General features: G+C 51.3%; 3 long non-coding RNA genes and 1 pseudogene across 3 annotated transcripts in view; 3 read left to right on the top strand and 1 right to left on the bottom strand.

Moving 5' to 3' along the window:
• Positions 1–22,293: 22,293 nt before the first annotated feature.
• LOC123609894 lies at positions 22,294–24,507 on the bottom strand (annotated as a pseudogene).
• Positions 24,508–33,414: 8,907 nt separating this feature from the next.
• On the top strand, positions 33,415–34,660 carry LOC123609725. The gene is made up of 2 exons (XR_006717935.1): positions 33,415–33,467; positions 34,454–34,660. It is a non-coding gene; the product is annotated as an uncharacterized LOC123609725 (long non-coding RNA).
• A 3,473-nt stretch (positions 34,661–38,133) lies between these two features.
• LOC123608432 lies at positions 38,134–69,667 on the top strand. The gene is made up of 3 exons (XR_006717232.1): positions 38,134–38,283; positions 68,627–68,684; positions 69,314–69,667. It is a non-coding gene; the product is annotated as an uncharacterized LOC123608432 (long non-coding RNA).
• A 31,307-nt stretch (positions 69,668–100,974) lies between these two features.
• LOC123609724 overlaps positions 100,975–103,874 on the top strand; it is a 5,869-nt gene continuing 2,969 nt past the window's right edge. The window contains exons 1-2 of the long non-coding RNA XR_006717934.1: positions 100,975–101,169; positions 103,522–103,649. This is a non-coding gene — a long non-coding RNA (uncharacterized LOC123609724). The remainder of the gene's footprint in view (positions 101,170–103,521; positions 103,650–103,874) is intronic.

Genomic DNA, 103,874 nt, shown 5'->3' with positions numbered 1-103,874 from the left:
GGTGACTTTTTGCAGAGAGAGTCCATATATACACTTTTTTTTTCTCCCTTTTCCATATAAAAGTTAATTTTAGTCGTTACTTTTTACTCCTTTTATTTGTAAGATCATGTATTTGTTTTTATTTTATCTTTTTTTTTAATTAATTTTTAATTTACACCCAAGTTAGTTAGCATATAGTACGATAATGATTTCAGGAGTAGATTCCAGTGATTCATCCCCCATGTATAACACCCAATGTTCATCCCAACAAGTGTCTTCCTTAATGCCCCTTACCCATTTAGCCCATCCCCGCCACCCACAACCCCTCCAATAACCCTCAGTTTGTTCTGTATATTTAAGAGTCTCTTATGTTTTGTCCCCCTCCCTATTTTTTTCCCTTCCTGTTTTTATATTATTTTTGTTTCCCTTCCCTTATGTTCATCTGTTTTGTATCTTAAATTCCACATACAAGTGAAGTCATATGATATCTGTCTTTCTCTGACTTATTTCGCTTAGCATAATACCCTCTAGTTCCATTCACGTAGTTGCAAATGGCAAGATTTCATTCTTTTTGATTGCCAAGTAACAATCCTTTGTAAATATATACCACATCTTCTTTATCCATTCATCCATCGATGGACATTTGGGCTCTTTCCATATTTTGGCTATTGTTGATAGCGCTGCTATAAACGTTGGGGTGCATGTGCCCCTTCGAAACAGCACACCTGTATCCCTTGGATAAATACCTAGTAGTGCAATTGCTGGGTCGTAGGGTAGTTCTATTTTTAATTTTTTGAGGAACCTCCATATTGTTTTCCAGAGTAGCTGCACCGGTTTGCATTCCTACCAGCGGTGCAAAAGAGATCCTCTTTCTCCGCATCCTCGCCAACATCTGTTGTTTCCTGAGTTGTTAATTTTAGCCATTCTGATTGGAGTGAGGTGGCATCTCATTGTGTTTTTAGTTTGTATTTCCCTGATGATGAGTGATGTTGAGCATTTTTTCGAAAAATGTGTCGGTTGACCATCTGGATGTCTTCTTTGGAAAAGTGTCTATTCATGTCTTTTGCCCATTTCTTCACTGGATTATTTGTTTTTTGGGTGTTGAATTTGATAAGTTTTTTTTATAGATTTTGTATACTAACCCTTTATCTGATATGTCATTTGCAAGTATCTTCTCCCCTTCTGTCGGTTGCCTTTTAATTTTGCTGATTGTTTCCTTTGCAGTGTAGAAGCTTCTTATCTTGATGACGTCCCAATAGTTAAGTTTTGCTTTTGTTTCCCTGGCCTCCGGAGACGTGTTGAGTAAAGAAGGTGCTGCAGCCAAGGTCAAAGAGGTTTTTGCCTGCTTCCTCCTCTAGGATTTTGATGGCTTCCTGTCTTACATTTAGATCTTTCATCCATCTTGTGTTTATTTTTGTGTATGGTGTAAGAAAGTGATCCAGGTTCATTCTTCTGCATGTCACTCTCCAGTTTTCCCAATACCATTTGCTGAAGAGACTGCCTTTATTCCATTGGATATTCGTTCCTTCTTAGTCAAAGGTTAGTTGGCCATACGTTTGTGGGTCCATTTCTGGGTTCTCTACTCTGTTCCATTGATCTGAGTGTCTGTTTTTGTGCCAGTACCATAGTGTCTTGATTACAGCTTTGTAATACAGCTTGAAGTCCGGGATTGTGATGCCTCCAGCTTTGGTTTTCTTTTTCAAGATCTCTTTGGCTATTCAGGGTCTTTTCTGGTTCCATACAAATTTTAGGATTGTTTGTTTTAGCTCTGTGAAGAATGCTGGTGTTATTTTGATAGGGATTGCATTAAGTTTGTACATTGCTTTGGGTAGTATAGATACTGTAAGAATATTTGTTCTTCCAATCCATAAGCCTGGAATATTTTTCCTTTTTTTTTTTTTTCCTTTTTTTCATGTCTTCTTCAGTTTTCTTCATAAGCTTTCTATTATTTTCAGTGTATAGATGTTTCACCTCTTTGGTTAGATTTATTTCTAGGTATATTATGGTTATTGGTGCAATTGTAAATGGGATCGATTCCTTGATTTCTCTTTCTGTTGCTTCATTGTTGGTGTATAGAAATGCAACCAATTTCTGTGCATTGATTTTATATCCTGAGACTTTGCTGAATTCGTGGATCAGTTGTATCAGTTTTTTGGTGGAATCTTTTGGGTTTTCCACATAGAGTATCATGTCTGTGAAGAGTGAAAGTTTGACTTCCTCCTTGCCAATTTGGATGCCTTTTATTCCTTTGTGTTGTCTGATTGCTGAGGCTAGGACTTCCAATACTATGTTGAATAACAGTGGTGAGAGTGGACATCCCTGTTGTGTTCCTGACCTTAGGGGGAAAGCTCTCAGTTTTTCCCCATTGAGGATGATATTAGCAGTTTGTTTTTCGTATATGGCTTTTATGATCTCCAGGTATGATCCTTCTGTCCCTACCTTCTCGAGGGTTTTTATCAAGAAAGGATGTTGTATTTTGTCAAATGCTTTCTCTGCATCTATTGAGAGGATCATGTGGTTCTTGTCCTTTCTTTTATTGATGTGATGTATCACATGATTGTTCTGCAGGTATTGAACCAGTCCTGTACCCCAGGTATAAATCCTACTTGGTCATGGTGAATAATTTTTTTAATGTATTGTTGGATCCAGTTGGCTGGTATCTTGTTGAGAATTTTTGCATCCATGTTCATCAGAGAAATTGGTCTGTAGTTCTCCTTTTTAGTGGGGTCTTTGTCTGGTTGTGGAGTCAAGGTAATGCTGGCTTCATAGAATGAGTTTGGGAGCTTTCCTCCCATTTCTATTTTTTGGAAGGTCATGTATTTATGTTTTTAAAAAGCCAGATGCTGAAGTACTCAGGAATTAAGTGTCTTGATATCTGCAGAAAAGTATCAATTGGTGAATCTAAAAGGAGTATATGGGGATTATACTATTCTTTCAATTTATTTTAGGTTTGACATTTTCAAAATAATGATAGGGATAAAAGAAAAAGGAATTATTGCCTTTTTAAAAAAAATTCTAATGATAAAATCAAACCTGCATTTGAAATGTGCTCCCATTAGTCAGTGCCCAGACTGTGGGTCCCCTGAGCCTGTGGCTCTGAGCTGGCTGCGGACCGGACAGTTTAGATGGCAGGAGCTGAAGCTGTTCAGTCTGCTCGCTGCTGCCCACGCTCCTGCTTCTGGCTTTGCCTTTCTCACTGTCCCTCCCCTGGCCCCACAGCCTGGGCTTGGTTTGTATTCTTTCCTTCCTCCAGTTCAGGAATGTGGCTGTAGTGTTTGTAACTCTGTTCTAACATCTGGCACACAGTAGACATGCAGTAAGTGTTGAATTCATAAATCACGTCTGTTCAAGTTTGTGGTGAGCGTTTAAAAAGAAAGGAGAGGGGCACCTGGGGGGGCTCAGTCGGTTGGGCGGCTGACTTCGGCTCAGGTCACAATCTCGCGGTCCGTGAGTTCGAGCCCCGCATCAAGCTCTGTGCTGACAGCTCAGAGCCTGGAGCCTGCTTTGGATTCTGTGTACCCCCCTCGCTCTGCCCCCACCACACTCGTGCTCTGTCTTGCTCTGTCTGTCAAAAATAAGTAAATGTTAAAAAAAAATTTTTTTAAAAGAAGAAAGGAGAACTTTGGGCACCTGGGTGGCTCAGTTGGTCGAGTGTCCGACTTCAGCTCATGTCATGATCTCACAGTTTGTGAGTTTGAGCCCTGCATCAGGCTCACTGCTGTCAGCGCAGAGCCCACTTTGGATCCTCTGTCCCCCCCCCCCCCCCCCCCCCGTCCTCTGCTCATGCCTCTCTCTCTCTCTCTCTCAAAAATAGATAAACATTAAAAAAAAAAAAAAAAAAAGGAAAGGAGAATTTTGTGCTTCCTAAGTACTGTTCGTCTAGCACATACTTTGAGTTTTCCTTTCTGTGACACCCGGCTGGGAGCATAGGGTCCCTCTCTCACAGGCCATGTCAGCTCTAACCCACTGCGGCTTGAGTTTATTTCAAAACAAAACTGGTGTGGTTTGAATCTTTCACTATGACTTGGGGGACTGAGGATCCCCCCACATTTCACACACAAAAGAAGCAGTTTCAGCATGAGAACTAGGATTTTCTGGTTCTCAGTCCAGTTCTTTTCGCTGCACCTCACAGTATCACTGAGCACTGTCACCACTGAGCTTAGAAATATGGTGAACTTTCTGAAAACCATTTTTGGAAGGGGCCACACACCCACCCAGCCTGTTGGGGCAGAAAGCAGTATTGGTGTGAGGAGCTGGGAGACTCCTAGGCGTGTGGGGTGACCGGGATGGGTGGGGCTGGTTGGGGAGGAGGCAGGGCGCTCTCGCTGCCGTGGGCTGAAGCCTTTCCCCTGGACCCTGCGTCCGCCCCCGGGGTCCCAGCGCTTCAGAGCCCACCTCTCTGCCTTTTCTTCCTTCCCCTGAGTAGCAGGGCACTTCCTCCCAGGGGTCCGCTTGGTTTGTGGACACCGCCACTGGCAAACCCCTGCCTCTGGGGAGCTCTCCCCTCGGTGGTCTTCCCTCGCACCCACTGCAACAGCGTCTCCCAGCCTTGCGCTCTGTGACTGCGGCCTCGGTGACAACTCTGGGTGTTAGGTCTTTATTTCATAGATAGAAAACTGAGTGAGTACGCAGTGGAGTTGGGCCCAGTGTTCCTTTTATGATCTGTGGGGCCTCCGCTGTGCTTCGTACCCCTCAGCATGGCACTTTTCAGACCACTTTGTAATTGGGCAGGCCCAATTACTCAGGAGTGTCCGTCCTGTTCTCTGCTGTCTCCCGGGTGCTCAGTAGGTACACAAGAGTACTGACAGCTCAAAGGTTAAAATCTGGATTCTCAATTTAGGAGTCTGTGTTTAGATGGTTAGTGTAGGAATGGGCAAAAATTGAGACATTTACGGAGTATTTCCAAGGACGAGTGCTGGACAGTGTCACACGTCTCCATGCAGATCCTTACCCATGGACTTCATCCACACAGTGGATGCCCAGGGTTTCCAGCTCATAGGATGTCTGCCCATGCTGGTAACCCTGCGAAACCGGAGTTCACATTCATGTCCAAACCATCAATATGTGCTTTCTTCGAGAGAACCCATGATGAGTGGGGCTTCTGGCCATACCTCTGATACCTCTTTCCAGGACTAGCCAGGATGAAAAAGGAAACTCTTTACTGGAACTTGCTTTCTTTTTTTCCCAAACAATAAAATACCGTCCCCCCTCCTAAACTTGGTTTCATTCATACAAAAATTTTAGTAACCTTCAAATGTTTAGGCAACAATTAAGAGAGTTACAAGGTGGCTTGTGAGGCAGTTGTTTGTACAAGGGTTCAGAGGACAGCAGTCCCTTCAGGCTGGACAAATGTCTATGGGATGGATGGAAGGAGTGAGATGAACATACATAGCTCAACCTTTGCCTCAAGTTCATCGGATTTAAATGATGTCCGTGGAAGCAGTCAGCAGTCCTCAGTCTTAGGGGACAGAAAGAGAGAATGGAAAAGAAAGGAAGAGATGCATGTGACAGAGTGACAGTGTGCCACCAGAAGTTGGTTTCAGCATTAAGTGCCTAGGCTGTTAGTTGCTTCTTGTTGACAGAGCTTTTCCACCTTCTTCCATCTTGGTTCCTCCACCGTCCCCACCCAGGAAGATATTGAGTAAATGAGCTTCTTACTAAAGTTGAATTTTTTAAAAAGTTTACTTATTTTGAGAGAGAGAGAGCAGGTGAGCAGGGGAGGGGCACAGAGAGAGAGGGAGAGAATCCCAAGCAGGCTCAACACTGGTAGCACAGAGCCAGGTGTGGGGCTCAAACTCACAAACCATGGGCTCATGACCTGAGTTGAAATCAAGAGTTGGATACTTAACTGACTGAGCCACCCATGCACCCCTAAATTGAATTAAAAAAAATCTTTTTTTAAATGTTCATTTATTTTTGAGACAGAGAGAGACAGAGCAAGAGCAGGGGAGGGGCAGAGAGAGAGGGAGACACAGAATCCGAAGCAGGCTCCAGGCTCCGAGCCATCAGCACAGAGCCCGACGTGGGGCTCGAACTCATCAACCGCAAGATCATGACCTGAGCTGAAGTCGGACACTCAACCGACTGAGCCACCCAGGCGCCCCAAGATTTTTTAAATCTTCACCCTTTTTAGGAGAAAAGAAAGCTGTGGAAAGGATAAGGCAGTGGTGCTCAACTGGGGACATTTGTCAACATCTGGAGGCATTGGTGGTTGTCACAACTGGGGGTGGCATCTAGTGGGTAGAGACCAGGGTCAGTGCTAGACACGCTATGATGTACAGGACAGACCCCACAACAAAGAGCCATCTGGCCTCAAGTATTGATAATGCCAAGGATAAGAAACCCTGGGGTAAGACTAGTCGTGCGTGAGGGGACAGAGGACATCTGGGAGTCACAGTGAACCACTGGTTCCTAAATAATGGTGTTGAATTAGAGGAGTGAAACCCTCTAACACTGAAATCCATGAAACTCTGTACTTGACCACAGCGTATCTGCCATTGCCTTGGCTTGAGCCCTAAAGGTAGAGCAGCAGGTAATCGGGGATTTAGAAGGGTTGCAGCTTCCTGAAGCGTTGAGAAATAGACCGACAGTCACCATCAGAGGACTGGGCCCTGGACTGGGTCTCAGCTGTGGGCTGGGGTTGAGGGCATGGCTGGAGGTTGGGCTCAGCCACCTGCTCATGGGTTAGGTCACTGAGGCTAGTTGCTTTTCTCAGAGCTTTGGCTTCTGTCCCTGCCCCTGCCCCTGCCCCCATTCTCCACAACTGTCCTAGTGGTGGCACCAGCAGCCTTGCTACCTCACAGATCTTACAACTTTGGAATCCCTTTGGGTTTGTCCCGTTTTCCTTATTTATTATTAATTTTCATAGAGTGCTGCCCGTTTTCCTAGAGCAGAGTGGCACTCCTCCAGCCCGGGGCCCCACACAGTCCCGACATGCTGCTGTCTGCTGCCGAGTCACCGTGACAATGCAGCCGCCCACCAGAGACGGCTCTCGGTGTAGACATCATACCTCTTTCAGCCTGGGGTCTGTAGCGCATGGTGGTAGGAACAGAGAAGAGTAACCCATGTATGAGGCTGATTTTGTGCCAGGCACTTTACACGTTGCGTTCCAAGTAGCCCTTGCGATGACACTGTGAGTGTTGTGCCTGATATGTGAGTGAGCAAATCCAGGCTGGTGGCAGGCTGGGATTTGAAGTCGGGCCCGTCTGACCTCACAGCTCCCGCTCCTTCTGCTGCACTGATCTGTGGTGGAAATCTTCCTTGGTAACGTGCCCTCCCTCAGCTGAGTTGTCTCCCGGAAGCATCATTTGGATGGCAGATACCCACAGTTGCTTCCAGTTTTCTCTGAGGTCAGTTCCAGCCAGCCAGCCAAGGGCAGTGCTTCCTGCTGGTGGAGGCCTGCTCCCTGCCTTATTTATCAGCACAGTGTCCTGTCCCTTGCAACTTGAGCTTCAACTCTGGCCAAGGAAGTGGGCCTCCCCTTGCGTTCTGTGCCCAGCTGACTGGGCTCCCTGGGGCTGGCACCTGGTCTTGGCTCACGGCTCAGCTCTCAGCACCCAGTTACCAGGTCGCTTCTCAGTGTTTGCTGAATGATTTATCAAAGCATAGGTCTTTCCCCAGCCCCACGAAAGGCTTCCTCTGCCTGTCTGAACCCATTCCCACCTGCAAAACCCAGGCCAAGGAAGTCCTGTATAGGCCGACTAAACAGCTCTGCCTGCCAGGTGCCATCAGCGTGGAGACCTGTACTGGGTCTGTTTCTCGAACCCCTCCTTCTTGGCTGGTACCTTTATGCCCAGGTGAGCCACACGAGCCCACAGCTGTGCCTTTGCACATGTTCAGCTTGGAATGTTCTTTCCTCCTGGAGACGCTGTCAGTCATCTTATGGAGCCCTGCTCACATACCTCATCAGTTAGTTTGGATCAACTGGCATTTTTTGGGCCCCCGGCTGGACATCTTTTAATTTGCCCTTTGGGGCCCCTCATGCCCCCTTTCTGCCTAGTTATGTCCTGGAGGGTAACCTGTATGGACTCCCATGCCCTCTGACTTCCAGTTGGGTTTGGCCAGTGGGAAGTGCCAACAGGAGTGCACAGGATGGGTACGGAGCACTTGTCATGGTCCCCTGCCCCTGTAGGGCTGGCCGCACCCTCAGTCCCCTCTCACAGCAGCTCTGCCACTCTCCTTCCAAGAGCTGTGCCCCTGGGGCACCGTGGAGCCCACTGTGTTGCCCGCACCTTTGTTTAACTCTCTTCAGATGATCTTGACTGGAGTGGGCCACCTGTGACCTGCTAGGACCCTGCTGGATACAAACATGGACCGTGGGAACCCAGATGGCAAACGATGGTCCCTGCCCTGGAGAAGCTCCTGGGAGGTGATGGGGTTGGTTCATTCTATGGGAAGTGTCAGGAAGCTTCTGCCTCAGCAGCCATTGGTCTGGGGGACCCAGAAAGACTTCCTGAAGAGATTCCTGGAAGCCGGAAGATTGGTCAAGTGACATCTAAAGTGGAAGCTATTTTCATCCTAGCCAAAGCCAGATGTATGACACTGAGTGAGAGGGACCATGACCTGCCAATGGTTTGGGGACCCTGGAGGCCAGCAGTGAGTGTGGAGGCTGGCAGGGCCGCACCAGCCCCGGGACCCTGACCTCCTCACCGCCTGGCTTCAAATGCCCCCAGAGCTCCTCATCCCAGATTGCATTTGTCAAGTTGGGCCAGGCTATTGTGCGGAGGACCTCTCTAAGGGGTGGCATGAGGGCCAGGTAGGTGGCAGGGGAATCAGTAAGTTGAAGAGATGGTAAGAGCACCAGGGTAGGGCAAGGCAGGGATGAAGGATGGGAGTCAGGACATATTTGGGGGAAACAGGTATATAGCAGGTTGAGACAGTTTGGAATAGGGGAGTCATGTTGGGAGACAGGGCAGGGGTCTAGAAACTCGAGACAGCACAACTGGGCTGTGGGGATGGGTTATTGAGGGCTGAGGTTTGTTTTCAGAGGAACTGTGTGGTGGGAAACAGGAGAGTGGGTGGGGAGGGGAGCCACTGAGCATGGGGCAAATGCCAGCTGTGCCTGTGGAGGGGAGCGAGGCAAGCTCAGAGGGTGACTGGTAGTGGCCTGCGTCAAGGCAGGGAGAGGAAGCTGCCTGCAGCATCCCCGATGCGGCTGGGGCCACCTGGAGGCCAGGCCAGACTACCTGTGACTAGAGGCGTGGGGCTTGCTCAGTTGCCTTCCTCTGAGCCACTTTCCTGAAATAAAAGGGCATCCATGCATCCTGCACCTTGGGTCTTAAACCTACTGGGCCAGCCAACTGTTGAACTGCCCAAACGTGGAATGGGCAGGATCTGGTGAACATTTGGAAGTAGACAGAGGCCAGGGTGCCTTCTAGGTCTGCGGCCTGGGGGGCTGGTGGGTCCCTGAGAAAGGAGAGGAGAGGAGGAAGGAAGCTCTTTTCTGGTTGTTGAGCTGTAAGTGTTGGGGGGACATCGTCTAAACACAAGGTCAAGGAGAGAACAGATGAAAGGTTTCAGAGGCATCGGGAAACCCATTGCCCCCCGCCTCCCCACCCTCAGGGAGAGGAAGGGGAGAGACTGGAGAGTACTGGTATTTAAGAGGTGGGTGCAGGAGGAGGAAGCTGGGCAGGAGATCAACACAAAATGGGAAGGAGGAGGAGGGCTGGGGAGTGGAGTCCTGGAGGCGCGGAGGTGAGGTGTGAGGAAGTGGTCACCCCACTGGTCAGATGGGGGTCTACATCTGGGGGGAGGTCTACAGAGGGTCGGGTGAAGTGACCACATGGTTGTCACTGGTGGAGGGAGGTCAGAGGCAGTCTGCAGTGGGGCGAGGAGGGATGGGAGCAAGCAGACGGTCACGAGGAGGGAGGAGAATTTCTTCAAGAAGTTTGTTTGACAAGGGGAGAGGAGAGAGGACAGCATGAGGGATGCTTTAGGTTGGGAGAGACCCTGAGCAGTTTGTAGACAGGTGGATTCTCCTCCTTGCTGTGAGGGGGTCTTTGGTAAGAAGATGCTAGCATATGTGAAAATCAAAAACAAATGGAGACCAGCGTTGAAAATTCCCTGAGCACCTGGGTGGCTCTCACAGATAGTGACATTGAGCCCTGTGTTAGGCTTAGGGCTGACAGCACAGAGACTGCTTGGGATTCTCTCTCTCTCTCAAAATAAATAAATAAACATTAAAAACAAACAAACAAAAACACTTAAAATTCCCTGAGCAGACAAAACCAGGTTAGTCATACAAGCAAAGCTTAATTCAGCTAATTTTGCACGACAAACTTGACCTGGGCCATTGCTTGCTTATGCCTCTGGAAATCACAAGCAAAACTGAAACTTTCCCAAGGTTGATATGAAGTAACCTCTAATTCCCAGTCATTTAAAAGGAGTCTAATATTATGACCAATCACTGTGCAGAATAAACAGTCACTGCTTTCTCACTGTGTAAACTGCTTTAAAACAGTACACCCCGGAGCCTCCCTCATGCCATGTTTTGGGAGTGCTGAGTGCTGGTTTGTAAACTGTCTTCTTGGTGTGTGTGCACAATAAACTTTTATTAATTACTGCTTGGAGGCGCCTGGGTTGCTTAGTCGGTTAACCATCTGACTTTGGCTCAGATCATGACCTTGTGGTCTGAAGCATCCGACTTTGGCTCAGGTCATGACCTTTTGGTCCGTGAGTTCAAGCCCCACCTTGAGCTCTGCTGACAGCTCAGAGCCTGGAGCCTACTTCAGATTCTGTAACTCTCTCTCTCTCTCTCTCTCTCTCTCTCTCTGCCCCTCCCCCACTCATGCTCGCTCTCTCTTTCTCTCTCTCTCTCTCTCTCTCTCTCTCTCTCTCAAAAATAAACATTAAAAAAAATTACTACTTGGATGATTCACTGGTTTTACTTCTGTTATTTTGGAACTTTTGATACTTGGTAAGTACTAGGTCAATATTATCAGCATGAGAAGACCCCATAGCGTGGACTGTGTTTCATTCTGAAGGCCTTCTAGTGATGCCCAGACCCAAGGAAAGTGACCCCTGGGAGGAAAGTGTAACAAAATGCTGCCTGATGGAGAGCCTGGGCCTCGGGTGGAGATGGGCAGAGGCCCTGGGAGGGTTGGATTGGGGGAAGGTCCTCTGACTTAGACCAAAAGTGGATATGACGGGGCAGGTAGGCAGCTATCGGTGCCATCCCATGCAGGGGGACTGCATTCATGGGCACCTAGTGATCACCAGAAGGTGCCTTTGTGGCAGGTGGGTGTCGCTGAGGGGTTAGGGCAATTGCAATCACATTTAGTGAACACTCCCTGCCTGCCAACCCACTTCTGAGCATTTCATGTGCTGATGTTATCTCATCTTCCCAAAACCTCAGGAGGTCGGTTCTGTCAGTGTTCCTGGGTTGTGCCCTGTGCTGATGTGGGGACTGAAGCTCTGATTGGTGGAGCCGCTGTCTCAGGTCCTTGGGCCAGGAAATGGAGCTGGAGTGCTGGGCCTCTGCAGTTGTTGCTGGAGGTGGAGGCATGGTGACTGGTGGAAGGAGGCCCCAACAGAGGGGGAAGCAGGGGAGCCCGAACAAGCGAAGGGACACCTGATCCCTGAGTCTGGTGGCAGGCTGGGTGCTCAGGGAGGTCAGTTTTTGTATAGGTTTGGGCGGGCAGGACATTGAAGGGTTCACTCCTGAAAGCCTTGTAAGAGGGAGGCTGTCTGCTGAGAGTGGGGTAGGGGTGGGAAAGATGGGGACCAGCTGCCCACCTGGGGGAGAAAGCTGAGAATGGAGAAGGGGTTGCTAGTGCACTAGGGCGCTGGGCCCCGATGGTTTCCTGCCTGTGCAGAAGAGGGGTGTGCACTGAGCAAGGCTCAGTGACCATGTGGGGGAAAGGGAGGAGAGTGCCTTGCAGGGGACATCGTGGGTCAGGTTTGGCAAGGCCCGGCAGTGGAAATGCCCCCTCTCTCCCAGTGGATTTGTGGCCCCAGGACAGAGTTGACTCCACCCTTTTCTACTCTGGGTCTTGAACATGCTGCTGCTTTTTTTTTTTTTTTTTTAATTTTTTAATGTTTATTTATTTTTGAGAGATAAGAGTGTGAGCAGGGTAGGGGCAGAGAGAGAGAGACATACACAGAATTGGAAGCAGGCGCCAGGCTCCAAGCTGACAGCACAGAGCCCGATGTGGGGCTTGAACTCACAAGCCGTGAGATCATGACCTGAGCCGAAGTCAGAAACTCAACCGACTGAGCCACCCAGGCGCCCCTTGAACACGCTTCTGTTCCAAGGCGCCATGTATGAGGTTACACTAGTGGAATTATGAGTCTGACTCTAAGGGGTGGGGACAAGGCCACCACCTGGAAATATTGCTTGAACCCAACTGTCTTGCTTTTGTCCCCTATGAATTCTTCGAGGACGGGAGCAGTGTTGGGCACACAGTAGGTGATTGCATATTTGTTCAATCAGCCTGGAAGCTCCTTAAGCGGGGAGGGCTGGGGAGCCTGCCTCTTAGGAAACCTTGGCCTTCACCTTTGGTCTCTGCCTCTCCAACACACATGGACATACACACACACACACACACACATTCCCATGAACACATCCATGTTCGTGCGCATGTACTCACATGCATGCACACACACGTGCACACACATGCATATACCACCTCAGTCAGAGTTCCCCCCAGCAGAACCTCTTCAGGCGCCGGGCTTGTCCTGTGGCTTTGCTGTGGTGTGACCCGCAGAGGTGGGGCAGGGACTCCGGTCACAGCATCCCAGCTTGTCCAGAATGGATTTAGGCTCTGAGCCCAAGGGGATTGCAGACTTTGGGTGAACTCGGTCCCTGCCCTTGAGAGGGTTCAGGTTGTCTAAAGATCTTGGCCAGAAGTAAGGAAGCCAAGGACAGGGACACAAAGCAGCGCCTAATGTATGTGCCGGACGCTTTGGCACCGGTGATCTTATTGTTTTCACAGCAGTCCTATGAGGCAGGCATTTCTTCACTTTGTAAAGTGGAAACTGAGGCTGGTGTTCATTAGTTGCCCACAGTGAGGGGTGGCACCAGAATTTGGGCTCCAGAGATTGTCTCAGCAGTAGATGGAATCCTTGTCAGCAAAACCGCTGGGAGGGAAGCTGTTTTATGTTGTCCACCTTGTCCTTTTAAGCACATAACATGGTATTTCGTAAAGGCACAAAAGTTAACACAGTTCAGTGCTTCTTAGCTTTTATGAGGGCCTCTGAAAACCAGAAAACCTGTGAGGGTTATGGCCCCTCTCCCCAGAATAGTCCAAACATGCAGAGGCACATGTAGGTAAATTTATGTATGATTTCAGGGGTTCAAGGCCCCCCAAGGCCTTCAGTGGCTTCCAGGTTGAGAACTCCCATCAGCGGTGTTCATTAACAGTGTGACAGACAAGGCCTCCTGGTACAGTGTACAAGGAAGTCTGTACAAGGATGTTCATTTTGGCCCCATTTTAATTTTTAATTATTTTTAATTTTTTAAAATGTTTATTCAGTTTTGAGAGAGAAAGAGAGAGCATGAGTGGGAGGGGGCAGAGAGAGAGAGAGACAGAATGTGAAGCAGGCTCCAGGCTCCAAGCTGTCAGCACAGAGCCCGACGCGGGGCTTGAACCCACAAACCGTGAGATCGTGACCTGAGCTGAAGTTGGACACTTAACCAACTGAGCCACCCAGGTGCCCCACGGCCCCGTTTTTAATAATGGAAACTGGGAACAATTTGAACAGCCAGCAGGAAGGGCCGGTTTGATAGGTAAAGCCGATCCAGGTACAACGGTTCCAAGAAAGAATGGTGTAGGTGTAAATAGACATAGCTGTCCAAGACATATTGTTGGGTGGGGAGAAGCATGTTGAAGATTGATACACACACACACACACACACACACACACACACACACACACACACCATTTATGTAAAAATAAAATCACTTAACAATATTACTTACTTCTGCACATGTAGAAAAATGTGTGTGAATGCATAGAAAAGGACTGAGATCATATCCAGGACAGTTAGTAGTAGGGGGTACTATGGGGAGAGTGGGAAATCCTGTTCAAATATGACAAAGCTCTATCTATAGTGCTTTAATGTTTCTGAGGAGAATATACTTCTGTATTATTTGTATACTTAAAATTAATTTTAGGGACTCCTGGACGGCTCGGTTGAGTGTCTGACTTCAGCTCAGGTCATGATCTCACAGTTCATGAGTTCGAGCCCCACATCGGGCTCTGTGCTGACAGCTCAGAGCCTGGAGCCTGCTTCAGATTCTGTGTCTCCCTCTCTCTCTCTCTGCCTTTCCCCTGCTCGTGCTCTGTCTCTCTTTGTCTCTGTCTCTCAAAAATAAATAAACATTATAAATCAATCAATCAATCAATCAATCACTCATTTTAAAATGCAGCATACATACTGGGTATATGGAGGAAGAAAGGAGGAAGGGATTCTGAAGGAGGTGGTGTGGGGTCAGGTCATAAAACCTTATGTCAGACAATCTTGTATTCCAGTCCTGACTTTGACAATTATCTGCCTGTGACCTTGGGTAAGTCACCTCAACTCTCCGAGCCTCAACTTCCTCTTCTGTGAAATGGGGATGCTAATGTCTGCCTTGCAGGGCTCTTGTGAGAGTGAAGTAGCATAAAGTACTCCTAACACATAGCACGTGATCGATGAATCACAGTCATTATTGTGATTTCAAATTTCAGCCCACAAAACATTTGAGCTCTTACTAGGTGACAGGTAACATGGTTTAGGAACCATATCTGGTTCAATCAGAGATGACTTCCTGAAGGAGGAGTTCAAGTGACTTGACCATGTGTAGGAAGGAGGGCAGCAGGGAGTCTGAAAGAGGGCTGTGTGCAGAGGTGAGGAGGGATCATGTCTGTGTGTCTGTTACTAGTAATGATATCCCTTATCTCCATGTTATAGACAAGGATACTTGGAGAGTCTAAAGTTGCCCATAGACACAGCTGGAAAGCGAAGAACTGATCACACAGGAGGGATGGGCTGAGGAAGAGAAAGAACTTGGGAAGAAGCAGGAAACTGAGGGAGTTCTCTGGGAGGGGAAGTGGGAGAAAATGGGCCTTGTTACCAGGAAGAGTCCTGAAGACAGAGATGTGGGGCCCTTGTGGGCCAGCGGGGCCTTGGTGAGCACTCAGTACAGGTGGGCAGAGCAGGCCCAGGGGAGACCGTGAGACCTGAGGTCTCTCAGTCACTGAGATACTCTGGACAGCAATCCCCCAACTCTCCTAAGGCCCAGGCAGATTCCTGTTGGATGGATTCAGGGCCACCCACAGGGAGGGAGGGAGGCCAAGCCGGGCAGTCCAGGAGGTGGAGGCCTGGAGTCTCTTCCCGGTAAGCATCCATGAATTGGGTGAGTTGAGAGCTGGCTGGCAGGACTGAAATCATCAGGTCAACCCTGTGACCGGGCAGTTCCACTCCTTGAATCTTTAGGCAGGGCCACAGGGGTCATGTGCAAGGGCGCTCGTGGCAGGATTGTTGAGGGGCATTGGAGGGAACCTGGGTGCCTGTCACCCTCTCAGCCAGAAACTGTGGAAGGTACCCACCAGGGCCTAGCAACATAGATAGGGCTTAAAAATATGGTACTGAGAAAACAAAGAAATATATGACATACTAAACAGGAAATTACAAAATACATGCACCTGTTTTGCAAGAACACATACAAATGGTTGGCTGTGGGTGGGGGCAAGGAGTGGGAATAAAAAAACGAGATAAAGACAAAGGGCGTGGTGAAAATTCCGTCCCTGGGCAGGTGAGGAGGGAGGCCGGCTTGTAAAACCTACATTTCTGTGCGCATCACGACATCTAGTGGGCAGAAGGGTTCCCAGCTCCCCGGTCCCAGAGCCCAAGCCGCCATCCTGGTGTCTGGACAGCCCCAGCAGGGGTTGCCTGGTTGGACCCCTCAGCAGAGGGGCTGGCTGGGGTTTGCTGTGGGCAAACCAGGGGTGGGGGGCTTGCACTGGTTCAGGGGCAGAGGAGGCTTCAGACCAGTTGAGCTCCTCATCACCAGCTGTAGCAGGCGGGCAGGTGTTGCCTGAAGGGGTGAGGCAGAGGATGAGGCCCAGATGCTAAATCCCTGAGTCCTGGCAGGAATCATCTGGCAGGATCATCATGAAAGCAAAGAGGGAAGGAGATGGGCCTGGGGGCTGTGGGCATGGACAGGAAGCCTGGGGTTGATGGGATCACAGGCAGCAGGGCCTGGGGCCACTGGCTAGGAACGGACCATGGACCCAGGCCAGGGGTGGGTGGAGTGAAGCAGGGTGGGGTCCTGGGGTGAGGTCCTGCAAAAATACCTCCTTATCTGCTGCCTGAACTCCTCTGCTCTCCCAAGTACCCACCAGACAGGTTGTGGAGGTCATGTATAATCAGGATAAGTATGTCCCCGGCTGGAAGTGGTGGCAGGGGGGTACCAGCAGTGCCGGTGGTCTTGATCTCTGGGATTTGAGGGGGTCCTACCCTGCTCCACCTCCCTCTGCAGTTCACAATTCATTACTCTCCCACTCCTCCTCCCCCTCCGTCTTCCCCTCCTCTTTCTTCTCTTCTCCCTCAGATTCTGTCCCCTCATTTATGTTAGCTGTCCTTTCCCCCCCATCCCCAGCCTCTCCTGCTTCCTGCACCAGCATTATCTTCTTAAAGCACAGAACAGCTTAGCCTGTTCAAGAACCTTCCTTGGCTTCTCGTTGCTTGTGAGTCAATTCAGACATCCTTGATAGGCACTCAAGTCCCTTATAATCTGGCCCAACCTGCCTTATCACACTTGTCTTCCAACTCGGCAATTCTCTCTCCCTTCCTTCCTTCCTTCCTTCCTTCCTTCCTTCCTTCCTTCCTTCCTTCCTTCCTCTCTTTCTTCCTTCCTTCCTTCTTTTCTTTCTTTCTTTCTTTCTTTCTTTCTTTCTTTCTTTCTTTCTTTCTTTCTATGTTTGTTTGTTTAGAAAGAGCATGAACAGGAGAGGGGCAGAGAGAGGGAGAGAGAGGGAATCCCAATCCCGTGCTGTCAGTGCAGAGCCTGACATGGGGCTCAAACCCACAAACCGTGAGATCACAACCTGAGCTGAAATCAAGAGTCCGATGCTTAACCGACTGAGCCGCCTGGGCGCCTCTTCTCCATTGCTTCTCATCCCCCAAACCGACCACGTGCTTCTGGTCTCCCCTCGACTTAAGCTGCTTTGAACTCTCCCTCCCCACTTCTCTGCCTGGTGAAGTCCTCCTCATCCTTAAAGGCCCAATTCAGATGTTAGCACCACCACAAAGACTTCCCTGGCGAACTGGCCACCTCCAGGCCCCTGGCATTAAATCAGCTGTCATTTATTTTGACAACAGACTGTGTGGAGGAATCTTCTCTCTCTCTCCCTCACTCTCTCCTTTTAGTGTTATTTATTTTGAGAGCGAGAGAACGAGCACGAGCAGGGGAGGGCCAGAGAAAGAGGGAGAGAGAGAATCCTGAGCAGGCTTCCTGCTGTCAGCACAGAGCCTGACTCAGGGCTCTATCCCACGAACCATAAGGTCATGACCTGAGCCAAAAATCAAAAGAGTCTGTCACTTAACTGACTGAGCCGCCCAGGCGCCCTGGTAATTTTCTTCTCTGAACGTTAGTTTCCTTATCTGCTAAATGCAAATGAAACTCTCATTACCCAACCCAGACTCCTCGCTGCAGTCAGCAAGGTCTTGCCTGACCTGTCTCTGGCCCCTCTGCGGGTACACGCTCCAGCCACAGCAGCCTCCACACACTGTTCATTCTTGAACACGCTAGGTCCTTTCTTGCCTCCTGGCCCCCTGCACCTGCTGTTCCCACCTGGAATGCTCTTCCTTCTCCTCTACCTCATTTCCAATGTCCCCTCCTCAGAGAGGCCCTCTGCAACCACCCCCTGAATTGCTGGCTCCATTTTGCTTTGTCCCGCCTTCTGTTTATTTTCTTCTCAGTCTTACCTTGGTCTGGAAGTTTCCTACTTTTTGACTTGGTTGGCGGCTCGTGAGCTCTTGAGGATGAAGCTCTTGTCTCCAGGATTATGGACGTGACCAGGCTTGATAAGTGTTAGTCCTGGCCCCGGCTCTCCACCTGCTCATCAGGCATTCAGGTGTATGTCCCTGCTCCTGGCAGGGAGTATGTCTCTTTCATGCTGTACTCTTAGCACCGAGCACCGTGCCTGGCCCAGAGTGGGCCTTCAGGCCATGTTTGCTGTCTGTCTGTCCATCCTTGTTCTTCTCCCTTCTTTTCCCTTCACAGCTCCCCATGGGCTCCTGATGGTTTCTTTCTTTCTTTTTTTTTTTTTTAAATTTTTTTTTTCAACGTTTATTTATTTTTGGGACAGAGAGAGACAGAGCATGAACGGGGGAGGGGCAGAGAGAGAGGGAGACACAGAATCGGAAACAGGCTCCAGGCTCTGAGCCATCAGCCCAGAGCCTGACGCGGGGCTCGAACTCACGGACCGCGAGATCGTGACCTGGCTGAAGTCGGACGCTTAACCGACTGCGCCACCCAGGCGCCCCCTCCTGATGGTTTTTAATGGTTTCTTCCAGAGTAGCAGTGCCTCCCACACAAGCCCTAGGTCTCTGCCACGTATTCTACTGCCAAGCCCAAAACAGGGTTTTAAGTGAGCAGTTTGTGGTACATTCCTGGCTGTAGCATCAGAGGCCTTGACTATGCCTGCAGCATCAGCATCACACCTAGAATGGTTTGGTCTAGTCTGAGAAACTTGGAGAGGGCCAAGAGGTCCCAGTGATGCCCACAGCCCCCTCAGAACTTGGCTGTGAGCTGCTCAGTATGAGTGCGGTCCACACGGTCTAATGAGGCCTCATTTGGTTCACAAGAAAATTGGTCCGTGAACATGACTTGCCCATATATATATATATATATATTTTTTTTTTAAGTTTATTTATTTATTTTTTGAGAGAGAGAGCAAGCAGGGGAGGGGCAAAGAGAGGGAGAGAGAATCCCAAGCAGGCTCTGTGCTGTCAGGGCTCAAACTTAGGAACTGTGAGGTCATGACCTGAGCCGACATCAAGAGTCAGACGTTTAATCAGCTGAGCTACCAGTCGCCCCATGGCTTGCCTCTTCTTAAGCCAAACTAGAGGTCTGGGTAAATGGGAGAGTGGCAGGGTGCCACGTGTCCCCCTTTGCTGCTGGAGGACAGGCCTCTGGTACCAGGATGCAGGAGGCAGCCTCGGGATAAGCAGAGGTTGGCCAGTGAAGATGCTGCTGTGTGAAGGGGTGGGTGGGGGGGGGGCTGCAAAGAGCCACCCTGCTAGGGATGGTCCCCGGGGGCCCCACCCTCCTCCCACTCACTGAGCAAGTGGGACCCGATTCACCCTCTGCCAGAAGAGGGAAACTTGACGGGCAGGTCGGGCAGGACCGTGCTTCTTAGATTTGAGGATTTACCAACAAAATTGCAAAAAAAGTCATTTTGGGAACTGATGCAAGGGTTGCTGGCATCTCATTTTGTTAAATAAGGATATAGGATAATTTAAAAAGTCACTTTTTTTAAAAACTTAAAAAAAATGTGGTAAGGTAACATAAAATGTACTGTTTGCACCATTTAAAAGTACAATTCAGGGGGTACCTGGGTGTCTTGGTTGAGTCCAACTTTTTATTTTATTTTATTATTTTATTTTATTTTATTTTATTTTATTTTATTTTATTTTATTTTATTTTATTGAAAGAGAAGGTGGGGGAGGGCCGAGAGAAGGAAAAGACAGAACCTAAGCAGGCTCCAGGCCATCAGCACAGAGCTGGATGGGGGGCTCAAACTGATAAACTGTGAGATCATGACCTGCGCCGAGATCAAGAGTCTGAGGCTTAACCGACTGCGCCACCCAGGCGCTTGACTGGTGTCTGACTCTTGATTTCAGCTCAGGTCATGATCCCAGGGTGGTGGGACTGAGACCCGTGTTGAGTTCAGCTGTGCGCTGAGCACAGAGCCTGCTAAAGATTCTCTCTCTCTCTCTCTCTCTCTCTCTCTCTCTCTCTCTCTCTCTTACACACACACACACACACACACACACACACACATTCCTTCTGAGCCTCACCTCACCCCCCTCATAAATAAATAAATAAATAAATAAATAAATAAATAAACAAACAAACTAAACACTGAGGTGTACTGAACTCAGTAGCACGTAGAATGTTCACAGGGTTCTGCAACATCCCTGCTATGTAGTTCCCACACCCATTAGATGGTCCCTCCCTATGCCTCCTCCCCCAGCCGCTGGCCACCACCCATTTACTCTGTCTCTACAAATTCACCTATTCTGCACATTTCATATGAATGGCCCCCTACAACATGTGGCCTTTTGTGACTGGCTTCTTTTGCTCGGCACGATGTTTTCAAGGTTCATTCACGTTGTAGCACGTGTCAGTGCATCGTTCCTGTTTATGGCTGAATAATACTCTGCCGTATGGATAATACTGCGTTGTGTTTATTCATTTGTCAGCTGATGGACATTTTGGTAGTTTCCACCTTTTAGCTGTTGTGATTTGTGCTCCTATGACATCCTTATGAAAGTTCCATCTGAACACCTGTTCTTGATTCTTTTGGTCCATACAAGGAGTGGAATCATAGGGATCATATGGCAATTCTATGTTTAACTTATTGAGGACCCGCCAAACTGTTTCCACAGGAGCTCCATCGTTATATGTTCTCAGCATGTGAGGGCTCCAATTTCCTCACCTCCTTGCCAGCACTGGTTATTTTCCTTTTTATAGCCATCCTCGTGGGTGTGAAATGGTATCTCATTGTGGGTTTTGATTGCATTTTCCTAATGACTAATCGCATTAATCATCTTTGCCCTGAACTCTTTGGGGGAACTCTGGCAGGTCCCTTGCCTTCTGCGTGCCTCAGTTTCCTGATGTCTAAACCGGGATACTATCCAGGGCTGTATGAGAGTGAAGCGAGTGACCCATGAGAGGAACTTAGCACCCATGCCAGACGTGCAGGGGGGCTCTCAAGACCACGTCAGGCAGCCCAAGCCCCACCCTTGCTCAGCTAGGGGAGAGGCTGCTGCTCAGGGGACCCTCCTGGCTCTGACAGGCTGGGACTCTGCAGGTAAGTTAGAGCTGTTGCCCTCTGCCCTGCGGTCTGTGCCTCTCTGCCTCTACCTCCCTGGACTAGCAGGGATCCGTGACACTTCAGAGGCTGGGCTGGGACTGATTTCCAGCCAACCAAGAAGATGTTTCTGGAGCCTAGCAGATCCGCTGAGGCCCTTTTTCCATTTCTTTTTTCGTTTTCTTTTTAATACAAATATGTTTTATTTGAAGTAAACAAAAATGCTTATATAGGTCAACAGGTCACTTGGAAACAAACTTGCTTAACTATATTACTGAGCAAAAACAAGCACCCTTCTTTCTTGACATGTATTTGGATAGGTAGGAAGACACTACTTGGTTTTTTAAAAACTGACCTTCCCTTAAGGCCTGGTCATAGAAGTGTAAACAATGGAAATGAATCCACCATGACCAGCTGTCATACCGTATCTGTGTCCCCCGTGTATTCTGAGATCACACATACACCCGCCAATATACCTGGGAAGGGTTGCTGTATCACAGTTATGTTTATGTTCTTGGCAGGCAGGACTGAGGACAAGTAATTTGGAAGCAGTTTTCCATCCTGTTTAGAACAAATCCCTAGTATCCCTTCAAATAACAGGTTACAATAGAAAGATACTGCCTGGGACGTATCCTTCTCACTTTGGTTCATTTTTTGGTTTTGTTTGTGATTTACTTAGTTGTTTGAATCATCTGTTTATAGTACAATCCAGCCACAAAGTATTAAAGCACAAGATACCTATTCTTCCTTCAACATCTGCACTTTTTCACGTTTTCGACTCTACTACATTCCTAGTATGTCAGCAGTTCTTGAATAATAAAAAGAGAATAGTAAATGAGTAAAACTCTTCTAAAAATGCAGATGTCTATAACCATAATGGTGCTAGATTGGAAAGAGACAATGAGGGAAGAGAAAAAAGCAAACACGTTCATGCGCAGGGAATGTGGTTCAAGTCTTTGGATTTAAAAGCAACTTCCCCAGAGAAGCTGGCTATGATGGCATTTCCACAAAACTTCCTTTGCCCCCACAAAAGGACCTGAACAGCCCTATCCAAACTTTTGAACACTACAGTTATGGGATGCTATAAATGATGATCAAAGCAGTCAGAGGGAGAGGATGAATGTGTCTTCCCTTCAGCACGTTTGTAACATAGCATCATTAGCTGTTGGTGGATCAGTAAAAACCAGGGAAGTACCAGAAGTGCTTTGAAGGATGGGGATAGAAAAGTGCTGAGTGTATTACCGGTCTATATCAATGTCTATATCAATTACCTGTCTATATCAATGACAGCCTATATCATGGCTAGGAAAAATTTCTAAAAGGTAAAATGACTCCAGGATAGATCTCCTTCTCCATCATTAAATGTGGCAGAATTAAAAAAAAAAAAATACAACTAAATGTAGTGAAAACAGAAAATTACAAGGCAGAGAACACAAAAGAATCAAGGTTAAACAGCATTCCATGAGGCTAGAAAACCTGCAAAATATCACTCTTGTTTATAAATCACTGATTTAGCATATGACTGCATGTCGAATCCTTTCTTTCCACATACTGAAAAATCCTACATTCAGCCTTTAAGCATTCTGCATTTCTTTGCCAGTCCTGTAGCTGAGTATCTTGTTCCAGTCGATTTCCATGCGGGTAACCGGAAGCTGCCGGCGCAAGGCCTTGAATGAGGTGTGTGACGTTGTTCGATAGTTTTCACTAATTGCTGTCTGATGTTCATTTTCTGCATGCTCTATGATTTTAATAAACTCCTTGGCAGTTTGGACTTCATTCGAAACAGTTACTGAATCTTGTACATCTTTATGACTAACCAACTGAACATTGCCACCTTCGTAACAGTGAACCTGAATCTTAAGCACTCCAACAACCTGGGCTGTAGGTCGTATGATGGTGAACTTCCACTCTGATCTCCAACGACCATTCCAGAAGTTTTTAGGCTAAAACTGGTGGCTTTCAACACATACAGTAATGATCTGTTGCTCACCTATAGTTTTAGCGTAAACAGTACGGAAGCCATTGGAATAATGATCTTTCACATAGGCCCTTAAAGCACTGTCACAGGATTCTCTCCAAGACTTCAGACCTCCATCTACGTCCTCTGGCTGGGGGTCACTTGCTTCTTTCCGTCAATGATCAAACATAAAGGAAATTTTGTTTTTTGGATCTAAAAATCTGCTATTGCCCAGGTCACCGTGTTCTGTACTTAAGACCTGATCTTCATATCCTTCTATCTTCACAGACGTGAACTGACCCATGTTATACTGGGCAAATGCATGTGCTGCCCCTTCCCTGAGGAGATTGTCATTATTAAGTAGTAGCCAGACATCCTTGAACACTGCATTAAATTCCCCTGGGGGTGCATGAGTGATGAATTTAGCAGCTATGTGTACCCTCTCCTCACCCACACCCAATCCTCAAAGTCGGCTATCTTGGGCTACTCTCCCTTCTCCCATTTCCATGCACCCTCCCTGCCCCCTGTGTGCTTTCCCTTCTGCAGGCTCTCTTTCTACATAATGCACTCAGCTCCTGGAGCATAGTGGAAGTGCCTGGAAATTTACACCCCGCCCCCCAAAGTAGCTCTTAGCCAACAAATGGAGTACAGGTGAGAGAGGGCTCAGTTCCCTTGCGTGGCACGGGGAGAGCCCTGAGGTGTAACGTGCACAGCAGAGTCCCCTGCAGGACAGGATGAAGCCAGCCTCTGCACCCTTGTGGGCCTCCCCTGCCTCCCCCAGTCTCTCTTCAGTGTCCCCCTGGCCCCTGATCCCCCTGGGAGCACTGCTTTAGGAAATCACGAGCTGGGATTCCCCATCTCAGGACCTGCTTCTGGGGAACTTGACCTAAAGCCAGGAGCACCTACAGTATCCCAAGCTCTGTGCAAAATGCTGAGACAGACCGTGATTAAGATGTGGTTCCTTCCGCCAACGAGCTCACAGCTTGGTTGGGGCTGATCCTGACAGCAGTGGTAACGCTAAGAAGCCAATGTTGCACACCTACTATGTATCAGGCACCAGGCTGAACACTTGACATAACTTACCTCATGAAAACCCCCTAACGTAGGGCCCCTGGGTGGTTCAGTCTATTAAGTGTCTGACTCTTAGTTTTGGCTCAGGTCACCGTCTCATGGTTTGTGAGTTCGAGCCCTGTGTCTGGCTCCGCACTGGCAGCCCCGAGCCTGCTTGGGATTCTTTGTCTCCCCCTCTCTCTCTGCTCCTCCTCTGGTCTCTCTCTCTCGCTCTCTCTCAAAATCAATCAATCAATCATAAATAAATAAATAAATAAATAAATATTAAAAAGAAAAAAAACAACCCACAACAACCCTGTAACCCTCTGTGAGGGGATGGTATTATCACCACCACTTTGCAGATGAGAAAACCGAGGCCCAGAAGTCACCCAATATGTGGTCTTGCACTTCAGTGTGGAAGTGGCAGCACTCACCCAGAGCCCCGGCTTCTGCTCCCGAAGTCCATACTCCTGACCCACCACTACACGGTGTGGCATTTTTTTTGGCAGAGGGCCACGCTTCAGGAGGAGGGGGGAGGGGGTGGCCTCAGCTGCTCCCGTTCGGTAGAGGGCAGAGATTCTCCAGGGCCCACGTGGTGACTGGTTGTGAGGGTGTTTCACAAAGAATTTGTTGCTGATCTTGGTTAACCTTTTTTTTTTTTTTTTTTTTTTTGAGGTTTATTTATTTTGAGAGGGGTTTAGGGGCACAGAGAGAGAGAGGGGCAGAGAAAATCCCAAGCAAGCTCCTCACCCAGTGCAGAGCCTGACGGAGGGCTCGATCCCGTGACCACGAGATCATGACCTGAGCCGATGTCAAGAGTTGGGCATTCAACTGACTGAGCCACCCGGGTGCTCCCCTCTTGGTTAACTTTCTGTGAATGATATTAATTAAGAACAAAAATAAATAAATACAAGCCCATCTCTCTGACACAGTCACTCCCTGCCCACTTACCTTCTACTCTGCTTTCCAGAGCAAGAGATGAGTGGAGGTCCTGCCCCGGGGCAGTGCGGTCTGCCCCAGGTGAAGAGCCCATCCCATGGGTTGTAGTATAAACAGGGTTCTAGCTGCTGCCTTGCCCGGTCTCCACACCATCTGGGCTCCCAGGAGCTCTCAGGCTCTCATGGCGGAAGGAGCTGTGGCCATTGGCCTGTGCCCTTTTGTGATAGAGGCCCCCCCTCTTTATGTCAACAGCCACCAGACCCCTGGGGAATCAGAAGAACTGTCTCAGGAGAAGCCAGACTGTTGCCCTTGGAGAGTGTGCTGGGGTGGCTGAGAGCACAGACTCAAGGCAGACCACCTGGGATCAAACCCTAGCTCTGCCGTTTACAAGCTGAGTGACTTGAGGGAAATTACTTAATCATTCAATGCCTCAGTTTTCCCATCTGTAAACTCTGCCTTGTACACAGCAGGGATTATACAAGCGTTGACTGCTATTACTACTGTCACGAGAGGGGTGTCCAGGCCTGCCTAAGACTCCTGACTCACCCAGCAGCTCTTGGTAGAGCCCCTGAGTGTGGACTTGCTCGCCTGGACAGATGTCCCTGGACCCCTCTGTGTACCTGGAGGGGGTGCAGGATAAAGGCTTCTACCTCCCTCTTTCCCCAGCCTCCCCCCTCTGGCTTGCGTCTCACCCACGTGGAGTTTCTGGTGCTCCTCTGAGTCAGAGGTCCTGGCAGTGGGACTGGGAGCTTGAAGGGGACTGTCACAGGGACCCCACCCTAACTCAGAACGAGGGCATTCTGTCTGTCGGCCTACAGGCCTCATAGTGAAGGAGGGGCAGCTGGCTCAGTGTTCTGCACCTGTGACTAAGCCAGCTTTGCCACTATCTGACTGTGTGACCCTGGCCAGCTCCTTCCCCTGGTCCTGGTGACAGTGTGAGCATTTATGAAACACTGCCTCCAATTCGCTCGTCCTCATCATACAAGCAGGGAGGCCGAGGCAGCAACAGCTGAGTAACCACAATACGGACAGGGAGACTTGGTCAGGGAGGGGCTGGGTCAACAGAGACGGCTCCCCACTGATAACAGCTGGACCCCCCGGGGCATTTCCTCAGGCAGGTGCTGTAAAGGTGAGGAACCTAGGCCACAAGCAGGTAGAGCCAGAACCAGAGCCAGCTCTGCTTAGGCGTGGCACCCGTGCCTGACCCTTGGGGCTCAGTGACAAAGGCCAGGTCTGGGGGCTCAGCTCCCGGTGACAGGACCAGGCTTCTGTCCCACGCGTGGTCCCTGACCAGTTAGGCAGGCTGAGAAGATGCAGGAAGGCCATGGCCACACAGAGGGTGGGGGGCAGTTGTGGGGGGTGGGGGCTGTGTCTCCCCTATCAGACTGGGAGCTCCCTGAGCTCAGGGGCTACTCTCCTCAGATGATAGACTCTCTTAGGGGAAACTTTTTCCTTTTTTAAGTGTCTATTAGAGAAATTTGCAATCACAAGTGGAGAATAAAGCATAATGAACTCCCATGCACCCATTCCCAGACTCAGCAGCCATCAGTTCATGGTGAGTCTGGTTTCATCAACCCCCTATCCACTCTCCCCTGCCCCCACCCTTAGATGATTTTGAAGCACACCTCAGGCTGCATATCGTTTCACAGATGTTTCTTTCTTTTTTTTTTAAATGTTTATTTATTTATTTTGAGAGAGAGAGAGAGAATGAACAAGGGAGGGACAGAGAGAGGGGGAGACAGAGAACCCCAAGCAGGCTCCACAGCTGTCAGCACAAGCCTCATGGGGGGCTTGAACCCACAAACCATGAGATCATGACCTGAGCTGCAACCTAGAGCAGGACACTTAAGTGACCGAGCCACCCAGATGCCCCTGAATGTACATCTGAAGATAAAGACTCTCCTTCAAGAAAAGTACAAAGCCCCTTAATCATAGAGACTTTTGGGAGGTCAAGGACTCACTTCTCACTTCCTCCAGCTCAGGGGAACCCCACTGCCATAAGTTCGAGGTTCCTTCTGCCTCCATTTCCAGGGCATGAAAGATGCCCACGCTGGGTGGGCTCTGAGTGTGCAGTGGATTGACTTTGGCCAAGATCCTTCTCTGCCAGAGTGGAGGGTGACCTCTGAGGTCAGCAGGGCTCTGACCCACCTGCATGGGGCCCTTGGCTCCACCTGTGGCCTGTGCTCAGGGCTTTGGGGCCATCCCCCTTTGTGGCCCTCGGGTACAGACTTAGTGGGCATCACTGGCCTGTCTAGTTTGTGCATATATTCCTTTCAGCCCCCCACACCGCTCCTCTCCCCCCTCACAATATTGGATGTGGATCTTTCCATTTGTATGTTTCCTGCAAATAGGCACTGTTGTTTTGGAACAACTTCGGTTAATGTCATTGTGTCACAATCTCCTTTGCTCAGCACTGTTTTAAAATCTAGCCTTGTTGGGGCACCTGGGTGGCTCAGTCAGTTAAGCATCTGACTCTTGATTTCAGCTCAGGTTATGATCTCACGATCATGAGACTGAGCCCCGCATCAGGCTCTGCACTGAGCATGGGGCCCAAGATTTTTTCTCTCTCCCTCTCCCTTTGCCTCTCTCCCCCACTCTCTCTCTCTCTCCCTTTCAAAAAAAAAAAAAAAAAAAAAATCTAGCCTTTTTGCTCCAACCTGCTGTCACTTATCCCATGATGTGCCACCCCACAATTTTCTGCCACCCCCCTGGAGGGAATGAGCTGTGGGCCAGCTCTGCCTGGACCCGAGGGACCCGCCTGAGACTCTCAGTATGTAGTCACAAGGGGAGCTGCAGGGTCACAGGACACCTGGTATTTCACTTGATTAAGCATGGCCACCCCGAGTCCACGGTGTGCCATCGGGCCGACGCCTGCCATGCAAAGGGCTCCCGTGTCCCCACATCCCCACCAGTACTGGGCTTTATCCAGTTTTCTCATCTTTGCCCATCCATTGGAAAGAAGTGATATCTGGTGATTTTCAGCACCTCTTCTCATGTGTGTTCGCTTTTGGGGTCTTGTCTCCCTTCACTGCCCACTCATATCTCTTGCCCATTTTGGGGGTAGGGTTGCCATCCTCCCGTAGCTCTGCAGATGCCCCTTGTATCATCTCATCTAGGTACTAATCCTTTGCAGGTTCTGAGATGGCCAGCCTCCGCCATCAGTCTGTCATCTTCGGGCACTTTGAAACCTAACTCCTCTCCCTCCTGCCGGCCGCCCGGCTCCTTTCTGAGTGGATGGCACAGGTGAGGCCCTTCTCACTGTCTCTGCCCTTTTGGTAAATGCCAGGCATCCGGGACAGGGTACAGTCTGCACCAGGAACTTGTTCTTAGCACGGGGCTCTCAGGCATGGGGGAGGGAGAGACTGGCCAGGACAGGAAGGCAGCTGCCCCAGAGCCCCGTCCCCACCCCTAGGGTGTCCTTGCCCCGGCAGATCTGGATTCAACTGGTTCCTTCCTTCACACACACAGCAGCACTAGGCTGGATCATGATGTCGGACCTGGGCCCTCCAACTTGATTAAGACCCTGCCCTTGGCCTCAAAAACTCCAGCTCAGTGGAGGGAAAAAACAACACAACAAAACAAAACACACCCACTGACTATAGCGGTGGCTAGGTGGAGGACTCAGAGAGAGGGCCCTGCAGAATGTAACCTGCACAACTGCCATCGCTGGTCAGGGAGGGCTTCTCAGAGGCGGCACCTTTGGTCTGGGCTTCGGAGGAAGTATGGGTGTTCTCCAGGCCTCGGCAAGTGGGAATAGGAGTGGAGTTTTTCATCTTTATTTCCAGGGAATATGATTTCTAGGTCTTTCCCTTTCATGGAGTTGAGGGGTCTTTCTCCCTAGTTGTTGCTTCTGAACAGGGCCCAGGGTGCCTCACCAGGAAAAGGAGGCTGGCTTAGGGGTTAGCAGATTTGCCGTCTCTGAGTGACCTTGGTCAAGTTCCTTTTTCTCGCTGGACCTAGGCCCCCTCATGTGAATGATGAGGGCCTGGGGTGGACAGAAGCACTCCTGGGACCTTTCAGAATCCCTGGAATGATGCCAACATGGCGGCAGTGGCTGTCTTGCCCCCTTCTTCACCCCCTATCCCCTTCAAGGGACAAGGAACTTGTGGGGAGGCTGCCCTGGGTCCATGGCCCCAGTCTCTCCCTGGGCTCTCTGCTCCCTAAGCCCCCTTTCTGCTAGGCCCAGGGCAGGCTTGACTTGTTTTTCAGGTTTGCCCTCAGAGCCTTTTGGATTTTCCTTGCAACAGCTCCTATGAGTCGAGCAGGTCCTGTGTGTCAGGCTCCGTGCTTGGCGTTTTGCTTCATTTACTTCCCACAAGTCTGTGAGGCAGGTACTATTATACCACGGTGCTCAGAGAGAGTAAGCCACCTGCCCAAGGTCACCCAGCTTGTACGTGGCTGGACAAAGATTCTAACCCAGCTCTGCCTGCTCCAGGGTCCATTTCTTAATTGCCTCTGCTCACACCCCACGGGTCCTCCCTTTCCTAAATTCCAGCTGCCCTGTTAGCATTCCCTGGCCAAGCCCTCTCTGTGCTTCTCCTTGATCCCAAACCTCGACCTCCACCTTTCCCAGATTTACTCCTACTTTCCCTTCTGCCTCCCCCCTCCGCTTCTGCCCTCTTCCCTGCTAGAGCCTTGTCAGCCCTTCCAGGCCTCTCTTTGTTACTCTGCATCTCCCTGGAGTGTGCCCAGGAGCTGGGTGCCTGCACGGAGCCTGGCGGGGGGTGTCCCTGAGGTTCCTCATTAGACCCCAGCCCTTCAGCACCTGCTGGCCCTGAGTAGGGGCCGGTGGGGCCTCTGGACCTCACATCCCCTGGGGTCACGCCCCTTCCTGAGGTCGAACAGGGTGAGCCATGGAGGAGGTCATGCTCTAGGGCCCAGCAGGGCTGGTGATCTGGGCCCTGGCAACTGGCCTGGCATGTGCCCGAGGTGACCAGCCTGGAGGTATGTGCGTGTCCTGCTGGAAGCTGCTGGGTTATCAGAGGGGAGTGAATGGGCCGGGACAGCCCGTCTCCTAGGACGTGCAGGGACTCATGCCACCTGGGTGTGTCTGTGCGCGTATGCATGTGCCAGCTGTGCGGGTCCCTGTTGCGGGCCTGGTCCCAGAGGACAGGTGGTGGGAGTTCGGGGGTCAGCACTTGACTCCCCTGCCGCTAACAGATTCGGCACATTGTCTGGGATCCAGCGGGAGTCTGACTCTTCCGCACTATTATTTTTATAGCTGGGAGCCCTCTTCTCCCCTGGGCAAAGCCTGTCTCCCACATGGGAACCCCAGCTGGCAGAGGGCCGGCAGTGGGTGCGTGAAGGGAGCGCTGGGCCGGAAGCGCAGCTGTGCAGGCTGTGTCCTGAGGCCACCCCTCTCCCAGCTGCAAAGACATGCCCCCTCTGAGTCTCAGCTGCTGCCAGTGAGCAGGACCAACACCACCCAGGATGGTTGCTTGGGGTCTGAAAGGAATACTGGGGTGTGCAAACTGTAAGTGCCATGGCGCAACATGAACACGGGGGTGTGTTGCCAGCCGGGATCTTTTATTTCTACTTAGCACCGTGCTTGGCCCAGGAAGGGTGATCGACAGATACCACCCCCGCAACGACCTTGAAAACAATTTGCCCCGGCCCCTGAGGTGTGGAAGATGATTGGGTGAGGAGCATTGCGTGAATGAATGAGTGAACGGATCCATGAAGGGACATCCATCTCTGCAGGTGTTGAGACAGAAGGCTATCCCACAACTGCAAAGTCACGGGATGTGGGGGGTGGGGGCTGAACCAGAACCAGATGACTTTTGAGGTGATTTCCCACTGCAGGTCCTTTCCAGGTTCTGTGACTGGAGCTAAATTTGTCCCCTTTCTTTCTTTCCTTCTTTCTTTCTTTCTTTCTTTCTTTCTTTCTTTCTTTCTTTCTTTCTTTCTTTCTTTCTTCTTTTTTTAAATTTTTTTAACGTTTATTTATTTTTGAGAGAGAGAGAGAGAGAGTGAGAATGGGAGAGGAGCAGAGAGAGAGAGAGGGAGACACAGAATCTGAAGCAAGCACCAAGCTCTGAGCTGTCAGCACAGAGCCAGATGTGGGGCTCGAACCCATGAGTAGTGAGATCATGACCTGAGCCGAAGTCAGACACTCAACTGACTGAGCACCCAGGGGCCCCAAGTTTGGCCCCTTTCTAAGAGACTCTTGTTCCCAAGTCTCCCTGCTGCTGGTGCTGGGCTGGGCACTGTACCTTGTGCCCACACAGTCCTGCCCTCAGGGGTTCTTGGGAGAGCCTAGAGCTAGCAGAACGGGGGCCTATGTAGGACCTCTGTGATGGACCAGGGGAAGGCAAGGGAGGGGAAAACATCCTTTGGGAGGTCAAGGCTGAGTGTGTGCGTGTTGGCACCGCCAGCCCTTTGTGGAACAGCCTGGAAAGCTTCCTGGAGGATAAGTTTTGAATCTCAATGAGGGAGCCAGTGGCCTGGCCCCTGGTCCCAGCCATCATGGCTTGTGGACTGGTATGTACCCACCCTCTGCTTGCTCAGCCATGCCCAGCCCATGACCCCGATGGCAGGGGGGAGGGGTGCCCAGCTTGGGGGCAGAGGGACTCTGGCCCAGGTAAGTGTGGGAGCAGGTTTTGGTTCTTGCTGGCTCACTTGGGTAGTCTCTTGGGAAGCTGGAGCTTCTGGGTGTGGTTCTGATGCTACGTGACTTGGCTGGTTCTAATCTCTTAGACCCCATTTCTTCCCTCACAAATGCCCGGTTAGCAAAGGTGATCACCCAGGCCCCCTGGGACTCTGGGTGGGGGTCTGTTGGGAGCTACCTGGCCAGCCCAGCCCAAGACCTTGTGCCCTGGGGTGATCTGGGGGTGGTGGGGATTTCTCTTTGTAGCTGCCACCATTTGGGGGCTGGCAAGAACCTCCAGCAAAGTTTATTCCCTGGAATCTGCTCCCTCCACCCCCCCCCTCCTTCTGCCCCATTTTGTCCCCTCACTGTTACATTCCACAGAAGAAAGCGATCCTTCACTCAAGGCCTGAGGATTATGGGCCAGAGAGAAGCCTGTGTTGCCCTGGGAACACTCACGTAGCCCTTTCCCACCAGTACCCTCCTCCTCCTCCTCCCACCAAAGGTTGGGGTTGGGAGTTGATCCTGGCACACCCCAGCCCGAAGGAGCAGCGGGGCATTTGGGGTTCGGGGGCTGGTCAGTCTTTTCCTGTCTCCCTGGGGGTCAGCGACCCAGGGTGGGGTGAACTGGGTTGAGCTTCTAGTGGGCCTTCCCAGGAGGTGGCTAGGGGCTAGGTCCTGGGGTCTCCATGTGCCTGGGCTCCCCTGCCCCCTCACTTCTGCTCCGACCCCCTCCCCTCCCAGGCTGAAGCCCCCCTATCCCTACTAAGCTGGGGATTTCCGCAGGCTGAGCCAACCACCTGACCCTAATTATGGCGCCTTCATCCTGTTGGGGTTAAGCTCTCAGTGGCCTTCCCTGCCCCCATCACAGTGGCCAGGCCTGGGGTCAGAGATTCAGGAGGCTCAAGCCTGCTGGGCCCCCTCTGGGAAGAGCTGATGGACAGTATTCCCCCCTGGGGCCACAGAGGGGTGAGGAGGCAGCTTGCCCTGGGGGTCTGGGTGGACACCTTAAGATGTCCAGAGAACGCTGGGGAAGGAAGGCGTGGTTTCTCTGGAGAGCCCTCAGGACAGGGGAAGCCCTGGGGAGTTGACCTCTGGAGGGCAGGGAGGTCTAAAGATGGAAAACTCCCAGAGGCCACAATCTCAACCCTAGCTTCATTTAGAATCACCTAGAAAGATTTTTAAAAATACCCATACCTCAGCGCCACTCGTACTGACACTGATTTCATCAGCCAGGGCTGGGGCAATCATTGGTATTTAAAAAATTCTCCGGGGCACCTGGGTGGCTCCGTCGGTTGAGTGTCTGACTTCAGCTCAGGTCATGATCTCATGGTTTGTGGGTTTGAGCCCCGCGTCGGGCTCTGTGCTGACAGCTCAGAGCTTGGAGCCTGCTTCACATTCTGTCTCTGGCTCTCTCTGCCCCTCCCCCACTTGTGCTCTGTCTCTCTTGTCTCTAAAATAAATAAACATTAATTTTTTTTTTAACTCTCCCCAGATAATTCTCATGGAGGGAGGGCCAGTTTGAGAATCCCTGCTCTATCCAACACCCCACTGCCCTCGAGCCAGCAGAAGGCCCTTGAGGGAGGTCACTCCACTAGTTGGGCAAGGCTGGGTTGGAACTTGGTGTTTCTAACCCTCTGGCAGGCCACTTCCTCTTGGCCTCCTCTGTCACCTGGAGGCTTACCAGGTGTCCCATTCATTTCATCATTTAGATCCTTAGGAGCTGTGTGACCCTGAGCAAGTTGCTTAACTTTGCTGTACCTGCTTTCCCTGCTGTGATAATAGGCCCTAGTGATAAGAATTGAATGAGATGATGCCTATAAGGCCCTGAATGCACATGGGGGAAGAGTAACCTTCATCTTTCTGCTTTCTGCCTAGGGCCAGGGCAGGGTCTGGGCAGAGGCCTCCTCGATCATCCCACCCCTCTGGCAGGTACGAGTGTCAGAGCTCTCTCAGGTGGAGTGAGGGGTGGTTTTCTAGAGGTTCCTTGGGCCCTGGAAGGGAGGTGTGAAGTGGAAGGAAAGTGCTGGAAAGAATGGCTCCCTCTCTCACCAGACCTCTTGCCTTTCTTATTGTGGTGTCACTGGTATGGGTCCTGCAGCTACAGGAATGGCCGTCAGGTGTCACCCTCAGCTCATGCTTGAAGTGAAGGCAGCACAGGAAGAGGAAAAGGAGCTGGCTGGAGAAAGGGAGGAGGACCCATCCCTCCCCTCCCACACCCCCTCTGGGAGTGGGTGAGCTTGGAGAGGGCCCGGGATGGTGGGATGGCTGTTAATTTCTGCAGGAAGGTGTTGTACAAAGCCTCATTTGTCTGCCTTCAGAATTCTCCCTCCCATGCTGATAGCAAATCCCAATTCAACAGGTTCTTTATGGGGCACCTGCTGCACACATAGGGTAATTTTACTGAACACCTACTATGTGCAGACTCTGTACACACAGTTGGCCATTCAGTATTGACAACAACCCTCTGGGTTAGTACGATTATTAGTCCCATGTTATAGACAAGGAAACCGAGGCTCATACTGGTTATGTGTTGGGCCTGAGGTTACCCAGCGGGACAAGGATTGAGGGCTTTCTGGAGCCTAAATTCTTTCTCCTACACCATATTTACTTCCAGAGAGTCCTAGGATAGGTAACTTGCAGCAGGCTTCCCATTGGGTTTGGAGTGGATGTGGCCGGTGGCCCTGCTGTCTGGCTAGAGAGGAGCTCAGACAGGTCATGCTGCCAGCAGGCAGAGGAAGGAACCACATCCACATCCACTGGGGTGGCTGGGAGTGGAGTCTGGATTCGTTGTGGGTATTGGACATGCGCAGGCTGCACACACAGCAGCAATGAGACGTACTCTGTCTGCCCATGTGCTTCTCTGAACAAACTCCCCCACCCAGAGTTACTTCAATTTCTTTACCTGTCAATTCCAGGGGCAGACTTTGTTCATCCAATACACTGTCCCGGCTTCCTGCCTCCTGCTGGCCTCTGTACTGACCACTTCTCAAGGACAGATACTAAGAGGGACAAGACAAGCCACCCCCCCCCCACCTGCAGTCACCCCACTTGAAGTCTAGACCAGTGGTCTCCAAAGAGTGTTTGGCCATGCTCCCTAACAATAAAAAAAAACATTATTGAGAGACACTAGTAATATAAGCATATTTTTATGTTGTTTACCTTATAAACCACACTCAACCTAAGTGAAAAGAGGAGATAAAAAAAAAATAGATGCCCTACTATTTTCCTCCTGTACCTCTGTACTCATATACACACAATACTTTAGCCCCAACTGTTCTAGGAGATGAGAGGAGAGTGTTGGTCCAACTTTGCTCAAGATGAATGTGCGGTCAGCGTTCCAGAACACCCTTGCCCACCCCTTCCAGGCCCTAGCAATGGAAGGGAGAAACTTCAGGGACAGCAGGTGGGAGTGTGGGCAGACAGGAAGCAGAAGCAGGGCCATGTCTGAGGAGAGATCCAGATAATCCAGACAAGAGGCAGGTTTTAATTTTCGATCCTGATGCTGAAAATTTTGTGATTGCTTTTTACACTGTCTCAGGACATATAGGACCCGGGCACTGTGCCCCAGGTAGTATCTGATTTCATGTACTTTAGGTAGTTCTGTTCCATTTCCAACAGTTTAAACCATGCCATTCCCCCCTTCCCAGAGGTTGGGGAACATTCCACCTACTACAGGAAGGAGAGAGCCCATCTGGGGAAGCACTTAGGTGCCCCCTTCTCTGGGGCTGCCACCTCCACTGTCCCTCCTGGGTTAGAGGCCCCTGTGTCCCCCTCACCCGGGTAGATCCTCATGTAGGGCCCAGCACTTGGGGGACCTCCATGAATGTGGGTTGCGGGAGAAGAAGGGCATGAGGCCGCATTTGGGGTACAGAAGGGAGCCCCTCTATGAGGCTTAAGAGAAGCCTTAAGAGAGAAGTCTTAAGAGAAGTCTTAAAAGAAGCCCCTTCCCCCCAACCCTGTCTGGGTGCTGGAGAAGAACCAAACGGCCTGTGAAGGCATCTGTCTGCCCTTGAGGGTAGCTGCCAAGACGGCAGCCATTATGGCTGGCCTGGTGTGGGTGCCTTTGTGAGCAGAGGCTGGGTGTCTGTTTCTGTAGTCACTGGGCGCTTGTTCTGTGGGGTGAGGGGTGTGGGGGTGGGGGCACGTACGTGAGGCTGGGCACGAACAACCTCACCTACCAACCGTACTCCTGCCAGGTACAACCAGCTACTGCGGCTGCCCGCCGTCCGCCTCCTCCCTTCCCTGGGCATGGCCAAGCCGGGGGGCAAATGACTTGGCGGGTACCTCCCCTTGCTTGGACCCACTGGTGCAGGGCGGGCTCACCTAGGGCACAGGCAGGACTCCCAGCTAGGTGGGTGCTCTGCCAACACCGCTCCCCGGCTCCCGGCTCCCGGCCAGGAGGATGGGGGTAGTGAGGCATGGGAGGGGGCTCAGGGCAGAGATAATGCCCCCCCCCCCCAACCTCCTCTCGCAGGCTGTATGCGTAGAGCAGGGCAGAGGGGTCTGAAAAGAAGGGGGAGTTGCTCTGTTTAGGGCCAGGAAATGATTTCCATGCAAATTAGATGCAAACTCCTTAATGAGTTTGCAATTAGGAGAGGAGGCTGCCAGGCCCGGGCAATGCCTGCGGGTTTTATGAATGGGCCTGCGTGGGGTGGGGGTGGCGGCGCGCCGGCCCGCCCCCACATTTCCCTGCCGCTGCGGCCGCGACATGCCGCGCCGCACGTTGCTGCCTCCCGGCCCCGCCGCGACCTGGCCCGCCACCAGCCGGTCAGCTGCTTCAGACGGGGCTCCGGAGGCTGTCGCCCAGAGTCCCCGCCACGCCGTCCCGGCCTCCCTCCCACCGCCGACGACGCGTCTGGCCCCGACGACACGCCCCCCTGGGGCCCGGCAGGGGCTCTCCCCTCTGGCGCCCCTTTCCCCGGTTATTGGTTATTGGAATGGCTTCCCGAAGCAGGAGGCAGTGAGGTTGGCCTTCAGGCCCTGATGCCCTTAGGGTGGGCAGCTCTGGGAGGTCACTGACCATAGGAGGGGGTGGGCCCCCAACTTGGGAGGGCAATGACCTTGGGACGGATGGAAGTATAGGTGAGAGGAGAGGAACCAGTTCCAATTCCAGATTGCACCTCCCCAATCATGCCAGTTCCCCCCTGCCTAACCTCAAAAGGCCTGTTCCCACCACCCCAAGGCACCTGCTTTTTTTCTGCAGCTCTACTGCAGGTCTGCTGTGGGCCTTGCTCTGACCTGGGGCCAAAGAGTGGGTCTCCTGGGTGGGTGGTCAGCTCTATTCAGAAAGAGACTCAGCAGAGTTTGAGCCCTATTAGGACACAGACCCATCCCCTCCCCCTACTGCTTTCAGAGTAAATTAACTAATTACCTCCAATTAAAGCCCCATGCTCTCTGTTCCCTCCTGGGCCTCAATCCCCGCCCCTGGGAGTCCCCTTCACCCAGGCTAGGTCTGGAAGGAGGCCTGGCCATTAGGGTGGAAGTCTGGGAATCAGTGAGTGGAGCAGGGGAGGAGAGAAGCCCACAGAACCATTTACTTTTGCGGAGTGGTCTGGGTAGCCAGAGCCTCCGCCTTTCTTGGGGTCTGGGGTACATAGGCCCATGTGGGGCCTGATGGTCGAAAACAGTGGGCCACCTTTGGAGGTTGGGACCTGGGCCAAGGGCTTGTGCAGATACTGAGGCCCTGAGGGTGACCCTCCTCAGAAAAAGCAACTTCAGGGACAGATTCTAGGAGCTGCCAGTTCTTGGTGGCACCTGTTGCCTCCCTTACCCGACATACCAGGAGGCACTCCAGATGCCCAGGCGTCCATCCAGTCTCTCCTCCCTGTAACCCAAACTCCTCCAGCTACAGCAGTGAGAAGCCCTTCATTCTTTTTCTCCTGCCCATTTGTGGCCCTGAAGCACAGGCCCTAGCACTAACATGGCCCACACCACCCTGACACTGCCCTGACACCCCCCTGGCCCCACGTGTGAGACGTGACGAGGAGGATGTCTGGCGGCCAGAGGCAGAGTGATGGGTTGTTGACCTGGCCTTTCCCGAGACAGGGCAGTACCACACCAGGCTGTGACTCAGGCCCCTACCCCACCTTGAGCCCCACCATGCCACAGACCTGGGCTTGGGCCATCCTTGTGTTTGGGGGGTGGGGATGGACGCAGAGATTTGTCAGTTGCGGACTTCTTTTGGGGGCCACTTCTCCCAGTCCTGGCAGGGCACCACACACATCAGTGGGTGTGTGAGCCATTTAGGGCAGGGGCAGGGTTCCACACACGGAAAAGGCTGCCTCTGGTATGTCCTGAGCCCCCATCTGCCAGCGTGGCTTCCCCTCCTCTGTCTACTGAAAGCCAGCTTAAAACTCCCCACCTCCAGAAAGGCTTCAGCATGCCTCTCTTATCTGTGGTCAGTATGCCACTCTCAGCTGGCTCCTGGTTTTCATTTGTTTCTCTGACTCTTGTCCCCTTCTCCAGACCCTCTGAGAGAGTGCATCTGCCCAACTCTGTGCTTTCTCGCACTTCCCAGTGGCCAGCAGAGGGCGCCCCCCAAAGACTGAGGCACCAGGGAAGGAACAGACAATCCGCTTCCCTGGATCCAGCTCTGTGCAAAGTCCAGGCTCATGGGTCCGTTTGTGTAAAATGAAACTGACCCAAGATGCCTTACTTCCTGAGGATCTGGACTTAACTTGTCAGCAGAGTGCCAGAGGTTAGACTGCAGGCTGAACCCAGGTGGCTGTCTTGGAGATGAACCCAGGTGGGCCCCCGGGGCCAGGAAGGAAAGGATGAGGGAGCTGCCCCCTCCCAGCAGCCCTAATGGGGAAGGGGCACTGGACAATGGCACATTTCCTCCCCTGTCCCTGGAAGAAGGGTTGGGAGGTGCCACAGAAAATAGCTGTTGTCCCACCCGGTGGGAGGGGCTGCTGTGGATATCTGGGCCACATTCGGATTCCTGGCAGGAGGGAGAGCTGGTCAATTTGGGATCCACCAGGGATCTAAGATCCATCCCTTGGTGGCCTCTCACCATTACATTTCTGGAGAGTTCTCTACAAACAGGTGTCTAGGGCACAAACTGGTAATACGGGTAAATTCATGCCAGTCTAGGAGGGGCCCTGACACTCATTTCTGTGAATGTGGCCCTAGGGCCCTGGGCAGCAGCCTGCTCTTCTGGGCCATCAGACCTTTCTGCCATCCTGTCAGGGTGTGCATGGTGAGATTCTGGCCTTCCCATTTTGGAAATACTGGGAAATAGCCTCTGTATTCATCCTGAACATTCCACTTCCTCCAGGGACATAATAGAGAGGAGAAGGGGAGTGGGGCTACAGTATCTTTTAGGTACCCCACCCTATGAAAGGTGGGGAAAGGCTTACTGTTGGGTCATCTCACACAAAAGCCTGGAAATGTTACTGGGACTGGGACGGGGCGGCGGGGGGGGGGGGGGGCGAGGGGGGGAAGGGCGACGGGACACCAGGAGTGTTTCTTTCTTGGGTTTGGGGTTTGGGGAGGGGACAACACGGAGAAAAACCCGATCGGCTAGGTTCCAGGACGCCCAAGCTGGGAACAGGGGGATGGCCATAATGGTCTAGCAGCAGCGGACGATGGCAAAGGAGGGAGGTGAAAGGGGTTAGCGATGCGCCCACCCGGGCTCTCCCCCAGCCCCTCTCCCCCAGCTCTCCCCAGCCTGGCCCGCCGCGGCCCCTCCTCCAGACCTGGGCGCCGCCTCCCCCTCCCCTCCTCCTCCTCCCCCTCCCACCCGGCGCTGCAGCTGCTGCCGACGGACCATTCTGCACGTAGCGAATGGAGGAGACGCACAAGGGAGGCCTCAAGTGCGCGCGCGCGGGAGCCGGAGCCGCGCGGGCGGGGGAGCGGCTGCGAGCGCGCGTGCGCGTGCGGCGCGGGCCCTGAACGCGCGCGCGCCGGGCGCCGGAGCGAGCGGCTCCTCTGTGTGCCGAGGTTGGGGATGCTCAGGGAGTAGGGCCTCCGCTGCTCCAGGCTTTCCCACCGCCCTCTGTCCCCACTCCAGCGAACCTCACCTCTACCCAGTCCCCTTTTCATCTTCCACCCCAATAGCACGGTCCTTTGCTCATAGTAGGCGCTTCGCGATTAGTGGGTGCTAGAATGAATTGATTTGCTTGTCCTCCTCACCCTCGGGGTCACTGCTCTACAGTCAGCAGGTTCCTAGGCTGGGGCAGGGGGTCATGGAGGGCTGAAAACTGGTTCCTTGGGGACTAGATTCAGGAGCCTACAGCCCTGCCTTTGCCCCAGTAGCTTTCAGCCTGGAGGCCCTCACCCTCCCACTTCTCTGTACCTGAATCCAGGGCAGGCCGGTAAGGCCTCTAGAGGGCCTTCAAAACCGGCTGTCAAGGAAAAATGCTTTGACCTCTATCTTTTCTGAGATGGGGAACTCCCAAGGGTGTGCCTTTCCCTGTCACCTCCTCCCACTGTCTGTCACCTGCAGACTCCCACTCCCTGGGGTGTCCTGCATGAGACTGGGCTCAGCCCACACCGCTGGCAGAGGTGTGGTATGGTGAACACAGAGTCTATGCCTTGACATAACCAGTGAGTGCAGGGAGGCCACGCCAGGCTGTGGCAGGCGGTGCTGGTCTTGGAAGTGTGTGCCAAGTCCCAGGAGCACCCTCCCCGCTCCCTGAGCCCCTGATCTCAAGGGGCTGGTAAGTGGGTGGCTTGGGAGCTGTCCCTTTCTTCCTTACTTAGTATCCTCACTCCACCTTCCCCGTGGCTGAGACATGGGATGAGGCCTCTTTAAGCTGTGCAGGCTTTGGGTAAGGCAGGGGCCAGGCTTTGTGAAGGGGTGTGTGGATAGGATTGGTTCCCTTTTGGACCTCCTGTAGTGGTAGTGGGAATGAGTAGAAGGGGGCTGGTGAGCGACATGTGGGTGACGGTGGCTGAGGGTTCTTTGTCACACACGTTAACTTGAACTTGCCCAAGTTTGAGCTCTCTGGGCTACATTTTCCTGTCTAATGGGAATATGGCATTCATCTCGGGGGGGCTGTTGGGAATTAAAATGTAGTCTGCATCTCACATGCCTCACGTGTTGGGAGACAGATGCTCAGTAAGAGCTAAATCTTTTTGTATTATTGTGTGTAAACTGGCCGAAAGGCTGGGGACGTTTCCCTCAGCTGCGTCTCCACGGATGGAATAAATTCAAATCCCAGAGCTGGCAGCTCCCTGGAATTTAGAGGTGGGTTTTGAGAAAACTGTAGCGGAACCAGTAACATGTCATACTTCTGTCATCATCCAAGAATGAACCATTTCACATTAGTTTTCCAAACATTAATATCTGAGCCCTTAAAAAGGTATTTTGGAATGGAAATCACTAGTGGGTATTACACACTTTCCTGCCTTCTTAATCAGAGGTTACAGACCATGTGAGTCTTTATGACTCAGAGTTGTGGTTACAAGTGTCCATCACTATCCTGGTTGTAATATAGTCTTGTTGGGCCCCCCACTAAAAGCCCATTCCATGATGGCTACGTTTCACGGTTCTCGTGTCTCCTTTTTATGTTCCCTTCACTTCATCAACTCTCTCCCGATCAGCGGTCGCTTGCCCTATCAATCACCGTCACTTTGCCTGCAGACCACAACCCCACCTCATTCTTCACTGGTTTCTCTTCTGCTCTGGGTTGAGAAATTAGAAAGTCACATCTGTTCGTGGATGTGAAAAACAACAAGATCTTTTGAACTTGACAAATTATATTAAAATTCATCTGGAAAAGTAAACATACAAAAGGAGCTCGGAAAATTCTGAAAAACAGGCATTATGAGGGGCGGCCAGTGCTACTAAAATGTTGTATAAAGCTCTAGTAATAAAACAGTTGGGTACTGGCACGAGAACAGACAGACAGATCAAAGGAACAGAATAGAGTCCAGACACACACTCATGAACAAATGGAAATTGAATATATGATAAAGGAACATGTTAGAGAAAAAAAATGAATTATAATCAAATTAGACAACTTGCTAGCTGTTTAGGAAAAAAAAAAAACCCCAGTTTTCTATTCATTATTTTGAAATAAGTCCCAGATGGACCAAATATTTAAATGTAAAAAGGAAATCGTAAAATTACTAGAAGAAAATATTAACATGATTAAAAAATACATATTTTTGGATTGGGGAAAGTCTGACACAAAACATAGGAGTCACAAAAGGAAAGACTTGGGGCACCTGGGTGGCGCAGTCGGTTGAGCGTCTGACTTCAGCCAGGTCACGATCTTGCGGTCCGTGAGTTCGAGCCCCGCGTCGGGCTCTGGGCTGATGGCTCAGAGCCTGGAGCCTGTTTCTGATTCTGTGTCTCCCTCTCTCTCTGCCCCTCCCCCGTTCATGCTCTGTCTCTCTCTGTCCCAAAAATAGAATGGGCGTTGAAAAAAAAAGGAAAGACTTAAAAAAAATGGGCTGCATAAAAATGCAATATCTTGGGGCGCCTGGGTGGCGCAGTCGGTTAAGCGTTCGACTTCAGCCAGGTCACGATCTTGCAGTCCGTGAGTTCGAGCCCCGCGTCGGGCTCTGGGCTGATGGCTCAGAGCCTGGAGCCTGTTTCTGATTCTGTGTCTCCCTCTCTCTCTGCCCCTCCCCCGTTCATACTCTGTCTCTCTCTGTCCCAAAAATAAATAAACGTTGAAAAAAAAAATTAAAAAAAAAATGTAATATCTTGGTGCGCCTGGGTGGCTCAGTTGGTTAAGCATCTGACTTTGGTTCAGATCATGGTCTCGTGGTTCTTGACTTTGAGCCCCGCATAGGGTGAGCTCGAGCCCTGCTTTGGGTGAACCCCACTTCTGTCTCTCTCCCCCCACTCTCTCTTTTTGCCCCTTGTGGGATTCTCTCTCTCTCCCTCTCTCTCTCGGCCCCTTGCTCACTTGCTCTGTCTCTCTCTCTCTCTCTCTCAAAAAGTAGTATCTTAAAGTCTGAAGGCAAATAAACCAGAAAAAAGTATTTTCAATATATGTGACAGATGAGTTCATACAGTCAATAAGGAAAAGAAAAGCAAATAGAAAATTGGGCAAAGCACATGAACAGAAAAGGGAGTACTAATTGCCAATAAACAGGTGCAAATGCCCACCCTCCATCACAATACAAGAAATCAAAATTAAGAAACAATAAGATTTTTTTTCCCCAATCTGACTGTGGATACAGGCATCCTCTGAGTTGGTGGGAAGGCAACAGCACCTGTGAAGGGGGTTGGCCATACACATGAGCAGAATTAATTCACAAACCATTGGCTTAGGGGTTCCACGTCTAGGAATTTATCAGATACACTGTCACAAAAGTCACAAGTGTTCAAAGTATATGTATAACTGTGTTCACTGCAATTTTATTTCCAGATCTAAAAAAACAGGAAGCAATGTCAAGCCCATCCATAAGGCACTGATTAGCTATGTTATAGGGCATTCAAAGACCAGAGTAGTATGCGGTGGTTAAAATGAATGAGCTCCAGGGGTGCCTGGCTGGCTCAGCCAGAAGAACATATGACTCTTGATCTCAGGGTTGTCAATTCGAGCTCTGCATTGGGTGTAGAGATTACTTAAAGATCAAATCTTTTTTTAAAAAAGAATGAGGTCCAGCTTTCAGTGTCAGTATTCACTAAGTGTAAAAGCAAGTGACAGGACACTGCTTAGATGGTGCAAGTCAGCAAAGTGTACCCCCTTGGGCTGCACCAGCATTCCGCAGACCCCAAATCTTGGGTGGCCTCAGAACAACTAGGTCAGGAACCCTGGGGCTGGGGCCCAGAGGTCTGTTTTAGCACACGCTCAAGGGGATTCTGATGAATTTTGCATTTGAGAAGTACCGGCGAGGAGTGTGTCACTATTTGTGTAAAAAACGCTATTTGTGTATAAATCTATCTGCCCTCTGCTTCAAAAACTTCAGGGGTTTGCTCTGAGCAGATTGGGGTGAACTTTCCCTCCCCCCCTTTTGTTTTTGTTTTTGTTTTTTTTTTTTTTGCTTCTGAACTCTTCAGACATTTTCTTCTGAGAATATAGTGGCTTAACTTTCTAAAAAAAGTAGTTAATTGGGGCGCCTGTGTGGCTCAGTTGGTTAAGCATCTGACTTTGGCTCAGGTCATGATCTCGCAGTTCACTAGTTCAAGCCCCGCTTTGGGCTCTGTGCTGACAGCTCGGAGCCTGGAGCCTGTTTCTGATTCTGTCTCTCTCTCTCTCTCTCTCTCTCTCTCTGCTCCTCCCCCACTCGTGCTGTCTCTCTCTCTCTCAAAAATGAATACACATTAAAAAAATTTTAAAAGATAAAGAAGTAGTTAATAAACAGGCTACCCAAGAGGAGAAACAAAATGTGGTCTATACGTACAATAGAATATTATTCAGCCTTAAAAAGGAAGGAAATTCTGACCCACGCTACTAACAAGAACAAACCTTGAGGACATGATGCGAAGTGAAATCAGCCAGCCACAAAAGGACAAATACCGTATGACTCCACTTTAATGAGGTACTAAACACATAGAAACAGAAAGTAGGATGATGGTTGCGGGGGCTGTGGGGAGGGAAGAATGAGGAGTTAGAGTTTAATGGGTAGAGTTTCGGTTGGGGAATGATAAAAGACTTCTGGAGCAGGATGGCGGTATTGTTGCACAACAATGTGAATCACTTAATGCCACCGAACTTGCACTTTAAAATGGTAAAGAGGGTGAATGTTGTGTTCCCGTGTAATTTAAGAGATGTACAAAGAAGAAAGCTACCTGACCAAGATGTTGGATAACGTAGGAATAGTGATTGAAGCCAGAAGGTTCTGTGAGAGCCTCCCTCTAGATTACAGTGTGAATTTGAGGGTTGGGCTTGACGACAACTCTTTCTGCTGCTGAGTCGGGTTGCAGCAAGTCTTGGCATCCGATAAGAGAGAGACCATGTCCTCGCCCACACGATGGGAAGTAGACCGAACGAACTTGCTGCCTTGAGAGCAGGCATAGGCTGAGAATAGGTAGAGATAGGAGAGCGGGCTGGGTGAAGACAGAGGCATGCTAGCTATTGGGGAAGCTGGGTCGTTTCTCCTTTCCTTCTGTCTCTGCTGAGACCCTTCTGTTGTTCCTTGGCTGCGGGCCGGGGCATGGCTGGCTCTCCACGTGGGTCAGGGCTCTGCAAAGAGTGTGGTGAGTACAGTGGCCCGGAGGGAGATGGCTCGCGTGGGGAAAGGAGGGAGGGAGGGCAGGATGTGCAGAAACTGGCAGGGCAGGGGATGGGTTTCTTGGGGACAAGCCTGTGCCCGGACATCCGGTTGCAGCAAGGCCTGTACTTGAAAGAGGGGTGATGCTAGGGGAAGGGGTGAAAGGACGGGACACTGGTCGAGCTGGACCTAGCACAGCCACCTGTCTGGGGCCCAGGGACAGAGGTTGGCACGACGGCTTCTGCCAGCCCTTCTGCCAGCATGGGAGAGAGGGTTCCTGCATCAGGCTCCAGAACTTCAGAGATGGTCCGTTCTGGCAGGTCTGCCTGTATACCCTCGACCCTCCCTCCCCAGGCACCAGGAACCCGGGGCTTCCAGGAACGGAGAAGGGGAACCTGTGGGCAAAGATGGGCCCAGAGATAAGGAGGCCTTGCAGCCAGCCTGGTCAGGTTGGGGGCAATACAAAGTGAAGGAAAGGAGGAGAGGATCTGGAGAATCCTACGAGCTTCTGTATGCTCTCTAGGACTAGGGCCAGAGACACCAATAAGGCAACCACAACACTGAGGTCGGAGGCTTCCTGCCTGAATCCCCCACTCCTACCCCAGGGCTGGCCCACATTTATCAAGCTCCTTTCAGGAAGCCGGAGACCAGTCCCTGACCTCAGGGAGCTCACAGCCTGACTGGGAGAGGGACCACCCTAACTTAGGCAGAGTGGCCGGCTCACTCCAGGGCTGGACCCACCCTGGCTCTGCCTTAGTCCCAGGACATCTGTGCAGTGGGGTTGGCATCTTGGGGCAGTCTCAGCCACGGCAATGCCCAATTCTCAGTACCAGGTGGGGAGGCACAGACTCTCTGATCCCACCAGCCTGAAGGTGGGGTGGCCAGTGGGACAAGGAGGGCCAGAAGTTGTTGCCTCCTCTGGACCACGCCAACCCCGGCACTGCGTGGCCTCCTGGTTCATTTCCCTGAAAGAGATGTAGGAGGTAAGGAGTGGGATAGAAGACTGGGGAGAGCCTTGCTACGGGTATGGAAAGGTGACAAAGGGTCTCGAGAGAGATGCCAGGCCTGTCCGTCCTGCTTCCTGCTTCCTTCACTACCGAACATACCCACTATAGGATGGGGTGACCCTCTTGCAGTGACCCGCTGGGATAGGAGGCCTCTCCTCTCTGATCCAGGGGCCACCATGCTGGAAAAGCACTAGCTGATGGGGCTCGGACCCACTTCTTGTGCTGATTTGGACTCATGGAAGCTGGAGCCTGCCCAGCCTGGCCTTCCCAGGCCACGGATACCCAGGCTTGTCTACTGCTCCCCAAGCTTGGCTTCGGGTCTAGGGGGAGCTGGATCTACCCCCCTGCCGCTGAGGGCAGCCAGATATGAGACGGTGACCCCAGAGAGTGCCGACTCTTTCATCTGGACTCCCACGTCCAGCTGGGCCCGGCACACACATCCTCTGGGGCCACCCTACCTTGCAGATGATTTATCGTGAGCTACTGGGGCTAGACTGCAGGAGGGACCACTCAGAAGGGTGGGTGGGTTGCTGGGAACAGGTTGCTCACTGAGGGAGCCCCTGCCAGCGAGGATAATTGTCGTCCTTCAGGATGGGAGTTTGCTGGGAAGTTGATCCCTTCTACCTCCAACCGGCCTGAAAAACCCAAATGATATGGTTGGTCTATGCATCACCCGTTCTAAAGCTAAAAGAGATCCAGTTCCGATCCGGTTTGATGGGAAAGACACAGCCTTTGCCTTCATGGAAATCACAGCTGAGGGGGAGACACAGCACTGTCTTCAGGGAGACCTGGTCTGAGGGGGAGACACAGCCCTGCCCTCAGCAAACCCCAGTCTGAGGGGGGAGACACAGCCCTGCCCTCAGGGAGCCCCAGTCTGATGGGGAGACATAGCCCTGTCCTCAGGAAGCCACAGTCTGAGGGGGGGAGACAGATCCCTGCCCTGAAGGACCCCAGTCTGAGGGGAGACACAGCCCTGCCCTCAGGGAGACCCAGTCTGAGGGGGGAGACACAGCCCTGTCCTCAGCAAACCCCAGTCTGAGGGGGGAGACACAGCCCTGCCCTCAGGGAGCCCCAGTCTGAGGGGAGACACAGCCCTGCTCTCAGGGACCCCAGTCTGAGGGGAGAGACAGAGCCCTACCTCAGGGGCGCCAGTCTGAGGAGAGATACAGCCCTGTCCTCAGGGAACCCCAGTGTGTGAGGGGGGAATGCCATATGTTTCTTACTTTTCCCCTCCTTGGCATGTTATTTTCTCTCCCTGGCCCCATCCCCTACTCTCACGGAGGTTTCCTTGCCTAGGAAAGGTTGGGTGAGGGGCATCAGGAGTTCCTGTCTGGCTCTGCCCCCTCCTTCCTGCTGACTCCAAGCCTGCTCACCATCCCTGTGTAAAGCCCACGAAGCCTGAGTGTGAGGGTTCCAGGCGGGAGACTGAGTCATGGTGACTCAAGGGTGAACTGAACCCCCATCCCCATGGCAGCAGCGCTTGTGTGAGAGGTGACACCGGGGCCAGGGGTAGGAAAAGAAGGGGCGCCTGCCGACTCCCAGCCCCAGGCACCCTCTCCTGGGTGTGCCAGGGCTGCGCATGCGTGCGGGCAGCTTGAAGCCCTTGCCTTCTGCATCTCGGCAGACATGTGAGGCTGGAGTGAATCACGGAGCAAGAGTGGATGTCTGGAAGCCAGATGTGGCCCAGCTGTTTGGGGCAGCGCGCCCAGCCACCCCCAGACCAGATGTGGCAGCACTTCTGTGTCCCTCCACCCTCCATCTTCCAGGCTCTCAGAAGCATTTCTGGGGAAGATCCCCAACCCGGGGCTCAACCAAGGATCCTCCCTCCCTCCTGTGAGGAGTTACCCGCCTCCTCCGCCCCCCCCCCCCCATCAGGAAGGCATCCCCTAGTAAGAACAGAGGGGACACAGAGTCACATGTACCCCACTCCCCTTCACTTCAGCCTGCGTGCTCGTGGGCACACATGCCCTCAGACAGAGAGCTCTCCCGGGGTGGGGGGTCATGTCTCCCCCATCAGATTAGGGGGTCTGAAGGAAGACAGGAAAGGTGCCAGCACCCAAATGCACAGCACTCACTCAAGCATGGGTTCCTGCAGACATGGACGCCTAAGCTGGGGCTTCTTGAGAGCAGAGCTCAGCCTCCTCTTCATAGGGTAATTTCCCTTAGGCAGACGTCAGTACAACTTCCTCATCGGATTGGAAGTTCCCTGAAGGCAGACCTCCTATCTCTTCTGGTCAGACTGGGGTCCCTGAGAACAGGGCTGTGTCTCCCCCCTCAGACTGGGGCTCCCTGAGGCAGGGCTGTGTCTCCCCCTCAGCCTGGGGCTCCCTGAGGGCAGGGCTGTGTCTCCCCCTCAGACTATGGCTCGCTGGGGGTAAGGCTGTGTCTCCCCCCTCAGACTGGGGCTCCCTGAGGGCAGGGCTGTGTCTCCCCCCTCAGAATGGGGTCCCTGAGGACAGGGCTATGTCTCCCCCCTCAGACTGGGGCTCCCTGAGGGCAGGGCTGTGTCTCCCCTCTCAGACTGGGGCTCCCTGAGGGCAGGGCTGTGTCTCCCCTCTCAGACTGGGGCTCCCTGAGGGCAAGGCTGTGTCTGCCCTCAGACTGGGGCTCCCTGAGAACAGGGCTGTGTCTCCCCCCTCAGACTGGGGCTCCCTGAGGGCAGGGCTGTGTCTCCCCCTCAGACTGGGGTCACTGAGGACAGGGCTGTGTCTCCCCCCCTTCAGACTGGGGTTTGTTGAGGCAGGGCTGTGTGTCCCCCTCAGACTGGGCCTCCCTGAGGGCAGGGCTGTGTCTCCCCTCTCAGACTGGGGATCCCTGAGGGCAGGGCTGTGTCTCCCCCCTCAGACTGGGGTCCCTGAGGGCAGGGCTGTGTCTCCCTCCTCAGACTGGGGATCCCTGAGGGCAGGGCTGTGTCTCCCCCCTCAGACTGGGGTCCCTGAGGGCAGGGCTGTGTCTCCCTCCTCAGACTGGGGCTCCCTGAGGGCAGGGCTGTGTCTGCCTCTCAGACTGGGGCTCCCTGAGGGCAGGGCTGTGTCTCCCCCTCAGACTGGGTCTCCCTGAGGGCAGGGCTGTGTCTCCCCCTCAGACTGGGTCTCCCTGAGGGCAGGGCTGTGTCTCCCCCCTCAGACTGGGTCTCTCTGAGGGCAGGACTGTGTCTCCCCCCTCAGACTGGGTCTCTCTGAGGGCAGGGCTGTGTCTCCCCCCTCAGACTGGGGCTCCCTGAGGCAGGGCTGTGTCTCCCCCTCAGACTGGGACTCCCTGAGGGCAGGGCTGTCTCCCCCCTGAGACTGGGGCTCCCTGAGGGCAGGGCTGTGTGTCCCCATTAGTCTGAGATCCGTGTGAGGGCAGGGCTCAGTCTAGCTCCTCAAGCGGCTTCCTCCAGAGTGCCGGAAGAGAAGCTTTGCCACCGTTCGCTTCCTTGTGCTGCTCGGTCATCTCCTCATTCCTTGAGGCTTCCCTGTGTCTCCTGTGGTCCCTCCTGTGGTCACTTCACTCCCAGTGGCTAGGAATCTCCCAGCAGATTCCCAGCATCTTCCACATGGCTGGTGACTCAGCCCCCTCAAGCTTTCTTTCCCTGCGCGAGCAGCCTTAGGCCTCACATCACGATGGGGAAACCCCCTGCTTCCCTCTTTCTCTGACGTCTATGCCTGTCTCCTGTGTCCTCCCAGTCAGGCCGGCCCCCTCCCCCACCCCCCTAATAGAGTCCCAATTCCCTATCAGAGATCATGAGGAGGGAGTGTCGCACATGGGGCTTCATTTTGTCTTCACAAGCCTGGGACGTGGTAGATAGGGAATGCGATCTCCATTTGACAAGTGAGGAAAGGGCTCAGAGAGGCTGAGGGACCTACTCCGGGTCACACAGCTCCTGGGTGGCAGACCGGAAATGGGAGCGGGGCCTGCCCATGCGTGTGTGCTCAGCCAGCTAGCCCGGACGACGTGGCTTGCTTAAGCCTCTGCTTTCAGGGAGCCCCAGCTCGGAGTGTCTGTGTCGAAGGGAGCACCTTTCCCCGTCTTCCTTTGGAGCCGCTGATCTGAGGGGGGAGACACAGTGCCTGCCCTCAGCCCATCCTCCTCAGCTCAACCGCGGGTGCTCGCAGGCTCCCTGGGGAGAAGACAGGGCGAACCCAGTGCCCACGGTTAAATGATGGTGCTTGGGCTGAGGCAGCCGTGGCACAGGGGCTTCGTGGCTGGGCATGCCAGTGGCTTGCTTGCTGCAGAGCCCGAGTGCCAGGGGATGCAGCTGCTCTGTGGGCTTGGCCTGAGGGAGTGCAGGCTGGCATGGTGGCCTCCAACCAGCTAGAGGACGTTCTAGTCACTCGATGGAGGGACCCTGAGCTCTGCTAGGTGAAGGGGAGCGCACCTTCCATGAGTGAGGCTCGCGCTGTGCACTTACCACATGGCCGTGGGCCTTGTACAGCTGAGGAAGCATGGGCCCAGAGAGGGGCTTCACTTGGCCTGGAGCACACAGTTCCTGGCTTGAAGCCCACGTCTGTCAGACCCCAAAGCCATGGTTCCCGTGGGGTAGGAGGTTGAGCGTTGCCCACTCCCATCCCTGCTCCTGCCGCATTCGGTTGAGGAAAGATTTGGCTCTTGACTCAGCCTGCCTGGCTTTGAATTCTGACTCCGTCCCTACCTGCTGTTTGGTTGTGGTTAAGTTTACTCAACCTCTCTGTGCCTCTGTTTCCCCGCGTATTCGATGGGTATAACGTGATGGTGCTTGTTATGTTGAAGCACGCTCGGTCTTTGTGAGCTGGGGGAGCCAGAGTACTCATGCGAAGATTTCGGGCTCTCCTTTCTCCCCCACCCTCAACCCTCTCGGTCGGAGAGGAGAAGAGTAGTTAAGAGTTGGGAAACTGGGCAAGACGCGGCTAAGGTCTCTCTGGGGTTGGGACATTCCCCAAAGGGTACGCGGGGCCTGCTCCGGCCCCTCCTTGAGAGTGGCCGGGGGTGGTGGGGGGGACCACGAAGCCTTACGGGAGTAAGGTGCCATCCACCCTGACCTCCAGTCCCCTCTCCACTGCAGAGTGTAGGCACGTGGGCTTCTGGCACGTACCCGGTGATAAGGGCCACCCAGCAGGCAGGACGTGGGCTACGTGAGGGCCCAGTGGAGGCGGCAGCTGCCTGCCCAGCTCAAGGGGCCAAGGCCGGGAGGCTGGGCTGTGGGGTCCATTGTCTGGCCTCCCCCTTTCTGGCGAGCACAGGCTCGGCAGCAGCCGGCAGCGGGCTCTTGGCAGAAGCTCCATCCTGCTCCCCCCACGCAGGCACGCCCTGGCCTGCACGTCCTCGCCTGGGCCTCCAGCCACCATGGCACTACCCGCTGCCCTGGCTACTGCCGCTGCTGGCCTCCAGGGGGCACTGCTTGGGCGCCTGGGAAGACCTTGCAGGGTGAGGCAGGGCTTAGAGGCCTCATCGTGGGGTTGTCGGGGGCTCAGTCCACCGGGATGGGACAGACTGGGAAGTGGGCAGAGGAAAGGTGGTCCACTGGGCAGAGCGGTAGGGCGAGGTGGCCCCCTGGATAGAGCCTTGGAGAGTTATTGAAGTGTCAGGTTTGTGGATGGACGAGGGAGAGGGGAGCTAGCGCTAATTGGCAGCGTGGCTGGGCCTCCTCTCTCAGGTCTCAGCGTCCTCAGCTGAACAACCAAGGGACTGGAGAGGACCCACCTCTGGGTTCAATGTTCTGTGATTCATGGCGTCCTTGTTCTTCCTGGCTGAGCTCAACCCCAGTTGAGACTGTTGGAGACAATATGGGGCATGTCCTGAGCTGTGTCTCCCTTTTCCCTTCTCCATCAAAGTGGGGTGAGGCCTGGGGTGCCTGCAGCCCAATGTCCTTGGGAATCATTGAGGTAAGGCCTGACAAGTCACTTTCCCCTCAGAGCCTCCAGCTCGGAGCTGGAGATATCGTCTCTGATCAACAGGTTAAAAATAACTCCCATGGGCTCTTCTCCCTCTACAGGAATGATGTTTGTGTTGGCATCTGTGGCCCCTCCAGGCCTGCCAACTTCCACAGCATGTGACGTTGTCAGGGGACTGTAGGTGTGAGGAAGACGGTTGGGGGTGGGGCGGGATCCACACTGCCCTGACTTTAGGTGAAGGCATGGTGTGGGGGTCAGAGAAGGCTGGCGGGGCCACTGGGGCTGCCACGGGGCTGGGGAACACGTGATGGGCAGGGTGAAACCACTCGTGGAAGCAAAATGATGCGGACTGCTGGCGGGGCCTCCAGGCCGGGGGTGTGCACGGCGGAGCCATCCGGTCGTGTCATATCCAATCCTCAGGTCCCAGAATGAGAATCAGGGAACCACAGGATTGTGGAGTCAAGGAGTTCTAGACTTGAAAAGAACTCAGAGAGAGACTTTCAGTCCGATTCCTGCCCAGACAGGAGAAAGATAGCAGCCTACTAGAGAATATTTATGGAGCTTGTCCTGGGGGCCAGGCTCTCAGCTGGCCTCCCCTGAATCGATCGTCCTGGTGGCTCAATTTTGTTTTTGTTTTGTTTCAAACAGAAGAAGAAACAGAGGCACGCAATTAGATAACGTTGTCCAAAGCAGCTTCAGACTCCTCTCCCCACGATTTCCAAACCCACGCCCCAAATCATTACCTTGTCCAATTCTATAGAGCTTGGAGCAGAGGCTCAGAAGTTCAGCTGCTGGCTGGAGGTTGCTCTTAGAATTGCAAGACCCTTTTATTCCTCACTCCGTCCAACAGCTCCCTGCCCTACACAGTTCATGCCGCGGGGGCCGTCAGAATTCTCCTTTAGGCCACCTGGAATCACAGCGACTTTCATGTAAGGTTATTTTTTCCTCATTTCCTCATTCGCTGCTCCAAGGAGCTAGGACAACCCTCAGTTCCCCTCGTAAAATCCCCTCCGCCCCCCTTTTTTCAGTTTGTTTATTGATTTTGAGACAGAGAGGGAGCGAGGGAGCGAGCAGGGGAGGGGCAGAGAGAGGGAGAGACAGAATCCCATGCAGACTCTGTTCTGTCCTCACAGAGCCCAACGTGGGGGGCTTGAGCTCACAAACTGTGAGATCATGACCTGAGCTGAAATCAAGGGTCCGCTGCTTAACTGACTGAGCCCCCCAGGTGCCCCCCTGGGGAGTTTTAGAAAGGGCAGCCCTGTGCCTTATCTTATTTAACCCCTGAAACTCACGCTGAGGGCAGACCTGTGCCTTCCTAGGCAGGACCAGGCAGGATCCTGATGGGGTGGAAGGTGTGGCTCTCCCACAGCATTTGCATTACATGATCTTTAGGGTCCTAAAGGGCTGGGGTTGGTTGTTCCGGGGTGAGGGCCCCACGTCTCTTTCCCTAAGCTCACACCACGGGTTGGGTGGCCCCTCTTTGTTCCCTACACCAGGGCAGGATTTCAACAGCAGCAATAGTGAGTGCTGGGCAGTTCCCCTGCGCACTTGCAAGGCACCAGACACAGTGAGAAGCACTTTGCAGGAATCGCCCCACTGAATCCGCATGACAGCCAGCTAAAGGGAGTTCTGCTATTATCCCCACTTTACAGGTGAGGAATCCCAGGAACATCAGAGAGGGGGTGCCTGCTAAGGGCTGTATTGACATAAAACCACACTGATTCTGTGTGTTTGGAAGAAATCACTTCACACTTGTCTTCAGTCGTGAGGCCGCAAGTAAGGCCCATTCCTAAATACAGATAGGAAAACAGAGTTGGACATGGGTAGTGGGTCAGGTTGGCCATGCTGCTCTTCACATACCACGAAGCCCAGCTGGCTGGCTGTCACCTGAAGCATTTTTCTGGGGTATTTCTTTCCTTCTGGGTATCTTTTCTCATTTCACCCACTTACCCGACTCCTCCCTCATTTCTTTCTTTTCCTTCTTCCCTGCCTCCCTCTCTTTCTTTCTTTCTTTCTTTCTTTCTTTCTTTCTTTCTTCCTCTTTCTTTTTTCTTTTCATTCACCCATCCATCCATCCCCAGCTCCTCCTGGAGCTAAGTCCTCCCAACAGGACTTCTCTTGACCATGCAGGGCATGCAGGAGGGAATGCTCTTCCTCCCCTGGGGTGCCTCTGTGGCTCAGTCAGTTAAGCGTCCGACTTTGGCTCAGGTCATGATCTCACGGTTTGTGGGTTCGAGCCCTGTGTCGGGCTCTGTGCTGACAGCTCAGAGCCTGGAGCCTGCTTCGGATTCTGTGTCTCCCTCTCTCTCTGCCCCTCCCCTGCTCACACTCTGTCTCTCTCTCAAAAATAAAGAGACATTAAAAAAAAAAAAAAAAGGGAATGTTCCTCATGGGGGGATGTCACATCCTGGGCAACTGTTCTTTATAATACCTAGCCACATGTGAATCTTGAGGTGATTCTACCAGAGGAGGGGTCTATATCAGAGTTAAGTTCCGTTTAAACAAGATAGAGATGAACTTTTTTGCTCCTTGTACTTGAAGTCTGCAAGTAAACATCCCCAGGCTAGTTTGACGACCACAGGCCATCAGAGTCTCAGCTCCTTCTCTCTTATTGATCTGCTGTGTGTAGTTTCCATTTCCAAGGTCATTTCATTGTTCAAGATGGTTGCTGGAGCTCTAGCCAGTAGAAAGGAGGGAGAAAGGCTGGAGAAAGGCGTACCCTTTCCCTGGACCCTTCCTGGAAATTGAACAGACACTGCTCACAACCCACTGGCCAGAGCGTGATCACCCATCCACACCGAGCTGCGAGGGAAGCTGGGCACTAGAGCCTTTTCCATCATGGGGGTCTGGCTGAAAACCGGGGAGGAGAAAGGATCAGTGGATGTTGGGAGACAGTGTCTGCCACAGGGCCCTTGTTCCCTTTAGTCTGCCATTAGCAGAGAGGAGGTGGGGCCTTCCCAACTCCCTTCTTCAAGCAACTCTGATTCTCTCCCTTCTCTGAAGCCTCGGTTCTTCCTGATACTTAAGACAGGCGTCCCCCACCCCCTTATCCACGGTTTCGCTTTCTGCGGTTTCAGTTACCTGCCAACTGCAATTTGGAAGCCGACGATCTTCTTTCTGATACAGAATCACAAGGTCAATAGTAGCGTAAGGCTACACTGTAATGCCTTTGTAATTTCCCTCACCCCATCTCATCACCTGGGAATGTTCTCATCCCACCTCATCACAAGACCAGTAAGCATGATACAGTTAGATATTTCGAGAGAGACAGAGAGAGAGAGAGACTACATTCACGTAACTGTTATTACATTGTATTGTGATAATTGTTCTATTTTGTTATTAGTTATTGTTAATCTCTTACTGTGCTTAACTGATAAATTAAACTTTAGCACAGGGATATATGTATGGGAGCAACATAGTATATGTAGAGTTCTATACTATCTGTGGATGCAGGCACCCACTAAAGGTCTTGCCAGCACCCCCCCACAGATAAGGGGGGACTACTACGTTTACTGCCTGGAGCAGTTAACGGCAGCGGTGAAATTCCAAGAGTGGCTGCCTTCGGCTGTTATTCACCCACTGCAGATCCAGGCCAAGAAGTAGCTAGTCTTAGTCCCATTTTACAGTTGAAGAAATTGAGGCCCGGGGGCGCCTGGGTGGCTCAGTCAGTTACGTGTCCGACTTTGGCTCCAGTCATGATCCCGCAGTTTGTGGGTTCAAGCTCCGCGTCGGGCTCTGTGCTGACAGCTCAGAGCCCGGAGCCTGCTTTAGATTCTGTGTCTCCCTCTCTCTCCCCCTCCCTGCTCGTGCTCTCTCTCTCTCTCTCTCTCTGTCTCTGTCTCTCTCTCAAAAATAAACATTAAAAAAAAAAAAAAAAAGAAATTAAGGCCCAGAGAAATTGGGTAACTTCCCTAAGAGCACCCAGCTGGAGTCCTAGCCCAGCTCTCGTGTGTTCCTTTCTTCCCCATTGAGTGTTTCCTGTAGGAGTAAATGCCTTGGGCCCTCTCGTGGTCTGACAGGAGGAACTAGAATGGTCTGGGCCCCAGGAGGGGCCTGTCTGGGAGGAGAGGGCAGGCAGCGATGTGACCTCAGTCCGCAGGTGTCTCCTCAGTACTTACTCAGTGCCACGGTCAGGGAACGTGTCTGAACAGGGCCTGTGGACAGGCTCGGGGATTTCTGCTGGTGCCAGGAGCTGGCCACTATGGCCACATTCCTCTACACAACTTTCCCCAGCATGTGAGCATCCTGGACCCAGTGGTGGGGAAAGGCAGGCATAGGGCAGCCCCGACCATTTTCTCTTTCTCCTGTGCCCACCCTGGTGGGGGAGGAGGCAACAGGGGACTAGCCCCTACCCTAGCTGGCTGTTTTGGGGAGAGGGGGGCCAGGATGTGCAACCAGCTCTGAGGGAAAGGGGCCAGATTCTGGGCTTCTCAGGCAGTCCAGACCCATCAAGGCCAACCCCTGCCTCTGGGGGGAATAGTTCTATCCTTGCTTGCTGACCCCCAAGGGTGAGGTCACTGCTCTGGCCTGGGGTTGGGGAAGGAACACTGAACGTAAGCGTGGTCACAGCCACGATATGAGGTTAGTAATGTTACTGTAATAACTGCTCCCTGATCCCTAGTCAAGAGGAAAGGCTCATGAGCCATGAGTCACAGTTGACAGTGAGGCAGGCATGTGCAGCTCCAATGAGGTTGTGCTGGCGGTGGCCCTGAGACCCAGACATGACCTCTGCCCTCTGGGAGTTCCCGCCGGAAACAGGTGATGAGCAGGGAAAACAGATGTGAGACTAGGCGCCTCCACTCCCTGCCCACCTCCACCAGGAAGCCTTCCTTGATTAACTGCTTTGGCATTGCTCTGAGGTTGACCTTGAGTTACCAGCTCTGGCAAGGTGGGCTCCTCGTCCCACCACGTCTGAGCACTGGGCACCTATAGGGGCAAGGGCGTGGACAGGAACGTGGCACTCGCATTCAAGTCATTCATCATTCAACAAATGCACCAGGTGCTCGGGATATTCTGGTGACCCCCGCGCACGCAGGCTCTCACGGAGCCAGGAGAGAGGCTGAAAGCAAATAGTCACACTAGTAAAAAGGAATCACAAACCGGGCCCAGGGGAGGCAGGGCTTGGGGGCAGGGGGTGGGGTGGCAGTAAGGGGGCTTCCTGAGTCTGGGCCGCTCAGCGTGGGGGCCGATCCCCCTGCCAGCCCCTCCTCCGCTGACAAAGGTTCTGCGGGGAGATGGCTGGCCGACACAGTGGCACAGTGCCCGCCAATGGGGGCCGTGCCAAGCGTGATGTGATGTGTGCTGATCCCTCTCCACTCCTTACTGAAGACCAGCGTCTGCTGCCCCCGCAGCACAGGGAGCCTGGGGCGGCTCTCTCATCATGTCCGGGGGTGTTTGGGGGAGATGTCAGAGTGGGGAGAGGGATATCCTTGTGCTACGAGAGGAGGGGCTGGTCTAAAAGGAGCTCCCCACCGCAGAGCTGGTCACCCCCAGCTGACGGGGCCCCTGGTGCTGTCTGGCGCGTCAGTCCCCTCTGCGTTCCACTTGTGCCCCTGCCATGGACGGAGGAGCTGGCCCCATCGACCTTGTTGCTCCTTGCACCCCATGCTTTGGACCTCCCACTCCAAGACATGTTGGAGACATGTTTTCTTGCCCTCTTTTGGCCCCCTCTGCCTGTTTGGGCCCCGGTTCTAAGAGAGAGTGAGGGATCCTGGGGATGAAAGGGGGCACAGAGGCAGGGGTGATGCTTCTATCCCCCAGAAATAACCAGTGCAGGCTGACTGGGCTCCGTCTCCCTTTTCCTTCTGCATCCGGTCCGCCTATCATCTGAGAGGGGGCCCACACTGGGTGGGAGGAGGTCCAAAGCCAGGGGCAGCAATCGTATTTAAATATAGGCTCTTGGCACTGGGTGTTGTATGGAAACCAATGTGACAATAAATTTCATATATTGAAAAAAACCCAAATAAATAAATATAGGCTCTTGGGTTCTACTTACAGGGACTGGAATTTTCTAGGTCTGGAAGTGTCTTAGTTTAAAAGTCCCTCAGTATTTGTGACATCAGTAGCTGTTTTTGAGGAAAGAGCTCAGATTCTGGAGGCAGGAAGTCTTGGGTCCCGACCCCAGCCCCTCCTCTTGCTCTCTGGGTGATTTTAGACACTTATTCTCGAGGCCTTGGTTTCACATCTGTAGAATGGGACAGCAAAATCTACCACGGACTAAGTGAGCAACTGCAGATAAAACTCCAGCGTCCGGCCTGGCACGCAGCAGGTGCTCGGTCAACAGTGTTCATTCTCCACGTTTATCCAGGCTGTCTTTGGGATTTGGCTGGCTCGTTCACTTTCTGGTTAGGGTTGGAGCCCCTTGTCTCTGCTGTCACTTGGGGATCCTGGTGGGGTGAGGGAGGAGACTCAGAGGATATGCAAGGAGATGCTCCCCAGAGGCTGCTGTTGCTGGCTACAGGGGAGGGTGAGAACGCCCCCCGCCCCCCGCTGCTGCCCAGTTCATCAACACAGGGTCTGTCACCTAAATATAATCACCTAAACCAAATACATAGTGCTGTGTGCCAGGTGCCGTTCTGAGCCTACTAACGAGGCAATTCTCATGGGGAAATGTTATTTCATTTTACAGACGGGGAAATCAAGGCACAGAGAGGCTACAGGTCACACAGGTCTGTGACGGGCAGGGCTGGGGCTTGAACCCAGGCAGCTGGGCTCTTAACTACTTCCTCTCTCTGGCGTAGGGCTCCCTGGAGAGAGGGATGGACTTGCCTTTCCTACACATGCCACTGTGTGAGGGGCTGGGGCTGGGCGGTGTGCCTGGGGCGGTGTGCCTCTGGTGGGAAGAGGCAGGCCCCGGTTACCCCTCTGGGATCTCCCGGCCTCCAGCAGCTCCTGCCCATCCTACCCTGGGTGTCCCTGCTTCTCTGTGGTTGCCCCTTCCACCCTGCTGTTGCCCGCCCCTCCCAGGTCAGTCTTCACTTTCTCCAGCTGTGAGCATCTGGACCCCCCCAGGAGCTGTCGCTGTACTCCGCTGCGCTGCCGCAGGCTGACTCAGCTTAGAGTCTAGTGATCAGGGAGAGGTGACGAGTGTCCCGTCCCATCTGAACTCCAGCCTGACCCCACGGCCCAAGACCAGTGGCCACTGGCCACTGCTTGCTCAATCCTCAGGGGCTGTGGGCATGAAGGCACGGACCCTCCCTTGAGCTGCTGTTTATGACCCGGTAAATCACTCATTGTCCCCACCCTCGGCCTTAACGAGGGCCAGAGCCCACTACGACACCCCAATTAACCACACCATCTGTTTCCCTTTAAGTGGAAAGAGTGTGGCTGGTGAGCAGGAGCCCAGAGCGAGGATGCTGTGCGGTGGGCTCAGGGATGGTTTTCTTCCCCGGAAAATGACTTACCACTCTCCCCACCATCTCTACTGTGCCTAGAGGGTGGCTCCCCTCCCTCAAACGAGAGAGCCTGGGGGCCCCCCCCGGAGGACACAATTTCTATCCCACCGCAGCTGGCTTCTGCAGCAGGCTGGATTTAGGTTCAACAGTGACTCAGATGGGATGCAGGGGGGTGGGGGCCCACTGCGTGCAAGTTTCCTGGAGATTTGGGAGGCCAGATGTCAATGTCAACAAAGGTATTTGAGTGCGGGAAAGGGCAAGAGGCAAGAATGGGAAAGGGAAGCCAGTGGTTGGTGAGATCATTCCTGGGCAATCTGTGTATTCTTTCACTGATCCATGGGTTTTTCAAGCACTTCCCAAGTGCCCAGCCCTGATTGGGCACAGAGACGTGTGAAGGAGGGCCTTCGGGGAGCCTGGAGGTGAAGGCTCTCCCTGGAGGAGGTGTGGACTTAGGAATTAGTCCATTTCAGCTCCAGCTCTTTCCTGGGTTCAACTCCCCAGGGTAGCGTGACAGCTAGTGTGAACATTGGAGCGATGGGTTGGGGATGTAAGCTGGAGACAGGAGTCAGGAAGCATCGGGAATAGTCGGTGCAATGCGTCAATGAACAAATGTTTAGGTGGGGAAATCAGAGGTCGTGTCAGAAAGCTGGGTGGGGGCATTCAGGCTGGGAAGCTGCCTGGGGAGTGTGTGGCTGAATGGATCCCTGTCTGAGTTAGGCAGAAAGCACCTTCATTCACTTCTCCCTCAAATATGGGAGCAATCACAAGCCTGCCCACTGTCAGCGTCCACTTCCGCACCACGGCAGCCATACTAGCTGGTTAGAGCCCTCTGTCCTTCCGAGTCCAGAATCAGCCTCATGCTTTTTACCTCACACACCGGTCCAGGCTCTCGCATCAGAACTGACACGAAATGAAAATCTATCTACCGTTCTGCATGGGGATTCAGACATGCACAAGGGTCTAAGGAAACTCCTAGAAGAAAACCCTCCAGAGGGAAGAGACAGTTGGGAGACAGTCTTGGCCAAGTGACAGTACTTCACTGTCAGAAGGCAAGCCAGGGCAGTTCTTAACAGGGCAGGCGATTGTCACCAGGATGTGCTCTGGTCTGGCTTTCTGGTAGACCCGCGTCCACATCTCAGAGACAGAGCAGGAGACGGAGCTGGGAATAAAATACGAAGCCCAGTGCGTCAGGACTCTGTTGCGGGGAACAGGATCCATTGTGGTGAGTTTAAATGGAAGAGATTTATTCCAGAGTACGAAACTCTGCAGAACTACTGGAAGGCCAAAGACAGAGACTCAAGGTTGAACTTACAGGAACAATTCTCAATGCCCACAGAACTGGGCCCCTAAAGAGGCTGCTGTGTCTTTGGCAATCATGAGGTCACCAGCTCCAGAACCACATGCAGTGCCGTGATAGGAAGCTGCTTCTGTTGCTAGGTCCACACTGCACCTGCTGTGATCCATACTAGTAGGTGGGCGGCATCCTTGGCCTCACCTTCTTTTTAATTTTTTTAAAATGTTATTTTAATTCCAGTGTAGTTAATATACAGTGGCACATTAGTTTCAGGTGTAGCGATTCAGCCATTCTGTATATGACTCAGTGCTCATCAGGATAAGTGTATTTTAACTCCCTTCACCTATTTCACCCCTCCCCACCATCCACTTGCCCTCTGATGACCATATATTTGTTCTCTATAATTAAGAGTCTGAAAAAACCAAACAAACAAACAAAAAAAAAGAGTCCGGTTTTTTGGTTTTGTTTTGGTTTGGTTTATCTCTCTTTTTTTACCCTTGGTTTTGTTTCTTAAATTCCACATATGAGTGAAATCAAATGGTGTTTGTCTTTCTCTGGCTTCTTTCGCTTAGCATTATACTCTCGAATTCCACCCATGTTGCTGCAAATGGCAGGATTTCATTCTTTTTTATGCTGAATAATATTCCATTGTGTATATACACCATATCTGCTTTATCCATTGATCAGTCGATGGACACCTGGGTTGCTTCCATAATTTGGCTATCGTAAATAATGCCACAGTAGACAGAGGGGAGCATGTATCTCTTCAAATTAGTGTTTTCATATTCTTTGGGTAAATACCTAGTAGTATGATTTCTGGATCATAGGGTAATTCTGTTTTTTAATGTTTATTTATTATTTTGGAGAGAGAGAGACAGAAGATCTGAAGCAGGATCTGCACTGACAGCAGAGAGTCCCATATGGGACTTGAACTCACGAACCATGAGATCATGATCTGAGCCCAAGTCAGTCGCTTAACAGACTGAGCCACCCATACTCTCCAGGATAATTCTATTTTTAATTTTTTGAGGAACCTCCACACTGTTTTCCAAGTGGCTGCACAAGTTTGCATTCTCACCAAAAGTGTAGGAGGGTTCCTTTTTCTCTACATCCTTGCCAACACCTGTTGTTTCCTGTGTTGTTGATATTAGCCATTGTGACAGGTGTGAGGTGATATCTCATTGTGGTTTCCATTTGCATTTCCCTGATGATGAGTGATGTTGAGCATCTTTTCATGTGTCTGTTGGCAATCTGGATGTCTTTAGAGAAATGTCTGTTCATGTCTTCTGCCCTTCTTTTAATTGAATTATTTGATTTTTTGGTGTTGAATTGTATACGTTCTCTATATATGTTGGATACTAGCCCTTTATTGGATATGTCATTTGCAAATATCTTCTCCCATTCAGTAGGTTGTCTTTTAGTTTTGTTGGTTGTTTCCTTTGTTGTGCAGAAGCTTTTTATTTTGATGGAGTCCCAATTATTCACTTTTGTTTTTGTTTCCCTTGCCTCAGGAGACATATAGAAAGATGTTGTTATAGCGAGTGTCAGAGAAAATTACTGCCTATGCTCTCCTCTAGGATTTTTATGGTTTCAGGTTTCACATTTAGATCCTTAATCCATTTTGAGTTTATTTTTGTTCATGGTGTAAGAAGATGGTTTAGTTTCATTCTTTTGCATGAAGCTGCCCAGTTTCTTCAACACCACTTGTTGAAGAGACTGTCTTTTTCTCATTGTATATTCTTTCCTGCTTTGTCGAATATAAATTGACCATATAATTGTGGGTTTGTCTTTGGAATTTCTATTCTGTTCCATTGAGCTGGGTGCTTTATTTTTGTGTCCGCACCATACTGTTTTGATTACTACAGCTTTGTAATATAACTTGAAATCTGGAATTGTGATACTTTCAGCTTTATTTTTCTTTTTCAAGATTGTTTTGGCTATTTGGGGTCTCTTGTGGTTCCAGACAAATTTTAAGATTGTTTGTTTTAGGTCTGTGAAAAATGCAGTTGGCATTTTGATAGGGATTGCATTAAATATGTGGATTGTTTTGGGTAGTGTGGACATTTTAATATTTGTTCTTCCAATCCATGAACAGAGAATATCTTTCCATTTGTTCGTGTTGTCTTCAATTTCTCTCATCGGTGTTTTGTAGTTATCCGAGTATAGGTCTGTCACTTCCTTGGTTAAGTTTATTCCTAGGTATTTTACTATTTTGGGTGCAATCATACATGGGATTATTTTCTCAATTTCTCTTTCTGCTGCTTCATTATTAGTGTATAGAAATGCAATGGATTTCTATATATTGATTTTGTAGCCTGCGGCCTTACTGAATTCCTTTGTCAGTTCTAGTAGTTTTTTGGTGGAGTTGTTAGGGTTTTCTATAGATAGTATTATGTCATCTGCAAATAGTGAAAGTTTTATTTCTTTCTTACCAATTTGGATGCCTTTTATTCCTTTTTCTTGTCTGATTGCTGTGGCCAGGACTTCCAGTACTATGTTGAGTAAAAGTGGTGAGAGTGGACATCCTTGTCCTGTTCCTGACCTTAGGGGAAAAGCTCTCACTTTTTCCCCATTAAGGAGATGTTAGCTGTGGGTTTTTCATAGATGGGCTTTATTATGTTCAGGTATGTTCCCTGTAAACCTACTTTGCTGAGAGTTTTTATCATGAATGAATGCTGTACTTTTATCATGAATGGATGTTGTCAAATACTTTTTCTGCACCTACTGAAATGATCACATGGTTTGTACCCTTTCTCTTACTGATGTAATGTATCATGTTGATTGATTTGCAAATATTGAGCCACGCTTGCATCTCAGGAATAAATCCCACTCTACTGTGGCGAATAATTTTTTTTAAATGTATTGTCGGATTCGGATTGCTAATATTTTGTTGAGGATTCTTGCGTCCATGCTCACCAGAGATATTGGACTGTAGTTCTCTTTTTTTGTGGTGTCTTTTTTTAAATGTTTATTTATTTATTTTGACAAGAGAGACAGAGAGCACCAGTGGGGGAGGGGCAGAGAGAGAACAAATCCCAAGCAGGCTTTGCACTGTCAGAACAGAGTCCGGCCTGGGGCTTGATCTCAGAAACCGTGAGATCATGACCTGAGTTGAAAACAAAAGTTGGACCCTTAACCTGACTGAGCCATCTAGGCACCCCTTTTGTGGTGTCTTTATCTGGTTTAAGTATCAGAGTAATGCTGGCTTCATAGAATGAATTTGGCAATTTTCCTTCCTCTTCTATTTTTTTGGAAAAGTTTGAGAAGAATAGGTATTAACTCTTCTTTAAATGTTTGGTAGAGTTTACCTGTGAAACTGTCTGGTCCTAGACTTTTGTTTGTTGGGAGTGTTTTGATTTACTGAGTCAATTTCATTGCTGGTGATAGGTCTGTTCCCATATTCAATTTCTCCCTGCTTCACTTTAGGAAACACTTTAGCAAGTGTTTCTAGGAGTGTTTCCATTTTTCTAGTTTGTCCAATTGTTCACATATAATTTTTCATAACATTCTCTTACAATCCTTTGTATTTCTGTGGTGTCGGTTGTTATTTCTCTCTGCCATTTCTGATTTTGTTTATTCGAGTTCCACCCCCCCACCCCCCTCTTTTGTGTTATGAGTCTGGCTAGAGGCTTATCAGTTTTGTTGATCTCTTCAAAGAACCAGCTCCTGGTTTAGTGATCTGTTCTAGCTTTTTGTTGTTTCTTATCTCATTTATTTCTGCTCTAATCTATTATTTTCTCCCTTCTTCTGATTTGGGGTTTTGTTTGTTCTTCTTTATCTCCTTTAGGTGTAAGTTTAGGTTGTTTATTTGAGATTTTTCTGGCTTCTTTTTTTTTAAATTTTTAAAAATGTTTATTTATTTTTGAGACACACACACACACACACACACACACACACAGAATGCAAATGGGGGAGAGGCAGAGAGAGAGAGATGGAGACACAGAATGTGAAACAGGTTCATGTGAGATCATGACCTGAGCCGAAGTCAGATGCTTAACTGACTGAGCCACCCAGGTGCCCCTGGGCCTCACCTTCTTGACCCTCTTGGCCAGCACTGCCACAAAACAACAACATCAAGAAGAAAAAACACCCCTGTCCCTGCCCCTTTTCCCAGAAAACAGCAGCAGCACCTGCAGAAGTGCAGCCTTTTAAATCTTATGCAATTGCATCTGATTGGCTGACTCTGAATTATATCCTGAATCTTGACAGCAAGGGATACTGACAAATGTAGTGTTTTGTTTATTTATTATTGTAATTGTTATTATTTACTTTTCTTGTTTCTTCAGTCTAGGTGGGGCACCTAGCAGAAGGTAGAATGAATTAAGATCCAGTCCATAATGTTCCCTGCACACTGTCTCCTAGACTTCTGTAAGATGCTAGGTGCAGGCAGCTCTGTTCTTGGATTCTGCCCCAGGGAAAGGCAGAGGGCGATGCATTCTCCCACCATGATACAGACCACTATACAGCTTTGGCACCTTGAGGGCTCAGGCACATCAACCGTGCCCTTTGTGGGTGGTCCTGGGGCGAGGTTTGGCACCGGGTCATTACATCGGATGAGAAAACTCCTAGGCCTGTCCAGGAATAGTTGGTGGGATTTTGGAAGCAGCTGGGAGCAGCAAATATTGGTTATTGGGGTCGGAGTGGTTTTGTTTAACTCCTAGCCAGATCTACCTTTGGAAACACTACCATGAGCACCTAGGACGTGCCAGGCACTGTGTCCGGGGTTGGGAATACAGAGAGGAATGGAATACGGTCCCCGCTGCCCTCTTTGTGGCTCCTTTTCCAGCCTGAGAAGAGATGTGGAAAGCAGATAAAAGGATGCCCATGGCATTGAGGGTGCACAAAGGAGAACAGGGGAGCTTCCCAGGAGAAGTGACATTTGAGATGAGTCCTGAAAGGCCAAGGATGCTGGGAGGAGGTGTGGGTAAGGGACAAGGGCACAAGTGAGAATGACAGCGGAGTCTCAGAGAGCCGGGCGTGAAGAGATGTGGGGCAGGAGACCACGTTTGGGAAACCAGACCGGGGGTTTCTCAAGGGGCGAGTCTCAGCCTCCGCATCCAGACCGGGCTGGCGTTCCTGTGCTGGGCACCTGTGTCTGGCCAGTGCTGCAGTCTGTTCCCTGCTCTCCTCAGGCTGCAGGATGGGGTTTGCTGCCTCTGCTCGCACAGACTGCTGGGAATGACTCACGGTTGAGGAGGAGCCGGGGAAGCCACGGGCCTCTGCCCAGGCTGGAGGCTATGTGGAGGCCTCTCCCCTAGGGGTGGTGGCAGCGGAAGAAACTAGCCCATGTGGACAGGGTGGCCCCTGTCACTCCGCTCAGGGCCTCAGAGGGAGTTAATGGAACCCCTGCCCCTGGCTCCCTCCCCCAGTCCTCCTTGGGCTCTGCATCCCTCCAAGGCAGGGCTGCCCCTCCCTCCCTGCATCCCACTCCATCCTGACGGCCAGCCTCCCTGGCTTGGGTGGCTAAGGGTACCGGTGATGGGGTCATTACAGGACACCGCTGCCCGAGGGTCAGAATAGAGGAGGCCCAGCTGTCAGCTGGAACCCATCAGAAGCCCAACCAAGCCCTGGCAGCAGGCGGCAGCGGGGAGGGCAGCTAATGAGAAAGGTGTCCCTGTAGCTGCAGTTTCTTAACCCTTGCCACCCCCCCCCCACCCCCATCACCAGGGTGTGTCCTGAGATTTTCCCACGGTGACAGGTGACTCCAGGTCCCTCATTCCTCAACCCAAGTTGGTGGGAGTGGGCTGGGCTTAATTTAATGGAGAGACCCTGCCCCTGCCTTAGGGAAGGGAATGAAACAATGTAGCTCTTGTTTTCAGGGAGACCTTAGTCTTTTGGAAAAAATGTAGTTCAGTGCTAGTCTGAAGGGGGAGACACAGCCCTGCCCCCAGGGAGCCCCAGTCTGAGGGGAGACACAGCCTTGCCCTCAGGGAGCCCCAGGCTGAGGGGGGAGACACACAGCCCTGCCCTCAATTTGCTCAACGTCAGAGATGGGAGAGGTTTTGTCTTCTTATGAAACTAAGATATCCAGGGGCGCCTGGGTGGCTCAGTTGGTTAAGCGTCCGACTTCAGCCCAGGTCACGATCTCGCGGTCCGTGAGTTCGAGCCCCGCGTCGGGCTCTGGGCTGATGGCTCAGAGCCTGGAGCCTGCTTCCAATTCTGTTGTCTCCCTCTCTCTCTGACCCTCCCCCGTTCATGTTCTGTCTCTGTCTCAAAAATAAATAAACATTAAAAAAAAAAAAAAGACATCCATATAATAGCACAACTTTTGACTTTCTTTGAGATTTTGTGAAGAACCAGCAACTCGAACACACATCCTCGTCCTCTCAAAATCTGGGAACGAGGCGTCTGCAGATCCAGATTGCTGTCACTAGGGGACAGGTTTGCCCTGGTTGCCCTCTGAGGGCCAGCTGCCCTCCTCAGCCACCTGCTTTTCTAAGACCTCTCCTCATCCCGAAAACCACTCAGCGAGTGGGTTATTTTCAGGAGCTCATTCAACTCCTTCTTTGGTATCCACGTAACTTATGTAACTCATGGCTTTCAATTAACAATTGAAGTGGGCGAGCAAGAGCACAAAAGGAAACATGTCTACGTGCAACTGGCCTTTCTTCAACTGCGTGGTTTAGATGTCCGTGATTTATTTTCCACAATTAGCGGCTGGCCTTCTCCCAACTTCTCTCTCAGTTCTGATGGTAGGACCCGCCGCTGGCTGGGCACGGCAGCCTGGCGAAGCTGTCTGAGGGCACCCTTTCCTCTGCTGGGATCACCGAAGCGTTCGGGCCTCTTGGTTACTGGACTGCCCAGGGCTAATTATAAAGCTCTCCAGGGAGAGAGGGGGGGTCCGGGCCCGCAGGCAGGCTGAGGAGGAAAGGCTCAGAAGTGCCGGTGCTTTTGCGGCACTTTGCTGTACTCTTCGGCTTTAGGCAAGTTATTCCACCTCTGGGGCCTCAATTTTCTCGTCTGTTAAATGGGAGCGAGCAATGGGGTTAGGTGGTCCCTAGAGTCCCCTGTGCCTGGACTTTGATGCTCCTGCCTGCTTCCTTTCCCACCCCCGCCCTGGGCTCTCCCAACACCCCGTCCTGGTGACGGTGGGTGCGTTAATCACAACCTTGGTCGGCAATCGATGCAATCAACAAGCGTACCACCAGGCAGCCTTGTGCAGTGGCCGAAGGGCTGCTGCTTGCATTTTTTTTCCCAGCCTTAGGCTGGCACTCTGATGCCTGAGGTTGGTGTGGGTCCACAGCCCAGGGAGGCTGTCGGGTCACATTTCCTGGAACCCTGAGCCAGCTTCTGGACTCCACCTTAAAGGAATCCGCCCCCCCCCACCCCCCCCACCCCCCCCCCCCCCCCCCCCCCCCCGGCACAGTGAGCTGAGCACGTACAGGGGGCTGGAGACACGTGAATGCCACGACCATCAGATATGTACTGAACCATGTCCTGGGCTGGGCAGGGGGATGACTTAGATGAGCGGGTGGATGTGGCTCAGTTCTTCGTGATATTTAGAGGCATGTACGTGGGCTCTGATGTCAGTCTCCAGGTTCAAATCTTGGTCTCATGCTGCCTTGAGCAAGATACGGGGCATATATCTTGGTTCGTCCACCTGGAAAATGGGAATGCTAACAGAAGTACACCAACGGGTAAGGATTGGATGAGTCGGTCAATATAAAGTGTTTAGAGCCCAGGGTGTGATTATTACAACTTTTGTTTCCTGAGCACCAACTCTGTGCCAGGAAGTGTCATGACATGTGGTGTAAACCAAATCCCTTACAGGGCAGCAGAGAGATCAGTTCTGGCTTGGCTGAGGAAAGAGGCCTCAGGAAAGAGTTGGTACCACAGTTCAGTCTTGAAGGATAGAGCTGAATACAGAGATGGCACTGGGCAAGGGCATTCCGCGAGGAGGGGACAGCATGAACAAAAGCATGGAGGCAGGTAGGCAAAAACTGTGTTGAGGGCAATCCGAGAGGGCTGGAGAGATTACAGTATATGGGACATAAAATTGGAAAGTGGACTTTAGCCAGAGGAACCCCTAGAGCATGGAATGAGGCCTTTCTCCTGTAGGCAAAGGGGACCCCAGATGGTTGTTGGGCAAGGGGATCCTGTGGGGGAGGTGAGGCTGTTGTATTTTTTTTTAATGTTTATTTATTTTTGAGAGAGAGAGAGAGAGAGAGAGAGAGAGAGCGGGGGAGGGGCAGAGAGAGAGGGAGACACAGAATCCGAGCCGTCAGCACAGAGCCTGATGAAGGGTCTGGAAGGTACGGAACCAGAAGATAGTGAGCAGCTGAGCCAAAGTCAGTTGGATGCTTAACCGACTGAGCCCCCCCAGGCGCCCCGAAGCTGCTGTATGTTAATGAGACAGCAGGACCAGTTTCCCTGGATGTGTAAGATCAGCGATAAGAATGACAATAAGAAAACTCTCTTTTTGCAGATTACAAAGCCCATGGGGAGTGCTTTCAAGGGCACACCTTGGCTGGCAACCCGGAGAGGTGAGTTAAGCAGGGGCCATCACCTTCACTTTATAGATTGGAGGATGAGGGCTCCTCCAAAGTCACCCAGGGTAGCCCAGCAGGGGCCAGGAGGGCTCTAGGTCCCCTTCGGAGGCTTCCGCCCTGTCTTTAGGGCTTCGCAGGCCTCTAAGTGTGTGTGCGTTGTGGGGGGCATGAGAGTGCCTGCGCCATGAGCCACGCCCCCCCCCCCCCCCCCCCCCCGCCCCTGCTCCCCTGTCAAGCCAGGGCTGGGTCTGCTGCACTTCTGGCTCACTGTGGTGGGTGGGGGAGGGGGAGACCTGTCCTGAGCACACAGTAGGTGGGCATCTAAACCCCTGCAGATAGGTACTGAGCACACTGGTGAGTTGAGTGGGGGCTGACTGAGCCACTGCCAGGAGGTGTGGGAGGGGGACAGGCAGGTCGCCAGGGGGTCGCGTGTGTGCATACATAGCCCTGCCCTGACAATAAGCCCTTTGCTTCCCTAGAAGCCCCAGCTAAGCAGCAGCCAAGGAAGATGGGTAGGATGGGTGGAAGCTTCCATTTGCTTTACTGCCAGGCTTCTCTGGGCTCCTGCTGCAGGGCCAGGAGTCTGGCTTCTGATGTCTGATCTTAGCTCTTTCCTGTCTAAGGATCCCACCTGCTTGGCTGACACGCCCTCCCCTTCCACGCTGGGGGCTTCCTGCTCTGATGTTCATTTTCCAGGTCCTGGAGTTCCCCAGCAGAGCCTGGGGGGGGGGAGGGGAGGAAGGAAATCACAGAGCCCTGGCTTCCTGAGCCCTGCCCACGCCCCCCTGAGCAGACCAAGTTCATCTACCTTTCTAGGGGATCCAGCCCAGGGCACGCCGCTTGGCACAGCCTAGGTAGCATATGTTGGCTCCGTCTGCCAGGGCCTCACTGTTCAGGGGAGTCTAGGAGCCCTCGGGGGACCAATAGTGAAGGCACTGAAACATGCACATCATAATATAAATCCAAGAGCAGCCCCAGCAGAGAGCTTTTCAGGGGTTTGGACCAGGTGAGTGGAGGCAGTCAGGGGACTTCCTGAGGCGGGGTCCCTGATTGGAGCTGAGCTTTAAAGGGTGTGGGGCTTGGAGAGGGGAGGGGTGATTCTTCCCAGAGATAGGGAGCCGGCCTTAATAAGCTGTACACGGCAATGGGTTGAGGGGAAGAGGGGAGGGGTGTGGGCATGCGTGCCCCAGCCAGCCCTGGAAGATGTGTGCATCATGGCCCTAAAGGCTGGGCAGATATGGACTGTTTATTCATTCACTCATTCATTATTCATTTGCATTTACCTAGTACCTCCTCTATGCCAGGTACTGTGCTTGGGACTGAGCACTTAATGACAAGCAGGATAGATGTGTTTTTTCCCTCCTGGAGCTCCTGGCTCAGATGGAAGGCTGATGAACAAACAGGCCACCCCAACATACCGATCAGTGCCAGGAGGGGAGAGATGGGGGCCCCAGGAGAGCAAAGAGGGGGCGGAGCAAAGACCCGCAGGCTGATGAGTGAGCTGGGAGGGGGGGCCTGGAAGGAGAGGAGGCATCCTGGGATGCGGGTGGGGAAGGGCCTCTCTGTGGGGCAAGATCCGTGGCCTGAGGGGGGGCGGGCAGCGGAGGTGAGGTATAGTGGCAGCAGGGACCAGGTCTCACGAGTTGTGCTACTTAAAGAATTGTCTGGAGGGCACTGGGAAATCTTTGACAGGCTTTGGGCAAGGGCTGGACGGGATTTGACTTGTGTTTTGGAAAAATCCCTTTGGCTCAGATGACAATCAGGTTGGAGGGCTCCAGAAGGAAGTCCTGTATCATGTTTAGCTCCAGAGCAGGGAGGAGCGCCTCTTGGACACAAGCCCCATGAAGGCACGATGGTGGCCTTCTTGTTGGCCCACAGGGCCCAGGGGAGTGTTGCCCAAGTCCCAAAAGGGAGGCCATGTGGGGTCCCGGGTGATGGCTGGTCTTCTTGTCCACGGGGTCCCTTCCTCCGGCTGAGGTGCAGCCACTGTGATGGTGGCCCAACTCTCTGGCACCATGGGGGAGAGTGGGCCCCATTCTGGGTGAAGGCTGCCAGAAGCGGGTGGGAGACCTCTTGGATGAGGCAGGGAAGAGCCAGTTGTCAGAGAAGGAGATGCTTTGCATGAATCCATTAATACCTGCATCCCCGTCCCCCCCCCCATTAACCACCAATTAATGGTGATTAATTTGGCCATTAAGAGTAAAACCAGGTAGTTCCCATTGCTTGGGGGATGAGGATGTTGGGAGGGAGACTAGCTTACCCCAGAGTAAGCCCAGCTTGTGAAGAGGGCTGATGGAACCCCAGGGATGGGAGAGGAAATGAATGTCATGGTCAAGGGGTGTGTGGAAGGATGAGCTGGACTTCTAAGGCTTCCTGCCCTGGGAAAGATGGCAGCCTCTGAGGCTATCCTCTGCACCTGAGCTCCTCTGTAGGCCGCCTGTGTGGGCTAGGGGATAGGATGTCAGTGATTCAGGAATCTTCCTTCTCCTCTGCTTCCCCACACACCCCTCTCTTCCAAGGGGAGAGGGGAATGGGAGGGCACAGGAGGTCTGTTTGGCCGGGCCCCCAGTTCAGCCAGGCCTGGGAACCCTGCCCAAGGCACCCGAGACAATGCCAGGAATGGAGGCTGGCCTGGCCAGAGGCAGGCCCCGGGAGGGGGCAGGAGCAGTGTCCACTCTATTCACAGCCCTGGCCCTGTCATGGCATGGTGGCTCTCAGCACCACCCCCGACTCTTGGGCTCCCTGCCCGGTCCCAGTCTTCTGCCCACCCACCCCTTGGCAGCTACTAGCCATGCCATTCTCCCAGAAGGCCCCTCTCCTGCCCAGCCTGGTCCTAACCCCTGGGGGACGGGTGCGTATGCGGGTGCATGTGTATATGCCTGTGTGAGTGTGCCCCACTCCTGTGTGTGTGTGTGTGTGTGTGTGTGTGTATGTGTGTGTGTATATATATGAGTGTGTGAGTGTGTAACAGTAGATGAGTGAGTGCATGTGTGTATGAGTGTTGGTGCTCATGTGTCTATGGGTGTGTGAATGTGTATATGAATGTGCATGAGTGCATGTGTGTAAGTGGTGCGGAAGCCATGACTCGAGGAGCTCTGCCCACTCTCCCTAGCCTCCCCGTCCCCCAGCCATTCACTAGGGATGCAGTCCAGCATTTCTCAGGACAGTCTTCCTTCAAATGGTTCACCCCCTGCCCCACCGGTGCCATTTACTTTTCCCTCCCACGCAGCCTTGTATTCAGCGTGGAAAAAGCATCCCCATCTCTGGGAGCCTCCTTCTTCTCTAGAACTTGGGAAGGACCCTGCGTTTCCTCCACCTGGCCAGCCAGAGTTCCGGGGGAGACGGGCCCCGCTTCTGGGACTCTAGGCTGGTCGGGTGGTGATGGAGATAGGCTTCCCAGTTCCCAGCCCCGAGCCTGGCCTGGATTTCCCTGGAGGGGACACAGAGGGGGAGCTCTGGCTCACAGGACAACTGGGATTTGGTTATTAAACCAAGTTGCAAGTTCAGTCTGCTTTCCGGCCAAATTTTCTTCCCGCCTCCCTTTCTCCTCAAGATAATAGAAATATCCGGGAGAGGTTCCTTTCCTCCCTGGCCCTGCTATTGGCCAGGCCCTTGTCATGGCAGGCACACCCCCTGGGCCTGGGCCAACTCCACCTCACCCCCACCCACAAGAGGGAGCAGTTACATCAGCAGCTCTCTCCAGCTCCAGTCCTCTCTGGGAAAGGCCTCTGATCCATTCCCTGAAAGGACCGTCTCATCCTGAAGGAAAGATGTCATCCCTGGCCTGGCCTCATGACCTCTGACTGTCCCTGACCCTGCTAGCAGCAGGGATTGGTTCCGGTAACATTACGTCTGGACTTGAATCCTGGTTTAGCCACTTTCCAGCTGTATGATGTTGGGCAAGTCACTTAACCCTTTCTGGGTCTCAGTTTCCCAATCTGTAACTGGGGATGACAATAGCACTGCCTTTATAGGTTTGTTCTGGGGATTCAATTAGTTAATTCAATTAGTTAATATTCATACAGGACTTGTGCTTTATCTTGCACTATATAAATATTGGTCAGCTAAATAACCACTTCCCTAAATGATGGCTAGCTAAGGAATAGGTGGATGGATGGGTCACTGACCCTCTGACTCCTAGCTTCCTGCCTCAGCTCTTACTCTTTCAAGAAATTTGTGTGTTTTTTTTGTTTTAATTTTTTTTTTCAACGTTTATTTTTTTTTTTGGGACAGAGAGAGACAGAGCATGAACAGGGGAGGGGCAGAGAGAGAGGGAGACACAGAATCGGAAACAGGCTCCAGGCTCTGAGCCATCAGCCCAGAGCCTGACGCGGGGCTCGAACTCACGGACCGCGAGATCGTGACCTGGCTGAAGTCGGACGCTTAACCGACTGCGCCACCCAGGCGCCCCAAGAAATTTGTGTTTTTAATGTTTATTTATTTTTGAGAGAGAGAGACAGAGACAGAGCATGAGCAGGGGAGGGGCAGAGAGAGAGAAGGAGACACAGAATCCGAAGCAGGCTCCAGGCTCTGAGCTGTCAGCACAGAGCCGGACACGGGGCTCGAACTCATGAACCGTGAGATTATGATCTGGGCTGATATTGGATGCTTCACCGACTGAGCCACCCAGGCACTTCACTCTTTTTTTTTTTTTTTTTTTTTTTTTTAAGTAGGCTTCACCCCCAGCACAGAGCCCAATGCAGGGCTTGAACTCATGACCCTGAGATCAGCACCTGAGCTGAGATCAAGAGTCGGATGCTTAACCGACTGAGCCACCCTGGAGCCCCAAGGCTTATTCTTATCCTGGCAATTAGCCATTACCCCACATGGACCCCAGGAGTCTCTGCCTTCTGCCCCCTTCTTCAGGGTCAAAACCCACCCTACCATTTAGCCCTGACACTGGCACTTGATCTCCTGGGACAGGGATATCACAGCAGAACATGGAGTCCAGTGGGGGGGGGGGGGCTTAGGGGGCTCAGAAGAAAGTCTCTTACCCTGGCCTGTCTCCCCACTGCTCTGTGGCCACAGCAACCCTCCCCCGAAGGTGGCCTGAAGGTGCCATGTGGCAGGTGTCTCTGCAGTGTCTTCTAGGTCTTTGCTGTTCTGGGGAGAGAAAGCGGCAGCTTTGCTTACTGGCTGGAGAATCTAGGTTTTGGTGTGAAGATAGGAAAGATTCACTCGTGGAAACTCACCCGCCTTCCTGAAACAATGATCCTCATCCATTGCCAGCGGCTTACGCCGGGATGGGGCAGTAGTTGGGGGTGGGGGTGGGGCTGTGCTCCACCTGGCAGGGGGTGCTCCACCTGACCCCCCCCTCCCCCGGCTTCTCCCCCTTCCCCAGTCCCTGATCCCACCGGAGGGAGAGATCTCAGCCTTACCTGGTTTCCCCTACACCCCTCCTTCTCAAAGGCCACGTGGAGTCTTGGCCAGCCAAGAGCCCCAGGTACCCCACACTGCCCTTGGCCTCCACTTGGCTCCACAGCAGTCTCTCTCTCCACCCGACTCTTGTGCTCACTGTGGGCGGGGAGACTGAAGCAGCTTTTCCCCTGAGCCTGATGGGGCCTGCCTGACCCCTGGCTTCTCGGTGCTCCGGGTCCTTGGGTTCAATTCAGACTTTTCAACTTTTGTCACGAGGAACCACTCTGTGCTCTCCTGCGCGTGGTACTGGGGCACAGGGATGGAAAAGGCCCAGGTGGTCCCAGTTACCAGGAAGTTCCTCAGCCAAAGAACATCCCTCAGAGAGAAGCCAAGGGCCTCGAGATTCCTTCTTTCCCCCTTTCTCCCTTCTTCCCTCCCTCCTTCAAACATGTACCGAGCCCCTCCATTGTAGCAAGTGTGTACTAGGCCCTGCCCTGAGGTTCAGGGGGAACCTGGCTGCAGGACCCACACAGAGCTTTTCTGGGTTCCACAGCCCTGCTCGCTGGGGGCTCCCTGGGGGAGAGGCTGAGGTGTCTCCCCCTCGCAGGGTCTTCGGCATTCTTCGATTCATTGATTCATAGTTGCTCAGGGGGTGCCTGCTAGGTGTGTGTTCTTGCCCTCTAAGCTGGGTCCCTGTGGACCAGAAGCAGCTGCTTTGGGGAAGAAGGTTCCTGCAAAGCCAGGAGCCCAAGTGCGGTTGGAGGCTGGCCCTGGGCTGAGGCAGGGTGGGCCTCTGCAGTTGCTGTGACTCACGGGGAAAGCAGGGCCCCGGAGCCATGGAGAAAGGAGGCTCTGAGGATTTCACTGCTGCGGCAGGAGAGAAGGCCCAGGAGAGTGTCAAGTATCTTGCCCAAAGGAAGACAGGAATTCAAAATTTGCGGAATCCCTGACTCATCGCTGGGGGTGGAGAGAGGTGGGAAAAGGCTGGGCTGCCAGGGCCTTCCAGGGGGACCGTGAGCTCCTGCCTCACAGAGTCCTGTCACTGCTAGCCTCCTCGCCCTCCCTGCCATCAAGTTCTCCCTGCCATCCAATCGTGGTCTCTCCTGCTGTGTTTTTGGGTGTCCTTGGTGGAGATGGGCCGCACTGGGCCCCAGCGCAGGGCCTAGCCCTATCCCTTACCTGGTACTGTCGCAACCCACCTGGGACCGGGGTTAGTTCCCGGAGACAGCTTCACCCTTAGCTCCCAGCTAAGCCTCCACCTTTATTTCTAGGGTTGTCTGAGTCTTAGAGGGCAGGGGGAGGGGATTTTTCTGCAAATGGAAGGCGCTGTGTTTTAGGAAAAACATGCAGCTGCTGTGTGTCCCCGGGGTCTGACGGCCCGGGGCCTCACGTGAGGTCTGTCAGACTGAGGGGTGGACACACACGGGTGGGGCCCTGCAGAACTTCATCCAGAAGGAGGGGGGTCAGGAACTTTCCTGATGCTGGGCCCAGTACGGGTGACTGAGGGCACTGGGGTAGAGAAAAGGGGACCCCTTCCTGCACGGTGGGTGTGGAGGACGCCTCCTGCCCCCGACTGGAGCTGCAGGACCCCACAGGGTTTTCCTCTCGCTGTCTCTATCTCCTTTTGTTCACTCTCCCCACCCCCCTTTTCTGTGTCTGTCCCTTTCTTCTTTCTCTTATCCTTCTATCTTTCAGCCACTGGCACTTCTGTCAGCCTCTCCTGTGTTTCTGTGTCTGTTTCTCTCCAGGCCCCATGCCTGGGCCTCTTTGTGCTATCTGGTGCAAGGAGAACCCCCTTTCTCCACCAGCATTTCCATCCCCCTGGACGCTGGGTGACCCCTGTCTGCCTGAGTGTGTGTGTGTGTGTGCGTGTGTGTGAAGGTGGCTGTTGGAAGAGTCGAGGCCGGGCAGGCTGGGGAGGGTCTGGCTCCAGGTGGAGGGGCTGGGGGCTGGGGCTGGGCTGCTGTCCCTCTGGGTGGTGGGTGGGCAGAGTCAGGCTGTCTAGGCAGAGGCAGCCGCAGCCCTGCACCAGGGTCTCTGCTCATTCTAGGAAAATGACAAGAGCCAAGGGCCCACAAAGCATGTTGTCTGCTCCCCAGGTCTTTGCCCCTGTCCCTGCTGCAAGCTGGCAGCTGCACTCTCTGAGGCCAGTCCTGCCTACCTGGTTTGGTAGGGGTTCCTTCTTTGATTATCTGTTGTCCCCAGGCGGGAGGCAGGGACAGGGGCCCCTCTGGGTCAGCGGCACGCATGCTGGGCCTGCTGACCCTCAGGAATGTCACCCACACCTCCCCTTGCCAGCTACCTACCCATCTTTTCCCACTGCAGGTGCTGGCCAGGCTGGTTGGCCCTGTATCCCCACCCCGGCTTGTTCTTTTCTACAAGTCTTTGCAGAAGTTGGATCTCCCGTGTGGGCAGCTCGCCCTTCCTTCACTCCATTCCTTAGGCTTCAGCTTCCGGGATGCAATTCACCTCCTCTGGGAAGCCTTCTTTGATTGTCTGTCCCCTTTGCCTCTCAGCCCATTCCTCCTAGGCCCTGCCACCCACGGTGGACACGCTGTGTGATTGAGATCCAAGTTTCCTGGCCGAATGCTGGTCCAGGGAACAGGCTGGGGCAGGGGGAAGTGGGGCGACGGTGTCGACCACAGCCCAGCTTCCGCACTTCCTGTGCAATGGTCACTTCCCTCACACAGCTGCCCTTTCAGGTAGAGTTCATTATTCCCATTTGACAGATGAGAAACCTGAGGCTCTGAGAGATTAACCAGTTTACCTGAGGTCACACAGCAACGCCCCCCAAACAAGACGTTCTCAAAATGATGTGGGAACGGCAGGGGCTTCCGGTGTAGAGGGAAGCAGCCCACAACCATGCCCAGGACTCAGTGCATCTCAGCTCCTGGAAAGTTTAGGTGTTGCTACCGGAGTTTGGGACAGAGGCAGGAGAATGAATGAAATGACCCCCTGAGTGCTTACCTTGGTTTAGCCTACCCTCTTTGCCTTCCCTGTGAGATGTCCCAGCACCAACCGCCCTCAGAGGGTTTGCCTCTCTTGCCCCCCTCATGAGGGCAAACACTTAGCATCTCCCTAGGCCCTGCCCAGTTCACCCTGGACCCCACCTCTGGCTCTCTTCCTCAGGGCTGGCTCTCAGATGCCTGAGGAGGCCTGGTTTGCAGGTTCTCTGCTCCAGCAGGCCCCTTACCCTGCTCCCGTAGTGCCCTGCTTCCCTCCCAGACCACCTTGGCTAGGATTCACTTAGGATCTCCATCCAAGGCCCTTCTCTGGCTTCAGGAATGGCCTGGATTCAAATTCTCCATCCCTGTAACTATACACAAGACCCATCCCTCCTTTTCCCCACTGTGTCTCTGTTTTTCTTCCTCTCTTCCTTCATTCTCTCTAACCTTTGGGGCATATACTGTGCTTAAAGCACTGTGCTCATGTTTGACCCAGGGCCCGAATCCATGGTAAGTGGGTTCATCAACAGCCAACCAGACAAAAACATGAACTAATGTAACAGGTGTCCAGGCAAAGCATTGTGGGAGCTCAGGGAGAAATGATGAATGCGGGTGGGCGCCATCTTGGAAACTGTCCCGCAGAGATGCATGGGATTGAGCCTCCAAGGGCTCTGACAGGGAGAGAAGGGGACATGTGTGTGCTAGCCCCGTGGAGGGGAGGGCCTCTAGACCACCCTGCAGTATGGAAGGGTTGGAAGACTTTTCTGTATTGAACTATGAGCTTCTGGGAGGACCTGTATCCTCTGAAGCCGTGCTTCTCAGACAGGCTGGGGGCAGGAGGACCAGTTTTTTCTTTTTTAATTCTAATTTGTCACAGACCAATAATAATGTAAAATATAATACAAAGGAGTTATTTGAAAAATTAAATAAGACATACAAAGTACAAGCCCTAATAGTTTATTGTTGGATTCAACAGACATGAAATTGCTGTTCTATTGCTATACAAGAGTCTAAATGCCTGCCCGTGGCCTCTCTTCCAACCCTGTCCCAGGCTGGTCAGGAGCAACCGTGGACAGGCCTGGTGGGTGGATCACTCCTTGAGTGTTACTGCCCTGGAGCAGAGTTTTCACGCTGCAGGTCAGGACCTGTTAGTTGGGTTGGAAATTAATTCAATAGGTTGGGATCGGCGTTTTAAAAACACGGACTAGGACAGAATGGAGAAGAGAGGGCCTTGTGTGTAGGAGGGGAAGCGTGGTTTTGTAAACATTTATTTCATGTGTATGTGCACATAGGTGTGCTGGTACTGGATTGGGAGGTGGGACGTGTGACCGCGGGCTGTGGCCCGTGTCCCTCTCTACAGCGTGGAACGGACAGAACCTGCTCTCTGATGCTGCTACGGCCACTCGACCTCCTTGTTTCCTCCATCTGGACTCTACTTGGTTTTTTTTTTTCCTTTTCTTTATTTTTTTTAAGTTTATTTATTTATTTTGAGAGAGACAGAGAGAGTGTGAGTAGAAAGGAGGCAGAAGGAGAGGAAGAATCTCAAGCAGGTTCTGTGCTGCCAGCACAGGGCCGACACAGGGCTCAAACCCACGAAATCGTGAGATCATGACCTGAGCCGAAATCAAAAGTCAGATGCTCAACGCTGAGCCACCCAGGAGCCCCTGGACTCTATATTTCTTTGTCTCCTCCACTGGCCATCTCTGTGCCTCTCCTGGTCCCAGGGCAGGTCCCTGCTCCAGCGACATTGGCCCTGCCACTTGCCTGTTTCTTTTTGCCTGGAGAATCCTCTTTCTCCCTCACCTTCCCCTGTTGCTGCCTTCCTCCTGGGCCCCCGGTGATCAGTCCCCAAATGCTGTGCTGGGCCCAGGGCAGCCCCCCAGACACAGAACAGTGGGGCTCTGCCCTCAAGAAGGCAGAGCTGTGCTGGGGATCAGGGAATGGAATGCGTAATGTAAAGGAATATGTGATAGGAGCTGACCTGGAACCAGCGTAGAGGCCCTCCCCTCAGGCTGGGCTGGGGGAAGACCTTGTTTCCCTCAGTGACCCATGATGGCGGAACCACGTGACCCCATCCAGGGGCTTTCCTTAGTTGTGGCCTCCTTTTTCAGGCTCTGTTGATACGCTGCTCCCTCTCTCGGGAGGCACTAATTCTCCATAAGTGAACCTCTGGGTTGTTTCTACTTTTTTTCAGAATTGGAAACAATGCCACGGGGAGCATCTTCCTACATCTCTCCCACCACGTCCGAGCTGCTGACTCCCAGAGGCCCCTCACCACCTCCCATTTTTTTTTTTTTAATTTTTTTTTTTTCAACGTTTATTTATTTTTGGGACAGAGAGAGACAGAGCATGAACGGGGGAGGGGCAGAGAGAGAGGGAGACACAGAATCGGAAACAGGCTCCAGGCTCTGAGCCATCAGCCCAGAGCCTGACGCGGGGCTCGAACTCACGGACCGCGAGATCGTGACCTGGCTGAAGTCGGACGCCCAACCGACTGCGCCACCCAGGCGCCCCCCACCTCCCATTTTTAAGCCTTTATCCGCACATGGTCTACATTCCCCCTGCTTCTCAGCCCCTGGCTGGCTGCGTCTCATGTCATGGGGCTAAACATGAGCCAGAGGTTTGGAAAATGTGATCTCCTTCCTCCTCGGGCCACACACCCTTCTTTCTCACAACGACTCATTTGGTTTTTTTTTTAACCAGGTTTCCCAAACACCCAGCGGTATCATAAGGACCCTTTGACTTGCAAGTAAGTAACAGAACATCCAATTCAAAATGGTTTAGACAATACAGGAAGTTTTTATTTCAAAAGAAAAATAAATTCCTGAGGTAGGGTGGCTCCAGGGCGGGTAAGTGAAGGGCTTTACCACATTATCAAGCACCCAGATGCATTCTGTCTTTCTGCTTTGCCCTCCTCCGGAGTTGGCTTGCTTCCCTCATGATTGCAAGATGGCTGCTGCAGTTCCAGACATCACAGCCAGACATGATATGTCTGGAGGTTGAAGAGAAGATATCTCTTTCCGTAGGTTTATTTTTTAAGATCAAGAAAAATTTTCCTTGAAGTGACCCAGCAAACTTAACCTCAGATCTCATAGGCCAAGGTTAGAGCACACGCTGATTCCTTTGTTAATTCTAGGTAGGAAGAATGAGGCTTCACTGAGTGGCAAGACATCGGGCGGCGTGAAAGGGTGGGTTGGGTTTTAAAGGAGAAAAGGAGTATAGGGACAGAGATGAGTGGACAACCCACAGTGTTTACCATGCAGGCTGGTAGAGAAAATTTCTCCGGTGAGGAAGACTCCATTTCTGTTTCTCAACCAGCTGGGCCTGTGGCTCTGTCCGGGAGACCATAGCTTGATTCTGATTCAATTAGAAAACATTTGTTGAGGGAATGAGATAGTTTCACCCCTGAGGGAATCTGTTGTAATGCAAGAGAGGAGAGAACAGGGCCAGACGAGGCGGAGGAAAGGAGGTCGAATCCGCTGAAACTGGAAACGGAAAGGACTCTAGCTAGCCCTTATCTCTGAGAGGAGTTAATGAGGAGTCCCTGTTCACGCTGGATTGGATGCCGGGGGCTGACTGACTGAGATGCCCCCGCACGGGCCTTCCCCTAGCACTGGGGTCAACTCTGTGTCAGGAATGGGGAGGCCAAGGTGCAGGAGGAACAGAGGTTAAGAGGGGGCACTTGTACCAAGCCAGGATCCCCTTTCTCCTGGCCTTCAGGTGAGTCTTGTCCTCACGCTTGTGTCACAGAAGGACAAGAAGGAAAGGGGGAAGGTGGGGGGGGGGGTTGAAGTGAGTTAGGAGCCTACCTGAGGAAAAAGAAAAACACAGGAAGTGACTCAAGGCCTAGAGGGCAGGCAGGTGGCCTGCGGTGCCCCCAGGCCAAACCCTGGGGGAGTTGCCTGAGGGGGAGGGTCCCCTCCCCGGAGACTGCTGCCGGTGCACACCATCCCGGCTATTTCTGCCAACCATGTTTCCCACAAACCCTTCCCCTCCTTACCACAGCAGGCTGCCTGCCCACTCACCCACAGACCCAGCCACCAATTGTTGCAATTCCTGGCCCAGGTCCACCCCCTGCATCCGGGAGGGCTCTTCACCTCTGACCCCAGAAGGTAGGTCAGACCCTTTCCCTGCCTCTCCAACGTCCATCCCCGCTCTGCCCTCATACCCACAAGGGAGAGATGCCAGAGCCCCTGGAGGGTGAGGTCTTCTGAGGAAAGCGGGTGCTTCTGTGCGGCCATGTACAACGGGGCGGTACTCCGGGGCAAGAATGTGGCCTCAGGTCGAGTGAGGGGTGCAAAGGTAGGGGAACACAAGCTTCTTGAACCTCTGGGTCCCCTGCTGTGCATAAGGCACAGGGGCCTTTGTCCCGCTCACTGGAGTTCAGGCCCCAGCTGGTAAATAAAATGACATTTTCCTCCCTTTACCACTGTTTGTAGGCATTAAGCTTCCCGAGGGACCTCTGAAGGGGGAAGAGTGGCTAGGCCAAGGCATGAGGAAAGCATATTGTTTTAAATTTTATTTTACAAATGTAAGCTATATTATATGTAAATTTAACACTAGCTTTTTTTCTCTTATCTTAGACATCTTTCCTTAATCGTATGTATAGAAAGCTTCCTTCTTCGTTCTTTTTTTTTTTTTTTTTAAGTAGGCTTTACGCCGGTGGGGCTCAAACTCACAACCCTGAGATCAAGAGTCACATGCTCCACCAGCTGAGCCAGCCAGGCGGCCCTGAAAGCTTCCTTATTTCTTTTAACAGCTGCATAGTATTTCACTCTATGGATGTACTATAATTTATTTAACCAGTCCCCCCCTAATGAACCTCTGTGTTGTTCCCCCCACACATCTTTTTTTTTTTTATTAAGAAAGAATTTCTACTTTATTTGTTTTAAGTTTATTTATTTTTGAGAAAGAGAGAGAGAGGAAGTGAGGGGGGCAGAGAGAAAGGGAGAGAGAATCCCAAGCAGGCCCTGCACTAGCATGGCGCCTGGCGTAGGGCTTGATCCCACAAACTGTGGGATCATGACCTGAGCTGAAATCAAGAGTCAGATGCTTAACTGACTGAGCCACCCCGATGCCCCCTTTCCTTCAACTTTTCAAGAAATTATAAACGATGCTGCAGTGAACATCTTTGTCCATTTATCTTTGGGCACTTGCATAAATACTTTGGCAGGATAAAATCCTGAATATTAAACTGCCAGGTCAAAGAGTATGAACATTTAAAATTTAATAGATCTGTCTAATTGCTCTCCAGAATGTACTAATTTTCCTTCCACTGGCATTGTATGAGACGGTGTGTGTAATCATAACTTCCACAACACTGTGTTATGAATCTTCTCAGCACTGCCAATCTGATAAGTAAAAAATTATATCTTGTTTCCATTTGCACTTGAAACTGTGAGTGAGATGGAATGTTTTGTGTATTCTTATTAGCTAGTTGTGTTTTTTGGTGAATGAACTGTTTATGTTCTTTGCCTATTTTCCCATTGGACTGTTGTCTTTTTCTTACTGTTTTGTAGAATATGTCTTTTTTTTTTTTATTTTAGAGAGAGGTAGTAGGGGAGGGGCAGAGAGAGAGGGGGAGAGAGAGAGAGAGAGAGAGAGAGAGAGAGAGAGAGAGAGAATATTAAGCAGTATTAAGCAGTCTCCACACTCAGCACGGAGCCTGACTGGTGGCTCGATCTGATGACTGCCATCATGACCTGAGCTGAAATCAAGAGTTAAACACTCACTGAACTGAGCCACCTAGGTGACCCAAATATGTCTTTTTAAAAAAATATTGGGAAACCAAGCATTTTGTCACACATCTTGCAAGAATTATTCTTATTTTGGCCTTTGATTTTGTTTATGAGGTTTTTTCTTTTAAAACCTCTTTCTTTCCTATGTAGATACATTTGTTCATCTTCTCTGTTATGACTTCTGTTTGGTTCCGTGATCAGAAGCCTTTGCTAGCCCCAGGGTCATAAAAACATTTATACATATTTTCTTCTGACACTTTAATGGCTTTATTTTTCAAATGTTTTTTTCTTTAAATCTTTGGTGCAGTTGGAATTTATTTTGGTATTAGGAGTGAGATAGGCAATACAGATTTATTTATTTTTGTCCCGAATGTGTGGCTAGTGTCTCAATTCATGGAATTGAATTCTCATGTTTACTTGGGTCAATTTCAAATTTCTGTATTCTTTACTACTGATCTGTCTGTACCAACCCCATACTACTTTAATTATTGTAGCTGCATAAGATTTTTTTTTTTTTTTTAATTTTTTTTTTTCAACGTTTATTTATTTTTGGGACAGAGAGAGACAGAGCATGAACGGGGGAGGGGCAGAGAGAGAGGGAGACACAGAATCGGAAACAGGCTCCAGGCTCTGAGCCATCAGGCCAGAGCCCGACGCGGGGCTCGAACTCACGGACCGCGAGATCGCGACCTGGCTGAAGTCGGACGCTTAACCGACTGCGCCACCCAGGCGCCCCAAGATTTTTAAAAGTGTTTTATAAGGCTACAACTTCTTTGGTATTTTAGTTTTCTCCATCCAGGAAATTTCTGGGGATTCTTCCACATTTATTTTTCCAGATGAATTTATAACCATTTTGTCAAGTTACCTCAAATAAATTCCACTGAATGTATAGGTTCCCTATGGGGACACTGACATGCTTACAATATTATTAACTTTTTATCCAAGATCAGTGTCTCTCTTTCTCCATTTGGCCAAGTCTATGTTTATTGGGGTTTTATAACTCTTTCTATGGATACCTGGACAGTTTTTTCTATGTTCCATGTTATGATTTTGTGGCCTGCAAGGACAGGACCTTATTTCTTATGTTTAGGAGATCTTGTTTATTTTTTATTTTATTTTTTAGGTTTTTTAAAAGTTTTCATTTTAATTTTTTTTAAATGTCCATTTATTTTTGAGAGACAGACACAGAGTACGAGCAGGGGAGGGTCAGAGAGAGAGGGAGACACAGAATCTGAAGCAAGCTCCAGGCTCCCCGCTGTCAGCACGGGGCCTGACTCGGGGCTTGAACCCACGAGCCATGAGACCATGACCTGAGCTGAAGTCGGACGCTTAACCGACTGAGCCACCCAGGCGCCCCTAAAGTTTTCGTTTTAATACCAGTGCAATTAATATACAGTATTATGTTAGTTTCAGGTGTACAACATAGTGACTGAACACTTCCGTGCAAGACCCGGTGCTCATCACAAGTACACTCCTTAGTCCCCATCACCTATCTCACCCATCCCCCTACCCACCTCCCATCTGATAACCATCTGCTCGTTCTCTGTAGTTAAGTCTGTTTCTTGCTTTATCTCACTCTATTTTTGCTCTGGTCATCTGTTTTCTTAAATTCTTCATATGAGTGAAATCCTATGGTATTTGTCTTTCTCTGACCGGCTTATTCGCTTAGCATTATACTCTCTAGCTCTATCCACATTGTTGCAAATGGCGAGATTTCATTCTTTTTCATGGCCGAGTAATATTCCACGCATACATATCACCTCTTCTTTATTTGTTCATCAGCCAGTGGGCACTTGGGCTGCTTCCGTATCTTGACTACCGTAAATAATGCCGCTGTAAAAGTCAAGGTGCATGTATCCCTTTGAATTAGTGTCTTTGTACTCCTTGGGTAAATACCTAGTAGTGTAATTGCTGGATCGTAGGGTAGTCTTATTTTTAACTTTTTGAGGAAACTCCACACTGTTTTCCACAGTGGCCGCACCAGTTTGCACCAGTTTGCACCAGCAGTGCAACAGGGTTCTCCTTTCTCCACATCCTCACCAACATCTGTTGTTTCTTGTGGGAGATTTTGTTTTTAAACCAGCCACTTTGCTAAACTTCCTGTTTATTAAAGTTCTTTAGCGGATTTTCTTAGACTATCCATAGAATAATATCACCCAATATAGGATAATAGCACCCAATGATAATAACTATGCTTTCTCCTTGTGATCATTGTGTCTCTTATTTAACTCTTTTTATCTAATTGCCTTGTCAAGCAATTCCAGAACAATGTCAAACAGTAGTGGTGATAGTTTATTTACGGTGACAGCTGACATCTGTCGTTAACGCGGAACTACTTCTGGAGTCTCTCCATTCAGCATGTTGGAGAAACATTAATCTCTTGATTTTATATATTAAGATCGTGGGTTATGTTGAGTTTCCCAGTATTTGGCCGTCTTGCTTTCCTGGAAGGAACTACACTTAGCCTTAATGTATTCCGCTTTTATTGGCACAACTTTAATCCATACGCCCTTCTTTAGCTCGGAACTTCCTTCCTTGGAAGTAGAGGGATGAAAACAGGGTGAAGGTATGAGAGGGAGTGTGGCCATAGGCAAGAGCTGAAGCTCAGCATGTGGGCTCTCGGCTGCCTGTCCCCAAAGGAATGGGGACCCAAGAGAGGCACCCCAAACCCCAGACTGAGAGAGGAAACAGAGCTGAGCAGGGGGTGAGGAGGGCCAGGGGAGGGAGGAAGTCTACTGAGGACTAAGGAACAGGGGGATGGGACTTTGGAAGAAAATCAGATACCCTTCTGCTTATCCCTGAAGATTTCTTGCCCCTCTGTCACCCTCATGACTCTCTCAAGCCCTGGTCTTTTGAGGGAGACGTGGTTTTGAACCTTCAGCTTCTTTCAGATTGATGGAGTCAACGTAGGTACAGGTGGACATTCTTATGCTTGGGAGGTGAGGCAGGCTAGATGAGTCCTCTGAAGCTGTTAAGAGATCAAGGAAGATGTCCAGCCTGGTTTGGCCACTTCTCAACACTTGGACTTTACTCAGCAGCTTCTGAGAGCAATAACGCTTATCCCTTCCCCTCATGTCTGAAGGGTCCCGAGGGCTGTTCTTTTGTACTAGACATATAGCCTTGTTCCACCTTCCCTCCATTTCCTGATGCACTTGTGAGGTCCTCGGGCCATGACCCTTTATCAGGAACCTGGCTGGCTTCATCATCACCCTTGGGTGAACATTGTTGTGCCCAGGGTTGGGGGAGAGGGGAGGGAAAGGGGACTTTCTAGTATGGGCCATGACAGGTACAGGGCATTGAGGGGGCTGAGGACACCTATGTAGATGATGGGCTAAAGCCAGGTAGCCAGAAAGAAACAAGAGGGCCCTCCAGATGTCTTCTCTGAGCTAGTGTCCTTCTCCCTACTATGATGAAAAGAATTTGGTCACAAAAAGAACAAGTCCTTGACCCAGAATCTCTACATCCTCCAAGCCCACAAGCTTCCTCTGGCCCTTAATTAGCCCATTTAAGAGGAAAGGGGACTGTGCTTATTTTACCAGGGTGGCTATAGACACATCCCCACTCTTTCCTCATGAGAGAAGATCAAGAGAATACAGACAGGTGTGGGGGTAAACAGAGTTTCAGGTAAAGGGAGGAAGAGCATGGCCACCCATTGATAGGAGGCCAGTAAGAGTGAACGGTGGGCACCCAGCCCAGAGGCAGGGGATTGGGTGCAATGACCTCTGGATGCTGAGGATTAAAGGATGCTACTTTGGGTGTATCCTGCCGGGGGCAGCTGGGGCTAACCCCATTTCTCAGCCATGGGAAGTTGGTCAGCAGGAAGGGGGTCCTGCCATCAGACTGGAGCTCAGGATGGAAATCCAGCTTCTGGCAAGATGGCAAGAGTAAGTCAGACCCTAGCCTTGGGGGGACTCAGAACCCCGTGGGCACTTGAGGTAGAGGCTTGGACAGAAAGAGGCAAGATCGGCCCTGGATTTGGGCCTGGGCTTCCGGAATGAGGAGGGGTGCAGGCAGAATGAGGAATGTTCAGGGCAGTTGAGTTGGCCACTACCAGCCACAACCCAAAAGGGCTTTTCTTTTCTTGGAATGATCTTGCAAAATCATGATAGATTCTTGACTGTTGTGGCTTCCTGTGGAAAAGTAGGTGCCACTGGAAGGTCCCGGTAAGGGCCCTGGCTCGAGACTTACTCATTTCCAGTCTTCTCAATGTTTGCACCAGGCCCATGCCCTGGGGTGGTGTGGGGGATGGGGAGCTGCTAGTAAACCCATCACAGATGTTTTGTGTGTTGTGGGAGCCGGAGCCAAGGTAGCGACACGACTGCTTGTTGGAATAACGATGCAATTTCCTCAGAAAAGCCTTCCCTTTCGGGCAGACAACCACCTGGCGTGAATAGCCTAGAGAGACCAGAAGAAGTTGCCAGCAATTCCGTATCATCCCCGCCTCCCCGGCCCCCCCCCCCCCCCCCCCCCCCCCCCCCCCCCCCCGCCCCAGCCCTGCCCCGCCCTCCATGCTTTCCTCTGCCCCGCAGGGGCTGGAAGCCAGGAAACTAGAATCCCCACCAGGCAGTGAGAGGCACGTCCATGAGATCTGGCAGGTGGAAGAGACACATAAATCACGGCATTTTTCTTCTGGCAGCCGTGGGCAGGTGTGTGGGCTTCAGCAGATAGCTTTTGGAAAAACCTTCCGGCCTTATCTCCACTTTGGTGCTGGAAGTTCAGGGGTCCTGCGGTTTCAGCAACTTCCAGATGCCCGAAAAGCTAGCAATGAACTTGATAGCTAGCAGTCCCACAGCTTTGTGAACACCAAATTCTCTGTACTAAATCTCTTTCTGCTCGAAATATCTAGAGTGGTTTCCATGTTTCTAGCTAACTGATACAGCGATCTTGCTGGCCATAACAACCCGCTTATTTGCACCTAATAATAGACCACAAAAATAAATTGGTCTACAGGTCATTCCGTATTTTTAAAATATTTTTTAAAATATGGGTTTCTATGGCTGCATGCTAGCTCATCATACAGATATGTCATAGTTTATTTAACCAGCTCTCTGTTATTCAACACTTGGTTTGTTTCCTGTTTCTTACTTTTAATTTTTTTTAAGTTTTTAAAAAATGTTTATTTATTTTGAGAAGAGAGAGTGAGAGAGAGAGACAGAGAGAGTGTACGCGCGTGAGCAAGCAGGGGAGGGGCAGAGAGACAGGGAGACAGAGAATCCCAAACAGGTTCTGAAGCGGTCAGCGCAGAATCTGATGTGGGGCTCAAACTCACAAACTGTGAGACTGTGAGTGACCTGAGCCCGAACCAAGAGTCAGACGCTTAACTGACTGAGCCACCCAGGCACCCCTGTTTTTTAACTTGTATAAAGCCACACTGTCAAGTACATCCTTGGCTATGAATCTTTGTACACAGCCAAGAGTATTTACTTATATTGTTGAGGGGCACCTGGGTGGCTCAGTCTGTTAAGCGTTCGACTTTGGCTCGGGTCATGATCTTTCAGTTTGTGAGTTCTAGACCCGCATTGGGTTCCGTGCTGACCGTGTGGAGTCTTGCTTGGGATTCTCTCTTTCCCTCCTTCTCCTGTCCCTCTTGCACTCTCCCTCTCTCTCAAAAATGAATGAATGAATGAATGAATGAGAAGGTTAAAAAAAAGAATATACTGTTGAAGTGCGATTTTTAAAGGGCATTAATTTTTGGAAATTTTTATGCATATTTCCAGATAATTCATTAGTGTTTTATTCCCATGGCCTTTAGGATACCTCACTCCCCTGGTTCTCTCCCCACCTCTCTAGCTGTGCCTTCTGTCTCCTTGGCTGGTTCTTTCTTACCTCTCTGACCTCTAACCAGTGGAGAGCCCCGCCCCCCCGCCCCCCCCCCCCCCCCAGTCCTGGCACATCTCTTTTTTATCTGTGTTTATTATCTTGACAAATTAATTCACTCTTGTTGCTTTAAGTACGATTTGTATGCGGATGACTCCTTCATTTACACCTTAGGCCACATGCCTTCCCCTGCACTCTGGATTTGTAGAGTCAAATTGACTGCTTAACATCTCTGTTTGGATGTCCAATGGGAATAACAAAGTCAGTATGTCCAAAACTGGGCCCCTGATCTTGCCTCCCTCCCAGATCTGCTTTCCCCACCATCTGCCCCATCACGGTGACACTCCTTCCTCGAAGTTCTCCCGACCAAAGAAGCTGGTAGTCATCCCTGATGTCTCTCTTGAACCCTTTGTGTAGTCCTTGAGAAATCCTGTGAGCTCTAACTTCAGAATACCTCCACAATCCCATCACTCCTCACCAGCTTTACCTTTACCACCCATTCCAGGCTGCCATCTTGTCTCAGCTGGGTCATTGCCTCCCAACCAGTCTCCCTGCCTCCCCCCAAGCTCAGTCTATTCTCAACAGCAGCCACAGCGATTGTGTTAAAACATAAACCAGACCACGCCGCCCCTCTTCTCAGAACCCTCTGGTGGGTGGTCTCTCCCTCGGTAAAAGCCAACATCCTTATGGTAGCCCTCAAAACCTTAACTGACCCCCGCCATTGCCTCTCTGACCTTTTCTCCCCACTCTGCCTGCTCAATCTACTCTGACCACGCAAGCCTTCTGGCTGTTTCTCAAACATTTTAGGCAAGCGCCCATCTTGAGCCGTTGCTCCTGCTGTCCCTTGTGCCTGGAACACTTTCCCCAGGTGTCCACATGACGAGCTCCATTGCCTCCTCAGGCCTTAGGTCAAATCCTCAGTGGAACCTTCTCTGACCACCCCATCCCCCCCCCCCACACACCATGTAAAATGACAACCCCTAGCCACCTTGACGCTGCCATGTCCACTTTACTTTTCTCCATAGCTCCCATCACCCTCTATCAACTGTATAGAAATATAAGCCTCATTTATTTTGTTTACTATCTGCTCCCGTTAAAACAGGAACTCTTCGACAGTGGGAAATTTTGTCTACATGGTTCACCGATGTATCCCCTAAGGGAGCACTGCATAAATATTTGTTGGAAGACCCCGTGGATTCGGTATTTTTCTTTTACGCTACAGTCTGGAGCCAGCCCATAAGGCTCCAATGTGGATATTTGTGAAGCACGTCGCAGTTTACAATGTGGATCTTACTCATCCCAAAGACTGATGGGTAGGGACGGTACCGGGCCAAAGGGCATCACCTCACCGTTAACCCTCTGTACTATAGTTTTCCCATCTGCAATAATAACCATCTCATGGGACTATTACCAAACTAAATACGATAATGCAGGAAAATAATTTGCATAGTGGCTGGCACCTGTTAACCACCAAATGATTCTAAGCTCGTTAATTCCCGCGTGACAGTAGAGGAATCGAAGGCTCAGGGAATTTGGGAATTTGCTCAAGGTTACACAGTAAGGGGAAGAGTGAGGTTTGATTAAGACTTTTGATTCGCGGTACTTTTTGCCTTAAACCAAACTTATATAATAACCTAATTAGGGGCGTGGGACTCCCCCAAAGCCCTAAGGCTAGAGAGAGCTGAGGATCTCTTGATTTCTTTCCGGTATCTGAATTCCCTCCATGATGTTTTGGCCAAGTAATAATTTAACTTCTGCTTGACTATCTCTGGGCCTGGGGGCTCACTGTTCCCAGAGTGAGGTATTCAGGCACCCACTGCAGTTTTTCATGCTGATGGGCCAGGTGGCAGTGCCCACCAAACCCCTAACTTCCCCGCCCTCCTAATACAATTCCAGCTCTCTTCAGGGCAGCAACACGTCCGGCAGAAGCTAGACTCTCCAGGCCTCTTCACAACTAGTGTAGGCCTGGGACGTGGTTGTGGTCAACAAGACGTTAAGTGGAGATTGGCTGGTTTTCCAGATTGAAAGAGAGGCAATTTTTAGCAGGCAGCATTTGCTACCCTTCCCTCTTTCCACTTTTCCTGCCTGGAATGTGGATGTGATGCCTGGAGGTCCAGCAGCCATCTTCTGAGCATGAGGGGAAAGCCACACACTCAGACTGGAGGGAAGGGAGCCTGGGTTACGGAGGGCAGCATGGATGTATCACATCAGTCTTGTGTGAAGAAAATAGGCACTGCTTGGTTAAACCTGTGAAGTCAGGTTTCTGATACTTGCAGCCTAATGCAATCCTAGCCAATACAATGACCTAAGCATTCTGCAAACAGGCAGAGTTTGGGTGGCCGCTGAAGGCAGCCCCTGAGGAACAGCCGTCCCACTCTATGTGGCTTGGTACCCATAAGAGTTAACCTGATGGCAGGAGTCCCATAGGTCAGGCCCTGCTCTAAGGCTTTACCTGGATCGATTCACTCAGTCCTCACTGTTAGCTGTGAACCCCACCTGCATTTCACAGAGGGGCCGACTTCCACTGAGCTGCAGAGAGACTAAGTGGCCCCGCCCAGGTCCTGTACCTGGCCAGGGGCAGTGTGGAAACGCAATCCCCGGCAGCCTGGTGCCAGAATCGGGGGCTGAGGCCCTGTGCCCTGTAGTGTGGGAGTTACGTATCTAGGTACCTCCTTTGTGCAAAGCGGCCATTCCAGAAATTTGAAAGGAAGAAGACACGGGTCAAAATACAAAAGAAACAAATATATTGAAGGCAGGAGGCTTCTTCCACACTGCCTTTCCCAGATCAATCTTGGGATGGGTGCTGTTCTCACACTTGTCCCCTTCGACTCTGGCCTTGTCCTCTCCTCCCCGTCCTTCTGAAAACCTTCTCCTTGTCCCCAAAGAACCTAAGCTCTCTTTAACAGAATTGTATTATGGCCCAGGACCCGCTTGCCTGGGGCAGGCGTCTTGCAGGTGAGGCAGAGGCAACGGAGACAGATGGCAACCGGAGGAAGATTCGATTACCTGCTTCTTCCCAAAGTCGATCCGCCCTATAACTGTGTTATGGCCCATTACTGATAGGCTTCCTCTTGGCTGCTGCTTGAAATTTGGTTTGTCTGTGACTTGTTGCATCCGCTGAAGTTTAGAGATGGATGAGTCAGGGCCCAGCCTGGAAGTCTAAGGAGGAGAGGGGAGGGAGGCAGCAGAAGATGAGTGCCGTGAGGACAGGCTGGGGAGCCAGAGGTCAGCCAGGGCCAAGGAAGCACAGGGCAAAGGGGGAGAATATGGGTTTGGAAGACGGGGTGTAGGGGCCTCAAATGCCAGGCTGAGAGGGCTGGTTTATATGTGGTCAGTAATAGGGAGCTATGGCAGGCTCTTGAGCAAGGGAAGTGACAGGTGAATATGGTTTGGGAGAAAAGAAGCAAGCATAAGGTGGGACTGGGATGGTCGGGACCCTTTGTCTGTCCCCCTGAGGAGGGCAGGGGATGGAACCAGGGGTCTGGACTCACTGAGTTCAGACAGAGGCAGAGGGGAAACAGGACAGACATGTCAGACACCGTGCTAGACCCACACCCGGGTTTAATCTCACTCAGTCCTTGAAGCAGGCCTCCGGGGCATCTTGTATATCAAGGTGGAAGTGGCAGCCTTGTGAGGATGAGTCATTGCCGGCTCACACAGTGGAGTGGAGGTCCCATTTGGCCCATTTCACGCCAAAGCCACGCTCTCCCCACTGAACCACGGGGCCTTTCAGGGTCAAGAGTCAGGGGCAAGAAACACCCATTCTTCCCCACTCTTGCTGGCACTCAGAGCTTCTAACAGCCGTGGCAATAGATTAGCCACTGCTTACTGAACACCACGTGTTACATACAGCTCTGTGATTGCGGTCAGGCTGGATGATCCTCATTTGACAAGTGAGGAAGCGGAGCTCGGAGAGGTCAATGGCCTGCCCAGACCGCACAGTGTGTGCATGTAAGCAGCCGAGCAGGAGTGTCAACGAAGCCTGCCTGTTTCCCTTCACCACACTGCGTCCCATTCCCAGACTCCAGCTTCTGTCTTCCCGAACTCTGTTCGCTCTAATCCTGGGATTAGTGAGGAGGGGGAGTTGGCAGAACAGCTCAGAACAAGCTATTCAGCATGGAAACTTTCTCTGAGCATCCCCAGGCCTGCCTCCTCTCCACCTGGTCTCCCTTTATGTCCCAGGCCACCATCTCTCCAGGCCTGAGACACCGTGGGCAGGGCTGGGGAGGGTCTGGGGCCCATGGGCACAAGGTGCCAGGCTATGGGCCCGGGGCTCCCTATTCCTGGTTGTGCCAAAGATGGGGTATGGTGAGTCCCATGGGGGAGGGAAGGGGACCCTGGTAAGTGGAGAGCATGTCCCTGCAGGAAGCCAAGAGTCTCGGAAGAGGACCAAGAATAACTGGGCATCAGCCCAGCCCTAATCCTTCTGCACACACTCCCTTCCCTAAGGATTTTCCCTCGGAAAAATCTATTTAATTTTCCCAGCTTGGAGACAATGAATAGAGGATTTGGGTTGGGGAAGGATGGGGGGGTGGGGGAGGTGTGTGGAGCTTGCCCTGTGAAAAGACGAACAAATGGAAAACCCGTTTTTGACATGTCCTCTCCCCTAGGAAGAAGCCCAAAACACAGGTTGTCTGATAATACGACCGGTATAACCCCTGGCTGGCCATATGATCAAAAGGCTTAGGCTGGCTATCTTTGCTGGTGTATTTTGTTGTTTGCACGTTCTCAGAATAGGAGACCCTGAAGACAGAAACTGCATGTGTCCAGCACAGGAAATCTCGTACTGGTGAGCATAATTATTGTGGTGGGGCAGACAGTGATGGTGGCGGTCGTGGTGGTGGAGGCCGTGGTGGGCGTGATGACGGTGGCAGTGTGGTGATGACGGGGGTGGTTAATGTCATGGACACCCTGAAATCACGATGTGGTGGGGAGAGGCGGGCTGAGGGGTGGGCTTAGTAACCTGGCACACCGGGCCCATCCTGGGCCCGTCTCTCTCTAGCAGTCGCATGGGCAAGCCAGCTTCTCTGGGTCTCACTTTCCTCATCTGGAAAATGGGAGTAGTGAGGCCGATGGGTGGAGGTCCGGGCTCGCGGGGGCGGGGTGAGGATTCCCCCAGTTCTGCTCCACGTCTGGGGACTCTTTGGTCCCTCCATCTGCCCTGCTCCTTCCCTTCTGCTTACAGTAGTTCCCACCGGCCCTTCCCTTAATCACCAGCACGGTTCCTTCCTTCAGAGCCCCACACATTCTAAAACAGAAGTTTACACACGCTGCCTCTGCTTCCTGGCCTCCCACTCGCTCCCTAACCCCTTCCCAGTAGCCTCTGGGTTCCTGACATTCTACAGAAACTGCTCTCAAAGTCAGCAGAAGCCTCCCCCCACATCTCAGCCTCAACCTTTCTGGGAAAATTAGGCCGACAGCCCCCAAAGCGTTGAGACAGCCTCTTCCCAGGGCCTTCAGGACCCACAGGGTTTACCTCCCCACTCCCTGGAATTCATTCTGCCTCCCTCTGCCCCCAAAGGTCAGTGCCGTGCTGGCATCTGCCTCTCTCTGTACACTCTCAGGCTCATTTAGCTTCCTGTTTCCCAGTCCAGTCTGTGCATCGGATCTCCCAAGTCCATTTCTCTGCTCTATCAGATCACCCAGCTAGAACCCCTCTGCTGGCCACCGACTGGCCTTTTCCACTGGGCTCTCTTTGGCACGTTAAAGGAAGGCCCTTCACTGCTGAACTCATAATGCTTTTCCCAGAGCTACCTGTCTCTCCCCAGTTTGTTACCCCAGTTGAAGCTTTTGACTTTTCATCCCTTCGTATGAATGTCCACCCCCCCGCAAGTGCTGTGCCTTCCCGGCGGCTCTTTAAAAATGAACACAGGATCAGGGGCGCCTGGGTGGCGCAGTCGGTTACGCGTCCGACTTCAGCCAGGTCACGATCTCGCGGTCCGTGAGTTCGAGCCCCGCGTCGGGCTCTGGGCTGATGGCTCAGAGCCTGGAGCCTGTTTCCGATTCTGTGTCTCCCTCTCTCTCTGCCCCTCCCCCGTTCATGCTCTGTCTCTCTCTGTCCCCCAAAAAATAAATAAACATTGAAAAATGAACACAGGATCAAATTTTATTGCCAAAATATGAAGCCAGCTCATCATTTAACTTTGTTTGCTCTTGATTAAACCTCTTTGGTATCAAAGCCAATAAATTATATAAATCTTGGGTCTTTTTTTTTTTTTTTTTTAACTGGGAAAAATAAACTCTGTTATGACAATCCATAACACGCTGATCTGTTCGTATAAACTGTTGGCTTAAAAAGAAAAACCACACCTTTTTTAACACTGTTGCAAATGTCTTAGAAACTTCCCACACACTTGCTTTCAGAAATAGCAGACTAGGTCATATGGATTAACCCTTCTGCTGATGGCAACTAGAAAAGCTGTGTATTGGAGCACCTGGGCAGCTCAGCCGGTTAAGCATCTGACTCTTGAGTTCAGCTCTGGTCGTGATCTCAAGATTTCGTGAGTTTGAGCCCCGCATTGGGCTCTGAGCTGATAGTGCAGAGCCTGCTTGGGATTCTCTTTCTCTCTCCCACTCTCTCTGGCCCTCCTCTGCTTGTATTCTCTCTCTCAAAATAAATAAATAAACTTTAAAAAAAGGAAAGAAAAGCTATGTATTAAAAAACAAAAACAAAAAAACAAAAATGAAAACGAAACAACAGGGGCGCCTGGGTGGCTTGGTCGGTTAAGCATCCGACTTCAGCTCGGGTCATGATCTCGTGGTCCGTGAGTTCGAGCCCCGTGTCGGGCTCTGTGCTGACAGCTCAGAGCCCGGAGCCTGCTTCGGATCCTGGGTCTCCTTGTCTCTCTGCCCCTCCCCCGCTCGTGCTCTGTCTCTCTCAAAAATAAATAAATATTTTAAAAAATAATAAAAAAAAAGAAAATAAAAAAGAAAACCAAACAACAAACTGAGGCATCTGAGCACTGATAATAGAAATAAGGTAGTGGGGAATTGTCAGGCTAGGCTGTGGAGGGGACTGAGGCTAGGGAGGTGAGCCTGGCTTCCGAAGTGCTTTTCCTTTGGGAATGGGGGAAGCAACTGAGAGGCAGAAAGAATGATCAGGACTTTTGAGGGTCTCCTGGGGATAAGAGATAAGGCCTACCAAGAGGAGTGTCTGCTGAACCCTCTTGCTTTGGGTTAGGACCCCAGAGGACTGCACCTGAAGAGTCTGGATGAACCAGAAGTAGACAGGTTCTCACAGGGGCTACAGATCTGCTTTGACTCATCGCAGTTCCTGAAATTGGATTAAAGTGATCCAGTGTTGCCAGTGCCCTCAGGCTACTGTAAATCCTCTCCGGAAGAAGATAGCATCCTGGTGTTGCCAGATCATTTCTACAAATGATTTTGCAACTACTGTGTCCAGGGCATACCCATAAAAATAGCAAAACCCCACAAAAAACAAACATTAAAAACAGAATTGAGACCCCCAAATCAGACACATGATGAAAATATGTTAAACATGAAAAACACGAGAAAATATATTAAAAAAGATACACGCACACACACACACATATATATACACACATATATATATACACATGTGTGTATATATATGTGTGTGTGTGTGTGTGTGTATATGTGTATATATATGTGTGTGTGTGTGTATATATTTCTCAAACATTCTATCTAGATGTTGAAGTTATGCATACAGATTCAATTTTTTTTTTGGAAATACAACACTTAGCATGACCAAGGAGATAAAAGACTTGATTAAGAATTTGGGCAGGGAATTGAAACTGGCTTTTTTCTAAATGGAAATTCTAGAATTGAAAATTAAAATACCTGGCACTGAGAATTCAAAGGATAGGCTCAGCAGCATATTAGACACAATTGAACAAAGATTTAGTAATTAGCCCTAAAAAAAAAAAAAAAAAAAAGAATTAGCTAATTAGAAGCTAGATGAGAAAAAAAAAAATCCAGAATGAAGCATGGAAAGGTAATAGGGTGGAAAATACAGAAGACAGCCTAAGAGACCCCAGGAAATGGTGAGAAAGTTGAAAAGAATGGCACAGAAGCAACATATGACAGGATGATGCTGAGATCTTTCAAAAACGGACGAAAGATATCAATCCATATGTTCAATAAGCCCTAGGAATCTAAATCAGAGTAGGTCAAAAGGAATCTACATCTGATAGAGTAAGACTAAAAAGTACCTCTTTTCCAATAGAGTAGAACTAAACACTGAAAATCAAAGATAATGAGAAGATTTTAAAAACAGACAAAAACACAGATTATCTTCCAAGGGGCAACAATTAGATAAATAGCTGATTTCTCAGTGAGAACAATGGAAGCCAGAAGTCAATAGAATTCTTCAGAGGGCTGAAAGAAAACAGCAGTCATCTTATTATTCAATGCCCCTCTGGATTATTCAAGAGCAAAGATGAAATATATACATTTTCAGACTAACAGAAACCAGGAGAATGAATCACCAGCAGACCCACACTTATAGGATATTTTTCAGAAAGAAGGAAATAATCCCAAGGGGAAGGTCAGAGATGCAGAAAGGAATGAACACTATTGGAAGAGGTAAACATATGGATACATATAAAATGATATTGGCTATATTATATTATTATAGAAAAATAGTAACAGCGCGCCTGAGTGGCTCCGTTGGTTAAGTGTCAGACTTCAGCTAAGGTCACGATCTCACGGTTTGTGAGTTCGAGACCCACACTGGGCTCACTGCTGTCAGCACAGAGCCCACTTCAGATCCTCTGTCTCCCTCTCTCTCTGCCCCTCCCCGTCTTGTTCTCTCTCTTTCTCTCTCAATAGATAAATAAACTTAAAAAACTGTAAAAGGGTGGGCACTTTTACACCCTGGGTGTGGCTCAGTCAGTTGAGTGCTGACCCTTGGTTTTGGGCCAGGTCATGATCCCAGGGTTGTGGGGTTGACCCCCATGTTGGGCTCCACACTAAGTGTGGAGCTGGCTTGGGATTCTCTCTCTCTCTCCCTCCGCCCCTCTTCCCAGCTCACACACTCTCTCCCTCTAAATTAAAAAAAAAACAAAACAACACAACTGTAAAAGGGTGAATAACTTCTAAATTAATAGAGGAGGAGAGCTGAGTAAAATAATTTTAGCAGGAGGCAAAGAAAGGAGAGAAAAAGGAACAGATCAGGTAGGAGATATACAAAAGCACTTAACCAAATATAAAAATAATCTTGTATGTAAAATGACTAAATGTTCCCATTAAAAGGCAAAATTTTTCAGATTTTCAGACTTGTCTTGGATAAGACATAAAATTCAACTCGACACTATTTATATGGAGATACTTAAAATATAGGGAGAAAGAATGATAAAGGATGAGAAAAGATATAACTTATGACAGTAACAAAAGCAAAAAACGAATAGAGCTATACTAAAATAAGACTAGGTTTTAAAGCATTACTAGATATAGAGATTACTTCACAATGATACAAAATTTAATTCACTAGGAAGCTAGTAATTTTACTTGTATGCACCTTATAACTTGGCATCGAAACATATAAGGCAAAAATTGACGGAATCATATTATTGCGTTTCAGATTCCTTCTCTGCCTTCCTGGGGTCACAGAAGCTGGGCGTTTCAGCTGTCAGGGCCCTCCCTCAGAAATATCCTATCTGGTTCACTTATGGAGTCATTTTTGGACATGGAGCCATCTTGGCTACTCACTTGTCTTGTATGTAAAGAATGTGTGTTGCAGATACTATCAGTGCCTTGCCTCATCTTACAGGTACTCATCGTTTTCCTACACAGCTACCTGGTAGCTTCCAGTTGCAAGCACCTGAAACTCTTATACCTGAGGGCTTTTTTCTGGCTGCAGAGCCTGCTCCTGCATGTGGGGCATTCCAAAAGTATCAGAGTAAATGCTCCCAGGAGCAACCCTCAAAGAATGACTCGTGTGAGTCAGTGGATAAATACCCCCTACTCCTCTGCCCTTCAAAAATTAACTCAGAAATGTGTGTTTTCCACTGTCTTCCCAGAGACCTCCAGCAAGATTGACCTTCAGTTGCCCACAGGGATAACCGGCTTGATATAATTTCCTTTTTTGGGCTATCTTCCCTTTCCTGCCTGATTTCCCCACTCCCTTCCTGTAATTCCCTAAGATCATCTTCCAAATAAACTATATTCAAAAATTTTCTTAAGGTCTAGTTCTAGAGAAACTCAAACCAAGATAATGTCCCTTGTTTTAAGGATAAGAACATTATCAATCCCTGTGATGTTGCCTGGCTCTAAGGTGGTCTCCATTCCCTCATCCCACCCTCTCAACCTGTCCTCATCCATGACATCATGTGTATCTTTCACCCAGACTATTCTGACAGTGGTTTTCTTCCCCCATAATTTCCCTCCCATTGTTTCTCCACAAGCAGCCTCAGTAACCTTCCTATTAAGCACAGAGGTCATCATTGCATACCTTCTACTCCAATATTTTCAGTGGCTTTCCATTGCCCACAGTGTAAAAATCCCAGTACTCAGCTTGGCATGCCAAGTCCACTGTGATCTAGCTTCAATTCACCTTTCAATCGCTCGCCATTCTCCACTGCTTTCTTCCCAGAGCCTGTGCTCATTTCTCATCCTCTTTCACTTGTGGACAATAGCCCACATGTTCCACCATTGCCTGCTATGCTCTCCCCCATTCCGGAATCACAAGTCCGTGATCCATCCTTCAAGGCTCAGATCAAATGACACCTCTGTGAAGCCTTCCTGATGTCCCACGTTAGTCTTTGACTTTCCTATATTACCTCGAACTTGGTTACTGCTGGTGGATTTTCAGAAGAGATGACATGAAATCCTCAAGGATGAAAACTCCTGGGTCCCCCTCATTGGATTATCTATAAGATAAATTTGCTGTGTAATTTTGGGCCAAACCCTTACCCTTCTTGGCTCTTAGTTACTACAACGGCACAGTAAGTACTTTCAACTAGAATCAGTATTTCTCCAAGGAAGGAAGGGATGCAATTATTTTATTTTAATTCTAGTATAATTAACATGCACTGTTATATTAGTTTCAGGTATATAATACGGTGATTCAACAATTCCATACGTGACCCAGTGCTCATCATGACAAGTTCACTCCTTAATCCCCATCACGTATTTCACCCATCCCCCTGCCCACCTCCCCTCTGGTAACTATCAGTTTGCTCTCTCTAGTTGAGAGTCTGTCTCTTGACTTCTTTCTCTCTCTCTCTCTCTCTCTCTCTCTCTCTTTTTCTTTGCTCATTTGTTTTGTTTTTTAAATTCCACATGAGTGAAATCATATGGTATTTGTCTTTTTCTGTCTTATTTCACTTAGCATTACATTCTCTAGCTCCATTCCTGTTGTTGTAAATGGCAAGATTCCATTCTTTCTCATGGGTAAATAATATTCCATTATATCTATATCTATATCTATATCATCTATCATCTATTCTTTATTCATTCATCTATCGATGGACACAGGCGTGTAAATCTTCATTGTGCAAACTGCCTTGTGCATTGTAGGACATTCAGCATCTCTGGCCCCTAGAGCCCAATGCCAGATCACCTCTCATTGTTGCTACAATGAAAGAAAGACTCTAACACATTTTCAAACGCTCTAGGAGCATCTCCACTGGACTGAGTGATTCCTCAGGATCTTCCAGCTTGGATATTCTTAGAATCCTCTGGTTGGTGTGTCGGGACCACTGGTGGCCCAGAACCACGCAGAGGCCTGGATGGTGGGTCAATGATGCAGAAAAAGCCGGAACCAAACTGGAGACAACACCCATAGCCATGACCTGGCACCTGAGGACAGAACTAGTGTCCAGCGTCCCAGTCTTCCAAGGGGACACAAACTCCCAGCTGGCCCTGGCTGGCTTCAGATCTGAGGGGTTTTGGTCCGCCCTGATGGACAGGAGTCCTGGTGAGGAAAGGGCCGTCCATAGCAGGACTCTATGGGTAGGGCTCAGCTGGGGCTGTCAGGGCAAAGGCTGGGGCTTGGCCAGCATCATGAGCTATCAGAGGAGCTCGAATAACAAGTGAAAAAAAATCAGTTTTCTTGTGCAGGCCACCCTACGAGGTTGGTGGGGTGATTAGGGGACAGCTGCGACTTGGGGAGCAGGAGAGGGCTCGAGACTGACCACGAGGCATGTGGGAGGTGGAAATGGGCAGCAGGATGGCGGTGAGAGTGCTGTTGCCAGAGGAGGCTGCAAACACACCTGGTTGTCTAGCCTCGTTGATGGTGGTGAGCGGGGCAGAGAGAAAGGTTGCTGTGTTCATGAGAGATGAATGGCGGCCAGGGGTAAGGCCACTGTGGAGCAGCCCCTCCTCAGAGGCAGTTTGTGGCTGGGGCTCTGGGGAAACCAGAGTGTTGCCCAATGTTGAGAGCTCAGGGTGAGTTTTTAGGAAGTTCTGGGAATTTCTCCAGTCACTGATTCACCGAGCCATCCATTCCACAGGCATCTCTGGGGCTGGAATGAGACCACCCCGATCTTGTACATGTCCTGGGACCATAGTTCATCTGGTATGAAGTGTCAGAGCTTTGGTGACTGATAAAGGAGGAACTTGGAAGGAGAAGAATTCGTCAATATTTATCCAACAGGGTCCAGGAGAGGCGGCTCTGAATTGAGACAACTGGTCAAGCAGGTAGGGGGCAGGGGGGTGGACGGCTGGAAAGGACTGTGCCGGGCACAGTGTCACCCGAGCTCATGCACACAGCCGCGCTGTGAGTTAGAGGCCCCGACTTCCCCTGTTCTGCAGATGAACAGAGGCTCATTCTTGTGTTCAGAAGGGCATTTCTCCAGGCTCTTCCAGCTTGAGCAGCCCCGAGAATCTCTAACTGCCCTTGCTGTGACGGCTGCAGTCTTTGGATCTCAAGCGGTGGCTGGCAGAGCGGGAGGCCGCCTCTGTGCCCACCCTGGTCCTTCTGATGGCAACATCTGTCCCCAGCGGTAACACCAGACATTGGTTTGCCATAAGCCTGGTTATACGGCTGGCCTCCTGGAGTCCGCTTGCCTTTGGATGAACTGATAAAACCAAAGTTTTGAACTTTCCACACCAGGGCCCAAGGTTTGGTAACTGCACCACGCACCTAAGAGTGTTTGCTAACGTGTTCTAACGTGAGCACGTGTTACGTGCCTGGCACTGCTCTCAGCAAGTCAGGTACGTTAACCCACTGACTCCTCACGCGAACCTGGGAGGTGGCTACTATTGTTAGTCCCATTTTACTGATGAGGAAAGAGGTATGGAGAGGTTGAGTAACTTGCCTATAAGTCTCACAGCTGATAACAGGCAAATCAAGATTCAAATCCGGGCGTGCTGGCTCCAGAGGCTCCAGAAGTATGATCAGGAGCTGGCCGAAGCACGCTGCCCCCGGAGCTAAGGACACCTGGATTTGGGTCCCCAAAAGGCGGCCGTGAATTTCTGGCCACACCACCAATTAGCTGTGTGACCTGAGACACATCACTCACTCTCCTGAATATCCGTTCCCCCCCCCCCCCCCCCCGGTTGAATGGAGGGATTGAACTGCATGATCCCACGTTTAGTTCCAGCTCTGACATTTCAAGAGGCTTCATCAGGCTAAAATAAGCAGCAAGAGGCGTGTTGCGGTTGCAAAAGGGCAGCCTGGGACATGCGTGCGTGAAAGCCGGGAGGCTCTCCCTGGTGAGGAAGCACAGAGGGCTAATTGCGAGTGTATGAGCTCAGCTGGGGGTCACTTTCTCCCCTCTGTGTCCACAGCTGGCTGTGAGTCAGTGACGGGTCACTGGCCACAGCGGGGCTGCTGGAGACAGGGCAGGCCCAGAGCATGGACAGGAGACAAGTCCAACCTGGTCCCAGCCTTAGGGGCCCCAGGGTGCTGTGTGTTCTTCCCCGTCCCCATCTAGATGCTACTCCACTGCGGCTAGAAAGTACTCCATTCTGTCTCCCTGAGCAGAACATCCCTTTCTCTCTCAGCTCTGCCAGCCCTGGCCCCTGCTCTGCTCCCCTCACAGCCAGAGGCTCCCTCCTCTGAGCCAGGGGTGGGATAGAGGCAGGTAAGACAACAATGCCGGCTCTCAGGAAGCTCATAGAATGGTGGCGGGGTTGGGGGACAGGGGGGCTCTTGGGCACGAGCTGGGCCTATGTCTCAGGCTTCTGAACATGCCGGGGGGAGCTCACAGCCAGGGCGCCTGCCTTGCCCACGCTAGCCCCTGTAGACCAGGTCATTGCCAGGTAAGATCAGGGGCCAAGTTCCTCCTTCCCAATATCATCCTCAGCCCTCAGGAGGAAGCTGCCACAGGAGCACTGGCCTCAGGACAGACTTGTGACAAGGGGTCAGCTCCCGGGAAAGTGGCCCAAAGGGGGTGATCTCCTTGGGAAAGCTGTGAGCTGTGAGAGGGCAATCAGGACTGAGCTGCTCCCAAGATACCGCCGTCCTTGCCCTGCTACAAGCGTCATCCGGCGCGACATGTCTGGCGTCGCGGGATGGATTACAAGTGTACTTTCCTGGAAGCTCACGTGGCACGTGCATCACCGGGCCCGTGGCTCCCTGTCCGCCTGGGGTCTGGCGTAGCTGGACTCAGACTCAACTCTGAGACAGCGGTCAGATGTCGCCAGCCTTCTGCTCAGTGCGTGAATACCCTGTGGTGGTTGTCATTCATTCATTCATTCATTCGGTCATTCCTTCGTTCATTCTACACTGGTTCCTTCCTGCATTCGAGTAACCGCACCTCTGCCAAGTGCTCCTCTTGGTCCTGCTTAAACTCGGCCCGAGAAACTCACAGGCTTCCGGGATAGCCCAATCCACACTGTGGCCATCTGACTTCTAAAACCTTCCTATGGATGATTTGAAATCTGACTTCCTCGGCTGGCCTCCTGTTGGTGTTCCTGCTCCTTCCACCCCCGGAGAGCCCGTTTCGTCCTATATATGGCAGGTCTCAGGTGGTTCGAGGCACCTCACTTCCCCCTCCCTCCCTCCCTCCCTCCCACCTTCTCTCTCTTTCTTCCCTTCCTCTGTAGACATTCATCGAGCGTCTCTTATGTGCCAGGCACCAGGAAAACAGTAGCAAGAAACAGCACACACAGCCCTGGACCTCACAGTGCTTACAGTCTGTTAGGGAGGCACCATGAACAGAACAATCTCACAGGTAAGCCTGTCTCTGGTAAGTGCTACCCCAACACCGGGCCTAGGTGGGAGGCAGAGCATATAAACGTGGGACATAATCCACAGAGAGGTCAGAAAGGGCTTCCTCGAAGACGTGGAGCTTTAGCTGGTATGAAGAAGGGGCAGGGGAGTCACCAGTGGGGGGTAGGACACATGCAAAGGCCGTGGCTGGAGTGGGGGGACGCCCAGATGCCAGGACCTTTCATTC

This window comes from Leopardus geoffroyi, chromosome B2, assembly GCF_018350155.1.
Source record: "Leopardus geoffroyi isolate Oge1 chromosome B2, O.geoffroyi_Oge1_pat1.0, whole genome shotgun sequence".
Classification (NCBI taxonomy): Eukaryota; Metazoa; Chordata; class Mammalia; order Carnivora; family Felidae; genus Leopardus; species Leopardus geoffroyi.
The sequence above is the reverse complement of the archived record's forward strand: the minus strand, read 5'-3'. Positions and strand labels throughout refer to the sequence as shown.